We start from the raw sequence: 144179 nt of genomic DNA, 5'->3' as shown, positions 1-144179 counted from the left end.
CTTTTCAGATCGAGTTAACGACCCTGTCCCAATGGGCCAAAAAGTTCCTATGTTAACACCTATGGATTTTGGGTGAAAAATGGCCCGGAAGCGAAAGTGAAAAAAATTCGTATTTTCACCATTTATATGTGTAAGACTCTTAAACTTGAGCGTTTCTTTACAAATTCGTCGAAAAACATCGAAAGAAACAAAGGTTTTCCACATAGTCATTTTGGTGCCTCCACGAGGGTCTTTTCGTAATGGTTGAGGTTGTGAAGTCTTTTCGACACGAGTAAATGTTTTTTTTCTTCCATATTTTAAGCTTAGGACAATCTTTAGTGGATATGGTATGATACTAAAACGAGAAAACAACTTTTCAGATCGAGTTAACGACCCTGTCCCAATGGGCCAAAAAGTTCCTATGTTAACACCTATGGATTTTGGGTGAAAAATGGCCCGGAAGCGAAAGTGAAAAAAATTCGTATTTTCACCATTTATATGTGTAAGACTCTTAAACTTGAGCGTTTCCTTACAAATTCGTCGAAAAACATCGAAAGAAACAAAGGTTTTCCACATAGTCATTCGGGTGCCTCCACGAGGGTCTTTTCGTAATGGTTGAGGTTGTGAAGTCTTTTCGACACGAGTAAATGTTTTTTTTCTTCCATATTTTAAGCTTAGGACAATCTTTAGTGGATATGGTATGATACTAAAACGAGAAAACAACTTTTCAGATCGAGTTAACGACCCTGTCCCAATGGGCCAAAAAGTTCCTATGTTAACACCTATGGACTTTGGGTGAAAAATGGCCCGGAAGCGAAAGTGAAAAAAATTCGTATTTTCACCATTTATATGTGTAAGACTCTTAAACTTGAGCCTTTCCTTACAAATTCGTCGAAAAACATCGAAAGAAACAAAGGTTTTCCACATAGTCATTCGGGTGCCTCCACGAGGGTCTTTTCGTAATGGTTGAGGTTGTGAAGTCTTTTCGACACGAGTAAATGTTTTTTTTCTTTCATATTTTAAGCTTAGGACAATCTTTAGTGGATATGGTATGATACTAAAACGAGAAAACAACTTTTCAGATCGAGTTAACGACCCTGTCCCAATGGGCCAAAAAGTTCCTATGTTAACACCTATGGATTTTGGGTGAAAAATGGCCCGGAAGCGAAAGTGAAAAAAATTCGTATTTTCACCATTTATATGTGTAAGACTCTTAAACTTGAGCGTTTCTTTACAAATTCGTCGAAAAACATCGAAAGAAACAAAGGTTTTCCACATAGTCATTTTGGTGCCTCCACGAGGGTCTTTTCGTAATGGTTGAGGTTGTGAAGTCTTTTCGACACGAGTAAATGTTTTTTTTCTTCCATATTTTAAGCTTAGGACAATCTTTAGTGGATATGGTATGATACTAAAACGAGAAAACAACTTTTCAGATCGAGTTAACGACCCTGTCCCAATGGGCCAAAAAGTTCCTATGTTAACACCTATGGATTTTGGGTGAAAAATGGCCCGGAAGCGAAAGTGAAAAAAATTCGTATTTTCACCATTTATATGTGTAAGACTCTTAAACTTGAGCGTTTCCTTAAGGATTCATCGAAAAACATCGAAAGAAACAAAGATTTTCCACATAGTACATTTGGTGCCTCCACGAGGGTCTTTTCGTAATGGTTGAGGTTGTGAAGTCTTTTCCACACGAGTAAATGTTTTTTTTCTTCCATATTTTAAGCTTAGGACAATCTTTAGTGGATATGGTATGATACTAAAACGAGAAAACAACTTTTCAGATCGAGTTAACGACCCTGTCCCAATGGGCCAAAAAGTTCCTATGTTAACACCTATGGACTTTGGGTGAAAAATGGCCCGGAAGCGAAAGTGAAAAAAATTCGTATTTTCACCATTTATATGTGTAAGACTCTTAAACTTGAGCCTTTCCTTACAAATTCGTCGAAAAACATCGAAAGAAACAAAGGTTTTCCACATAGTCATTCGGGTGCCTCCACGAGGGTCTTTTCGTAATGGTTGAGGTTGTGAAGTCTTTTCGACACGAGTAAATGTTTTTTTTCTTTCATATTTTAAGCTTAGGACAATCTTTAGTGGATATGGTATGATACTAAAACGAGAAAACAACTTTTCAGATCGAGTTAACGACCCTGTCCCAATGGGCCAAAAAGTTCCTATGTTAACACCTATGGATTTTGGGTGAAAAATGGCCCGGAAGCGAAAGTGAAAAAAATTCGTATTTTCACCATTTATATGTGTAAGACTCTTAAACTTGAGCGTTTCTTTACAAATTTGTCGAAAAACATCGAAAGAAACAAAGGTTTTCCACATAGTCATTTTGGTGCCTCCACGAGGGTCTTTTCGTAATGGTTGAGGTTGTGAAGTCTTTTCGACACGAGTAAATGTTTTTTTTCTTCCATATTTTAAGCTTAGGACAATCTTTAGTGGATATGGTATGATACTAAAACGAGAAAACAACTTTTCAGATCGAGTTAACGACCCTGTCCCAATGGGCCAAAAAGTTCCTATGTTAACACCTATGGATTTTGGGTGAAAAATGGCCCGGAAGCGAAAGTGAAAAAAATTCGTATTTTCACCATTTATATGTGTAAGACTCTTAAACTTGAGCGTTTCCTTACAAATTCGTCGAAAAACATCGAAAGAAACAAAGGTTTTCCACATAGTCATTCGGGTGCCTCCACGAGGGTCTTTTCGTAATGGTTGAGGTTGTGAAGTCTTTTCGACACGAGTAAATGTTTTTTTTCTTCCATATTTTAAGCTTAGGACAATCTTTAGTGGATATGGTATGATACTAAAACGAGAAAACAACTTTTCAGATCGAGTTAACGACCCTGTCCCAATGGGCCAAAAAGTTCCTATGTTAACACCTATGGACTTTGGGTGAAAAATGGCCCGGAAGCGAAAGTGAAAAAAATTCGTATTTTCACCATTTATATGTGTAAGACTCTTAAACTTGAGCCTTTCCTTACAAATTCGTCGAAAAACATCGAAAGAAACAAAGGTTTTCCACATAGTCATTCGGGTGCCTCCACGAGGGTCTTTTCGTAATGGTTGAGGTTGTGAAGTCTTTTCGACACGAGTAAATGTTTTTTTTCTTTCATATTTTAAGCTTAGGACAATCTTTAGTGGATATGGTATGATACTAAAACGAGAAAACAACTTTTCAGATCGAGTTAACGACCCTGTCCCAATGGGCCAAAAAGTTCCTATGTTAACACCTATGGATTTTGGGTGAAAAATGGCCCGGAAGCGAAAGTGAAAAAAATTCGTATTTTCACCATTTATATGTGTAAGACTCTTAAACTTGAGCGTTTCTTTACAAATTCGTCGAAAAACATCGAAAGAAACAAAGGTTTTCCACATAGTCATTTTGGTGCCTCCACGAGGGTCTTTTCGTAATGGTTGAGGTTGTGAAGTCTTTTCGACACGAGTAAATGTTTTTTTTCTTCCATATTTTAAGCTTAGGACAATCTTTAGTGGATATGGTATGATACTAAAACGAGAAAACAACTTTTCAGATCGAGTTAACGACCCTGTCCCAATGGGCCAAAAAGTTCCTATGTTAACACCTATGGATTTTGGGTGAAAAATGGCCCGGAAGCGAAAGTGAAAAAAATTCGTATTTTCACCATTTATATGTGTAAGACTCTTAAACTTGAGCGTTTCCTTACAAATTCGTCGAAAAACATCGAAAGAAACAAAGGTTTTCCACATAGTCATTTTGGTGCCTCCACGAGGGTCTTTTCGTAATGGTTGAGGTTGTGAAGTCTTTTCGACACGAGTAAATGTTTTTTTTCTTCCATATTTTAAGCTTAGGACAATCTTTAGTGGAGATGGTATGATACTAAAACGAGAAAACAACTTTTCAGATCGAGTTAACGACCCTGTCCCAATGGGCCAAAAAGTTCCTATGTTAACACCTATGGATTTTGGGTGAAAAATGGCCCGGAAGCGAAAGTGAAAAAAATTCGTATTTTCACCATTTATATGTGTAAGACTCTTAAACTTGAGCGTTTCCTTAAGGATTCATCGAAAAACATCGAAAGAAACAAAGGTTTTCCACATAGTCATTCGGGTGCCTCCACGAGGGTCTTTTCGTAATGGTTGAGGTTGTGAAGTCTTTTCGACACGAGTAAATGTTTTTTGTCTTCCATATTTTAAGCTTAGGACAATCTTTAGTGGATATGGTATGATACTAAAACGAGAAAACAACTTTTCAGATCGAGTTAACGACCCTGTCCCAATGGGCCAAAAAGTTCCTATGTTAACACCTATGGATTTTGGGTGAAAAATGGCCCGGAAGCGAAAGTGAAAAAAATTCGTATTTTCACCATTTATATGTGTAAGACTCTTAAACTTGAGCGTTTCCTTACAGATTCGTCGAAAAACATCGAAAGAAACAAAGGTTTTCCACATAGTCATTTTGGTGCCTCCACGAGGGTCTTTTCGTAATGGTTGAGGTTGTGAAGTCTTTTCGACACGAGTAAATGTTTTTTTTCTTCCATATTTTAAGCTTAGGACAATCTTTAGTGGATATGGTATGATACTAAAACGAGAAAACAACTTTTCAGATCGAGTTAACGACCCTGTCCCAATGGGCCAAAAAGTTCCTATGTTAACACCTATGGATTTTGGGTGAAAAATGGCCCGGAAGCGAAAGTGAAAAAAATTCGTATTTTCACCATTTATATGTGTAAGACTCTTAAACTTGAGCGTTTCCTTAAGGATTCATCGAAAAACATCGAAAGAAACAAAGGTTTTCCACATAGTCATTTTGGTGCCTCCACGAGGGTCTTTTCGTAATGGTTGAGGTTGTGAAGTCTTTTCGACACGAGTAAATGTTTTTTTTCTTCCATATTTTAAGCTTAGGACAATCTTTAGTGGATATGATACTAAAACGAGAAAACAACTTTTCAGATCGAGTTAACGACCCTGTCCCAATGGGCCAAAAAGTTCCTATGTTAACACCTATGGACTTTGGGTGAAAAATGGCCCGGAAGCGAAAGTGAAAAAAATTCGTATTTTCACCATTTATATGTGTAAGACTCTTAAACTTGAGCCTTTCCTTACAAATTCGTCGAAAAACATCGAAAGAAACAAAGGTTTTCCACATAGTCATTCGGGTGCCTCCACGAGGGTCTTTTCGTAATGGTTGAGGTTGTGAAGTCTTTTCGACACGAGTAAATGTTTTTTTTCTTTCATATTTTAAGCTTAGGACAATCTTTAGTGGATATGGTATGATACTAAAACGAGAAAACAACTTTTCAGATCGAGTTAACGACCCTGTCCCAATGGGCCAAAAAGTTCCTATGTTAACACCTATGGATTTTGGGTGAAAAATGGCCCGGAAGCGAAAGTGAAAAAAATTCGTATTTTCACCATTTATATGTGTAAGACTCTTAAACTTGAGCGTTTCTTTACAAATTCGTCGAAAAACATCGAAAGAAACAAAGGTTTTCCACATAGTCATTTTGGTGCCTCCACGAGGGTCTTTTCGTAATGGTTGAGGTTGTGAAGTCTTTTCGACACGAGTAAATGTTTTTTTTCTTCCATATTTTAAGCTTAGGACAATCTTTAGTGGATATGGTATGATACTAAAACGAGAAAACAACTTTTCAGATCGAGTTAACGACCCTGTCCCAATGGGCCAAAAAGTTCCTATGTTAACACCTATGGATTTTGGGTGAAAAATGGCCCGGAAGCGAAAGTGAAAAAAATTCGTATTTTCACCATTTATATGTGTAAGACTCTTAAACTTGAGCGTTTCCTTACAAATTCGTCGAAAAACATCGAAAGAAACAAAGGTTTTCCACATAGTCATTTTGGTGCCTCCACGAGGGTCTTTTCGTAATGGTTGAGGTTGTGAAGTCTTTTCGACACGAGTAAATGTTTTTTTTCTTCCATATTTTAAGCTTAGGACAATCTTTAGTGGAGATGGTATGATACTAAAACGAGAAAACAACTTTTCAGATCGAGTTAACGACCCTGTCCCAATGGGCCAAAAAGTTCCTATGTTAACACCTATGGATTTTGGGTGAAAAATGGCCCGGAAGCGAAAGTGAAAAAAATTCGTATTTTCACCATTTATATGTGTAAGACTCTTAAACTTGAGCGTTTCCTTAAGGATTCATCGAAAAACATCGAAAGAAACAAAGGTTTTCCACATAGTCATTCGGGTGCCTCCACGAGGGTCTTTTCGTAATGGTTGAGGTTGTGAAGTCTTTTCGACACGAGTAAATGTTTTTTGTCTTCCATATTTTAAGCTTAGGACAATCTTTAGTGGATATGGTATGATACTAAAACGAGAAAACAACTTTTCAGATCGAGTTAACGACCCTGTCCCAATGGGCCAAAAAGTTCCTATGTTAACACCTATGGATTTTGGGTGAAAAATGGCCCGGAAGCGAAAGTGAAAAAAATTCGTATTTTCACCATTTATATGTGTAAGACTCTTAAACTTGAGCGTTTCCTTACAGATTCGTCGAAAAACATCGAAAGAAACAAAGGTTTTCCACATAGTCATTTTGGTGCCTCCACGAGGGTCTTTTCGTAATGGTTGAGGTTGTGAAGTCTTTTCGACACGAGTAAATGTTTTTTTTCTTCCATATTTTAAGCTTAGGACAATCTTTAGTGGATATGGTATGATACTAAAACGAGAAAACAACTTTTCAGATCGAGTTAACGACCCTGTCCCAATGGGCCAAAAAGTTCCTATGTTAACACCTATGGATTTTGGGTGAAAAATGGCCCGGAAGCGAAAGTGAAAAAAATTCGTATTTTCACCATTTATATGTGTAAGACTCTTAAACTTGAGCGTTTCCTTAAGGATTCATCGAAAAACATCGAAAGAAACAAAGGTTTTCCACATAGTCATTTTGGTGCCTCCACGAGGGTCTTTTCGTAATGGTTGAGGTTGTGAAGTCTTTTCGACACGAGTAAATGTTTTTTTTCTTCCATATTTTAAGCTTAGGACAATCTTTAGTGGATATGATACTAAAACGAGAAAACAACTTTTCAGATCGAGTTAACGACCCTGTCCCAATGGGCCAAAAAGTTCCTATGTTAACACCTATGGATTTTGGGTGAAAAATGGCCCGGAAGCGAAAGTGAAAAAAATTCGTATTTTAACCATTTATATGTCTAAGACTCTTAAACTTGAGCGTTTCCTTACAAATTCGTCGAAAAACATCGAAAGAAACAAAGGTTTTCCAAATAGTCATTTTGGTGCCTCCACGAGGGTCTTTTCGTAATGGTTGAGGTTGTGAAGTCTTTTCGACACGAGTAAATGTTTTTTTTCTTCCATATTTTAAGCTTAGGACAATCTTTAGTGGATATGGTATGATACTAAAACGAGAAAACAACTTTTCAGATCGAGTTAACGACCCTGTCCCAATGGGCCAAAAAGTTCCTATGTTAACACCTATGGATTTTGGGTGAAAAATGGCCCGGAAGCGAAAGTGAAAAAAATTCGTATTTTAACCATTTATATGTGTAAGACTCTTAAACTTGAGCGTTTCCTTACAGATTTGTCGAAAAACATCGAAAGAAACAAAGGTTTTTCACATAGTCATTTTTGTGCCTCCACGAGGGTCTTTTCGTAATGGTTGAGGTTGTGAAGTCTTTTCGACACGAGTAAATGTTTTTTTTCTTCCATATTTTAAGCTTAGGACAATCTTTAGTGGATATGGTATGATACTAAAACGAGAAAACAACTTTTCAGATCGAGTTAACGACCCTGTCCCAATGGGCCAAAAAGTTCCTATGTTAACACCTATGGACTTTGGGTGAAAAATGGCCCGGAAGCGAAAGTGAAAAAAATTCGTATTTTCACCATTTATATGTGTAAGACTCTTAAACTTGAGCCTTTCCTTACAAATTCGTCGAAAAACATCGAAAGAAACAAAGGTTTTCCACATAGTCATTCGGGTGCCTCCACGAGGGTCTTTTCGTAATGGTTGAGGTTGTGAAGTCTTTTCGACACGAGTAAATGTTTTTTTTCTTTCATATTTTAAGCTTAGGACAATCTTTAGTGGATATGGTATGATACTAAAACGAGAAAACAACTTTTCAGATCGAGTTAACGACCCTGTCCCAATGGGCCAAAAAGTTCCTATGTTAACACCTATGGATTTTGGGTGAAAAATGGCCCGGAAGCGAAAGTGAAAAAAATTCGTATTTTCACCATTTATATGTGTAAGACTCTTAAACTTGAGCGTTTCCTTACAAATTCGTCGAAAAACATCGAAAGAAACAAAGGTTTTCCACATAGTCATTTTGGTGCCTCCACGAGGGTCTTTTCGTAATGGTTGAGGTTGTGAAGTCTTTTCGACACGAGTAAATGTTTTATTTCTTCCATATTTTAAGCTTAGGACAATCTTTAGTGGATATGGTATGATACTAAAACGAGAAAACAACTTTTCAGATCGAGTTAACGACCCTGTCCCAATGGGCCAAAAAGTTCCTATGTTAACACCTATGGATTTTGGGTGAAAAATGGCCCGGAAGCGAAAGTGAAAAAAATTCGTATTTTCACCATTTATATGTGTAAGACTCTTAAACTTGAGCGTTTCCTTACAGATTTGTCGAAAAACATCGAAAGAAACAAAGGTTTTCCACATAGTCATTTTGGTGCCTCCACGAGGGTCTTTTCGTAATGGTTGAGGTTGTGAAGTCTTTTCGACACGAGTAAATGTTTTTTTTCTTCCATATTTTAAGCTTAGGACAATCTTTAGTGGATATGGTATGATACTAAAACGAGAAAACAACTTTTCAGATCGAGTTAACGACCCTGTCCCAATGGGCCAAAAAGTTCCTATGTTAACACCTATGGACTTTGGGTGAAAAATGGCCCGGAAGCGAAAGTGAAAAAAATTCGTATTTTCACCATTTATATGTGTAAGACTCTTAAACTTGAGCCTTTCCTTACAAATTCGTCGAAAAACATCGAAAGAAACAAAGGTTTTCCACATAGTCATTCGGGTGCCTCCACGAGGGTCTTTTCGTAATGGTTGAGGTTGTGAAGTCTTTTCGACACGAGTAAATGTTTTTTTTCTTTCATATTTTAAGCTTAGGACAATCTTTAGTGGATATGGTATGATACTAAAACGAGAAAACAACTTTTCAGATCGAGTTAACGACCCTGTCCCAATGGGCCAAAAAGTTCCTATGTTAACACCTATGGATTTTGGGTGAAAAATGGCCCGGAAGCGAAAGTGAAAAAAATTCGTATTTTCACCATTTATATGTGTAAGACTCTTAAACTTGAGCGTTTCCTTACAAATTCGTCGAAAAACATCGAAAGAAACAAAGGTTTTCCACATAGTCATTTTGGTGCCTCCACGAGGGTCTTTTCGTAATGGTTGAGGTTGTGAAGTCTTTTCGACACGAGTAAATGTTTTATTTCTTCCATATTTTAAGCTTAGGACAATCTTTAGTGGATATGGTATGATACTAAAACGAGAAAACAACTTTTCAGATCGAGTTAACGACCCTGTCCCAATGGGCCAAAAAGTTCCTATGTTAACACCTATGGATTTTGGGTGAAAAATGGCCCGGAAGCGAAAGTGAAAAAAATTCGTATTTTCACCATTTATATGTGTAAGAATCTTAAACTTGAGCGTTTCCTTACAGATTTGTCGAAAAACATCGAAAGAAACAAAGGTTTTCCACATAGTCATTTTGGTGCCTCCACGAGGGTCTTTTCGTAATGGTTGAGGTTGTGAAGTCTTTTCGACACGAGTAAATGTTTTTTTTCTTCCATATTTTAAGCTTAGGACAATCTTTAGTGGATATGGTATGATACTAAAACGAGAAAACAACTTTTCAGATCGAGTTAACGACCCTGTCCCAATGGGCCAAAAAGTTCCTATGTTAACACCTATGGACTTTGGGTGAAAAATGGCCCGGAAGCGAAAGTGAAAAAAATTCGTATTTTCACCATTTATATGTGTAAGACTCTTAAACTTGAGCCTTTCCTTACAAATTCGTCGAAAAACATCGAAAGAAACAAAGGTTTTCCACATAGTCATTCGGGTGCCTCCACGAGGGTCTTTTCGTAATGGTTGAGGTTGTGAAGTCTTTTCGACACGAGTAAATGTTTTTTTTCTTTCATATTTTAAGCTTAGGACAATCTTTAGTGGATATGGTATGATACTAAAACGAGAAAACAACTTTTCAGATCGAGTTAACGACCCTGTCCCAATGGGCCAAAAAGTTCCTATGTTAACACCTATGGATTTTGGGTGAAAAATGGCCCGGAAGCGAAAGTGAAAAAAATTCGTATTTTCACCATTTATATGTGTAAGACTCTTAAACTTGAGCGTTTCCTTACAAATTCGTCGAAAAACATCGAAAGAAACAAAGGTTTTCCACATAGTCATTTTGGTGCCTCCACGAGGGTCTTTTCGTAATGGTTGAGGTTGTGAAGTCTTTTCGACACGAGTAAATGTTTTATTTCTTCCATATTTTAAGCTTAGGACAATCTTTAGTGGATATGGTATGATACTAAAACGAGAAAACAACTTTTCAGATCGAGTTAACGACCCTGTCCCAATGGGCCAAAAAGTTCCTATGTTAACACCTATGGATTTTGGGTGAAAAATGGCCCGGAAGCGAAAGTGAAAAAAATTCGTATTTTCACCATTTATATGTGTAAGACTCTTAAACTTGAGCGTTTCCTTACAAATTCGTCGAAAAACATCGAAAGAAACAAAGGTTTTCCACATAGTCATTTTGGTGCCTCCACGAGGGTCTTTTCGTAATGGTTGAGGTTGTGAAGTCTTTTCGACACGAGTAAATGTTTTTTTTCTTCCATATTTTAAGCTTAGGACAATCTTTAGTGGATATGGTATGATACTAAAACGAGAAAACAACTTTTCAGATCGAGTTAACGACCCTGTCCCAATGGGCCAAAAAGTTCCTATGTTAACACCTATGGATTTTGGGTGAAAAATGGCCCGGAAGCGAAAGTGAAAAAAATTCGTATTTTAACCATTTATATGTGTAAGACTCTTAAACTTGAGCGTTTCCTTACAGATTTGTCGAAAAACATCGAAAGAAACAAAGGTTTTTCACATAGTCATTTTTGTGCCTCCACGAGGGTCTTTTCGTAATGGTTGAGGTTGTGAAGTCTTTTCGACACGAGTAAATGTTTTTTTTCTTCCATATTTTAAGCTTAGGACAATCTTTAGTGGATATGGTATGATACTAAAACGAGAAAACAACTTTTCAGATCGAGTTAACGACCCTGTCCCAATGGGCCAAAAAGTTCCTATGTTAACACCTATGGACTTTGGGTGAAAAATGGCCCGGAAGCGAAAGTGAAAAAAATTCGTATTTTCACCATTTATATGTGTAAGACTCTTAAACTTGAGCGTTTCCTTACAAATTCGTCGAAAAACATCGAAAGAAACAAAGGTTTTCCACATAGTCATTTTGGTGCCTCCACGAGGGTCTTTTCGTAATGGTTGAGGTTGTGAAGTCTTTTCGACACGAGTAAATGTTTTATTTCTTCCATATTTTAAGCTTAGGACAATCTTTAGTGGATATGGTATGATACTAAAACGAGAAAACAACTTTTCAGATCGAGTTAACGACCCTGTCCCAATGGGCCAAAAAGTTCCTATGTTAACACCTATGGATTTTGGGTGAAAAATGGCCCGGAAGCGAAAGTGAAAAAAATTCGTATTTTCACCATTTATATGTGTAAGACTCTTAAACTTGAGCGTTTCCTTACAAATTCGTCGAAAAACATCGAAAGAAACAAAGGTTTTCCACATAGTCATTTTGGTGCCTCCACGAGGGTCTTTTCGTAATGGTTGAGGTTGTGAAGTCTTTTCGACACGAGTAAATGTTTTTTTTCTTCCATATTTTAAGCTTAGGACAATCTTTAGTGGATATGGTATGATACTAAAACGAGAAAACAACTTTTCAGATCGAGTTAACGACCCTGTCCCAATGGGCCAAAAAGTTCCTATGTTAACACCTATGGATTTTGGGTGAAAAATGGCCCGGAAGCGAAAGTGAAAAAAATTCGTATTTTAACCATTTATATGTGTAAGACTCTTAAACTTGAGCGTTTCCTTACAGATTTGTCGAAAAACATCGAAAGAAACAAAGGTTTTTCACATAGTCATTTTGGTGCCTCCACGAGGGTCTTTTCGTAATGGTTGAGGTTGTGAAGTCTTTTCGACACGAGTAAATGTTTTTTTTCTTCCATATTTTAAGCTTAGGACAATCTTTAGTGGATATGGTATGATACTAAAACGAGAAAACAACTTTTCAGATCGAGTTAACGACCCTGTCCCAATGGGCCAAAAAGTTCCTATGTTAACACCTATGGACTTTGGGTGAAAAATGGCCCGGAAGCGAAAGTGAAAAAAATTCGTATTTTCACCATTTATATGTGTAAGACTCTTAAACTTGAGCCTTTCCTTACAAATTCGTCGAAAAACATCGAAAGAAACAAAGGTTTTCCACATAGTCATTCGGGTGCCTCCACGAGGGTCTTTTCGTAATGGTTGAGGTTGTGAAGTCTTTTCGACACGAGTAAATGTTTTTTTTCTTTCATATTTTAAGCTTAGGACAATCTTTAGTGGATATGGTATGATACTAAAACGAGAAAACAACTTTTCAGATCGAGTTAACGACCCTGTCCCAATGGGCCAAAAAGTTCCTATGTTAACACCTATGGATTTTGGGTGAAAAATGGCCCGGAAGCGAAAGTGAAAAAAATTCGTATTTTCACCATTTATATGTGTAAGACTCTTAAACTTGAGCGTTTCTTTACAAATTCGTCGAAAAACATCGAAAGAAACAAAGGTTTTCCACATAGTCATTTTGGTGCCTCCACGAGGGTCTTTTCGTAATGGTTGAGGTTGTGAAGTCTTTTCGACACGAGTAAATGTTTTTTTTCTTCCATATTTTAAGCTTAGGACAATCTTTAGTGGATATGGTATGATACTAAAACGAGAAAACAACTTTTCAGATCGAGTTAACGACCCTGTCCCAATGGGCCAAAAAGTTCCTATGTTAACACCTATGGATTTTGGGTGAAAAATGGCCCGGAAGCGAAAGTGAAAAAAATTCGTATTTTCACCATTTATATGTGTAAGACTCTTAAACTTGAGCGTTTCCTTACAAATTCGTCGAAAAACATCGAAAGAAACAAAGGTTTTCCACATAGTCATTCGGGTGCCTCCACGAGGGTCTTTTCGTAATGGTTGAGGTTGTGAAGTCTTTTCGACACGAGTAAATGTTTTTTTTCTTCCATATTTTAAGCTTAGGACAATCTTTAGTGGATATGGTATGATACTAAAACGAGAAAACAACTTTTCAGATCGAGTTAACGACCCTGTCCCAATGGGCCAAAAAGTTCCTATGTTAACACCTATGGACTTTGGGTGAAAAATGGCCCGGAAGCGAAAGTGAAAAAAATTCGTATTTTAACCATTTATATGTGTAAGACTCTTAAACTTGAGCGTTTCCTTACAGATTTGTCGAAAAACATCGAAAGAAACAAAGGTTTTTCACATAGTCATTTTGGTGCCTCCACGAGGGTCTTTTCGTAATGGTTGAGGTTGTGAAGTCTTTTCGACACGAGTAAATGTTTTTTTTCTTCCATATTTTAAGCTAAGGACAATCTTTAGTGGATATGGTATGATACTAAAACGAGAAAACAACTTTTCAGATCGAGTTAACGACCCTGTCCCAATGGGCCAAAAAGTTCCTATGTTAACACCTATGGACTTTGGGTGAAAAATGGCCCGGAAGCGAAAGTGAAAAAAATTCGTATTTTCACCATTTATATGTGTAAGACTCTTAAACTTGAGCCTTTCCTTACAAATTCGTCGAAAAACATCGAAAGAAACAAAGGTTTTCCACATAGTCATTCGGGTGCCTCCACGAGGGTCTTTTCGTAATGGTTGAGGTTGTGAAGTCTTTTCGACACGAGTAAATGTTTTTTTTCTTTCATATTTTAAGCTTAGGACAATCTTTAGTGGATATGGTATGATACTAAAACGAGAAAACAACTTTTCAGATCGAGTTAACGACCCTGTCCCAATGGGCCAAAAAGTTCCTATGTTAACACCTATGGATTTTGGGTGAAAAATGGCCCGGAAGCGAAAGTGAAAAAAATTCGTATTTTCACCATTTATATGTGTAAGACTCTTAAACTTGAGCGTTTCCTTACAAATTCGTCGAAAAACATCGAAAGAAACATAGGTTTTCCACATAGTCATTTTGGTGCCTCCACGAGGGTCTTTTCGTAATGCTTGAGGTTGTGAAGTCTTTTCGACACGAGTAAATGTTTTATTTCTTCCATATTTTAAGCTTAGGACAATCTTTAGTGGATATGGTATGATACTAAAACGAGAAAACAACTTTTCAGATCGAGTTAACGACCCTGTCCCAATGGGCCAAAAAGTTCCTATGTTAACACCTATGGATTTTGGGTGAAAAATGGCCCGGAAGCGAAAGTGAAAAAAATTCGTATTTTCACCATTTATATGTGTAAGACTCTTAAACTTGAGCGTTTCCTTACAAATTCGTCGAAAAACATCGAAAGAAACAAAGGTTTTCCACATAGTCATTTTGGTGCCTCCACGAGGGTCTTTTCGTAATGGTTGAGGTTGTGAAGTCTTTTCGACACGAGTAAATGTTTTTTTTCTTCCATATTTTAAGCTTAGGACAATCTTTAGTGGATATGGTATGATACTAAAACGAGAAAACAAGTTTTCAGATCGAGTTAACGACCCTGTCCCAATGGGCCAAAAAGTTCCTATGTTAACACCTATGGATTTTGGGTGAAAAATGGCCCGGAAGCGAAAGTGAAAAAAATTCGTATTTTAACCATTTATATGTGTAAGACTCTTAAACTTGAGCGTTTCCTTACAGATTTGTCGAAAAACATCGAAAGAAACAAAGGTTTTTCACATAGTCATTTTGGTGCCTCCACGAGGGTCTTTTCGTAATGGTTGAGGTTGTGAAGTCTTTTCGACACGAGTAAATGTTTTTTTTCTTCCATATTTTAAGCTTAGGACAATCTTTAGTGGATATGGTATGATACTAAAACGAGAAAACAACTTTTCAGATCGAGTTAACGACCCTGTCCCAATGGGCCAAAAAGTTCCTATGTTAACACCTATGGACTTTGGGTGAAAAATGGCCCGGAAGCGAAAGTGAAAAAAATTCGTATTTTAACCATTTATATGTGTAAGACTCTTAAACTTGAGCGTTTCCTTACAGATTTGTCGAAAAACATCGAAAGAAACAAAGGTTTTTCACATAGTCATTTTGGTGCCTCCACGAGGGTCTTTTCGTAATGGTTGAGGTTGTGAAGTCTTTTCGACACGAGTAAATGTTTTTTTTCTTCCATATTTTAAGCTAAGGACAATCTTTAGTGGATATGGTATGATACTAAAACGAGAAAACAACTTTTCAGATCGAGTTAACGACCCTGTCCCAATGGGCCAAAAAGTTCCTATGTTAACACCTATGGACTTTGGGTGAAAAATGGCCCGGAAGCGAAAGTGAAAAAAATTCGTATTTTCACCATTTATATGTGTAAGACTCTTAAACTTGAGCCTTTCCTTACAAATTCGTCGAAAAACATCGAAAGAAACAAAGGTTTTCCACATAGTCATTCGGGTGCCTCCACGAGGGTCTTTTCGTAATGGTTGAGGTTGTGAAGTCTTTTCGACACGAGTAAATGTTTTTTTTCTTTCATATTTTAAGCTTAGGACAATCTTTAGTGGATATGGTATGATACTAAAACGAGAAAACAACTTTTCAGATCGAGTTAACGACCCTGTCCCAATGGGCCAAAAAGTTCCTATGTTAACACCTATGGATTTTGGGTGAAAAATGGCCCGGAAGCGAAAGTGAAAAAAATTCGTATTTTCACCATTTATATGTGTAAGACTCTTAAACTTGAGCGTTTCCTTACAAATTCGTCGAAAAACATCGAAAGAAACAAAGGTTTTCCACATAGTCATTTTGGTGCCTCCACGAGGGTCTTTTCGTAATGGTTGAGGTTGTGAAGTCTTTTCGACACGAGTAAATGTTTTATTTCTTCCATATTTTAAGCTTAGGACAATCTTTAGTGGATATGGTATGATACTAAAACGAGAAAACAACTTTTCAGATCGAGTTAACGACCCTGTCCCAATGGGCCAAAAAGTTCCTATGTTAACACCTATGGATTTTGGGTGAAAAATGGCCCGGAAGCGAAAGTGAAAAAAATTCGTATTTTCACCATTTATATGTGTAAGACTCTTAAACTTGAGCGTTTCCTTACAAATTCGTCGAAAAACATCGAAAGAAACAAAGGTTTTCCACATAGTCATTTTGGTGCCTCCACGAGGGTCTTTTCGTAATGGTTGAGGTTGTGAAGTCTTTTCGACACGAGTAAATGTTTTATTTCTTCCATATTTTAAGCTTAGGACAATCTTTAGTGGATATGGTATGATACTAAAACGAGAAAACAACTTTTCAGATCGAGTTAACGACCCTGTCCCAATGGGCCAAAAAGTTCCTATGTTAACACCTATGGATTTTGGGTGAAAAATGGCCCGGAAGCGAAAGTGAAAAAAATTCGTATTTTCACCATTTATATGTGTAAGACTCTTAAACTTGAGCGTTTCCTTACAAATTCGTCGAAAAACATCGAAAGAAACAAAGGTTTTCCACATAGTCATTTTGGTGCCTCCACGAGGGTCTTTTCGTAATGGTTGAGGTTGTGAAGTCTTTTCGACACGAGTAAATGTTTTTTTTCTTCCATATTTTAAGCTTAGGACAATCTTTAGTGGATATGGTATGATACTAAAACGAGAAAACAACTTTTCAGATCGAGTTAACGACCCTGTCCCAATGGGCCAAAAAGTTCCTATGTTAACACCTATGGATTTTGGGTGAAAAATGGCCCGGAAGCGAAAGTGAAAAAAATTCGTATTTTAACCATTTATATGTGTAAGACTCTTAAACTTGAGCGTTTCCTTACAGATTTGTCGAAAAACATCGAAAGAAACAAAGGTTTTTCACATAGTCATTTTGGTGCCTCCACGAGGGTCTTTTCGTAATGGTTGAGGTTGTGAAGTCTTTTCGACACGAGTAAATGTTTTTTTTCTTCCATATTTTAAGCTTAGGACAATCTTTAGTGGATATGGTATGATACTAAAACGAGAAAACAACTTTTCAGATCGAGTTAACGACCCTGTCCCAATGGGCCAAAAAGTTCCTATGTTAACACCTATGGACTTTGGGTGAAAAATGGCCCGGAAGCGAAAGTGAAAAAAATTCGTATTTTCACCATTTATATGTGTAAGACTCTTAAACTTGAGCCTTTCCTTACAAATTCGTCGAAAAACATCGAAAGAAACAAAGGTTTTCCACATAGTCATTCGGGTGCCTCCACGAGGGTCTTTTCGTAATGGTTGAGGTTGTGAAGTCTTTTCGACACGAGTAAATGTTTTTTTTCTTTCATATTTTAAGCTTAGGACAATCTTTAGTGGATATGGTATGATACTAAAACGAGAAAACAACTTTTCAGATCGAGTTAACGACCCTGTCCCAATGGGCCAAAAAGTTCCTATGTTAACACCTATGGATTTTGGGTGAAAAATGGCCCGGAAGCGAAAGTGAAAAAAATTCGTATTTTCACCATTTATATGTGTAAGACTCTTAAACTTGAGCGTTTCCTTACAAATTCGTCGAAAAACATCGAAAGAAACAAAGGTTTTCCACATAGTCATTTTGGTGCCTCCACGATGGTCTTTTCGTAATGGTTGAGGTTGTGAAGTCTTTTCGACACGAGTAAATGTTTTTTTTCTTCCATATTTTAAGCTTAGGACAATCTTTAGTGGATATGGTATGATACTAAAACGAGAAAACAACTTTTCAGATCGAGTTAACGACCCTGTCCCAATGGGCCAAAAAGTTCCTATGTTAACACCTATGGATTTTGGGTGAAAAATGGCCCGGAAGCGAAAGTGAAAAAAATTCGTATTTTCACCATTTATATGTGTAAGACTCTTAAACTTGAGCGTTTCCTTACAAATTCGTCGAAAAACATCGAAAGAAACAAAGGTTTTCCACATAGTCATTTTGGTGCCTCCACGAGGGTCTTTTCGTAATGGTTGAGGTTGTGAAGTCTTTTCGACACGAGTAAATGTTTTTTTTCTTCCATATTTTAAGCTTAGGACAATCTTTAGTGGAGATGGTATGATACTAAAACGAGAAAACAACTTTTCAGATCGAGTTAACGACCCTGTCCCAATGGGCCAAAAAGTTCCTATGTTAACACCTATGGATTTTGGGTGAAAAATGGCCCGGAAGCGAAAGTGAAAAAAATTCGTATTTTCACCATTTATATTTGTAAGACTCTTAAACTTGAGCGTTTCCTTACAAATTCGTCGAAAAACATCGAAAGAAACAAAGGTTTTCCACATAGTCATTCGGGTGCCTCCACGAGGGTCTTTTCGTAATGGTTGAGGTTGTGAAGTCTTTTCGACACGAGTAAATGTTTTTTTTCTTCCATATTTTAAGCTTAGGACAATCTTTAGTGGATATGGTATGATACTAAAACGAGAAAACAACTTTTCAGATCGAGTTAACGACCCTGTCCCAATGGGCCAAAAAGTTCCTATGTTAACACCTATGGATTTTGGGTGAAAAATGGCCCGGAAGCGAAAGTGAAAAAAATTCGTATTTTCACCATTTATATGTGTAAGACTCTTCAACTTGAGCGTTTCCTTACAGATTCGTCGAAAAACATCGAAAGAAACAAAGGTTTTCCACATAGTCATTTTGGTGCCTCCACGAGGGTCTTTTCGTAATGGTTGAGGTTGTGAAGTCTTTTCGACACGAGTAAATGTTTTTTTTCTTCCATATTTTAAGCTTAGGACAATCTTTAGTGGATATGGTATGATACTAAAACGAGAAAACAACTTTTCAGATCGAGTTAACGACCCTGTCCCAATGGGCCAAAAAGTTCCTATGTTAACACCTATGGATTTTGGGTGAAAAATGGCCCGGAAGCGAAAGTGAAAAAAATTCGTATTTTCACCATTTATATGTGTAAGACTCTTAAACTTGAGCGTTTCCTTACAAATTCGTCGAAAAACATCGAAAGAAACAAAGGTTTTCCACATAGTCATTTTGGTGCCTCCACGAGGGTCTTTTCGTAATGGTTGAGGTTGTGAAGTCTTTTCGACACGAGTAAATGTTTTTTTTCTTCCATATTTTAAGCTTAGGACAATCTTTAGTGGAGATGGTATGATACTAAAACGAGAAAACAACTTTTCAGATCGAGTTAACGACCCTGTCCCAATGGGCCAAAAAGTTCCTATGTTAACACCTATGGATTTTGGGTGAAAAATGGCCCGGAAGCGAAAGTGAAAAAAATTCGTATTTTCACCATTTATATTTGTAAGACTCTTAAACTTGAGCGTTTCCTTACAAATTCGTCGAAAAACATCGAAAGAAACAAAGGTTTTCCACATAGTCATTCGGGTGCCTCCACGAGGGTCTTTTCGTAATGGTTGAGGTTGTGAAGTCTTTTCGACACGAGTAAATGTTTTTTTTCTTCCATATTTTAAGCTTAGGACAATCTTTAGTGGATATGGTATGATACTAAAACGAGAAAACAACTTTTCAGATCGAGTTAACGACCCTGTCCCAATGGGCCAAAAAGTTCCTATGTTAACACCTATGGATTTTGGGTGAAAAATGGCCCGGAAGCGAAAGTGAAAAAAATTCGTATTTTCACCATTTATATGTGTAAGACTCTTAAACTTGAGCGTTTCCTTACAGATTCGTCGAAAAACATCGAAAGAAACAAAGGTTTTCCACATAGTCATTTTGGTGCCTCCACGAGGGTCTTTTCGTAATGGTTGAGGTTGTGAAGTCTTTTCGACACGAGTAAATGTTTTTTTTCTTCCATATTTTAAGCTTAGGACAATCTTTAGTGGATATGGTATGATACTAAAACGAGAAAACAACTTTTCAGATCGAGTTAACGACCCTGTCCCAATGGGCCAAAAAGTTCCTATGTTAACACCTATGGATTTTGGGTGAAAAATGGCCCGGAAGCGAAAGTGAAAAAAATTCGTATTTTCACCATTTATATGTGTAAGACTCTTAAACTTGAGCGTTTCCTTAAGGATTCATCGAAAAACATCGAAAGAAACAAAGGTTTTCCACATAGTCATTTTGGTGCCTCCACGAGGGTCTTTTCGTAATGGTTGAGGTTGTGAAGTCTTTTCGACACGAGTAAATGTTTTTTTTCTTCCATATTTTAAGCTTAGGACAATCTTTAGTGGATATGGTATGATACTAAAACGAGAAAACAACTTTTCAGATCGAGTTAACGACCCTGTCCCAATGGGCCAAAAAGTTCCTATGTTAACACCTATGGATTTTGAGTGAAAAATGGCCCGGAAGCGAAAGTGAAAAAAATTCGTATTTTCACCATTTATATGTGTAAGACTCTTAAACTTGAGCGTTTCCTTACAAATTCGTCGAAAAACATCGAAAGAAACAAAGGTTTTCCACATAGTCATTTTGGTGCCTCCACGAGGGTCTTTTCGTAATGGTTGAGGTTGTGAAGTCTTTTCGACACGAGTAAATGTTTTTTTTCTTCCATATTTTAAGCTTAGGACAATCTTTAGTGGATATGGTATGATACTAAAACGAGAAAACAACTTTTCAGATCGAGTTAACGACCCTGTCCCAATGGGCCAAAAAGTTCCTATGTTAACACCTATGGATTTTGGGTGAAAAATGGCCCGGAAGCGAAAGTGAAAAAAATTCGTATTTTAACCATTTATATGTGTAAGACTCTTAAACTTGAGCGTTTCCTTACAGATTTGTCGAAAAACATCGAAAGAAACAAAGGTTTTTCACATAGTCATTTTGGTGCCTCCACGAGGGTCTTTTCGTAATGGTTGAGGTTGTGAAGTCTTTTCGACACGAGTAAATGTTTTTTTTCTTCCATATTTTAAGCTTAGGACAATCTTTAGTGGATATGGTATGATACTAAAACGAGAAAACAACTTTTCAGATCGAGTTAACGACCCTGTCCCAATGGGCCAAAAAGTTCCTATGTTAACACCTATGGACTTTGGGTGAAAAATGGCCCGGAAGCGAAAGTGAAAAAAATTCGTATTTTCACCATTTATATGTGTAAGACTCTTAAACTTGAGCCTTTCCTTACAAATTCGTCGAAAAACATCGAAAGAAACAAAGGTTTTCCACATAGTCATTCGGGTGCCTCCACGAGGGTCTTTTCGTAATGGTTGAGGTTGTGAAGTCTTTTCGACACGAGTAAATGTTTTTTTTCTTTCATATTTTAAGCTTAGGACAATCTTTAGTGGATATGGTATGATACTAAAACGAGAAAACAACTTTTCAGATCGAGTTAACGACCCTGTCCCAATGGGCCAAAAAGTTCCTATGTTAACACCTATGGATTTTGGGTGAAAAATGGCCCGGAAGCGAAAGTGAAAAAAATTCGTATTTTCACCATTTATATGTGTAAGACTCTTAAACTTGAGCGTTTCCTTACAAATTCGTCGAAAAACATCGAAAGAAACAAAGGTTTTCCACATAGTCATTTTGGTGCCTCCACGATGGTCTTTTCGTAATGGTTGAGGTTGTGAAGTCTTTTCGACACGAGTAAATGTTTTTTTTCTTCCATATTTTAAGCTTAGGACAATCTTTAGTGGATATGGTATGATACTAAAACGAGAAAACAACTTTTCAGATCGAGTTAACGACCCTGTCCCAATGGGCCAAAAAGTTCCTATGTTAACACCTATGGATTTTGGGTGAAAAATGGCCCGGAAGCGAAAGTGAAAAAAATTCGTATTTTCACCATTTATATGTGTAAGACTCTTAAACTTGAGCGTTTCCTTACAAATTCGTCGAAAAACATCGAAAGAAACAAAGGTTTTCCACATAGTCATTTTGGTGCCTCCACGAGGGTCTTTTCGTAATGGTTGAGGTTGTGAAGTCTTTTCGACACGAGTAAATGTTTTTTTTCTTCCATATTTTAAGCTTAGGACAATCTTTAGTGGAGATGGTATGATACTAAAACGAGAAAACAACTTTTCAGATCGAGTTAACGACCCTGTCCCAATGGGCCAAAAAGTTCCTATGTTAACACCTATGGATTTTGGGTGAAAAATGGCCCGGAAGCGAAAGTGAAAAAAATTCGTATTTTCACCATTTATATTTGTAAGACTCTTAAACTTGAGCGTTTCCTTACAAATTCGTCGAAAAACATCGAAAGAAACAAAGGTTTTCCACATAGTCATTCGGGTGCCTCCACGAGGGTCTTTTCGTAATGGTTGAGGTTGTGAAGTCTTTTCGACACGAGTAAATGTTTTTTTTCTTCCATATTTTAAGCTTAGGACAATCTTTAGTGGATATGGTATGATACTAAAACGAGAAAACAACTTTTCAGATCGAGTTAACGACCCTGTCCCAATGGGCCAAAAAGTTCCTATGTTAACACCTATGGATTTTGGGTGAAAAATGGCCCGGAAGCGAAAGTGAAAAAAATTCGTATTTTCACCATTTATATGTGTAAGACTCTTAAACTTGAGCGTTTCCTTACAGATTCGTCGAAAAACATCGAAAGAAACAAAGGTTTTCCACATAGTCATTTTGGTGCCTCCACGAGGGTCTTTTCGTAATGGTTGAGGTTGTGAAGTCTTTTCGACACGAGTAAATGTTTTTTTTCTTCCATATTTTAAGCTTAGGACAATCTTTAGTGGATATGGTATGATACTAAAACGAGAAAACAACTTTTCAGATCGAGTTAACGACCCTGTCCCAATGGGCCAAAAAGTTCCTATGTTAACACCTATGGATTTTGGGTGAAAAATGGCCCGGAAGCGAAAGTGAAAAAAATTCGTATTTTCACCATTTATATGTGTAAGACTCTTAAACTTGAGCGTTTCCTTAAGGATTCATCGAAAAACATCGAAAGAAACAAAGGTTTTCCACATAGTCATTTTGGTGCCTCCACGAGGGTCTTTTCGTAATGGTTGAGGTTGTGAAGTCTTTTCGACACGAGTAAATGTTTTTTTTCTTCCATATTTTAAGCTTAGGACAATCTTTAGTGGATATGGTATGATACTAAAACGAGAAAACAACTTTTCAGATCGAGTTAACGACCCTGTCCCAATGGGCCAAAAAGTTCCTATGTTAACACCTATGGATTTTGGGTGAAAAATGGCCCGGAAGCGAAAGTGAAAAAAATTCGTATTTTCACCATTTATATGTGTAAGACTCTTAAACTTGAGCGTTTCCTTACAAATTCGTCGAAAAACATCGAAAGAAACAAAGGTTTTCCACATAGTCATTTTGGTGCCTCCACGAGGGTCTTTTCGTAATGGTTGAGGTTGTGAAGTCTTTTCGACACGAGTAAATGTTTTTTTTCTTCCATATTTTAAGCTTAGGACAATCTTTAGTGGATATGGTATGATACTAAAACGAGAAAACAACTTTTCAGATCGAGTTAACGACCCTGTCCCAATGGGCCAAAAAGTTCCTATGTTAACACCTATGGATTTTGGGTGAAAAATGGCCCGGAAGCGAAAGTGAAAAAAATTCGTATTTTCACCATTTATATGTGTAAGACTCTTAAACTTGAGCGTTTCCTTACAAATTCGTCGAAAAACATCGAAAGAAACAAAGGTTTTCCACATAGTCATTTTGGTGCCTCCACGATGGTCTTTTCGTAATGGTTGAGGTTGTGAAGTCTTTTCGACACGAGTAAATGTTTTTTTTCTTCCATATTTTAAGCTTAGGACAATCTTTAGTGGATATGGTATGATACTAAAACGAGAAAACAACTTTTCAGATCGAGTTAACGACCCTGTCCCAATGGGCCAAAAAGTTCCTATGTTAACACCTATGGATTTTGGGTGAAAAATGGCCCGGAAGCGAAAGTGAAAAAAATTCGTATTTTCACCATTTATATGTGTAAGACTCTTAAACTTGAGCGTTTCCTTACAAATTCGTCGAAAAACATCGAAAGAAACAAAGGTTTTCCACATAGTCATTTTGGTGCCTCCACGAGGGTCTTTTCGTAATGGTTGAGGTTGTGAAGTCTTTTCGACACGAGTAAATGTTTTTTTTCTTCCATATTTTAAGCTTAGGACAATCTTTAGTGGAGATGGTATGATACTAAAACGAGAAAACAACTTTTCAGATCGAGTTAACGACCCTGTCCCAATGGGCCAAAAAGTTCCTATGTTAACACCTATGGATTTTGGGTGAAAAATGGCCCGGAAGCGAAAGTGAAAAAAATTCGTATTTTCACCATTTATATTTGTAAGACTCTTAAACTTGAGCGTTTCCTTACAAATTCGTCGAAAAACATCGAAAGAAACAAAGGTTTTCCACATAGTCATTCGGGTGCCTCCACGAGGGTCTTTTCGTAATGGTTGAGGTTGTGAAGTCTTTTCGACACGAGTAAATGTTTTTTTTCTTCCATATTTTAAGCTTAGGACAATCTTTAGTGGATATGGTATGATACTAAAACGAGAAAACAACTTTTCAGATCGAGTTAACGACCCTGTCCCAATGGGCCAAAAAGTTCCTATGTTAACACCTATGGATTTTGGGTGAAAAATGGCCCGGAAGCGAAAGTGAAAAAAATTCGTATTTTCACCATTTATATGTGTAAGACTCTTAAACTTGAGCGTTTCCTTACAGATTCGTCGAAAAACATCGAAAGAAACAAAGGTTTTCCACATAGTCATTTTGGTGCCTCCACGAGGGTCTTTTCGTAATGGTTGAGGTTGTGAAGTCTTTTCGACACGAGTAAATGTTTTTTTTCTTCCATATTTTAAGCTTAGGACAATCTTTAGTGGATATGGTATGATACTAAAACGAGAAAACAACTTTTCAGATCGAGTTAACGACCCTGTCCCAATGGGCCAAAAAGTTCCTATGTTAACACCTATGGATTTTGGGTGAAAAATGGCCCGGAAGCGAAAGTGAAAAAAATTCGTATTTTCACCATTTATATGTGTAAGACTCTTAAACTTGAGCGTTTCCTTAAGGATTCATCGAAAAACATCGAAAGAAACAAAGGTTTTCCACATAGTCATTTTGGTGCCTCCACGAGGGTCTTTTCGTAATGGTTGAGGTTGTGAAGTCTTTTCGACACGAGTAAATGTTTTTTTTCTTCCATATTTTAAGCTTAGGACAATCTTTAGTGGATATGGTATGATACTAAAACGAGAAAACAACTTTTCAGATCGAGTTAACGACCCTGTCCCAATGGGCCAAAAAGTTCCTATGTTAACACCTATGGATTTTGGGTGAAAAATGGCCCGGAAGCGAAAGTGAAAAAAATTCGTATTTTCACCATTTATATGTGTAAGACTCTTAAACTTGAGCGTTTCCTTACAAATTCGTCGAAAAACATCGAAAGAAACAAAGGTTTTCCACATAGTCATTTTGGTGCCTCCACGAGGGTCTTTTCGTAATGGTTGAGGTTGTGAAGTCTTTTCGACACGAGTAAATGTTTTTTTTCTTCCATATTTTAAGCTTAGGACAATCTTTAGTGGATATGGTATGATACTAAAACGAGAAAACAACTTTTCAGATCGAGTTAACGACCCTGTCCCAATGGGCCAAAAAGTTCCTATGTTAACACCTATGGATTTTGGGTGAAAAATGGCCCGGAAGCGAAAGTGAAAAAAATTCGTATTTTAACCATTTATATGTGTAAGACTCTTAAACTTGAGCGTTTCCTTACAGATTTGTCAAAAAACATCGAAAGAAACAAAGGTTTTTCACATAGTCATTTTGGTGCCTCCACGAGGGTCTTTTCGTAATGGTTGAGGTTGTGAAGTCTTTTCGACACGAGTAAATGTTTTTTTTCTTCCATATTTTAAGCTTAAGACAATCTTTAGTGGATATGGTATGATACTAAAACGAGAAAACAACTTTTCAGATCGAGTTAACGACCCTGTCCCAATGGGCCAAAAAGTTCCTATGTTAACACCTATGGACTTTGGGTGAAAAATGGCCCGGAAGCGAAAGTGAAAAAAATTCGTATTTTCACCATTTATATGTGTAAGACTCTTAAACTTGAGCCTTTCCTTACAAATTCGTCGAAAAACATCGAAAGAAACAAAGGTTTTCCACATAGTCATTCGGGTGCCTCCACGAGGGTCTTTTCGTAATGGTTGAGGTTGTGAAGTCTTTTCGACACGAGTAAATGTTTTTTTTCTTTCATATTTTAAGCTTAGGACAATCTTTAGTGGATATGGTATGATACTAAAACGAGAAAACAACTTTTCAGATCGAGTTAACGACCCTGTCCCAATGGGCCAAAAAGTTCCTATGTTAACACCTATGGATTTTGGGTGAAAAATGGCCCGGAAGCGAAAGTGAAAAAAATTCGTATTTTCACCATTTATATGTGTAAGACTCTTAAACTTGAGCGTTTCCTTACAAATTCGTCGAAAAACATCGAAAGAAACAAAGGTTTTCCACATAGTCATTTTGGTGCCTCCACGATGGTCTTTTCGTAATGGTTGAGGTTGTGAAGTCTTTTCGACACGAGTAAATGTTTTTTTTCTTCCATATTTTAAGCTTAGGACAATCTTTAGTGGATATGGTATGATACTAAAACGAGAAAACAACTTTTCAGATCGAGTTAACGACCCTGTCCCAATGGGCCAAAAAGTTCCTATGTTAACACCTATGGATTTTGGGTGAAAAATGGCCCGGAAGCGAAAGTGAAAAAAATTCGTATTTTCACCATTTATATGTGTAAGACTCTTAAACTTGAGCGTTTCCTTACAAATTCGTCGAAAAACATCGAAAGAAACAAAGGTTTTCCACATAGTCATTTTGGTGCCTCCACGAGGGTCTTTTCGTAATGGTTGAGGTTGTGAAGTCTTTTCGACACGAGTAAATGTTTTTTTTCTTCCATATTTTAAGCTTAGGACAATCTTTAGTGGAGATGGTATGATACTAAAACGAGAAAACAACTTTTCAGATCGAGTTAACGACCCTGTCCCAATGGGCCAAAAAGTTCCTATGTTAACACCTATGGATTTTGGGTGAAAAATGGCCCGGAAGCGAAAGTGAAAAAAATTCGTATTTTCACCATTTATATTTGTAAGACTCTTAAACTTGAGCGTTTCCTTACAAATTCGTCGAAAAACATCGAAAGAAACAAAGGTTTTCCACATAGTCATTCGGGTGCCTCCACGAGGGTCTTTTCGTAATGGTTGAGGTTGTGAAGTCTTTTCGACACGAGTAAATGTTTTTTTTCTTCCATATTTTAAGCTTAGGACAATCTTTAGTGGATATGGTATGATACTAAAACGAGAAAACAACTTTTCAGATCGAGTTAACGACCCTGTCCCAATGGGCCAAAAAGTTCCTATGTTAACACCTATGGATTTTGGGTGAAAAATGGCCCGGAAGCGAAAGTGAAAAAAATTCGTATTTTCACCATTTATATGTGTAAGACTCTTAAACTTGAGCGTTTCCTTAAGGATTCGTCGAAAAACATCGAAAGAAACAAAGGTTTTCCACATAGTCATTTTGGTGCCTCCACGAGGGTCTTTTCGTAATGGTTGAGGTTGTGAAGTCTTTTCGACACGAGTAAATGTTTTTTTTCTTCCATATTTTAAGCTTAGGACAATCTTTAGTGGATATGGTATGATACTAAAACGAGAAAACAACTTTTCAGATCGAGTTAACGACCCTGTCCCAATGGGCCAAAAAGTTCCTATGTTAACACCTATGGATTTTGGGTGAAAAATGGCCCGGAAGCGAAAGTGAAAAAAATTCGTATTTTCACCATTTATATGTGTAAGACTCTTAAACTTGAGCGTTTCCTTAAGGATTCATCGAAAAACATCGAAAGAAACAAAGGTTTTCCACATAGTCATTTTGGTGCCTCCACGAGGGTCTTTTCGTAATGGTTGAGGTTGTGAAGTCTTTTCGACACGAGTAAATGTTTTTTTTCTTCCATATTTTAAGCTTAGGACAATCTTTAGTGGATATGGTATGATACTAAAACGAGAAAACAACTTTTCAGATCGAGTTAACGACCCTGTCCCAATGGGCCAAAAAGTTCCTATGTTAACACCTATGGATTTTGGGTGAAAAATGGCCCGGAAGCGAAAGTGAAAAAAATTCGTATTTTCACCATTTATATGTGTAAGACTCTTAAACTTGAGCGTTTCCTTACAAATTCGTCGAAAAACATCGAAAGAAACAAAGGTTTTCCACATAGTCATTTTGGTGCCTCCACGATGGTCTTTTCGTAATGGTTGAGGTTGTGAAGTCTTTTCGACACGAGTAAATGTTTTTTTTCTTCCATATTTTAAGCTTAGGACAATCTTTAGTGGATATGGTATGATACTAAAACGAGAAAACAACTTTTCAGATCGAGTTAACGACCCTGTCCCAATGGGCCAAAAAGTTCCTATGTTAACACCTATGGATTTTGGGTGAAAAATGGCCCGGAAGCGAAAGTGAAAAAAATTCGTATTTTCACCATTTATATGTGTAAGACTCTTAAACTTGAGCGTTTCCTTACAAATTCGTCGAAAAACATCGAAAGAAACAAAGGTTTTCCACATAGTCATTTTGGTGCCTCCACGAGGGTCTTTTCGTAATGGTTGAGGTTGTGAAGTCTTTTCGACACGAGTAAATGTTTTTTTTCTTCCATATTTTAAGCTTAGGACAATCTTTAGTGGAGATGGTATGATACTAAAACGAGAAAACAACTTTTCAGATCGAGTTAACGACCCTGTCCCAATGGGCCAAAAAGTTCCTATGTTAACACCTATGGATTTTGGGTGAAAAATGGCCCGGAAGCGAAAGTGAAAAAAATTCGTATTTTCACCATTTATATTTGTAAGACTCTTAAACTTGAGCGTTTCCTTACAAATTCGTCGAAAAACATCGAAAGAAACAAAGGTTTTCCACATAGTCATTCGGGTGCCTCCAGGAGGGTCTTTTCGTAATGGTTGAGGTTGTGAAGTCTTTTCGACACGAGTAAATGTTTTTTTTCTTCCATATTTTAAGCTTAGGACAATCTTTAGTGGATATGGTATGATACTAAAACGAGAAAACAACTTTTCAGATCGAGTTAACGACCCTGTCCCAATGGGCCAAAAAGTTCCTATGTTAACACCTATGGATTTTGGGTGAAAAATGGCCCGGAAGCGAAAGTGAAAAAAATTCGTATTTTCACCATTTATATGTGTAAGACTCTTAAACTTGAGCGTTTCCTTAAGGATTCGTCGAAAAACATCGAAAGAAACAAAGGTTTTCCACATAGTCATTTTGGTGCCTCCACGAGGGTCTTTTCGTAATGGTTGAGGTTGTGAAGTCTTTTCGACACGAGTAAATGTTTTTTTTCTTCCATATTTTAAGCTTAGGACAATCTTTAGTGGATATGGTATGATACTAAAACGAGAAAACAACTTTTCAGATCGAGTTAACGACCCTGTCCCAATGGGCCAAAAAGTTCCTATGTTAACACCTATGGATTTTGGGTGAAAAATGGCCCGGAAGCGAAAGTGAAAAAAATTCGTATTTTCACCATTTATATGTGTAAGACTCTTAAACTTGAGCGTTTCCTTAAGGATTCATCGAAAAACATCGAAAGAAACAAAGGTTTTCCACATAGTCATTTTGGTGCCTCCACGAGGGTCTTTTCGTAATGGTTGAGGTTGTGAAGTCTTTTCGACACGAGTAAATGTTTTTTTTCTTCCATATTTTAAGCTTAGGACAATCTTTAGTGGATATGGTATGATACTAAAACGAGAAAACAACTTTTCAGATCGAGTTAACGACCCTGTCCCAATGGGCCAAAAAGTTCCTATGTTAACACCTATGGATTTTGGGTGAAAAATGGCCCGGAAGCGAAAGTGAAAAAAATTCGTATTTTCACCATTTATATGTGTAAGACTCTTAAACTTGAGCGTTTCCTTAAGGATTCATCGAAAAACATCGAAAGAAACAAAGGTTTTCCACATAGTCATTTTGGTGCCTCCACGAGGGTCTTTTCGTAATGGTTGTGGTTGTGAAGTCTTTTCGACACGAGTAAATGTTTTTTTTCTTCCATATTTTAAGCTTAGGACAATCTTTAGTGGATATGGTATGATACTAAAACGAGAAAACAACTTTTCAGATCGAGTTAACGACCCTGTCCCAATGGGCCAAAAAGTTCCTATGTTAACACCTATGGATTTTGGGTGAAAAATGGCCCGGAAGCGAAAGTGAAAAAAATTCGTATTTTCACCATTTATATGTGTAAGACTCTTAAACTTGAGCGTTTCCTTACAAATTTGTCGAAAAACATCGAAAGAAACAAAGGTTTTTCACATAGTCATTTTGGTGCCTCCACGAGGGTCTTTTCGTAATGGTTGAGGTTGTGAAGTCTTTTCGACACGAGTAAATGTTTTTTTTCTTCCATATTTTAAGCTTAGGACAATCTTTAGTGGATATGGTATGATACTAAAACGAGAAAACAACTTTTCAGATCGAGTTAACGACCCTGTCCCAATGGGCCAAAAAGTTCCTATGTTAACACCTATGGATTTTGGGTGAAAAATGGCCCGGAAGCGAAAGTGAAAAAAATTCGTATTTTCACCATTTATATGTGTAAGACTCTTAAACTTGAGCGTTTCCTTAAGGATTCATCGAAAAACATCGAAAGAAACAAAGGTTTTCCACATAGTCATTTTGGTGCCTCCACGAGGGTCTTTTCGTAATGGTTGTGGTTGTGAAGTCTTTTCGACACGAGTAAATGTTTTTTTTCTTCCATATTTTAAGCTTAGGACAATCTTTAGTGGATATGGTATGATACTAAATTGAGAAAACAACTTTTCAGATCGAGTTAACGACCCTGTCCCAATGGGCCAAAAAGTTCCTATGTTAACACCTATGGATTTTGGGTGAAAAATGGTCCGGAAGCGAAAGTGAAAAAAATTCGTATTTTCACCATTTATATGTGTAAGACTCTTAAACTTGAGCGTTTCCTTAAGGATTCATCGAAAAACATCGAAAGAAACAAAGGTTTTCCACATAGTCATTTTGGTGCCTCCACGAGGGTCTTTTCGTAATGGTTGAGGTTGTGAAGTCTTTTCGACACGAGTAAATGTTTTTTTTCTTCCATATTTTAAGCTTAGGACAATCTTTAGTGGATATGGTATGATACTAAAACGAGAAAACAACTTTTCAGATCGAGTTAACGACCCTGTCCCAATGGGCCAAAAAGTTCCTATGTTAACACCTATGGATTTTGGGTGAAAAATGGCCCGGAAGCGAAAGTGAAAAAAATTCGTATTTTAACCATTTATATGTCTAAGACTCTTAAACTTGAGCGTTTCCTTACAAATTCGTCGAAAAACATCGAAAGAAACAAAGGTTTTCCAAATAGTCATTTTGGTGCCTCCACGAGGGTCTTTTCGTAATGGTTGAGGTTGTGAAGTCTTTTCGACACGAGTAAATGTTTTTTTTCTTCCATATTTTAAGCTTAGGACAATCTTTAGTGGATATGGTATGATACTAAAACGAGAAAACAACTTTTCAGATCGAGTTAACGACCCTGTCCCAATGGGCCAAAAAGTTCCTATGTTAACACCTATTGATTTTGGGTGAAAAATGGCCCGGAAGCGAAAGTGACAAAAATTCATATTTTAACCATTTATATGTGTAAGACTCTTAAACTTGAGCGTTTCCTTACAAATTTGTCGAAAAACATCGAAAGAAACAAAGGTTTTCCACATAGTCATTTTGGTGCCTCCACGAGGGTCTTTTCGTAATGGTTGAGGTTGTGAAGTCTTTTCGACACGAGTAAATGTTTTTTTTCTTCCATATTTTAAGCTTAGGACAATCTTTAGTGGATATGGTATGATACTAAAACGAGAAAACAACTTTTCAGATCGAGTTAACGACCCTGTCCCAATGGGCCAAAAAGTTCCTATGTTAACACCTATGGATTTTGGGTGAAAAATGGCCCGGAAGCGAAAGTGAAAAAAATTCGTATTTTCACCATTTATATGTGTAAGACTCTTAAACTTGAGCGTTTCCTTACAAATTTGTCGAAAAACATCGAAAGAAACAAAGGTTTTCCACATAGTCATTTTGGTGCCTCCACGAGGGTCTTTTCGTAATGGTTGAGGTTGTGAAGTCTTTTCGACACGAGTAAATGTTTTTTTTCTTCCATATTTTAAGCTTAGGACAATCTTTAGTGGATATGGTATGATACTAAAACGAGAAAACAACTTTTCAGATCGAGTTAACGACCCTGTCCCAATGGGCCAAAAAGTTCCTATGTTAACACCTATGGATTTTGGGTGAAAAATGGCCCGGAAGCGAAAGTGAAAAAAATTCGTATTTTCACCATTTATATGTGTAAGACTCTTAAACTTGAGCGTTTCCTTAAGGATTCATCGAAAAACATCGAAAGAAACAAAGGTTTTCCACATAGTCATTTTGGTGCCTCCACGAGGGTCTTTTCGTAATGGTTGAGGTTGTGAAGTCTTTTCAACACGAGTAAATGTTTTTTTTCTTCCATATTTTAAGCTTAGGACAATCTTTAGTGGATATGGTATGATACTAAAACGAGAAAACAACTTTTCAGATCGAGTTAACGACCCTGTCCCAATGGGCCAAAAAGTTCCTATGTTAACACCTATGGATTTTGGGTGAAAAATGGCCCGGAAGCGAAAGTGAAAAAAATTCGTATTTTAACCATTTATATGTCTAAGACTCTTAAACTTGAGCGTTTCCTTACAAATTCGTCGAAAAACATCGAAAGAAACAAAGGTTTTCCAAATAGTCATTTTGGTGCCTCCACGAGGGTCTTTTCGTAATGGTTGAGGTTGTGAAGTCTTTTCGACACGAGTAAATGTTTTTTTTCTTCCATATTTTAAGCTTAGGACAATCTTTAGTGGATATGGTATGATACTAAAACGAGAAAACAACTTTTCAGATCGAGTTAACGACCCTGTCCCAATGGGCCAAAAAGTTCCTATGTTAACACCTATTGATTTTGGGTGAAAAATGGCCCGGAAGCGAAAGTGACAAAAATTCATATTTTAACCATTTATATGTGTAAGACTCTTAAACTTGAGCGTTTCCTTACAAATTTGTCGAAAAACATCGAAAGAAACAAAGGTTTTCCACATAGTCATTTTGGTGCCTCCACGAGGGTCTTTTCGTAATGGTTGAGGTTGTGAAGTCTTTTCGACACGAGTAAATGTTTTTTTTCTTCCATATTTTAAGCTTAGGACAATCTTTAGTGGAGATGGTATGATACTAAAACGAGAAAACAACTTTTCAGATCGAGTTAACGACCCTGTCCCAATGGGCCAAAAAGTTCCTATGTTAACACCTATGGATTTTGGGTGAAAAATGGCCCGGAAGCGAAAGTGAAAAAAATTCGTATTTTCACCATTTATATTTGTAAGACTCTTAAACTTGAGCGTTTCCTTACAAATTCGTCGAAAAACATCGAAAGAAACAAAGGTTTTCCACATAGTCATTCGGGTGCCTCCACGAGGGTCTTTTCGTAATGGTTGAGGTTGTGAAGTCTTTTCGACACGAGTAAATGTTTTTTTTCTTCCATATTTTAAGCTTAGGACAATCTTTAGTGGATATGGTATGATACTAAAACGAGAAAACAACTTTTCAGATCGAGTTAACGACCCTGTCCCAATGGGCCAAAAAGTTCCTATGTTAACACCTATGGATTTTGGGTGAAAAATGGCCCGGAAGCGAAAGTGAAAAAAATTCGTATTTTCACCATTTATATGTGTAAGACTCTTAAACTTGAGCGTTTCCTTAAGGATTCGTCGAAAAACATCGAAAGAAACAAAGGTTTTCCACATAGTCATTTTGGTGCCTCCACGAGGGTCTTTTCGTAATGGTTGAGGTTGTGAAGTCTTTTCGACACGAGTAAATGTTTTTTTTCTTCCATATTTTAAGCTTAGGACAATCTTTAGTGGATATGGTATGATACTAAAACGAGAAAACAACTTTTCAGATCGAGTTAACGACCCTGTCCCAATGGGCCAAAAAGTTCCTATGTTAACACCTATGGATTTTGGGTGAAAAATGGCCCGGAAGCGAAAGTGAAAAAAATTCGTATTTTCACCATTTATATGTGTAAGACTCTTAAACTTGAGCGTTTCCTTACAAATTTGTCGAAAAACATCGAAAGAAACAAAGGTTTTTCACATAGTCATTTTGGTGCCTCCACGAGGGTCTTTTCGTAATGGTTGAGGTTGTGAAGTCTTTTCGACACGAGTAAATGTTTTTTTTCTTCCATATTTTAAGCTTAGGACAATCTTTAGTGGATATGGTATGATACTAAAACGAGAAAACAACTTTTCAGATCGAGTTAACGACCCTGTCCCAATGGGCCAAAAAGTTCCTATGTTAACACCTATGGATTTTGGGTGAAAAATGGCCCGGAAGCGAAAGTGAAAAAAATTCGTATTTTCACCATTTATATGTGTAAGACTCTTAAACTTGAGCGTTTCCTTAAGGATTCATCGAAAAACATCGAAAGAAACAAAGGTTTTCCACATAGTCATTTTGGTGCCTCCACGAGGGTCTTTTCGTAATGGTTGTGGTTGTGAAGTCTTTTCGACACGAGTAAATGTTTTTTTTCTTCCATATTTTAAGCTTAGGACAATCTTTAGTGGATATGGTATGATACTAAATTGAGAAAACAACTTTTCAGATCGAGTTAACGACCCTGTCCCAATGGGCCAAAAAGTTCCTATGTTAACACCTATGGATTTTGGGTGAAAAATGGCCCGGAAGCGAAAGTGAAAAAAATTCGTATTTTCACCATTTATATGTGTAAGACTCTTAAACTTGAGCGTTTCCTTAAGGATTCATCGAAAAACATCGAAAGAAACAAAGGTTTTCCACATAGTCATTTTGGTGCCTCCACGAGGGTCTTTTCGTAATGGTTGAGGTTGTGAAGTCTTTTCGACACGAGTAAATGTTTTTTTTCTTCCATATTTTAAGCTTAGGACAATCTTTAGTGGATATGGTATGATACTAAAACGAGAAAACAACTTTTCAGATCGAGTTAACGACCCTGTCCCAATGGGCCAAAAAGTTCCTATGTTAACACCTATGGATTTTGGGTGAAAAATGGCCCGGAAGCGAAAGTGAAAAAAATTCGTATTTTAACCATTTATATGTCTAAGACTCTTAAACTTGAGCGTTTCCTTACAAATTCGTCGAAAAACATCGAAAGAAACAAAGGTTTTCCAAATAGTCATTTTGGTGCCTCCACGAGGGTCTTTTCGTAATGGTTGAGGTTGTGAAGTCTTTTCGACACGAGTAAATGTTTTTTTTCTTCCATATTTTAAGCTTAGGACAATCTTTAGTGGATATGGTATGATACTAAAACGAGAAAACAACTTTTCAGATCGAGTTAACGACCCTGTCCCAATGGGCCAAAAAGTTCCTATGTTAACACCTATTGATTTTGGGTGAAAAATGGCCCGGAAGCGAAAGTGACAAAAATTCATATTTTAACCATTTATATGTGTAAGACTCTTAAACTTGAGCGTTTCCTTACAAATTTGTCGAAAAACATCGAAAGAAACAAAGGTTTTCCACATAGTCATTTTGGTGCCTCCACGAGGGTCTTTTCGTAATGGTTGAGGTTGTGAAGTCTTTTCGACACGAGTAAATGTTTTTTTTCTTCCATATTTTAAGCTTAGGACAATCTTTAGTGGATATGGTATGATACTAAAACGAGAAAACAACTTTTCAGATCGAGTTAACGACCCTGTCCCAATGGGCCAAAAAGTTCCTATGTTAACACCTATGGATTTTGGGTGAAAAATGGCCCGGAAGCGAAAGTGAAAAAAATTCGTATTTTCACCATTTATATGTGTAAGACTCTTAAACTTGAGCGTTTCCTTAAGGATTCATCGAAAAACATCGAAAGAAACAAAGGTTTTCCACATAGTCATTTTGGTGCCTCCACGAGGGTCTTTTCGTAATGGTTGAGGTTGTGAAGTCTTTTCGACACGAGTAAATGTTTTTTTTCTTCCATATTTTAAGCTTAGGACAATCTTTAGTGGATATGGTATGATACTAAAACGAGAAAACAACTTTTCAGATCGAGTTAACGACCCTGTCCCAATGGGCCAAAAAGTTCCTATGTTAACACCTATGGATTTTGGGTGAAAAATGGCCCGGAAGCGAAAGTGACAAAAATTCGTATTTTCACCATTTATATGTGTAAGACTCTTAAACTTGAGCGTTTCCTTAAGGATTCATCGAAAAACATCGAAAGAAACAAAGGTTTTCCACATAGTCATTTTGGTGCCTCCACGAGGGTCTTTTCGTAATGGTTGAGGTTGTGAAGTCTTTTCGACACGAGTAAATGTTTTTTTTCTTCCATATTTTAAGCTTAGGACAATCTTTAGTGGATATGGTATGATACTAAAACGAGAAAACAACTTTTCAGATCGAGTTAACGACCCTGTCCCAATGGGCCAAAAAGTTCCTATGTTAACACCTATGGATTTTGGGTGAAAAATGGCCCGGAAGCGAAAGTGAAAAAAATTCGTATTTTCACCATTTATATGTGTAAGACTCTTAAACTTGAGCGTTTCCTTAAGGATTCATCGAAAAACATCGAAAGAAACAAAGGTTTTCCAAATAGTCATTTTGGTGCCTCCACGAGGGTCTTTTCGTAATGGTTGAGGTTGTGAAGTCTTTTCGACACGAGTAAATGTTTTTTTTCTTCCATATTTTAAGCTTAGGACAATCTTTAGTGGATATGGTATGATACTAAAACGAGAAAACAACTTTTCAGATCGAGTTAACGACCCTGTCCCAATGGGCCAAAAAGTTCCTATGTTAACACCTATGGATTTTGGGTGAAAAATGGCCCGGAAGCGAAAGTGAAAAAAATTCGTATTTTCACCATTTATATGTGTAAGACTCTTAAACTTGAGCGTTTCCTTAAGGATTCATCGAAAAACATCGAAAGAAACAAAGGTTTTCCACATAGTCATTTTGGTGCCTCCACGAGGGTCTTTTCGTAATGGTTGAGGTTGTGAAGTCTTTTCGACACGAGTAAATGTTTTTTTTCTTCCATATTTTAAGCTTAGGACAATCTTTAGTGGATATGGTATGATACTCAAACGAGAAAACAACTTTTCAGATCGAGTTAACGTCTCTGTCCCAATGGGCCAAAAAGTTCCTATGTTAACACCTATGGATTTTGGGTGAAAAATGGCCCGGAAGCGAAAGTGAAAAAAATTCGTATTTTCACCATTTATATGTGTAAGACTCTTAAACTTGAGCGTTTCCTTAAGGATTCATCGAAAAACATCGAAAGAAACAAAGGTTTTCCACATAGTCATTTTGGTGCCTCCACGAGGGTCTTTTCGTAATGGTTGAGGTTGTGAAGTCTTTTCGACACGAGTAAATGTTTTTTTTCTTCCATATTTTAAGCTTAGGACAATCTTTAGTGGATATGGTATGATACTAAAACGAGAAAACAACTTTTCAGATCGAGTTAACGACCCTGTCCCAATGGGCCAAAAAGTTCCTATGTTAACACCTATGGATTTTGGGTGAAAAATGGCCCGGAAGCGAAAGTGAAAAAAATTCGTATTTTCACCATTTATATGTCTAAGACTCTTAAACTTGAGCGTTTCCTTACAAATTCATCGAAAAACATCGAAAGAAACAAAGGTTTTCCAAATAGTCATTTTGGTGCCTCCACGAGGGTCTTTTCGTAATGGTTGAGGTTGTGAAGTCTTTTCGACACGAGTAAATGTTTTTTTTCTTCCATATTTTAAGCTTAGGACAATCTTTAGTGGATATGGTATGATACTAAAACGAGAAAACAACTTTTCAGATCGAGTTAACGACCCTGTCCCAATGGGCCAAAAAGTTCCTATGTTAACACCTATGGATTTTGGGTGAAAAATGGCCCGGAAGCGAAAGTGACAAAAATTCATATTTTAACCATTTATATGTGTAAGACTCTTAAACTTGAGCGTTTCCTTACAAATTTGTCGAAAAACATCGAAAGAAACAAAGGTTTTTCACATAGTCATTTTGGTGCCTCCACGAGGGTCTTTTCGTAATGGTTGAGGTTGTGAAGTCTTTTCGACACGAGTAAATGTTTTTTTTCTTCCATATTTTAAGCTTAGGACAATCTTTAGTGGATATGGTATGATACTAAAACGAGAAAACAACTTTTCAGATCGAGTTAACGACCCTGTCCCAATGGGCCAAAAAGTTCCTATGTTAACACCTATGGATTTTGGGTGAAAAATGGCCCGGAAGCGAAAGTGAAAAAAATTCGTATTTTCACCATTTATATGTGTAAGACTCTTAAACTTGAGCGTTTCCTTAAGGATTCATCGAAAAACATCGAAAGAAACAAAGGTTTTCCACATAGTCATTTTGGTGCCTCCACGAGGGTCTTTTCGTAATGGTTGAGGTTGTGAAGTCTTTTCGACACGAGTAAATGTTTTTTTTCTTCCATATTTTAAGCTTAGGACAATCTTTAGTGGATATGGTATGATACTAAAACGAGAAAACAACTTTTCAGATCGAGTTAACGACCCTGTCCCAATGGGCCAAAAAGTTCCTATGTTAACACCTATGGATTTTGGGTGAAAAATGGCCCGGAAGCGAAAGTGAAAAAAATTCGTATTTTCACCATTTATATGTGTAAGACTCTTAAACTTGAGCGTTTCCTTAAGGATTCATCGAAAAACATCGAAAGAAACAAAGGTTTTCCACATAGTCATTTTGGTGCCTCCACGAGGGTCTTTTCGTAATGGTTGAGGTTGTGAAGTCTTTTCGACACGAGTAAATGTTTTTTTTCTTCCATATTTTAAGCTTAGGACAATCTTTAGTGGATATGGTATGATACTAAAACGAGAAAACAACTTTTCAGATCGAGTTAACGACCCTGTCCCAATGGGCCAAAAAGTTCCTATGTTAACACCTATGGATTTTGGGTGAAAAATGGCCCGGAAGCGAAAGTGAAAAAAATTCGTATTTTCACCATTTATATGTGTAAGACTCTTAAACTTGAGCGTTTCCTTACAAATTCGTCGAAAAACATCGAAAGAAACAAAGGTTTTCCACATAGTCATTTTGGTGCCTCCACGAGGGTCTTTTCGTAATGGTTGAGGTTGTGAAGTCTTTTCGACACGAGTAAATGTTTTTTTTCTTCCATATTTTAAGCTTAGGACAATCTTTAGTGGAGATGGTATGATACTAAAACGAGAAAACAACTTTTCAGATCGAGTTAACGACCCTGTCCCAATGGGCCAAAAAGTTCCTATGTTAACACCTATGGATTTTGGGTGAAAAATGGCCCGGAAGCGAACGTGAAAAAAAATCGTATTTTCACAATTTATATTTGTAAGACTCTTAAACTTGAGCGTTTCCTTACAAATTCGTCGAAAAACATCGAAAGAAACAAAGGTTTTCCACATAGTCATTCGGGTGCCTCCACGAGGGTCTTTTCGTAATGGTTGAGGTTGTGAAGTCTTTTCGACACGAGTAAATGTTTTTTTTCTTCCATATTTTAAGCTTAGGACAATCTTTAGTGGATATGGTATGATACTAAAACGAGAAAACAACTTTTCAGATCGAGTTAACGACCCTGTCCCAATGGGCCAAAAAGTTCCTATGTTAACACCTATGGATTTTGGGTGAAAAATGGCCCGGAAGCGAAAGTGAAAAAAATTCGTATTTTCACCATTTATATGTGTAAGACTCTTAAACTTGAACGTTTCCTTACAGATTCGTCGAAAAACATCGAAAGAAACAAAGGTTTTCCACATAGTCATTTTGGTGCCTCCACGAGGGTCTTTTCGTAATGGTTGAGGTTGTGAAGTCTTTTCGACACGAGTAAATGTTTTTTTTCTTCCATATTTTAAGCTTAGGACAATCTTTAGTGGATATGGTATGATACTAAAACGAGAAAACAACTTTTCAGATCGAGTTAACGACCCTGTCCCAATGGGCCAAAAAGTTCCTATGTTAACACCTATGGATTTTGGGTGAAAAATGGCCCGGAAGCGAAAGTGAAAAAAATTCGTATTTTCACCATTTATATGTGTAAGACTCTTAAACTTGAACGTTTCCTTACAGATTCGTCGAAAAACATCGAAAGAAACAAAGGTTTTCCACATAGTCATTTTGGTGCCTCCACGAGGGTCTTTTCGTAATGGTTGAGGTTGTGAAGTCTTTTCGACACGAGTAAATGTTTTTTTTCTTCCATATTTTAAGCTTAGGACAATCTTTAGTGGATATGGTATGATACTAAAACGAGAAAACAACTTTTCAGATCGAGTTAACGACCCTGTCCCAATGGGCCAAAAAGTTCCTATGTTAACACCTATGGATTTTGGGTGAAAAATGGCCCGGAAGCGAAAGTGAAAAAAATTCGTATTTTCACCATTTATATGTGTAAGACTCTTAAACTTGAGCGTTTCCTTAAGGATTCATCGAAAAACATCGAAAGAAACAAAGGTTTTCCACATAGTCATTTTGGTGCCTCCACGAGGGTCTTTTCGTAATGGTTGAGGTTGTGAAGTCTTTTCGACACGAGTAAATGTTTTTTTTCTTCCATATTTTAAGCTTAGGACAATCTTTAGTGGATATGGTATGATACTAAAACGAGAAAACAACTTTTCAGATCGAGTTAACGACCCTGTCCCAATGGGCCAAAAAGTTCCTATGTTAACACCTATGGATTTTGGGTGAAAAATGGCCCGGAAGCGAAAGTGAAAAAAATTCGTATTTTCACCATTTATATGTGTAAGACTCTTAAACTTGAGCGTTTCCTTACAAATTCGTCGAAAAACATCGAAAGAAACAAAGGTTTTCCACATAGTCATTTTGGTGCCTCCACGAGGGTCTTTTCGTAATGGTTGAGGTTGTGAAGTCTTTTCGACACGAGTAAATGTTTTTTTTCTTCCATATTTTAAGCTTAGGACAATCTTTAGTTGATATGGTATGATACTAAAACGAGAAAACAACTTTTCAGATCGAGTTAACGACCCTGTCCCAATGGGCCAAAAAGTTCCTATGTTAACACCTATGGATTTTGGGTGAAAAATGGCCCGGAAGCGAAAGTGAAAAAAATTCGTATTTTAACCATTTATATGTCTAAGACTCTTAAACTTGAGCGTTTCCTTACAAATTCATCGAAAAACATCGAAAGAAACAAAGGTTTTCCAAATAGTCATTTTGGTGCCTCCACGAGGGTCTTTTCGTAATGGTTGAGGTTGTGAAGTCTTTTCGACACGAGTAAATGTTTTTTTTTCTTCCATATTTTAAGCTTAGGACAATCTTTAGTGGATATGGTATGATACTAAAACGAGAAAACAACTTTTCAGATCGAGTTAACGACCCTGTCCCAATGGGCCAAAAAGTTCCTATGTTAACACCTATGGATTTTGGGTGAAAAATGGCCCGGAAGCGAAAGTGACAAAAATTCATATTTTAACCATTTATATGTGTAAGACTCTTAAACTTGAGCGTTTCCTTACAAATTTGTCGAAAAACATCGAAAGAAACAAAGGTTTTTCACATAGTCATTTTGGTGCCTCCACGAGGGTCTTTTCGTAATGGTTGAGGTTGTGAAGTCTTTTCGACACGAGTAAATGTTTTTTTTCTTCCATATTTTAAGCTTAGGACAATCTTTAGTGGATATGGTATGATACTAAAACGAGAAAACAACTTTTCAGATCGAGTTAACGACCCTGTCCCAATGGGCCAAAAAGTTCCTATGTTAACACCTATGGATTTTGGGTGAAAAATGGCCCGGAAGCGAAAGTGAAAAAAATTCGTATTTTCACCATTTATATGTGTAAGACTCTTAAACTTGAGCGTTTCCTTACAAATTCGTCGAAAAACATCGAAAGAAACAAAGGTTTTCCACATAGTCATTTTGGTGCCTCCACGAGGGTCTTTTCGTAATGGTTGAGGTTGTGAAGTCTTTTCGACACGAGTAAATGTTTTTTTTCTTCCATATTTTAAGCTTAGGACAATCTTTAGTGGATATGGTATGATACTAAAACGAGAAAACAACTTTTCAGATCGAGTTAACGACCCTGTCCCAATGGGCCAAAAAGTTCCTATGTTAACACCTATGGATTTTGGGTGAAAAATGGCCCGGAAGCGAAAGTGAAAAAAATTCGTATTTTCACCATTTATATGTGTAAGACTCTTAAACTTGAGCGTTTCCTTAAGGATTCATCGAAAAACATCGAAAGAAACAAAGGTTTTCCACATAGTCATTTTGGTGCCTCCACGAGGGTCTTTTCGTAATGGTTGAGGTTGTGAAGTCTTTTCGACACGAGTAAATGTTTTTTTTCTTCCATATTTTAAGCTTAGGACAATCTTTAGTGGATATGGTATGATACTAAAACGAGAAAACAACTTTTCAGATCGAGTTAACGACCCTGTCCCAATGGGCCAAAAAGTTCCTATGTTAACACCTATGGATTTTGGGTGAAAAATGGCCCGGAAGCGAAAGTGAAAAAAATTCGTATTTTCACCATTTATATGTGTAAGACTCTTAAACTTGAGCGTTTCCTTACAAATTCATCGAAAAACATCGAAAGAAACAAAGGTTTTCCAAATAGTCATTTTGGTGCCTCCACGAGGGTCTTTTCGTAATGGTTGAGGTTGTGAAGTCTTTTCGACACGAGTAAATGTTTTTTTTCTTCCATATTTTAAGCTTAGGACAATCTTTAGTGGATATGGTATGATACTAAAACGAGAAAACAACTTTTCAGATCGAGTTAACGACCCTGTCCCAATGGGCCAAAAAGTTCCTATGTTAACACCTATGGATTTTGGGTGAAAAATGGCCCGGAAGCGAAAGTGAAAAAAATTCGTATTTTCACCATTTATATGTGTAAGACTCTTAAACTTGAGCGTTTCCTTAAGGATTCATCGAAAAACATCGAAAGAAACAAAGGTTTTCCACATAGTCATTTTGGTGCCTCCACGAGGGTCTTTTCGTAATGGTTGAGGTTGTGAAGTCTTTTCGACACGAGTAAATGTTTTTTTTCTTCCATATTTTAAGCTTAGGACAATCTTTAGTGGATATGGTATGATACTCAAACGAGAAAACAACTTTTCAGATCGAGTTAACGTCTCTGTCCCAATGGGCCAAAAAGTTCCTATGTTAACACCTATGGATTTTGGGTGAAAAATGGCCCGGAAGCGAAAGTGAAAAAAATTCGTATTTTCACCATTTATATGTGTAAGACTCTTAAACTTGAGCGTTTCCTTAAGGATTCATCGAAAAACATCGAAAGAAACAAAGGTTTTCCACATAGTCATTTTGGTGCCTCCACGAGGGTCTTTTCGTAATGGTTGAGGTTGTGAAGTCTTTTCGACACGAGTAAATGTTTTTTTTCTTCCATATTTTAAGCTTAGGACAATCTTTAGTGGATATGGTATGATACTAAAACGAGAAAACAACTTTTCAGATCGAGTTAACGACCCTGTCCCAATGGGCCAAAAAGTTCCTATGTTAACACCTATGGATTTTGGGTGAAAAATGGCCCGGAAGCGAAAGTGAAAAAAATTCGTATTTTAACCATTTATATGTCTAAGACTCTTAAACTTGAGCGTTTCCTTACAAATTCATCGAAAAACATCGAAAGAAACAAAGGTTTTCCAAATAGTCATTTTGGTGCCTCCACGAGGGTCTTTTCGTAATGGTTGAGGTTGTGAAGTCTTTTCGACACGAGTAAATGTTTTTTTTTCTTCCATATTTTAAGCTTAGGACAATCTTTAGTGGATATGGTATGATACTAAAACGAGAAAACAACTTTTCAGATCGAGTTAACGACCCTGTCCCAATGGGCCAAAAAGTTCCTATGTTAACACCTATGGATTTTGGGTGAAAAATGGCCCGGAAGCGAAAGTGACAAAAATTCATATTTTAACCATTTATATGTGTAAGACTCTTAAACTTGAGCGTTTCCTTACAAATTTGTCGAAAAACATCGAAAGAAACAAAGGTTTTTCACATAGTCATTTTGGTGCCTCCACGAGGGTCTTTTCGTAATGGTTGAGGTTGTGAAGTCTTTTCGACACGAGTAAATGTTTTTTTTCTTCCATATTTTAAGCTTAGGACAATCTTTAGTGGATATGGTATGATACTAAAACGAGAAAACAACTTTTCAGATCGAGTTAACGACCCTGTCCCAATGGGCCAAAAAGTTCCTATGTTAACACCTATGGATTTTGGGTGAAAAATGGCCCGGAAGCGAAAGTGAAAAAAATTCGTATTTTCACCATTTATATGTGTAAGACTCTTAAACTTGAGCGTTTCCTTACAAATTCGTCGAAAAACATCGAAAGAAACAAAGGTTTTCCACATAGTCATTTTGGTGCCTCCACGAGGGTCTTTTCGTAATGGTTGAGGTTGTGAAGTCTTTTCGACACGAGTAAATGTTTTTTTTCTTCCATATTTTAAGCTTAGGACAATCTTTAGTGGATATGGTATGATACTAAAACGAGAAAACAACTTTTCAGATCGAGTTAACGACCCTGTCCCAATGGGCCAAAAAGTTCCTATGTTAACACCTATGGATTTTGGGTGAAAAATGGCCCGGAAGCGAAAGTGAAAAAAATTCGTATTTTCACCATTTATATGTGTAAGACTCTTAAACTTGAGCGTTTCCTTAAGGATTCATCGAAAAACATCGAAAGAAACAAAGGTTTTCCACATAGTCATTTTGGTGCCTCCACGAGGGTCTTTTCGTAATGGTTGAGGTTGTGAAGTCTTTTCGACACGAGTAAATGTTTTTTTTCTTCCATATTTTAAGCTTAGGACAATCTTTAGTGGATATGGTATGATACTAAAACGAGAAAACAACTTTTCAGATCGAGTTAACGACCCTGTCCCAATGGGCCAAAAAGTTCCTATGTTAACACCTATGGATTTTGGGTGAAAAATGGCCCGGAAGCGAAAGTGAAAAAAATTCGTATTTTCACCATTTATATGTGTAAGACTCTTAAACTTGAGCGTTTCCTTACAAATTCATCGAAAAACATCGAAAGAAACAAAGGTTTTCCAAATAGTCATTTTGGTGCCTCCACGAGGGTCTTTTCGTAATGGTTGAGGTTGTGAAGTCTTTTCGACACGAGTAAATGTTTTTTTTCTTCCATATTTTAAGCTTAGGACAATCTTTAGTGGATATGGTATGATACTAAAACGAGAAAACAACTTTTCAGATCGAGTTAACGACCCTGTCCCAATGGGCCAAAAAGTTCCTATGTTAACACCTATGGATTTTGGGTGAAAAATGGCCCGGAAGCGAAAGTGAAAAAAATTCGTATTTTCACCATTTATATGTGTAAGACTCTTAAACTTGAGCGTTTCCTTAAGGATTCATCGAAAAACATCGAAAGAAACAAAGGTTTTCCACATAGTCATTTTGGTGCCTCCACGAGGGTCTTTTCGTAATGGTTGAGGTTGTGAAGTCTTTTCGACACGAGTAAATGTTTTTTTTCTTCCATATTTTAAGCTTAGGACAATCTTTAGTGGATATGGTATGATACTCAAACGAGAAAACAACTTTTCAGATCGAGTTAACGTCTCTGTCCCAATGGGCCAAAAAGTTCCTATGTTAACACCTATGGATTTTGGGTGAAAAATGGCCCGGAAGCGAAAGTGAAAAAAATTCGTATTTTCACCATTTATATGTGTAAGACTCTTAAACTTGAGCGTTTCCTTAAGGATTCATCGAAAAACATCGAAAGAAACAAAGGTTTTCCACATAGTCATTTTGGTGCCTCCACGAGGGTCTTTTCGTAATGGTTGAGGTTGTGAAGTCTTTTCGACACGAGTAAATGTTTTTTTTCTTCCATATTTTAAGCTTAGGACAATCTTTAGTGGATATGGTATGATACTAAAACGAGAAAACAACTTTTCAGATCGAGTTAACGACCCTGTCCCAATGGGCCAAAAAGTTCCTATGTTAACACCTATGGATTTTGGGTGAAAAATGGCCCGGAAGCGAAAGTGAAAAAAATTCGTATTTTAACCATTTATATGTCTAAGACTCTTAAACTTGAGCGTTTCCTTACAAATTCATCGAAAAACATCGAAAGAAACAAAGGTTTTCCAAATAGTCATTTTGGTGCCTCCACGAGGGTCTTTTCGTAATGGTTGAGGTTGTGAAGTCTTTTCGACACGAGTAAATGTTTTTTTTCTTCCATATTTTAAGCTTAGGACAATCTTTAGTGGATATGGTATGATACTAAAACGAGAAAACAACTTTTCAGATCGAGTTAACGACCCTGTCCCAATGGGCCAAAAAGTTCCTATGTTAACACCTATGGATTTTGGGTGAAAAATGGCCCGGAAGCGAAAGTGACAAAAATTCATATTTTAACCATTTATATGTGTAAGACTCTTAAACTTGAGCGTTTCCTTACAAATTTGTCGAAAAACATCGAAAGAAACAAAGGTTTTTCACATAGTCATTTTGGTGCCTCCACGAGGGTCTTTTCGTAATGGTTGAGGTTGTGAAGTCTTTTCGACACGAGTAAATGTTTTTTTTCTTCCATATTTTAAGCTTAGGACAATCTTTAGTGGATATGGTATGATACTAAAACGAGAAAACAACTTTTCAGATCGAGTTAACGACCCTGTCCCAATGGGCCAAAAAGTTCCTATGTTAACACCTATGGATTTTGGGTGAAAAATGGCCCGGAAGCGAAAGTGAAAAAAATTCGTATTTTCACCATTTATATGTGTAAGACTCTTAAACTTGAGCGTTTCCTTAAGGATTCATCGAAAAACATCGAAAGAAACAAAGGTTTTCCACATAGTCATTTTGGTGCCTCCACGAGGGTCTTTTCGTAATGGTTGAGGTTGTGAAGTCTTTTCGACACGAGTAAATGTTTTTTTTCTTCCATATTTTAAGCTTAGGACAATCTTTAGTGGATATGGTATGATACTAAAACGAGAAAACAACTTTTCAGATCGAGTTAACGACCCTGTCCCAATGGGCCAAAAAGTTCCTATGTTAACACCTATGGATTTTGGGTGAAAAATGGCCCGGAAGCGAAAGTGAAAAAAATTCGTATTTTCACCATTTATATGTGTAAGACTCTTAAACTTGAGCGTTTCCTTAAGGATTCATCGAAAAACATCGAAAGAAACAAAGGTTTTCCACATAGTCATTTTGGTGCCTCCACGAGGGTCTTTTCGTAATGGTTGAGGTTGTGAAGTCTTTTCGACACGAGTAAATGTTTTTTTTCTTCCATATTTTAAGCTTAGGACAATCTTTAGTGGATATGGTATGATACTAAAACGAGAAAACAACTTTTCAGATCGAGTTAACGACCCTGTCCCAATGGGCCAAAAAGTTCCTATGTTAACACCTATGGATTTTGGGTGAAAAATGGCCCGGAAGCGAAAGTGAAAAAAATTCGTATTTTCACCATTTATATGTGTAAGACTCTTAAACTTGAGCGTTTCCTTACAAATTCGTCGAAAAACATCGAAAGAAACAAAGGTTTTCCACATAGTCATTTTGGTGCCTCCACGAGGGTCTTTTCGTAATGGTTGAGGTTGTGAAGTCTTTTCGACACGAGTAAATGTTTTTTTTCTTCCATATTTTAAGCTTAGGACAATCTTTAGTGGAGATGGTATGATACTAAAACGAGAAAACAACTTTTCAGATCGAGTTAACGACCCTGTCCCAATGGGCCAAAAAGTTCCTATGTTAACACCTATGGATTTTGGGTGAAAAATGGCCCGGAAGCGAACGTGAAAAAAAATCGTATTTTCACAATTTATATTTGTAAGACTCTTAAACTTGAGCGTTTCCTTACAAATTCGTCGAAAAACATCGAAAGAAACAAAGGTTTTCCACATAGTCATTCGGGTGCCTCCACGAGGGTCTTTTCGTAATGGTTGAGGTTGTGAAGTCTTTTCGACACGAGTAAATGTTTTTTTTCTTCCATATTTTAAGCTTAGGACAATCTTTAGTGGATATGGTATGATACTAAAACGAGAAAACAACTTTTCAGATCGAGTTAACGACCCTGTCCCAATGGGCCAAAAAGTTCCTATGTTAACACCTATGGATTTTGGGTGAAAAATGGCCCGGAAGCGAAAGTGAAAAAAATTCGTATTTTCACCATTTATATGTGTAAGACTCTTAAACTTGAACGTTTCCTTACAGATTCGTCGAAAAACATCGAAAGAAACAAAGGTTTTCCACATAGTCATTTTGGTGCCTCCACGAGGGTCTTTTCGTAATGGTTGAGGTTGTGAAGTCTTTTCGACACGAGTAAATGTTTTTTTTCTTCCATATTTTAAGCTTAGGACAATCTTTAGTGGATATGGTATGATACTAAAACGAGAAAACAACTTTTCAGATCGAGTTAACGACCCTGTCCCAATGGGCCAAAAAGTTCCTATGTTAACACCTATGGATTTTGGGTGAAAAATGGCCCGGAAGCGAAAGTGAAAAAAATTCGTATTTTCACCATTTATATGTGTAAGACTCTTAAACTTGAGCGTTTCCTTAAGGATTCATCGAAAAACATCGAAAGAAACAAAGGTTTTCCACATAGTCATTTTGGTGCCTCCACGAGGGTCTTTTCGTAATGGTTGAGGTTGTGAAGTCTTTTCGACACGAGTAAATGTTTTTTTTCTTCCATATTTTAAGCTTAGGACAATCTTTAGTGGATATGGTATGATACTAAAACGAGAAAACAACTTTTCAGATCGAGTTAACGACCCTGTCCCAATGGGCCAAAAAGTTCCTATGTTAACACCTATGGATTTTGGGTGAAAAATGGCCCGGAAGCGAAAGTGAAAAAAATTCGTATTTTAACCATTTATATGTCTAAGACTCTTAAACTTGAGCGTTTCCTTACAAATTCATCGAAAAACATCGAAAGAAACAAAGGTTTTCCAAATAGTCATTTTGGTGCCTCCACGAGGGTCTTTTCGTAATGGTTGAGGTTGTGAAGTCTTTTCGACACGAGTAAATGTTTTTTTTCTTCCATATTTTAAGCTTAGGACAATCTTTAGTGGATATGGTATGATACTAAAACGAGAAAACAACTTTTCAGATCGAGTTAACGACCCTGTCCCAATGGGCCAAAAAGTTCCTATGTTAACACCTATGGATTTTGGGTGAAAAATGGCCCGGAAGCGAAAGTGACAAAAATTCATATTTTAACCATTTATATGTGTAAGACTCTTAAACTTGAGCGTTTCCTTACAAATTTGTCGAAAAACATCGAAAGAAACAAAGGTTTTTCACATAGTCATTTTGGTGCCTCCACGAGGGTCTTTTCGTAATGGTTGAGGTTGTGAAGTCTTTTCGACACGAGTAAATGTTTTTTTTCTTCCATATTTTAAGCTTAGGACAATCTTTAGTGGATATGGTATGATACTAAAACGAGAAAACAACTTTTCAGATCGAGTTAACGACCCTGTCCCAATGGGCCAAAAAGTTCCTATGTTAACACCTATGGATTTTGGGTGAAAAATGGCCCGGAAGCGAAAGTGAAAAAAATTCGTATTTTCACCATTTATATGTGTAAGACTCTTAAACTTGAGCGTTTCCTTAAGGATTCATCGAAAAACATCGAAAGAAACAAAGGTTTTCCACATAGTCATTTTGGTGCCTCCACGAGGGTCTTTTCGTAATGGTTGAGGTTGTGAAGTCTTTTCGACACGAGTAAATGTTTTTTTTCTTCCATATTTTAAGCTTAGGACAATCTTTAGTGGATATGGTATGATACTAAAACGAGAAAACAACTTTTCAGATCGAGTTAACGACCCTGTCCCAATGGGCCAAAAAGTTCCTATGTTAACACCTATGGATTTTGGGTGAAAAATGGCCCGGAAGCGAAAGTGAAAAAAATTCGTATTTTCACCATTTATATGTGTAAGACTCTTAAACTTGAGCGTTTCCTTAAGGATTCATCGAAAAACATCGAAAGAAACAAAGGTTTTCCACATAGTCATTTTGGTGCCTCCACGAGGGTCTTTTCGTAATGGTTGAGGTTGTGAAGTCTTTTCGACACGAGTAAATGTTTTTTTTCTTCCATATTTTAAGCTTAGGACAATCTTTAGTGGATATGGTATGATACTAAAACGAGAAAACAACTTTTCAGATCGAGTTAACGACCCTGTCCCAATGGGCCAAAAAGTTCCTATGTTAACACCTATGGATTTTGGGTGAAAAATGGCCCGGAAGCGAAAGTGAAAAAAATTCGTATTTTCACCATTTATATGTGTAAGACTCTTAAACTTGAGCGTTTCCTTACAAATTCGTCGAAAAACATCGAAAGAAACAAAGGTTTTCCACATAGTCATTTTGGTGCCTCCACGAGGGTCTTTTCGTAATGGTTGAGGTTGTGAAGTCTTTTCGACACGAGTAAATGTTTTTTTTCTTCCATATTTTAAGCTTAGGACAATCTTTAGTGGAGATGGTATGATACTAAAACGAGAAAACAACTTTTCAGATCGAGTTAACGACCCTGTCCCAATGGGCCAAAAAGTTCCTATGTTAACACCTATGGATTTTGGGTGAAAAATGGCCCGGAAGCGAACGTGAAAAAAAATCGTATTTTCACAATTTATATTTGTAAGACTCTTAAACTTGAGCGTTTCCTTACAAATTCGTCGAAAAACATCGAAAGAAACAAAGGTTTTCCACATAGTCATTCGGGTGCCTCCACGAGGGTCTTTTCGTAATGGTTGAGGTTGTGAAGTCTTTTCGACACGAGTAAATGTTTTTTTTCTTCCATATTTTAAGCTTAGGACAATCTTTAGTGGATATGGTATGATACTAAAACGAGAAAACAACTTTTCAGATCGAGTTAACGACCCTGTCCCAATGGGCCAAAAAGTTCCTATGTTAACACCTATGGATTTTGGGTGAAAAATGGCCCGGAAGCGAAAGTGAAAAAAATTCGTATTTTCACCATTTATATGTGTAAGACTCTTAAACTTGAACGTTTCCTTACAGATTCGTCGAAAAACATCGAAAGAAACAAAGGTTTTCCACATAGTCATTTTGGTGCCTCCACGAGGGTCTTTTCGTAATGGTTGAGGTTGTGAAGTCTTTTCGACACGAGTAAATGTTTTTTTTCTTCCATATTTTAAGCTTAGGACAATCTTTAGTGGATATGGTATGATACTAAAACGAGAAAACAACTTTTCAGATCGAGTTAACGACCCTGTCCCAATGGGCCAAAAAGTTCCTATGTTAACACCTATGGATTTTGGGTGAAAAATGGCCCGGAAGCGAAAGTGAAAAAAATTCGTATTTTCACCATTTATATGTGTAAGACTCTTAAACTTGAGCGTTTCCTTAAGGATTCATCGAAAAACATCGAAAGAAACAAAGGTTTTCCACATAGTCATTTTGGTGCCTCCACGAGGGTCTTTTCGTAATGGTTGAGGTTGTGAAGTCTTTTCGACACGAGTAAATGTTTTTTTTCTTCCATATTTTAAGCTTAGGACAATCTTTAGTGGATATGGTATGATACTAAAACGAGAAAACAACTTTTCAGATCGAGTTAACGACCCTGTCCCAATGGGCCAAAAAGTTCCTATGTTAACACCTATGGATTTTGGGTGAAAAATGGCCCGGAAGCGAAAGTGAAAAAAATTCGTATTTTCACCATTTATATGTGTAAGACTCTTAAACTTGAGCGTTTCCTTACAAATTCGTCGAAAAACATCGAAAGAAACAAAGGTTTTCCACATAGTCATTTTGGTGCCTCCACGAGGGTCTTTTCGTAATGGTTGAGGTTGTGAAGTCTTTTCGACACGAGTAAATGTTTTTTTTCTTCCATATTTTAAGCTTAGGACAATCTTTAGTTGATATGGTATGATACTAAAACGAGAAAACAACTTTTCAGATCGAGTTAACGACCCTGTCCCAATGGGCCAAAAAGTTCCTATGTTAACACCTATGGATTTTGGGTGAAAAATGGCCCGGAAGCGAAAGTGAAAAAAATTCGTATTTTCACCATTTATATGTGTAAGACTCTTAAACTTGAGCGTTTCCTTAAGGATTCATCGAAAAACATCGAAAGAAACAAAGGTTTTCCACATAGTCATTTTGGTGCCTCCACGAGGGTCTTTTCGTAATGGTTGAGGTTGTGAAGTCTTTTCGACACGAGTAAATGTTTTTTTTCTTCCATATTTTAAGCTTAGGACAATCTTTAGTGGATATGGTATGATACTAAAACGAGAAAACAACTTTTCAGATCGAGTTAACGACCCTGTCCCAATGGGCCAAAAAGTTCCTATGTTAACACCTATGGATTTTGGGTGAAAAATGGCCCGGAAGCGAAAGTGAAAAAAATTCGTATTTTCACCATTTATATGTGTAAGACTCTTAAACTTGAGCGTTTCCTTAAGGATTCATCGAAAAACATCGAAAGAAACAAAGGTTTTCCACATAGTCATTTTGGTGCCTCCACGAGGGTCTTTTCGTAATGGTTGAGGTTGTGAAGTCTTTTCGACACGAGTAAATGTTTTTTTTCTTCCATATTTTAAGCTTAGGACAATCTTTAGTGGATATGGTATGATACTAAAACGAGAAAACAACTTTTCAGATCGAGTTAACGACCCTGTCCCAATGGGCCAAAAAGTTCCTATGTTAACACCTATGGATTTTGGGTGAAAAATGGCCCGGAAGCGAAAGTGAAAAAAATTCGTATTTTCACCATTTATATGTGTAAGACTCTTAAACTTGAGCGTTTCCTTACAAATTCGTCGAAAAACATCGAAAGAAACAAAGGTTTTCCACATAGTCATTTTGGTGCCTCCACGAGGGTCTTTTCGTAATGGTTGAGGTTGTGAAGTCTTTTCGACACGAGTAAATGTTTTTTTTCTTCCATATTTTAAGCTTAGGACAATCTTTAGTGGAGATGGTATGATACTAAAACGAGAAAACAACTTTTCAGATCGAGTTAACGACCCTGTCCCAATGGGCCAAAAAGTTCCTATGTTAACACCTATGGATTTTGGGTGAAAAATGGCCCGGAAGCGAACGTGAAAAAAAATCGTATTTTCACAATTTATATTTGTAAGACTCTTAAACTTGAGCGTTTCCTTACAAATTCGTCGAAAAACATCGAAAGAAACAAAGGTTTTCCACATAGTCATTCGGGTGCCTCCACGAGGGTCTTTTCGTAATGGTTGAGGTTGTGAAGTCTTTTCGACACGAGTAAATGTTTTTTTTCTTCCATATTTTAAGCTTAGGACAATCTTTAGTGGATATGGTATGATACTAAAACGAGAAAACAACTTTTCAGATCGAGTTAACGACCCTGTCCCAATGGGCCAAAAAGTTCCTATGTTAACACCTATGGATTTTGGGTGAAAAATGGCCCGGAAGCGAAAGTGAAAAAAATTCGTATTTTCACCATTTATATGTGTAAGACTCTTAAACTTGAACGTTTCCTTACAGATTCGTCGAAAAACATCGAAAGAAACAAAGGTTTTCCACATAGTCATTTTGGTGCCTCCACGAGGGTCTTTTCGTAATGGTTGAGGTTGTGAAGTCTTTTCGACACGAGTAAATGTTTTTTTTCTTCCATATTTTAAGCTTAGGACAATCTTTAGTGGATATGGTATGATACTAAAACGAGAAAACAACTTTTCAGATCGAGTTAACGACCCTGTCCCAATGGGCCAAAAAGTTCCTATGTTAACACCTATGGATTTTGGGTGAAAAATGGCCCGGAAGCGAAAGTGAAAAAAATTCGTATTTTCACCATTTATATGTGTAAGACTCTTAAACTTGAGCGTTTCCTTAAGGATTCATCGAAAAACATCGAAAGAAACAAAGGTTTTCCACATAGTCATTTTGGTGCCTCCACGAGGGTCTTTTCGTAATGGTTGAGGTTGTGAAGTCTTTTCGACACGAGTAAATGTTTTTTTTCTTCCATATTTTAAGCTTAGGACAATCTTTAGTGGATATGGTATGATACTAAAACGAGAAAACAACTTTTCAGATCGAGTTAACGACCCTGTCCCAATGGGCCAAAAAGTTCCTATGTTAACACCTATGGATTTTGGGTGAAAAATGGCCCGGAAGCGAAAGTGAAAAAAATTCGTATTTTCACCATTTATATGTGTAAGACTCTTAAACTTGAGCGTTTCCTTACAAATTCGTCGAAAAACATCGAAAGAAACAAAGGTTTTCCACATAGTCATTTTGGTGCCTCCACGAGGGTCTTTTCGTAATGGTTGAGGTTGTGAAGTCTTTTCGACACGAGTAAATGTTTTTTTTCTTCCATATTTTAAGCTTAGGACAATCTTTAGTTGATATGGTATGATACTAAAACGAGAAAACAACTTTTCAGATCGAGTTAACGACCCTGTCCCAATGGGCCAAAAAGTTCCTATGTTAACACCTATGGATTTTGGGTGAAAAATGGCCCGGAAGCGAAAGTGAAAAAAATTCGTATTTTAACCATTTATATGTCTAAGACTCTTAAACTTGAGCGTTTCCTTACAAATTCATCGAAAAACATCGAAAGAAACAAAGGTTTTCCAAATAGTCATTTTGGTGCCTCCACGAGGGTCTTTTCGTAATGGTTGAGGTTGTGAAGTCTTTTCGACACGAGTAAATGTTTTTTTTTCTTCCATATTTTAAGCTTAGGACAATCTTTAGTGGATATGGTATGATACTAAAACGAGAAAACAACTTTTCAGATCGAGTTAACGACCCTGTCCCAATGGGCCAAAAAGTTCCTATGTTAACACCTATGGATTTTGGGTGAAAAATGGCCCGGAAGCGAAAGTGACAAAAATTCATATTTTAACCATTTATATGTGTAAGACTCTTAAACTTGAGCGTTTCCTTACAAATTTGTCGAAAAACATCGAAAGAAACAAAGGTTTTTCACATAGTCATTTTGGTGCCTCCACGAGGGTCTTTTCGTAATGGTTGAGGTTGTGAAGTCTTTTCGACACGAGTAAATGTTTTTTTTCTTCCATATTTTAAGCTTAGGACAATCTTTAGTGGATATGGTATGATACTAAAACGAGAAAACAACTTTTCAGATCGAGTTAACGACCCTGTCCCAATGGGCCAAAAAGTTCCTATGTTAACACCTATGGATTTTGGGTGAAAAATGGCCCGGAAGCGAAAGTGAAAAAAATTCGTATTTTCACCATTTATATGTGTAAGACTCTTAAACTTGAGCGTTTCCTTAAGGATTCATCGAAAAACATCGAAAGAAACAAAGGTTTTCCACATAGTCATTTTGGTGCCTCCACGAGGGTCTTTTCGTAATGGTTGAGGTTGTGAAGTCTTTTCGACACGAGTAAATGTTTTTTTTCTTCCATATTTTAAGCTTAGGACAATCTTTAGTGGATATGGTATGATACTAAAACGAGAAAACAACTTTTCAGATCGAGTTAACGACCCTGTCCCAATGGGCCAAAAAGTTCCTATGTTAACACCTATGGATTTTGGGTGAAAAATGGCCCGGAAGCGAAAGTGAAAAAAATTCGTATTTTCACCATTTATATGTGTAAGACTCTTAAACTTGAGCGTTTCCTTACAAATTCGTCGAAAAACATCGAAAGAAACAAAGGTTTTCCACATAGTCATTTTGGTGCCTCCACGAGGGTCTTTTCGTAATGGTTGAGGTTGTGAAGTCTTTTCGACACGAGTAAATGTTTTTTTTCTTCCATATTTTAAGCTTAGGACAATCTTTAGTTGATATGGTATGATACTAAAACGAGAAAACAACTTTTCAGATCGAGTTAACGACCCTGTCCCAATGGGCCAAAAAGTTCCTATGTTAACACCTATGGATTTTGGGTGAAAAATGGCCCGGAAGCGAAAGTGAAAAAAATTCGTATTTTAACCATTTATATGTCTAAGACTCTTAAACTTGAGCGTTTCCTTACAAATTCATCGAAAAACATCGAAAGAAACAAAGGTTTTCCAAATAGTCATTTTGGTGCCTCCACGAGGGTCTTTTCGTAATGGTTGAGGTTGTGAAGTCTTTTCGACACGAGTAAATGTTTTTTTTTCTTCCATATTTTAAGCTTAGGACAATCTTTAGTGGATATGGTATGATACTAAAACGAGAAAACAACTTTTCAGATCGAGTTAACGACCCTGTCCCAATGGGCCAAAAAGTTCCTATGTTAACACCTATGGATTTTGGGTGAAAAATGGCCCGGAAGCGAAAGTGACAAAAATTCATATTTTAACCATTTATATGTGTAAGACTCTTAAACTTGAGCGTTTCCTTACAAATTTGTCGAAAAACATCGAAAGAAACAAAGGTTTTTCACATAGTCATTTTGGTGCCTCCACGAGGGTCTTTTCGTAATGGTTGAGGTTGTGAAGTCTTTTCGACACGAGTAAATGTTTTTTTTCTTCCATATTTTAAGCTTAGGACAATCTTTAGTGGATATGGTATGATACTAAAACGAGAAAACAACTTTTCAGATCGAGTTAACGACCCTGTCCCAATGGGCCAAAAAGTTCCTATGTTAACACCTATGGACTTTGGGTGAAAAATGGCCCGGAAGCGAAAGTGAAAAAAATTCGTATTTTCACCATTTATATGTGTAAGACTCTTAAACTTGAGCGTTTCCTTAAGGATTCATCGAAAAACATCGAAAGAAACAAAGGTTTTCCACATAGTCATTTTGGTGCCTCCACGAGGGTCTTTTCGTAATGGTTGAGGTTGTGAAGTCTTTTCGACACGAGTAAATGTTTTTTTTCTTCCATATTTTAAGCTTAGGACAATCTTTAGTGGATATGGTATGATACTAAAACGAGAAAACAACTTTTCAGATCGAGTTAACGACCCTGTCCCAATGGGCCAAAAAGTTCCTATGTTAACACCTATGGATTTTGGGTGAAAAATGGCCCGGAAGCGAAAGTGAAAAAAATTTGTATTTTCACCATTTATATGTGTAAGACTCTTAAACTTGAGCGTTTCCTTAAGGATTCATCGAAAAACATCGAAAGAAACAAAGGTTTTCCACATAGTCATTTTGGTGCCTCCACGAGGGTCTTTTCGTAATGGTTGAGGTTGTGAAGTCTTTTCGACACGAGTAAATGTTTTTTTTCTTCCATATTTTAAGCTTAGGACAATCTTTAGTGGATATGGTATGATACTAAAACGAGAAAACAACTTTTCAGATCGAGTTAACGACCCTGTCCCAATGGGCTAAAAAGTTCCTATGTTAACACCTATGGATTTTGGGTGAAAAATGGCCCGGAAGCGAAAGTGAAAAAAATTCGTATTTTCACCATTTATATGTGTAAGACTCTTAAACTTGAGCGTTTCCTTACAAATTCGTCGAAAAACATCGAAAGAAACAAAGGTTTTCCACATAGTCATTTTGGTGCCTCCACGAGGGTCTTTTCGTAATGGTTGAGGTTGTGAAGTCTTTTCGACACGAGTAAATGTTTTTTTTCTTCCATATTTTAAGCTTAGGACAATCTTTAGTGGAGATGGTATGATACTAAAACGAGAAAACAACTTTTCAGATCGAGTTAACGACCCTGTCCCAATGGGCCAAAAAGTTCCTATGTTAACACCTATGGATTTTGGGTGAAAAATGGCCCGGAAGCGAAAGTGAAAAAAAATCGTATTTTCACCATTTATATTTGTAAGACTCTTAAACTTGAGCGTTTCCTTACAAATTCGTCGAAAAACATCGAAAGATACAAAGGTTTTCCACATAGTCATTCGGGTGCCTCCACGAGGGTCTTTTCGTAATGGTTGAGGTTGTGAAGTCTTTTCGACACGAGTAAATGTTTTTTTTCTTCCATATTTTAAGCTTAGGACAATCTTTAGTGGATATGGTATGATACTAAAACGAGAAAACAACTTTTCAGATCGAGTTAACGACCCTGTCCCAATGGGCCAAAAAGTTCCTATGTTAACACCTATGGATTTTGGGTGAAAAATGGCCCGGAAGCGAAAGTGAAAAAAATTCGTATTTTCACCATTTATATGTGTAAGACTCTTAAACTTGAGCGTTTCCTTAAGGATTCATCGAAAAACATCGAAAGAAACAAAGGTTTTCCACATAGTCATTTTGGTGCCTCCACGAGGGTCTTTTCGTAATGGTTGAGGTTGTGAAGTCTTTTCGACACGAGTAAATGTTTTTTTTCTTCCATATTTTAAGCTTAGGACAATCTTTAGTGGATATGGTATGATACTAAAACGAGAAAACAACTTTTCAGATCGAGTTAACGACCCTGTCCCAATGGGCCAAAAAGTTCCTATGTTAACACCTATGGATTTTGGGTGAAAAATGGCCCGGAAGCGAAAGTGAAAAAAATTCGTATTTTCACCATTTATATGTGTAAGACTCTTAAACTTGAGCGTTTCCTTAAGGATTCATCGAAAAACATCGAAAGAAACAAAGGTTTTCCACATAGTCATTTTGGTGCCTCCACGAGGGTCTTTTCGTAATGGTTGAGGTTGTGAAGTCTTTTCGACACGAGTAAATGTTTTTTTTCTTCCATATTTTAAGCTTAGGACAATCTTTAGTGGATATGGTATGATACTAAAACGAGAAAACAACTTTTCAGATCGAGTTAACGACCCTGTCCCAATGGGCCAAAAAGTTCCTATGTTAACACCTATGGATTTTGGGTGAAAAATGGCCCGGAAGCGAAAGTGAAAAAAATTCGTATTTTCACCATTTATATGTGTAAGACTCTTAAACTTGAGCGTTTCCTTAAGGATTCATCGAAAAACATCGAAAGAAACAAAGGTTTTCCACATAGTCATTTTGGTGCCTCCACGAGGGTCTTTTCGTAATGGTTGAGGTTGTGAAGTCTTTTCGACACGAGTAAATGTTTTTTTTCTTCCATATTTTAAGCTTAGGACAATCTTTAGTGGATATGGTATGATACTAAAACGAGAAAACAACTTTTCAGATCGAGTTAACGACCCTGTCCCAATGGGCCAAAAAGTTCCTATGTTAACACCTATGGATTTTGGGTGAAAAATGGCCCGGAAGCGAAAGTGAAAAAAATTCGTATTTTCACCATTTATATGTGTAAGACTCTTAAACTTGAGCGTTTCCTTACAAATTCGTCGAAAAACATCGAAAGAAACAAAGGTTTTCCACATAGTCATTTTGGTGCCTCCACGAGGGTCTTTTCGTAATGGTTGAGGTTGTGAAGTCTTTTCGACACGAGTAAATGTTTTTTTTCTTCCATATTTTAAGCTTAGGACAATCTTTAGTGGAGATGGTATGATACTAAAACGAGAAAACAACTTTTCAGATCGAGTTAACGACCCTGTCCCAATGGGCCAAAAAGTTCCTATGTTAACACCTATGGATTTTGGGTGAAAAATGGCCCGGAAGCGAAAGTGAAAAAAAATCGTATTTTCACCATTTATATTTGTAAGACTCTTAAACTTGAGCGTTTCCTTACAAATTCGTCGAAAAACATCGAAAGAAACAAAGGTTTTCCACATAGTCATTCGGGTGCCTCCACGAGGGTCTTTTCGTAATGGTTGAGGTTGTGAAGTCTTTTCGACACGAGTAAATGTTTTTTTTCTTCCATATTTTAAGCTTAGGACAATCTTTAGTGGATATGGTATGATACTAAAACGAGAAAACAACTTTTCAGATCGAGTTAACGACCCTGTCCCAATGGGCCAAAAAGTTCCTATGTTAACACCTATGGATTTTGGGTGAAAAATGGCCCGGAAGCGAAAGTGAAAAAAATTCGTATTTTCACCATTTATATGTGTAAGACTCTTAAACTTGAGCGTTTCCTTAAGGATTCATCGAAAAACATCGAAAGAAACAAAGGTTTTCCACATAGTCATTTTGGTGCCTCCACGAGGGTCTTTTCGTAATGGTTGAGGTTGTGAAGTCTTTTCGACACGAGTAAATGTTTTTTTTCTTCCATATTTTAAGCTTAGGACAATCTTTAGTGGATATGGTATGATACTAAAACGAGAAAACAACTTTTCAGATCGAGTTAACGACCCTGTCCCAATGGGCCAAAAAGTTCCTATGTTAACACCTATGGATTTTGGGTGAAAAATGGCCCGGAAGCGAAAGTGAAAAAAATTCGTATTTTCACCATTTATATGTGTAAGACTCTTAAACTTGAGCGTTTCCTTACAAATTCGTCGAAAAACATCGAAAGAAACAAAGGTTTTCCACATAGTCATTTTGGTGCCTCCACGAGGGTCTTTTCGTAATGGTTGAGGTTGTGAAGTCTTTTCGACACGAGTAAATGTTTTTTTTCTTCCATATTTTAAGCTTAGGACAATCTTTAGTGGAGATGGTATGATACTAAAACGAGAAAACAACTTTTCAGATCGAGTTAACGACCCTGTCCCAATGGGCCAAAAAGTTCCTATGTTAACACCTATGGATTTTGGGTGAAAAATGGCCCGGAAGCGAAAGTGAAAAAAAATCGTATTTTCACCATTTATATTTGTAAGACTCTTAAACTTGAGCGTTTCCTTACAAATTCGTCGAAAAACATCGAAAGAAACAAAGGTTTTCCACATAGTCATTTTGGTGCCTCCACGAGGGTCTTTTCGTAATGGTTGAGGTTGTGAAGTCTTTTCGACACGAGTAAATGTTTTTTTTCTTCCATATTTTAAGCTTAGGACAATCTTTAGTGGATATGGTATGATACTAAAACGAGAAAACAACTTTTCAGATCGAGTTAACGACCCTGTCCCAATGGGCCAAAAAGTTCCTATGTTAACACCTATGGATTTTGGGTGAAAAATGGCCCGGAAGCGAAAGTGAAAAAAAATCGTATTTTCACCATTTATATTTGTAAGACTCTTAAACTTGAGCGTTTCCTTACAAATTCGTCGAAAAACATCGAAAGAAACAAAGGTTTTCCACATAGTCATTCGGGTGCCTCCACGAGGGTCTTTTCGTAATGGTTGAGGTTGTGAAGTCTTTTCGACACGAGTAAATGTTTTTTTTCTTCCATATTTTAAGCTTAGGACAATCTTTAGTGGATATGGTATGATACTAAAACGAGAAAACAACTTTTCAGATCGAGTTAACGACCCTGTCCCAATGGGCCAAAAAGTTCCTATGTTAACACCTATGGATTTTGGGTGAAAAATGGCCCGGAAGCGAAAGTGAAAAAAAATCGTATTTTCACCATTTATATTTGTAAGACTCTTAAACTTGAGCGTTTCCTTACAAATTCGTCGAAAAACATCGAAAGAAACAAAGGTTTTCCACATAGTCATTTTGGTGCCTCCACGAGGGTCTTTTCGTAATGGTTGAGGTTGTGAAGTCTTTTCGACACGAGTAAATGTTTTTTTTCTTCCATATTTTAAGCTTAGGACAATCTTTAGTGGATATGGTATGATACTAAAACGAGAAAACAACTTTTCAGATCGAGTTAACGACCCTGTCCCAATGGGCCAAAAAGTTCCTATGTTAACACCTATGGATTTTGGGTGAAAAATGGCCCGGAAGCGAAAGTGAAAAAAATTCGTATTTTCACCATTTATATGTGTAAGACTCTTAAACTTGAACGTTTCCTTACAGATTCGTCGAAAAACATCGAAAGAAACAAAGGTTTTCCACATAGTCATTTTGGTGCCTCCACGAGGGTCTTTTCGTAATGGTTGAGGTTGTGAAGTCTTTTCGACACGAGTAAATGTTTTTTTTCTTCCATATTTTAAGCTTAGGACAATCTTTAGTGGATATGGTATGATACTAAAACGAGAAAACAACTTTTCAGATCGAGTTAACGACCCTGTCCCAATGGGCCAAAAAGTTCCTATGTTAACACCTATGGATTTTGGGTGAAAAATGGCCCGGAAGCGAAAGTGAAAAAAATTCATATTTTCACCATTTATATGTGTAAGACTCTTAAACTTGAGCGTTTCCTTAAGGATTCATCGAAAAACATCGAAAGAAACAAAGGTTTTCCACATAGTCATTTTGGTGCCTCCACGAGGGTCTTTTCGTAATGGTTGAGGTTGTGAAGTCTTTTCGACACGAGTAAATGTTTTTTTTCTTCCATATTTTAAGCTTAGGACAATCTTTAGTGGATATGGTATGATACTAAAACGAGAAAACAACTTTTCAGATCGAGTTAACGACCCTGTCCCAATGGGCCAAAAAGTTCCTATGTTAACACCTATGGATTTTGGGTGAAAAATGGCCCGGAAGCGAAAGTGAAAAAAATTCGTATTTTAACCATTTATATGTGTAAGACTCTTAAACTTGAGCGTTTCCTTACAGATTTGTCGAAAAACATCGAAAGAAACAAAGGTTTTTCACATAGTCATTTTGGTGCCTCCACGAGGGTCTTTTCGTAATGGTTGAGGTTGTGAAGTCTTTTCGACACGAGTATATGTTTTTTTTCTTCCATATTTTAAGCTTAGGACAATCTTTAGTGGATATGGTATGATACTAAAACGAGAAAACAACTTTTCAGATCGAGTTAACGACCCTGTCCCAATGGGCCAAAAAGTTCCTATGTTAACACCTATGGATTTTGGGTGAAAAATGGCCCGGAAGCGAAAGTGAAAAAAATTCGTATTTTAACCATTTATATGTGTAAGACTCTTAAACTTGAGCGTTTCCTTACAGATTTGTCGAAAAACATCGAAAGAAACAAAGGTTTTTCACATAGTCATTTTGGTGCCTCCACGAGGGTCTTTTCGTAATGGTTGAGGTTGTGAAGTCTTTTCGACACGAGTAAATGTTTTTTTTCTTCCATATTTTAAGCTTAGGACAATCTTTAGTGGATATGGTATGATACTAAAACGAGAAAACAACTTTTCAGATCGAGTTAACGACCCTGTCCCAATGGGCCAAAAAGTTCCTATGTTAACACCTATGGATTTTGGGTGAAAAATGGCCCGGAAGCGAAAGTGAAAAAAATTCGTATTTTCAACATTTATATGTGTAAGACTCTTAAACTTGAGCGTTTCCTTAAGGATTCATCGAAAAACATCGAAAGAAACAAAGGTTTTCCACATAGTCATTTTGGTGCCTCCACGAGGGTCTTTTCGTAATGGTTGAGGTTGTGAAGTCTTTTCGACACGAGTAAATGTTTTTTTTCTTCCATATTTTAAGCTTAGGACAATCTTTAGTGGATATGGTATGATACTAAAACGAGAAAACAACTTTTCAGATCGAGTTAACGACCCTGTCCCAATGGGCCAAAAAGTTCCTATGTTAACACCTATGGATTTTGGGTGAAAAATGGCCCGGAAGCGAAAGTGAAAAAAATTCGTATTTTCACCATTTATATGTGTAAGACTCTTAAACTTGAGCGTTTCCTTAAGGATTCATCGAAAAACATCGAAAGAAACAAAGGTTTTCCACATAGTCATTTTGGTGCCTCCACGAGGGTCTTTTCGTAATGGTTGAGGTTGTGAAGTCTTTTCGACACGAGTAAATGTTTTTTTTCTTCCATATTTTAAGCTTAGGACAATCTTTAGTGGATATGGTATGATACTAAAACGAGAAAACAACTTTTCAGATCGAGTTAACGACCCTGTCCCAATGGGCCAAAAAGTTCCTATGTTAACACCTATGGATTTTGGGTGAAAAATGGCCCGGAAGCGAAAGTGAAAAAAATTCGTATTTTCACCATTTATATGTGTAAGACTCTTAAACTTGAGCGTTTCCTTAAGGATTCATCGAAAAACATCGAAAGAAACAAAGGTTTTCCACATAGTCATTTTGGTGCCTCCACGAGGGTCTTTTCGTAATGGTTGAGGTTGTGAAGTCTTTTCGACACGAGTAAATGTTTTTTTTCTTCCATATTTTAAGCTTAGGACAATCTTTAGTGGATATGGTATGATACTAAAACGAGAAAACAACTTTTCAGATCGAGTTAACGACCCTGTCCCAATGGGCCAAAAAGTTCCTATGTTAACACCTATGGATTTTGGGTGAAAAATGGCCCGGAAGCGAAAGTGAAAAAAATTCGTATTTTCACCATTTATATGTGTAAGACTCTTAAACTTGAGCGTTTCCTTAAGGATTCATCGAAAAACATCGAAAGAAACAAAGGTTTTCCACATAGTCATTTTGGTGCCTCCACGAGGGTCTTTTCGTAATGGTTGAGGTTGTGAAGTCTTTTCGACACGAGTAAATGTTTTTTTTCTTCCATATTTTAAGCTTAGGACAATCTTTAGTGGATATGGTATGATACTAAAACGAGAAAACAACTTTTCAGATCGAGTTAACGACCCTGTCCCAATGGGCCAAAAAGTTCCTATGTTAACACCTATGGATTTTGGGTGAAAAATGGCCCGGAAGCGAAAGTGAAAAAAATTCGTATTTTCAACATTTATATGTGTAAGACTCTTAAACTTGAGCGTTTCCTTAAGGATTCATCGAAAAACATCGAAAGAAACAAAGGTTTTCCACATAGTCATTTTGGTGCCTCCACGAGGGTCTTTTCGTAATGGTTGAGGTTGTGAAGTCTTTTCGACACGAGTAAATGTTTTTTTTCTTCCATATTTTAAGCTTAGGACAATCTTTAGTGGATATGGTATGATACTAAAACGAGAAAACAACTTTTCAGATCGAGTTAACGACCCTGTCCCAATGGGCCAAAAAGTTCCTATGTGAACACCTATGGATTTTGGGTGAAAAATGGCCCGGAAGCGAAAGTGAAAAAAATTCATATTTTAACCATTTATATGTGTAAGACTCTTAAACTTGAGCGTTTCCTTACAAATTTGTCGAAAAACATCGAAAGAAGCAAAGGTTTTTCACATAGTCATTTTGGTGCCTCCACGAGGGTCTTTTCGTAATGGTTGAGGTTGTGAAGTCTTTTCGACACGAGTAAATGTTTTTTTTCTTCCATATTTTAATTTTAGGACAATCTTTAGTGGATATGGTATGATACTAAAATGAGAAAACAACTTTTCAGATCGAGTTAACGACCCTGTCCCAATGGGCCAAAAAGTTCCTATGTTAACACCTATGGATTTTGGGTGAAAAATGGCCCGGAAGCGAAAGTGAAAAAAATTCGTATTTTAACCATTTATATGTGTAAGACTCTTAAACTTGAGCGTTTCCTTACAGATTTGTCGAAAAACATCGAAAGAAACAAAGGTTTTTCACATAGTCATTTTGGTGCCTCCACGAGGGTCTTTTCGTAATGGTTGAGGTTGTGAAGTCTTTTCGACACGAGTAAATGTTTTTTTTCTTCCATATTTTAAGCTTAGGACAATCTTTAGTGGATATGGTATGATACTAAAACGAGAAAACAACTTTTCAGATCGAGTTAACGACCCTGTCCCAATGGGCCAAAAAGTTCCTATGTTAACACCTATGGATTTTGGGTGAAAAATGGCCCGGAAGCGAAAGTGAAAAAAATTCGTATTTTCACCATTTATATGTGTAAGACTTTTAAACTTGAGCGTTTCCTTAAGGATTCGTCGAAAAACATCGAAAGAAACAAAGGTTTTCCACATAGTCATTTTGGTGCCTCCACGAGGGTCTTTTCGTAATGGTTGAGGTTGTGAAGTCTTTTCGACACGAGTAAATGTTTTTTTTCTTCCATATTTTAAACTTAGGACAATCTTTAGTGGATATGGTATGATACTAAAACGAGAAAACAACTTTTCAGATCGAGTGAACGATCCTGTCCCAATGGGCCAAAAAGTTCCTATGTTAACCTATGGATTTTGGGTGAAAAATGGCCCGGAAGCGAAAGTGAAAAAAATTCATATTTTAACCATTTATATGTGTAAGACTCTTAAACTTGAGCGTTTCCTTACAAATTTGTCGAAAAACATCGAAAGAAACAAAGGTTTTTCACATAGTCATTTTGGTGCCTCCACGAGGGTCTTTTCGTAATGGTTGAGGTTGTGAAGTCTTTTCGACACGAGTAAATGTTTTTTTTCTTCCATATTTTAAGCTTAGGACAATCTTTAGTGGATATGGTATGATACTAAAATGAGAAAACAACTTTTCAGATCGAGTTAACGACCCTGTCCCAATGGGCCAAAAAGTTCCTATGTTAACACCTATGGATTTTGGGTGAAAAATGGCCCGGAAGCGAAAGTGAAAAAAATTCGTATTTTCACCATTTATATGTGTAAGACTCTTAAACTTGAGCGTTTCCTTACAAATTCGTCGAAAAACATCGAAAGAAACAAAGGTTTTCCACATAGTCATTCGGGTGCCTCCACGAGGGTCTTTTCGTAATGGTTGAGGTTGTGAAGTCTTTTCGACACGAGTAAATGTTTTTTTTCTTCCATATTTTAAGCTTAGGACAATCTTTAGTGGATATGGTATGATACTAAAACGAGAAAACAACTTTTCAGATCGAGTTAACGACCCTGTCCCAATGGGCCAAAAAGTTCCTATGTTAACACCTATGGATTTTGAGTGAAAAATGGCCCGGAAGCGAAAGTGAAAAAAATTCGTATTTTCACCATTTATATGTGTAAGACTCTTAAACTTGAGCGTTTCCTTACAAATTCGTCGAAAAACATCGAAAGAAACAAAGGTTTTCCACATAGTCATTCGGGTGCCTCCACGAGGGTCTTTTCGTAATGGTTGAGGTTGTGAAGTCTTTTCGACACGAGTAAATGTTTTTTTTCTTCCATATTTTAATTTTAGGACAATCTTTAGTGGATATGGTATGATACTAAAATGAGAAAACAACTTTTCAGATCGAGTTAACGACCCTGTCCCAATGGGCCAAAAAGTTCCTATGTTAACACCTATGGATTTTGGGTGAAAAATGGCCCGGAAGCGAAAGTGAAAAAAATTCTTATTTTAACCATTTATATGTGTAAGACTCTTAAACTTGAGCGTTTCCGTACAAATTTGTCGAAAAACATCGAAAGAAACAAAGGTTTTTCACATAGTCATTTTGGTGCCTCCACGAGGGTCTTTTCGTAATGGTTGAGGTTGTGAAGTCTTTTCGACACGAGTAAATGTTTTTTTTCTTCCATATTTTAAGCTTAGGACAATCTTTAGTGGATATGGTATGATACTAAAACGAGAAAACAACTTTTCAGATCGAGTTAACGACCCTGTCCCAATGGGCCAAAAAGTTCCTATGTTAACACCTATGGATTTTGGGTGAAAAATGGCCCGGAAGCGAAAGTGAAAAAAATTCTTATTTTAACCATTTATATGTGTAAGACTCTTAAACTTGAGCGTTTCCGTACAAATTTGTCGAAAAACATCGAAAGAAACAAAGGTTTTTCACATAGTCATTTTGGTGCCTCCACGAGGGTCTTTTCGTAATGGTTGAGGTTGTGAAGTCTTTTCGACACGAGTAAATGTTTTTTTTCTTCCATATTTTAAGCTTAGGACAATCTTTAGTGGATATGGTATGATACTAAAATGAGAAAACAACTTTTCAGATCGAGTTAACGACCCTGTCCCATTGGGCCAAAAAGTTCCTATGTTAACACCTATGGATTTTGGGTGAAAAATGGCCCGGAAGCGAAAGTGAAAAAAATTCATATTTTAACCATTTATATGTGTAAGACTCTTAAACTTGAGCGTTTCCGTACAAATTTGTCGAAAAACATCGAAAGAAACAAAGGTTTTTCACATAGTCATTTTGGTGCCTCCACGAGGGTCTTTTCGTAATGGTTGAGGTTGTGAAGTCTTTTCGACACGAGTAAATGTTTTTTTTCTTCCATATTTTAAGCTTAGGACAATCTTTAGTGGATATGGTATGATACTAAAATGAGAAAACAACTTTTCAGATCGAGTTAACGACCCTGTCCCAATGGGCCAAAAAGTTCCTATGTTAACACCTATGGATTTTGGGTGAAAAATGGCCCGGAAGCGAAAGTGAAAAAAATTCGTATTTTCACCATTTATATGTGTAAGACTCTTAAACTTGAGCGTTTCCTTACAAATTCGTCGAAAAACATCGAAAGAAACAAAGGTTTTCCACATAGTCATTCGGGTGCCTCCACGAGGGTCTTTTCGTAATGGTTGAGGTTGTGAAGTCTTTTCGACACGAGTAAATGTTTTTTTTCTTCCATATTTTAAGCTTAGGACAATCTTTAGTGGATATGGTATGATACTAAAACGAGAAAACAACTTTTCAGATCGAGTTAACGACCCTGTCCCAATGGGCCAAAAAGTTCCTATGTTAACACCTATGGATTTTGGGTGAAAAATGGCCCGGAAGCGAAAGTGAAAAAAATTCGTATTTTCACCATTTATATGTGTAAGACTCTTAAACTTGAGCGTTTCCTTAAGGATTCGTCGAAAAACATCGAAAGAAACAAAGGTTTTCCACATAGTCATTTTGGTGCCTCCACGAGGGTCTTTTCGTAATGGTTGAGGTTGTGAAGTCTTTTCGACACGAGTAAATGTTTTTTTTCTTCCATATTTTAAGCTTAGGACAATCTTTAGTGGATATGGTATGATACTAAAACGAGAAAACAACTTTTCAGATCGAGTTAACGACCCTGTCCCAATGGGCCAAAAAGTTCCTATGTTAACACCTATGGATTTTGAGTGAAAAATGGCCCGGAAGCGAAAGTGAAAAAAATTCGTATTTTCACCATTTATATGTGTAAGACTCTTAAACTTGAGCGTTTCCTTACAAATTCGTCGAAAAACATCGAAAGAAACAAAGGTTTTCCACATAGTCATTCGGGTGCCTCCACGAGGGTCTTTTCGTAATGGTTGAGGTTGTGAAGTCTTTTCGACACGAGTAAATGTTTTTTTTCTTCCATATTTTAAGCTTAGGACAATCTTTAGTGGATATGGTATGATACTAAAACGAGAAAACAACTTTTCAGATCGAGTTAACGACCCTGTCCCAATGGGCCAAAAAGTTCCTATGTTAACACCTATGGATTTTGGGTGAAAAATGGCCCGGAAGCGAAAGTGAAAAAAATTCGTATTTTCACCATTTATATGTGTAAGACTCTTAAACTTGAGCGTTTCCTTACAAATTCGTCGAAAAACATCGAAAGAAACAAAGGTTTTCCACATAGTCATTCGGGTGCCTCCACGAGGGTCTTTTCGTAATGGTTGAGGTTGTGAAGTCTTTTCGACACGAGTAAATGTTTTTTTTCTTCCATATTTTAAGCTTAGGACAATCTTTAGTGGATATGGTATGATACTAAAACGAGAAAACAACTTTTCAGATCGAGTTAACGACCCTGTCCCAATGGGCCAAAAAGTTCCTATGTTAACACCTATGGATTTTGAGTGAAAAATGGCCCGGAAGCGAAAGTGAAAAAAATTCGTATTTTCACCATTTATATGTGTAAGACTCTTAAACTTGAGCGTTTCCTTACAAATTCGTCGAAAAACATCGAAAGAAACAAAGGTTTTCCACATAGTCATTCGGGTGCCTCCACGAGGGTCTTTTCGTAATGGTTGAGGTTGTGAAGTCTTTTCGACACGAGTAAATGTTTTTTTTCTTCCATATTTTAATTTTAGGACAATCTTTAGTGGATATGGTATGATACTAAAATGAGAAAACAACTTTTCAGATCGAGTTAACGACCCTGTCCCAATGGGCCAAAAAGTTCCTATGTTAACACCTATGGATTTTGGGTGAAAAATGGCCCGGAAGCGAAAGTGAAAAAAATTCTTATTTTAACCATTTATATGTGTAAGACTCTTAAACTTGAGCGTTTCCGTACAAATTTGTCGAAAAACATCGAAAGAAACAAAGGTTTTTCACATAGTCATTTTGGTGCCTCCACGAGGGTCTTTTCGTAATGGTTGAGGTTGTGAAGTCTTTTCGACACGAGTAAATGTTTTTTTTCTTCCATATTTTAAGCTTAGGACAATCTTTAGTGGATATGGTATGATACTAAAATGAGAAAACAACTTTTCAGATCGAGTTAACGACCCTGTCCCAATGGGCCAAAAAGTTCCTATGTTAACACCTATGGATTTTGGGTGAAAAATGGCCCGGAAGCGAAAGTGAAAAAAATTCGTATTTTCACCATTTATATGTGTAAGACTCTTAAACTTGAGCGTTTCCTTACAAATTCGTCGAAAAACATCGAAAGAAACAAAGGTTTTCCACATAGTCATTCGGGTGCCTCCACGAGGGTCTTTTCGTAATGGTTGAGGTTGTGAAGTCTTTTCGACACGAGTAAATGTTTTTTTTCTTCCATATTTTAAGCTTAGGACAATCTTTAGTGGATATGGTATGATACTAAAACGAGAAAACAACTTTTCAGATCGAGTTAACGACCCTGTCCCAATGGGCCAAAAAGTTCCTATGTTAACACCTATGGATTTTGGGTGAAAAATGGCCCGGAAGCGAAAGTGAAAAAAATTCGTATTTTCACCATTTATATGTGTAAGACTCTTAAACTTGAGCGTTTCCTTAAGGATTCGTCGAAAAACATCGAAAGAAACAAAGGTTTTCCACATAGTCATTTTGGTGCCTCCACGAGGGTCTTTTCGTAATGGTTGAGGTTGTGAAGTCTTTTCGACACGAGTAAATGTTTTTTTTCTTCCATATTTTAAGCTTAGGACAATCTTTAGTGGATATGGTATGATACTAAAACGAGAAAACAACTTTTCAGATCGAGTTAACGACCCTGTCCCAATGGGCCAAAAAGTTCCTATGTTAACACCTATGGATTTTGAGTGAAAAATGGCCCGGAAGCGAAAGTGAAAAAAATTCGTATTTTCACCATTTATATGTGTAAGACTCTTAAACTTGAGCGTTTCCTTACAAATTCGTCGAAAAACATCGAAAGAAACAAAGGTTTTCCACATAGTCATTCGGGTGCCTCCACGAGGGTCTTTTCGTAATGGTTGAGGTTGTGAAGTCTTTTCGACACGAGTAAATGTTTTTTTTCTTCCATATTTTAAGCTTAGGACAATCTTTAGTGGATATGGTATGATACTAAAACGAGAAAACAACTTTTCAGATCGAGTTAACGACCCTGTCCCAATGGGCCAAAAAGTTCCTATGTTAACACCTATGGATTTTGGGTGAAAAATGGCCCGGAAGCGAAAGTGAAAAAAATTCGTATTTTCACCATTTATATGTGTAAGACTCTTAAACTTGAGCGTTTCCTTACAAATTCGTCGAAAAACATCGAAAGAAACAAAGGTTTTCCACATAGTCATTCGGGTGCCTCCACGAGGGTCTTTTCGTAATGGTTGAGGTTGTGAAGTCTTTTCGACACGAGTAAATGTTTTTTTTCTTCCATATTTTAAGCTTAGGACAATCTTTAGTGGATATGGTATGATACTAAAACGAGAAAACAACTTTTCAGATCGAGTTAACGACCCTGTCCCAATGGGCCAAAAAGTTCCTATGTTAACACCTATGGATTTTGAGTGAAAAATGGCCCGGAAGCGAAAGTGAAAAAAATTCGTATTTTCACCATTTATATGTGTAAGACTCTTAAACTTGAGCGTTTCCTTACAAATTCGTCGAAAAACATCGAAAGAAACAAAGGTTTTCCACATAGTCATTCGGGTGCCTCCACGAGGGTCTTTTCGTAATGGTTGAGGTTGTGAAGTCTTTTCGACACGAGTAAATGTTTTTTTTCTTCCATATTTTAATTTTAGGACAATCTTTAGTGGATATGGTATGATACTAAAATGAGAAAACAACTTTTCAGATCGAGTTAACGACCCTGTCCCAATGGGCCAAAAAGTTCCTATGTTAACACCTATGGATTTTGGGTGAAAAATGGCCCGGAAGCGAAAGTGAAAAAAATTCTTATTTTAACCATTTATATGTGTAAGACTCTTAAACTTGAGCGTTTCCGTACAAATTTGTCGAAAAACATCGAAAGAAACAAAGGTTTTTCACATAGTCATTTTGGTGCCTCCACGAGGGTCTTTTCGTAATGGTTGAGGTTGTGAAGTCTTTTCGACACGAGTAAATGTTTTTTTTCTTCCATATTTTAAGCTTAGGACAATCTTTAGTGGATATGGTATGATACTAAAACGAGAAAACAACTTTTCAGATCGAGTTAACGACCCTGTCCCAATGGGCCAAAAAGTTCCTATGTTAACACCTATGGATTTTGGGTGAAAAATGGCCCGGAAGCGAAAGTGAAAAAAATTCGTATTTTCACCATTTATATGTGTAAGACTCTTAAACTTGAGCGTTTCCTTAAGGATTCGTCGAAAAACATCGAAAGAAACAAAGGTTTTCCACATAGTCATTTTGGTGCCTCCACGAGGGTCTTTTCGTAATGGTTGAGGTTGTGAAGTCTTTTCGACACGAGTAAATGTTTTTTTTCTTCCATATTTTAAGCTTAGGACAATCTTTAGTGGATATGGTATGATACTAAAACGAGAAAACAACTTTTCAGATCGAGTTAACGACCCTGTCCCAATGGGCCAAAAAGTTCCTATGTTAACACCTATGGATTTTGAGTGAAAAATGGCCCGGAAGCGAAAGTGAAAAAAATTCGTATTTTCACCATTTATATGTGTAAGACTCTTAAACTTGAGCGTTTCCTTACAAATTCGTCGAAAAACATCGAAAGAAACAAAGGTTTTCCACATAGTCATTCGGGTGCCTCCACGAGGGTCTTTTCGTAATGGTTGAGGTTGTGAAGTCTTTTCGACACGAGTAAATGTTTTTTTTCTTCCATATTTTAAGCTTAGGACAATCTTTAGTGGATATGGTATGATACTAAAACGAGAAAACAACTTTTCAGATCGAGTTAACGACCCTGTCCCAATGGGCCAAAAAGTTCCTATGTTAACACCTATGGATTTTGGGTGAAAAATGGCCCGGAAGCGAAAGTGAAAAAAATTCGTATTTTCACCATTTATATGTGTAAGACTCTTAAACTTGAGCGTTTCCTTACAAATTCGTCGAAAAACATCGAAAGAAACAAAGGTTTTCCACATAGTCATTCGGGTGCCTCCACGAGGGTCTTTTCGTAATGGTTGAGGTTGTGAAGTCTTTTCGACACGAGTAAATGTTTTTTTTCTTCCATATTTTAAGCTTAGGACAATCTTTAGTGGATATGGTATGATACTAAAACGAGAAAACAACTTTTCAGATCGAGTTAACGACCCTGTCCCAATGGGCCAAAAAGTTCCTATGTTAACACCTATGGATTTTGAGTGAAAAATGGCCCGGAAGCGAAAGTGAAAAAAATTCGTATTTTCACCATTTATATGTGTAAGACTCTTAAACTTGAGCGTTTCCTTACAAATTCGTCGAAAAACATCGAAAGAAACAAAGGTTTTCCACATAGTCATTCGGGTGCCTCCACGAGGGTCTTTTCGTAATGGTTGAGGTTGTGAAGTCTTTTCGACACGAGTAAATGTTTTTTTTCTTCCATATTTTAATTTTAGGACAATCTTTAGTGGATATGGTATGATACTAAAACGAGAAAACAACTTTTAGAATCGAGTTAACGACCCTGTCCCAATGGGCCAAAAAGTTCCTATGTTAACACCTATGGATTTTGGGTGAAAAATGGCCCGGAAGCGAAAGTGAAAAAAATTCATATTTTAACCATTTATATGTGTAAGACTCTTAAACTTGAGCGTTTCCGTACAAATTTGTCGAAAAACATCGAAAGAAACAAAGGTTTTCCACATAGTCATTTTGGTGCCTCCACGAGGGTCTTTTCGTAATGGTTGAGGTTGTGAAGTCTTTTCGACACGAGTAAATGTTTTTTTTCTTCCATATTTTAAGCTTAGGACAATCTTTAGTGGATATGGTATGATACTAAAATGAGAAAACAACTTTTCAGATCGAGTTAACGACCCTGTCCCAATGGGCCAAAAAGTTCCTATGTTAACACCTATGGATTTTGGGTGAAAAATGGCCCGGAAGCGAAAGTGAAAAAAATTCGTATTTTAACCATTTATATGTGTAACACTCTTAAACTTGAGCGTCTCCTTACAAATTCGTCGAAAAACATCGAAAGAAACAAAGGTTTTCCACATAGTCATTTTGGTGCCTCCACGAGGGTCTTTTCGTAATGGTTGAGGTTGTGAAGTCTTTTCGACACGAGTAAATGTTTTTTTTCTTCCATATTTTAAGCTTAGGACAATCTTTAGTTGATATGGTATGATACTAAAACGAGAAAACAACTTTTCAGATCGAGTTAACGACCCTGTCCCAATGGGCCAAAAAGTTCCTATGTTAACACCTATGGATTTTGGGTGAAAAATGGCCCGGAAGCGAAAGTGAAAAAAATTCGTATTTTCACAATTTATATGTGTAAGACTCTTAAACTTGAGCGTTTCCTTAAGGATTCGTCGAAAAACATCGAAAGAAACAAAGGTTTTCCACATAGTCATTTTGGTGCCTCCACGAGGGTCTTTTCGTAATGGTTGAGGTTGTGAAGTCTTTTCGACACGAGTAAATGTTTTTTTTCTTCCATATTTTAAGCTTAGGACAATCTTTAGTGGATATGGTATGATACTAAAACGAGAAAACAACTTTTCAGATCGAGTTAACGACCCTGTCCCAATGGGCCAAAAAGTTCCTATGTTAACACCTATGGATTTTGGGTGAAAAATGGCCCGGAAGCGAAAGTGAAAAAAATTCGTATTTTCACCATTTATATGTGTAAGACTCTTAAACTTGAGCGTTTCCTTACAAATTTGTCGAAAAACATCGAAAGAAACAAAGGTTTTCCATATAGTCATTTTGGTGCCTCCACGAGGGTCTTTTCGTAATGGTTGAGGTTGTGAAGTCTTTTCGACACGAGTAAATGTTTTTTTTCTTCCATATTTTAAACTTAGGACAATCTTTAGTGGATATGGTATGATACTAAAACGAGAAAACAACTTTTCAGATCGAGTTAACGACCCTGTCCCAATGGGCCAAAAAGTTCCTATGTTAACACCTATGGATTTTGGGTGAAAAATGGCCCGGAAGCGAAAGTGAAAAAAATTTGTATTTTCACCATTTATATGTGTAAGACTCTTAAACTTGAGCGTTTCCTTACAAATTCGTCGAAAAACATCGAAAGAAACAAAGGTTTTCCACATAGTCATTCGGGTGCCTCCACGAGGGTCTTTTCGTAATGGTTGAGGTTGTGAAGTCTTTTCGACACGAGTAAATGTTTTTTTTCTTCCATATTTTAAGCTTAGGACAATCTTTAGTGGATATGGTATGATACTAAAACGAGAAAACAACTTTTCAGATCGAGTTAACGACCCTGTCCCAATGGGCCAAAAAGTTCCTATGTTAACACCTATGGATTTTGGGTGAAAAATGGCCCGGAAGCGAAAGTGAAAAAAATTCGTATTTTAACCATTTATATGTGTAAGACTCTTAAACTTGAGCGTTTCCTTACAGATTCGTCGAAAAACATCGAAAGAAACAAAGGTTTTTCACATAGTCATTTTGGTGCCTCCACGAGGGTCTTTTCGTAATGGTTGAGGTTGTGAAGTCTTTTCGACACGAGTAAATGTTTTTTTTCTTCCATATTTTAAGCTTAGGACAATCTTTAGTGGATATGGTATGATACTAAAATGAGAAAACAACTTTTCAGATCGAGTTAACGACCCTGTCCCAATGGGCCAAAAAGTTCCTATGTTAACACCTATGGATTTTGGGTGAAAAATGGCCCGGAAACGAAAGTGAAAAAAATTCGTATTTTCACAATTTATATGTGTAAGACTCTTAAACTTGAGCGTTTCCTTAAGGATTCATCGAAAAACATCAAAAGAAACAAAGGTTTTCCACATAGTCATTTTGGTGCCTCCACGAGGGTCTTTTCGTAATGGTTGAGGTTGTGAAGTCTTTTCGACACGAGTAAATGTTTTTTTTCTTCCATATTTTAAACTTAGGACAATCTTTAGTGGATATGGTATGATACTAAAACGAGAAAACAACTTTTCAGATCGAGTTAACGACCCTGTCCCAATGGGCCAAAAAGTTCCTATGTTAACACCTATGGATTTTGGGTGAAAAATGGCCCGGAAGCGAAAGTGAAAAAAATTCATATTTTAACCATTTATATGTGTAAGACTCTTAAACTTGAGCGTTTCCTTACAAATTTGTCGAAAAACATCGAAAGAAACAAAGGTTTTCCACATAGTCATTTTGGTGCCTCCACGAGGGTCTTTTCGTAATGGTTGAGGTTGTGAAGTCTTTTCGACACGAGTAAATGTTTTTTTTCTTCCATATTTTAAGCTTAGGACAATCTTTAGTGGATATGGTATGATACTAAAACGAGAAAACAACTTTTCAGATCGAGTTAACGACCCTGTCCCAATGGGCCAAAAAGTTCCTATGTTAACACCTATGGATTTTGGGTGAAAAATGGCCCGGAAGCGAAAGTGAAAAAAATTTGTATTTTCACCATTTATATGTGTAAGACTCTTAAACTTGAGCGTTTCCTTACAAATTCGTCGAAAAACATCGAAAGAAACAAAGGTTTTCCACATAGTCATTCGGGTGCCTCCACGAGGGTCTTTTCGTAATGGTTGAGGTTGTGAAGTCTTTTCGACACGAGTAAATGTTTTTTTTCTTCCATATTTTAAGCTTAGGACAATCTTTAGTGGATATGGTATGATACTAAAACGAGAAAACAACTTTTCAGATCGAGTTAAGGACCCTGTCCCAATGGGCCAAAAAGTTCCTATGTTAACACCTATGGATTTTGGGTGAAAAATGGCCCGGAAGCGAAAGTGAAAAAAATTCGTATTTTCACCATTTATATGTGTAAGACTCTTAAACTTGAGCGTTTCCTTACAGATTCGTCGAAAAACATCGAAAGAAACAAAGGTTTTTCACATAGTCATTTTGGTGCCTCCACGAGGGTCTTTTCGTAATGGTTGAGGTTGTGAAGTCTTTTCGACACGAGTAAATGTTTTTTTTCTTCCATATTTTAAGCTTAGGACAATCTTTAGTGGATATGGTATGATACTAAAATGAGAAAACAACTTTTCAGATCGAGTTAACGACCCTGTCCCAATGGGCCAAAAAGTTCCTATGTTAACACCTATGGATTTTGGGTGAAAAATGGCCCGGAAACGAAAGTGAAAAAAATTCGTATTTTCACAATTTATATGTGTAAGACTCTTAAACTTGAGCGTTTCCTTAAGGATTCATCGAAAAACATCAAAAGAAACAAAGGTTTTCCACATAGTCATTTTGGTGCCTCCACGAGGGTCTTTTCGTAATGGTTGAGGTTGTGAAGTCTTTTCGACACGAGTAAATGTTTTTTTTCTTCCATATTTTAAACTTAGGACAATCTTTAGTGGATATGGTATGATACTAAAACGAGAAAACAACTTTTCAGATCGAGTTAACGACCCTGTCCCAATGGGCCAAAAAGTTCCTATGTTAACACCTATGGATTTTGGGTGAAAAATGGCCCGGAAGCGAAAGTGAAAAAAATTCATATTTTAACCATTTATATGTGTAAGACTCTTAAACTTGAGCGTTTCCTTACAAATTTGTCGAAAAACATCGAAAGAAACAAAGGTTTTCCACATAGTCATTTTGGTGCCTCCACGAGGGTCTTTTCGTAATGGTTGAGGTTGTGAAGTCTTTTCGACACGAGTAAATGTTTTTTTTCTTCCATATTTTAAGCTTAGGACAATCTTTAGTGGATATGGTATGATACTAAAACGAGAAAACAACTTTTCAGATCGAGTTAACGACCCTGTCCCAATGGGCCAAAAAGTTCCTATGTTAACACCTATGGATTTTGGGTGAAAAATGGCCCGGAAGCGAAAGTGAAAAAAATTCATATTTTAACCATTTATATGTGTAAGACTCTTAAACTTGAGCGTTTCCTTACAAATTTGTCGAAAAACATCGAAAGAAACAAAGGTTTTTCACATAGTCATTTTGGTGCCTCCACGAGGGTCTTTTCGTAATGGTTGAGGTTGTGAAGTCTTTTCGACACGAGTAAATGTTTTTTTTCTTCCATATTTTAAGCTTAGGACAATCTTTAGTGGATATGGTATGATACTAAAACGAGAAAACAACTTTTCAGATCGAGTTAACGACCCTGTCCCAATGGGCCAAAAAGTTCCTATGTTAACACCTATGGATTTTGGGTGAAAAATGGCCCGGAAGCGAAAGTGAAAAAAATTCGTATTTTCACCATTTATATGTGTAAGACTCTTAAACTTGAGCGTTTCCTTACAAATTTGTCGAAAAACATCGAAAGAAACAAAGGTTTTCCACATAGTCATTTTGGTGCCTCCACGAGGGTCTTTTCGTAATGGTTGAGGTTGTGAAGTCTTTTCGACACGAGTAAATGTTTTTTTTCTTCCATATTTTAAACTTAGGACAATCTTTAGTGGATATGGTATGATACTAAAACGAGAAAACAACTTTTCAGATCGAGTTAACGACCCTGTCCCAATGGGCCAAAAAGTTCCTATGTTAACACCTATGGATTTTGGGTGAAAAATGGCCCGGAAGCGAAAGTGAAAAAAATTCATATTTTAACCATTTATATGTGTAAGACTCTTAAACTTGAGCGTTTCCTTACAAATTTGTCGAAAAACATCGAAAGAAACAAAGGTTTTTCACATAGTCATTTTGGTGCCTCCACGAGGGTCTTTTCGTAATGGTTGAGGTTGTGAAGTCTTTTCGACACGAGTAAATGTTTTTTTTCTTCCATATTTTAAGCTTAGGACAATCTTTAGTGGATATGGTATGATACTAAAACGAGAAAACAACTTTTCAGATCGAGTTAACGACCCTGTCCCAATGGGCCAAAAAGTTCCTATGTTAACACCTATGGATTTTGGGTGAAAAATGGCCCGGAAGCGAAAGTGAAAAAAATTCGTATTTTCACAATTTATATGTGTAAGACTCTTAAACTTGAGCGTTTCCTTACAAATTTGTCGAAAAACATCGAAAGAAACAAAGGTTTTCCACATAGTCATTTTGGTGCCTCCACGAGGGTCTTTTCGTAATGGTTGAGGTTGTGAAGTCTTTTCGACACGAGTAAATGTTTTTTTTCTTCCATATTTTAAGCTTAGGACAATCTTTAGTGGATATGGTATGATACTAAAACGAGAAAACAACTTTTCAGATCGAGTTAACGACCCTGTCCCAATGGGCCAAAAAGTTCCTATGTTAACACCTATGGATTTTGGGTGAAAAATGGCCCGGAAGCGAAAGTGAAAAAAATTCGTATTTTCACCATTTATATGTGTAAGACTCTTAAACTTGAGCGTTTCCTTACAAATTCGTCGAAAAACATCGAAAGAAACAAAGGTTTTCCACATAGTCATTTTGGTGCCTCCACGAGGGTCTTTTCGTAATGGTTGAGGTTGTGAAGTCTTTTCGACACGAGTAAATGTTTTTTTTCTTCCATATTTTAAGCTTAGGACAATCTTTAGTGGAGATGGTATGATACTAAAACGAGAAAACAACTTTTCAGATCGAGTTAACGACCCTGTCCCAATGGGCCAAAAAGTTCCTATGTTAACACCTATGGATTTTGGGTGAAAAATGGCCCGGAAGCGAAAGTGAAAAAAATTCGTATTTTCACCATTTATATGTGTAAGACTCTTAAACTTGAGCGTTTCCTTACAAATTTGTCGAAAAACATCGAAAGAAACAAAGGTTTTCCACATAGTCATTTTGGTGCCTCCACGAGGGTCTTTTCGTAATGGTTGAGGTTGTGAAGTCTTTTCGACACGAGTAAATGTTTTTTTTCTTCCATATTTTAAACTTAGGACAATCTTTAGTGGATATGGTATGATACTAAAACGAGAAAACAACTTTTCAGATCGAGTTAACGACCCTGTCCCAATGGGCCAAAAAGTTCCTATGTTAACACCTATGGATTTTGGGTGAAAAATGGCCCGGAAGCGAAAGTGAAAAAAATTCATATTTTAACCATTTATATGTGTAAGACTCTTAAACTTGAGCGTTTCCTTACAAATTTGTCGAAAAACATCGAAAGAAACAAAGGTTTTTCACATAGTCATTTTGGTGCCTCCACGAGGGTCTTTTCGTAATGGTTGAGGTTGTGAAGTCTTTTCGACACGAGTAAATGTTTTTTTTCTTCCATATTTTAAGCTTAGGACAATCTTTAGTGGATATGGTATGATACTAAAACGAGAAAACAACTTTTCAGATCGAGTTAACGACCCTGTCCCAATGGGCCAAAAAGTTCCTATGTTAACACCTATGGATTTTGGGTGAAAAATGGCCCGGAAGCGAAAGTGAAAAAAATTCGTATTTTCACAATTTATATGTGTAAGACTCTTAAACTTGAGCGTTTCCTTACAAATTTGTCGAAAAACATCGAAAGAAACAAAGGTTTTCCACATAGTCATTTTGGTGCCTCCACGAGGGTCTTTTCGTAATGGTTGAGGTTGTGAAGTCTTTTCGACACGAGTAAATGTTTTTTTTCTTCCATATTTTAAGCTTAGGACAATCTTTAGTGGATATGGTATGATACTAAAACGAGAAAACAACTTTTCAGATCGAGTTAACGACCCTGTCCCAATGGGCCAAAAAGTTCCTATGTTAACACCTATGGATTTTGGGTGAAAAATGGCCCGGAAGCGAAAGTGAAAAAAATTCGTATTTTCACCATTTATATGTGTAAGACTCTTAAACTTGAGCGTTTCCTTACAAATTTGTCGAAAAACATCGAAAGAAACAAAGGTTTTCCACATAGTCATTTTGGTGCCTCCACGAGGGTCTTTTCGTAATGGTTGAGGTTGTGAAGTCTTTTCGACACGAGTAAATGTTTTTTTTCTTCCATATTTTAAACTTAGGACAATCTTTAGTGGATATGGTATGATACTAAAACGAGAAAACAACTTTTCAGATCGAGTTAACGACCCTGTCCCAATGGGCCAAAAAGTTCCTATGTTAACACCTATGGATTTTGGGTGAAAAATGGCCCGGAAGCGAAAGTGAAAAAAATTCGTATTTTAACCATTTATATGTGTAAGACTCTTAAACTTGAGCGTTTCCTTACAAATTTGTCGAAAAACATCGAAAGAAACAAAGGTTTTTCACATAGTCATTTTGGTGCCTCCACGAGGGTCTTTTCGTAATGGTTGAGGTTGTGAAGTCTTTTCGACACGAGTAAATGTTTTTTTTCTTCCATATTTTAAGCTTAGGACAATCTTTAGTGGATATGGTATGATACTAAAACGAGAAAACAACTTTTCAGATCGAGTTAACGACCCTGTCCCAATGGGCCAAAAAGTTCCTATGTTAACACCTATGGATTTTGGGTGAAAAATGGCCCGGAAGCGAAAGTGAAAAAAATTCATATTTTAACCATTTATATGTGTAAGACTCTTAAACTTGAGCGTTTCCTTACAAATTTGTCGAAAAACATCGAAAGAAACAAAGGTTTTCCACATAGTCATTTTGGTGCCTCCACGAGGGTCTTTTCGTAATGGTTGAGGTTGTGAAGTCTTTTCGACACGAGTAAATGTTTTTTTTCTTCCATATTTTAAGCTTAGGACAATCTTTAGTGGATATGGTATGATACTAAAACGAGAAAACAACTTTTCAGATCGAGTTAACGACCCTGTCCCAATGGGCCAAAAAGTTCCTATGTTAACACCTATGGATTTTGGGTGAAAAATGGCCCGGAAGCGAAAGTGAAAAAAATTCATATTTTAACCATTTATATGTGTAAGACTCTTAAACTTGAGCGTTTCCTTACAAATTTGTCGAAAAACATCGAAAGAAACAAAGGTTTTTCACATAGTCATTTTGGTGCCTCCACGAGGGTCTTTTCGTAATGGTTGAGGTTGTGAAGTCTTTTCGACACGAGTAAATGTTTTTTTTCTTCCATATTTTAAGCTTAGGACAATCTTTAGTGGATATGGTATGATACTAAAACGAGAAAACAACTTTTCAGATCGAGTTAACGACCCTGTCCCAATGGGCCAAAAAGTTCCTATGTTAACACCTATGGATTTTGGGTGAAAAATGGCCCGGAAGCGAAAGTGAAAAAAATTCGTATTTTCACCATTTATATGTGTAAGACTCTTAAACTTGAGCGTTTCCTTACAAATTTGTCGAAAAACATCGAAAGAAACAAAGGTTTTCCACATAGTCATTTTGGTGCCTCCACGAGGGTCTTTTCGTAATGGTTGAGGTTGTGAAGTCTTTTCGACACGAGTAAATGTTTTTTTTCTTCCATATTTTAAACTTAGGACAATCTTTAGTGGATATGGTATGATACTAAAACGAGAAAACAACTTTTCAGATCGAGTTAACGACCCTGTCCCAATGGGCCAAAAAGTTCCTATGTTAACACCTATGGATTTTGGGTGAAAAATGGCCCGGAAGCGAAAGTGAAAAAAATTCGTATTTTCACCATTTATATGTGTAAGACTCTTAAACTTGAGCGTTTCCTTAAGGATTCGTCGAAAAACATCGAAAGAAACAAAGGTTTTCCACATAGTCATTTTGGTGCCTCCACGAGGGTCTTTTCGTAATGGTTGAGGTTGTGAAGTCTTTTCGACACGAGTAAATGTTTTTTTTCTTCCATATTTTAAGCTTAGGACAATCTTTAGTGGATATGGTATGATACTAAAACGAGAAAACAACTTTTAGAATCGAGTTAACGACCCTGTCCCAATGGGCCAAAAAGTTCCTATGTTAACACCTATGGATTTTGGGTGAAAAATGGCCCGGAAGCGAAAGTGAAAAAAATTCATATTTTAACCATTTATATGTGTAAGACTCTTAAACTTGAGCGTTTCCGTACAAATTTGTCGAAAAACATCGAAAGAAACAAAGGTTTTTCACATAGTCATTTTGGTGCCTCCACGAGGGTCTTTTCGTAATGGTTGAGGTTGTGAAGTCTTTTCGACACGAGTAAATGTTTTTTTTCTTCCATATTTTAAGCTTAGGACAATCTTTAGTGGATATGGTATGATACTAAAACGAGAAAACAACTTTTCAGATCGAGTTAACGACCCTGTCCCAATGGGCCAAAAAGTTCCTATGTTAACACCTATGGATTTTGGGTGAAAAATGGCCCGGAAGCGAAAGTGAAAAAAATTCGTATTTTCACCATTTATATGTGTAAGACTCTTAAACTTGAGCGTTTCCTTACAAATTTGTCGAAAAACATCGAAAGAAACAAAGGTTTTCCACATAGTCATTTTGGTGCCTCCACGAGGGTCTTTTCGTAATGGTTGAGGTTGTGAAGTCTTTTCGACACGAGTAAATGTTTTTTTTCTTCCATATTTTAAACTTAGGACAATCTTTAGTGGATATGGTATGATACTAAAACGAGAAAACAACTTTTCAGATCGAGTTAACGACCCTGTCCCAATGGGCCAAAAAGTTCCTATGTTAACACCTATGGATTTTGGGTGAAAAATGGCCCGGAAGCGAAAGTGAAAAAAATTCGTATTTTCACCATTTATATGTGTAAGACTCTTAAACTTGAGCGTTTCCTTAAGGATTCGTCGAAAAACATCGAAAGAAACAAAGGTTTTCCACATAGTCATTTTGGTGCCTCCACGAGGGTCTTTTCGTAATGGTTGAGGTTGTGAAGTCTTTTCGACACGAGTAAATGTTTTTTTTCTTCCATATTTTAAGCTTAGGACAATCTTTAGTGGATATGGTATGATACTAAAACGAGAAAACAACTTTTAGAATCGAGTTAACGACCCTGTCCCAATGGGCCAAAAAGTTCCTATGTTAACACCTATGGATTTTGGGTGAAAAATGGCCCGGAAGCGAAAGTGAAAAAAATTCATATTTTAACCATTTATATGTGTAAGACTCTTAAACTTGAGCGTTTCCGTACAAATTTGTCGAAAAACATCGAAAGAAACAAAGGTTTTTCACATAGTCATTTTGGTGCCTCCACGAGGGTCTTTTCGTAATGGTTGAGGTTGTGAAGTCTTTTCGACACGAGTAAATGTTTTTTTTCTTCCATATTTTAAGCTTAGGACAATCTTTAGTGGATATGGTATGATACTAAAACGAGAAAACAACTTTTCAGATCGAGTTAACGACCCTGTCCCAATGGGCCAAAAAGTTCCTATGTTAACACCTATGGATTTTGGGTGAAAAATGGCCCGGAAGCGAAAGTGAAAAAAATTCATATTTTAACCATTTATATGTGTAAGACTCTTAAACTTGAGCGTTTCCTTACAAATTTGTCGAAAAACATCGAAAGAAACAAAGGTTTTTCACATAGTCATTTTGGTGCCTCCACGAGGGTCTTTTCGTAATGGTTGAGGTTGTGAAGTCTTTTCGACACGAGTAAATGTTTTTTTTCTTCCATATTTTAAGCTTAGGACAATCTTTAGTGGATATGGTATGATACTAAAACGAGAAAACAACTTTTCAGATCGAGTTAACGACCCTGTCCCAATGGGCCAAAAAGTTCCTATGTTAACACCTATGGATTTTGGGTGAAAAATGGCCCGGAAGCGAAAGTGAAAAAAATTCGTATTTTCTCCATTTATATGTGTAAGACTCTTAAACTTGAGCGTTTCCTTAAGGATTCATCGAAAAACATCGAAAGAAACAAAGGTTTTCCACATAGTCATTTTGGTGCCTCCACGAGGGTCTTTTCGTAATGGTTGAGGTTGTGATGTCTTTTCGACACGAGTAAATGTTTTTTTTCTTCCATATTTTAAACTTAGGACAATCTTTAGTGGATATGGTATGATACTAAAACGAGAAAACAACTTTTCAGATCGAGTTAACGACCCTGTCCCAATGGGCCAAAAAGTTCCTATGTTAACACCTATGGATTTTGGGTGAAAAATGGCCCGGAAGCGAAAGTGAAAAAAATTCATATTTTAACCATTTATATGTGTAAGACTCTTAAACTTGAGCGTTTCCTTACAAATTTGTCGAAAAACATCGAAAGAAACAAAGGTTTTCCACATAGTCATTTTGGTGCCTCCACGAGGGTCTTTTCGTAATGGTTGAGGTTGTGAAGTCTTTTCGACACGAGTAAATGTTTTTTTTCTTCCATATTTTAAGCTTAGGACAATCTTTAGTGGATATGGTATGATACTAAAACGAGAAAACAACTTTTCAGATCGAGTTAACGACCCTGTCCCAATGGGCCAAAAAGTTCCTATGTTAACACCTATGGATTTTGGGTGAAAAATGGCCCGGAAGCGAAAGTGAAAAAAATTCGTATTTTCACAATTTATATGTGTAAGACTCTTAAACTTGAGCGTTTCCTTAAGGATTCGTCGAAAAACATCGAAAGAAACAAAGGTTTTCCACATAGTCATTTTGGTGCCTCCACGAGGGTCTTTTCGTAATGGTTGAGGTTGTGAAGTCTTTTCGACACGAGTAAATGTTTTTTTTCTTCCATATTTTAAGCTTAGGACAATCTTTAGTGGATATGGTATGATACTAAAACGAGAAAACAACTTTTCAGATCGAGTTAACGACCCTGTCCCAATGGGCCAAAAAGTTCCTATGTTAACACCTATGGATTTTGGGTGAAAAATGGCCCGGAAGCGAAAGTGAAAAAAATTCGTATTTTCACCATTTATATGTGTAAGACTCTTAAACTTGAGCGTTTCCTTAAGGATTCGTCGAAAAACATCGAAAGAAACAAAGGTTTTCCACATAGTCATTTTGGTGCCTCCACGAGGGTCTTTTCGTAATGGTTGAGGTTGTGAAGTCTTTTCGACACGAGTAAATGTTTTTTTTCTTCCATATTTTAAGCTTAGGACAATCTTTAGTGGATATGGTATGATACTAAAACGAGAAAACAACTTTTAGAATCGAGTTAACGACCCTGTCCCAATGGGCCAAAAAGTTCCTATGTTAACACCTATGGATTTTGGGTGAAAAATGGCCCGGAAGCGAAAGTGAAAAAAATTCATATTTTAACCATTTATATGTGTAAGACTCTTAAACTTGAGCGTTTCCGTACAAATTTGTCGAAAAACATCGAAAGAAACAAAGGTTTTTCACATAGTCATTTTGGTGCCTCCACGAGGGTCTTTTCGTAATGGTTGAGGTTGTGAAGTCTTTTCGACACGAGTAAATGTTTTTTTTCTTCCATATTTTAAACTTAGGACAATCTTTAGTGGATATGGTATGATACTAAAACGAGAAAACAACTTTTCAGATCGAGTTAACGACCCTGTCCCAATGGGCCAAAAAGTTCCTATGTTAACACCTATGGATTTTGGGTGAAAAATGGCCCGGAAGCGAAAGTGAAAAAAATTCGTATTTTCACCATTTATATGTGTAAGACTCTTAAACTTGAGCGTTTCCTTAAGGATTCGTCGAAAAACATCGAAAGAAACAAAGGTTTTCCACATAGTCATTTTGGTGCCTCCACGAGGGTCTTTTCGTAATGGTTGAGGTTGTGAAGTCTTTTCGACACGAGTAAATGTTTTTTTTCTTCCATATTTTAAGCTTAGGACAATCTTTAGTGGATATGGTATGATACTAAAACGAGAAAACAACTTTTAGAATCGAGTTAACGACCCTGTCCCAATGGGCCAAAAAGTTCCTATGTTAACACCTATGGATTTTGGGTGAAAAATGGCCCGGAAGCGAAAGTGAAAAAAATTCATATTTTAACCATTTATATGTGTAAGACTCTTAAACTTGAGCGTTTCCGTACAAATTTGTCGAAAAACATCGAAAGAAACAAAGGTTTTTCACATAGTCATTTTGGTGCCTCCACGAGGGTCTTTTCGTAATGGTTGAGGTTGTGAAGTCTTTTCGACACGAGTAAATGTTTTTTTTCTTCCATATTTTAAGCTTAGGACAATCTTTAGTGGATATGGTATGATACTAAAACGAGAAAACAACTTTTCAGATCGAGTTAACGACCCTGTCCCAATGGGCCAAAAAGTTCCTATGTTAACACCTATGGATTTTGGGTGAAAAATGGCCCGGAAGCGAAAGTGAAAAAAATTCGTATTTTCACCATTTATATGTGTAAGACTCTTAAACTTGAGCGTTTCCTTACAAATTTGTCGAAAAACATCGAAAGAAACAAAGGTTTTCCACATAGTCATTTTGGTGCCTCCACGAGGGTCTTTTCGTAATGGTTGAGGTTGTGAAGTCTTTTCGACACGAGTAAATGTTTTTTTTCTTCCATATTTTAAACTTAGGACAATCTTTAGTGGATATGGTATGATACTAAAACGAGAAAACAACTTTTCAGATCGAGTTAACGACCCTGTCCCAATGGGCCAAAAAGTTCCTATGTTAACACCTATGGATTTTGGGTGAAAAATGGCCCGGAAGCGAAAGTGAAAAAAATTCGTATTTTCACCATTTATATGTGTAAGACTCTTAAACTTGAGCGTTTCCTTAAGGATTCGTCGAAAAACATCGAAAGAAACAAAGGTTTTCCACATAGTCATTTTGGTGCCTCCACGAGGGTCTTTTCGTAATGGTTGAGGTTGTGAAGTCTTTTCGACACGAGTAAATGTTTTTTTTCTTCCATATTTTAAGCTTAGGACAATCTTTAGTGGATATGGTATGATACTAAAACGAGAAAACAACTTTTAGAATCGAGTTAACGACCCTGTCCCAATGGGCCAAAAAGTTCCTATGTTAACACCTATGGATTTTGGGTGAAAAATGGCCCGGAAGCGAAAGTGAAAAAAATTCATATTTTAACCATTTATATGTGTAAGACTCTTAAACTTGAGCGTTTCCGTTCAAATTTGTCGAAAAACATCGAAAGAAACAAAGGTTTTTCACATAGTCATTTTGGTGCCTCCACGAGGGTCTTTTCGTAATGGTTGAGGTTGTGAAGTCTTTTCGACACGAGTAAATGTTTTTTTTCTTCCATATTTTAAGCTTAGGACAATCTTTAGTGGATATGGTATGATACTAAAACGAGAAAACAACTTTTCAGATCGAGTTAACGACCCTGTCCCAATGGGCCAAAAAGTTCCTATGTTAACACCTATGGATTTTGGGTGAAAAATGGCCCGGAAGCGAAAGTGAAAAAAATTCATATTTTAACCATTTATATGTGTAAGACTCTTAAACTTGAGCGTTTCCTTACAAATTTGTCGAAAAACATCGAAAGAAACAAAGGTTTTTCACATAGTCATTTTGGTGCCTCCACGAGGGTCTTTTCGTAATGGTTGAGGTTGTGAAGTCTTTTCGACACGAGTAAATGTTTTTTTTCTTCCATATTTTAAGCTTAGGACAATCTTTAGTGGATATGGTATGATACTAAAATGAGAAAACAACTTTTCAGATCGAGTTAACGACCCTGTCCCAATGGGCCAAAAAGTTCCTATGTTAACACCTATGGATTTTGGGTGAAAAATGGCCCGGAAGCGAAAGTGAAAAAAATTCGTATTTTCTCCATTTATATGTGTAAGACTCTTAAACTTGAGCGTTTCCTTAAGGATTCATCGAAAAACATCGAAAGAAACAAAGGTTTTCCACATAGTCATTTTGGTGCCTCCACGAGGGTCTTTTCGTAATGGTTGAGGTTGTGATGTCTTTTCGACACGAGTAAATGTTTTTTTTCTTCCATATTTTAAACTTAGGACAATCTTTAGTGGATATGGTATGATACTAAAACGAGAAAACAACTTTTCAGATCGAGTTAACGACCCTGTCCCAATGGGCCAAAAAGTTCCTATGTTAACACCTATGGATTTTGGGTGAAAAATGGCCCGGAAGCGAAAGTGAAAAAAATTCATATTTTAACCATTTATATGTGTAAGACTCTTAAACTTGAGCGTTTCCTTACAAATTTGTCGAAAAACATCGAAAGAAACAAAGGTTTTCCACATAGTCATTTTGGTGCCTCCACGAGGGTCTTTTCGTAATGGTTGAGGTTGTGAAGTCTTTTCGACACGAGTAAATGTTTTTTTTCTTCCATATTTTAAGCTTAGGACAATCTTTAGTGGATATGGTATGATACTAAAACGAGAAAACAACTTTTCAGATCGAGTTAACGACCCTGTCCCAATGGGCCAAAAAGTTCCTATGTTAACACCTATGGATTTTGGGTGAAAAATGGCCCGGAAGCGAAAGTGAAAAAAATTCGTATTTTCACAATTTATATGTGTAAGACTCTTAAACTTGAGCGTTTCCTTAAGGATTCGTCGAAAAACATCGAAAGAAACAAAGGTTTTCCACATAGTCATTTTGGTGCCTCCACGAGGGTCTTTTCGTAATGGTTGAGGTTGTGAAGTCTTTTCGACACGAGTAAATGTTTTTTTTCTTCCATATTTTAAGCTTAGGACAATCTTTAGTGGATATGGTATGATACTAAAACGAGAAAACAACTTTTCAGATCGAGTTAACGACCCTGTCCCAATGGGCCAAAAAGTTCCTATGTTAACACCTATGGATTTTGGGTGAAAAATGGCCCGGAAGCGAAAGTGAAAAAAATTCGTATTTTCACCATTTATATGTGTAAGACTCTTAAACTTGAGCGTTTCCTTAAGGATTCGTCGAAAAACATCGAAAGAAACAAAGGTTTTCCACATAGTCATTTTGGTGCCTCCACGAGGGTCTTTTCGTAATGGTTGAGGTTGTGAAGTCTTTTCGACACGAGTAAATGTTTTTTTTCTTCCATATTTTAAGCTTAGGACAATCTTTAGTGGATATGGTATGATACTAAAACGAGAAAACAACTTTTAGAATCGAGTTAACGACCCTGTCCCAATGGGCCAAAAAGTTCCTATGTTAACACCTATGGATTTTGGGTGAAAAATGGCCCGGAAGCGAAAGTGAAAAAAATTCATATTTTAACCATTTATATGTGTAAGACTCTTAAACTTGAGCGTTTCCGTACAAATTTGTCGAAAAACATCGAAAGAAACAAAGGTTTTTCACATAGTCATTTTGGTGCCTCCACGAGGGTCTTTTCGTAATGGTTGAGGTTGTGAAGTCTTTTCGACACGAGTAAATGTTTTTTTTCTTCCATATTTTAAGCTTAGGACAATCTTTAGTGGATATGGTATGATACTAAAATGAGAAAACAACTTTTCAGATCGAGTTAACGACCCTGTCCCAATGGGCCAAAAAGTTCCTATGTTAACACCTATGGATTTTGGGTGAAAAATGGCCCGGAAGCGAAAGTGAAAAAAATTCGTATTTTAACCATTTATATGTGTAACACTCTTAAACTTGAGCGTCTCCTTACAAATTCGTCGAAAAACATCGAAAGAAACAAAGGTTTTCCACATAGTCATTTTGGTGCCTCCACGAGGGTCTTTTCGTAATGGTTGAGGTTGTGAAGTCTTTTCGACACGAGTAAATGTTTTTTTTCTTCCATATTTTAAGCTTAGGACAATCTTTAGTTGATATGGTATGATACTAAAACGAGAAAACAACTTTTCAGATCGAGTTAACGACCCTGTCCCAATGGGCCAAAAAGTTCCTATGTTAACACCTATGGATTTTGGGTGAAAAATGGCCCGGAAGCGAAAGTGAAAAAAATTCATATTTTAACCATTTATATGTGTAAGACTCTTAAACTTGAGCGTTTCCTTACAAATTTGTCGAAAAACATCGAAAGAAACAAAGGTTTTCCACATAGTCATTTTGGTGCCTCCACGAGGGTCTTTTCGTAATGGTTGAGGTTGTGAAGTCTTTTCGACACGAGTAAATGTTTTTTTTCTTCCATATTTTAAGCTTAGGACAATCTTTAGTGGATATGGTATGATACTAAAACGAGAAAACAACTTTTCAGATCGAGTTAACGACCCTGTCCCAATGGGCCAAAAAGTTCCTATGTTAACACCTATGGATTTTGGGTGAAAAATGGCCCGGAAGCGAAAGTGAAAAAAATTCATATTTTAACCATTTATATGTGTAAGACTCTTAAACTTGAGCGTTTCCTTACAAATTTGTCGAAAAACATCGAAAGAAACAAAGGTTTTTCACATAGTCATTTTGGTGCCTCCACGAGGGTCTTTTCGTAATGGTTGAGGTTGTGAAGTCTTTTCGACACGAGTAAATGTTTTTTTTCTTCCATATTTTAAGCTTAGGACAATCTTTAGTGGATATGGTATGATACTAAAATGAGAAAACAACTTTTCAGATCGAGTTAACGACCCTGTCCCAATGGGCCAAAAAGTTCCTATGTTAACACCTATGGATTTTGGGTGAAAAATGGCCCGGAAGCGAAAGTGAAAAAAATTCGTATTTTCTCCATTTATATGTGTAAGACTCTTAAACTTGAGCGTTTCCTTAAGGATTCATCGAAAAACATCGAAAGAAACAAAGGTTTTCCACATAGTCATTTTGGTGCCTCCACGAGGGTCTTTTCGTAATGGTTGAGGTTGTGATGTCTTTTCGACACGAGTAAATGTTTTTTTTCTTCCATATTTTAAACTTAGGACAATCTTTAGTGGATATGGTATGATACTAAAACGAGAAAACAACTTTTCAGATCGAGTTAACGACCCTGTCCCAATGGGCCAAAAAGTTCCTATGTTAACACCTATGGATTTTGGGTGAAAAATGGCCCGGAAGCGAAAGTGAAAAAAATTCATATTTTAACCATTTATATGTGTAAGACTCTTAAACTTGAGCGTTTCCTTACAAATTTGTCGAAAAACATCGAAAGAAACAAAGGTTTTCCACATAGTCATTTTGGTGCCTCCACGAGGGTCTTTTCGTAATGGTTGAGGTTGTGAAGTCTTTTCGACACGAGTAAATGTTTTTTTTCTTCCATATTTTAAGCTTAGGACAATCTTTAGTGGATATGGTATGATACTAAAACGAGAAAACAACTTTTCAGATCGAGTTAACGACCCTGTCCCAATGGGCCAAAAAGTTCCTATGTTAACACCTATGGATTTTGGGTGAAAAATGGCCCGGAAGCGAAAGTGAAAAAAATTCGTATTTTCACAATTTATATGTGTAAGACTCTTAAACTTGAGCGTTTCCTTAAGGATTCGTCGAAAAACATCGAAAGAAACAAAGGTTTTCCACATAGTCATTTTGGTGCCTCCACGAGGGTCTTTTCGTAATGGTTGAGGTTGTGAAGTCTTTTCGACACGAGTAAATGTTTTTTTTCTTCCATATTTTAAGCTTAGGACAATCTTTAGTGGATATGGTATGATACTAAAACGAGAAAACAACTTTTCAGATCGAGTTAACGACCCTGTCCCAATGGGCCAAAAAGTTCCTATGTTAACACCTATGGATTTTGGGTGAAAAATGGCCCGGAAGCGAAAGTGAAAAAAATTCGTATTTTCACCATTTATATGTGTAAGACTCTTAAACTTGAGCGTTTCCTTACAAATTTGTCGAAAAACATCGAAAGAAACAAAGGTTTTCCACATAGTCATTTTGGTGCCTCCACGAGGGTCTTTTCGTAATGGTTGAGGTTGTGAAGTCTTTTCGACACGAGTAAATGTTTTTTTTCTTCCATATTTTAAACTTAGGACAATCTTTAGTGGATATGGTATGATACTAAAACGAGAAAACAACTTTTCAGATCGAGTTAACGACCCTGTCCCAATGGACCAAAAAGTTCCTATGTTAACACCTATGGATTTTGGGTGAAAAATGGCCCGGAAGCGAAAGTGAAAAAAATTCATATTTTAACCATTTATATGTGTAAGACTCTTAAACTTGAGCGTTTCCTTACAAATTTGTCGAAAAACATCGAAAGAAACAAAGGTTTTTCACATAGTCATTTTGGTGCCTCCACGAGGGTCTTTTCGTAATGGTTGAGGTTGTGAAGTCTTTTCGACACGAGTAAATGTTTTTTTTCTTCCATATTTTAAGCTTAGGACAATCTTTAGTGGATATGGTATGATACTAAAACGAGAAAACAACTTTTCAGATCGAGTTAACGACCCTGTCCCAATGGGCCAAAAAGTTCCTATGTTAACACCTATGGATTTTGGGTGAAAAATGGCCCGGAAGCGAAAGTGAAAAAAATTCATATTTTAACCATTTATATGTGTAAGACTCTTAAACTTGAGCGTTTCCTTACAAATTTGTCGAAAAACATCGAAAGAAACAAAGGTTTTCCACATAGTCATTTTGGTGCCTCCACGAGGGTCTTTTCGTAATGGTTGAGGTTGTGAAGTCTTTTCGACACGAGTAAATGTTTTTTTTCTTCCATATTTTAAGCTTAGGACAATCTTTAGTGGATATGGTATGATACTAAAATGAGAAAACAACTTTTCAGATCGAGTTAACGACCCTGTCCCAATGGGCCAAAAAGTTCCTATGTTAACACCTATGGATTTTGGGTGAAAAATGGCCCGGAAGCGAAAGTGAAAAAAATTCATATTTTAACCATTTATATGTGTAAGACTCTTAAACTTGAGCGTTTCCGTACAAATTTGTCGAAAAACATCGAAAGAAACAAAGGTTTTTCACATAGTCATTTTGGTGCCTCCACGAGGGTCTTTTCGTAATGGTTGAGGTTGTGAAGTCTTTTCGACACGAGTAAATGTTTTTTTTCTTCCATATTTTAAGCTTAGGACAATCTTTAGTGGATATGGTATGATACTAAAATGAGAAAACAACTTTTCAGATCGAGTTAACGACCCTGTCCCAATGGGCCAAAAAGTTCCTATGTTAACACCTATGGATTTTGGGTGAAAAATGGCCCGGAAGCGAAAGTGAAAAAAATTCGTATTTTCACCATTTATATGTGTAAGACTCTTAAACTTGAGCGTTTCCGTACAAATTTGTCGAAAAACATCGAAAGAAACAAAGGTTTTTCACATAGTCATTTTGGTGCCTCCACGAGGGTCTTTTCGTAATGGTTGAGGTTGTGAAGTCTTTTCGACACGAGTAAATGTTTTTTTTCTTCCATATTTTAAGCTTAGGACAATCTTTAGTGGATATGGTATGATACTAAAATGAGAAAACAACTTTTCAGATCGAGTTAACGACCCTGTCCCAATGGGCCAAAAAGTTCCTATGTTAACACCTATGGATTTTGGGTGAAAAATGGCCCGGAAGCGAAAGTGAAAAAAATTCGTATTTTCACCATTTATATGTGTAAGACTCTTAAACTTGAGCGTTTCCTTACAAATTCGTCAAAAAACATCGAAAGAAACAAAGGTTTTCCACATAGTCATTCGGGTGCCTCCACGAGGGTCTTTTCGTAATGGTTGAGGTTGTGAAGTCTTTTCGACACGAGTAAATGTTTTTTTTCTTTCATATTTTAAGCTTAGGACAATCTTTAGTGGATATGGTATGATACTAAAACGAGAAAACAACTTTTCAGATCGAGTTAACGACCCTGTCCCAATGGGCCAAAAAGTTCCTATGTTAACACCTATGGATTTTGGGTGAAAAATGGCCCGGAAGCGAAAGTGAAAAAAATTCATATTTTAACCATTTATATGTGTAAGACTCTTAAACTTGAGCGTTTCCTTACAAATTTGTCGAAAAACATCGAAAGAAACAAAGGTTTTTCACATAGTCATTTTGGTGCCTCCACGAGGGTCTTTTCGTAATGGTTGAGGTTGTGAAGTCTTTTCGACACGAGTAAATGTTTTTTTTCTTCCATATTTTAAGCTTAGGACAATCTTTAGTGGATATGGTATGATACTAAAATGAGAAAACAACTTTTCAGATCGAGTTAACGACCCTGTCCCAATGGGCCAAAAAGTTCCTATGTTAACACCTATGGATTTTGGGTGAAAAATGGCCCGGAAGCGAAAGTGAAAAAAATTCGTATTTTCACCATTTATATGTGTAAGACTCTTAAACTTGAGCGTTTCCTCAAGGATTCATCGAAAAACATCGAAAGAAACAAAGGTTTTCCACATAGTCATTTTGGTGCCTCCACGAGGGTCTTTTCGTAATGGTTGAGGTTGTGAAGTCTTTTCGACACGAGTAAATGTTTTTTTTCTTCCATATTTTAAACTTAGGACAATCTTTAGTGGATATGGTATGATACTAAAACGAGAAAACAACTTTTCAGATCGAGTTAACGACCCTGTCCCAATGGGCCAAAAAGTTCCTATGTTAACACCTATGGATTTTGGGTGAAAAATGGCCCGGAAGCGAAAGTGAAAAAAATTCATATTTTAACCATTTATATGTGTAAGACTCTTAAACTTGAGCGTTTCCGTACAAATTTGTCGAAAAACATCGAAAGAAACAAAGGTTTTTCACATAGTCATTTTGGTGCCTCCACGAGGGTCTTTTCGTAATGGTTGAGGTTGTGAAGTCTTTTCGACACGAGTAAATGTTTTTTTTCTTCCATATTTTAAGCTTAGGACAATCTTTAGTGGATATGGTATGATACTAAAATGAGAAAACAACTTTTCAGATCGAGTTAACGACCCTGTCCCAATGGGCCAAAAAGTTCCTATGTTAACACCTATGGATTTTGGGTGAAAAATGGCCCGGAAGCGAAAGTGAAAAAAATTCGTATTTTCACCATTTATATGTGTAAGACTCTTAAACTTGAGCGTTTCCTTACAAATTCGTCAAAAAACATCGAAAGAAACAAAGGTTTTCCACATAGTCATTCGGGTGCCTCCACGAGGGTCTTTTCGTAATGGTTGAGGTTGTGAAGTCTTTTCGACACGAGTAAATGTTTTTTTTCTTTCATATTTTAAGCTTAGGACAATCTTTAGTGGATATGGTATGATACTAAAACGAGAAAACAACTTTTCAGATCGAGTTAACGACCCTGTCCCAATGGGCCAAAAAGTTCCTATGTTAACACCTATGGATTTTGGGTGAAAAATGGCCCGGAAGCGAAAGTGAAAAAAATTCATATTTTAACCATTTATATGTGTAAGACTCTTAAACTTGAGCGTTTCCGTACAAATTTGTCGAAAAACATCGAAAGAAACAAAGGTTTTTCACATAGTCATTTTGGTGCCTCCACGAGGGTCTTTTCGTAATGGTTGAGGTTGTGAAGTCTTTTCGACACGAGTAAATGTTTTTTTTCTTCCATATTTTAAGCTTAGGACAATCTTTAGTGGATATGGTATGATACTAAAATGAGAAAACAACTTTTCAGATCGAGTTAACGACCCTGTCCCAATGGGCCAAAAAGTTCCTATGTTAACACCTATGGATTTTGGGTGAAAAATGGCCCGGAAGCGAAAGTGAAAAAAATTCGTATTTTCACCATTTATATGTGTAAGACTCTTAAACTTGAGCGTTTCCTTACAAATTCGTCAAAAAACATCGAAAGAAACAAAGGTTTTCCACATAGTCATTCGGGTGCCTCCACGAGGGTCTTTTCGTAATGGTTGAGGTTGTGAAGTCTTTTCGACACGAGTAAATGTTTTTTTTCTTTCATATTTTAAGCTTAGGACAATCTTTAGTGGATATGGTATGATACTAAAACGAGAAAACAACTTTTCAGATCGAGTTAACGACCCTGTCCCAATGGGCCAAAAAGTTCCTATGTTAACACCTATGGATTTTGGGTGAAAAATGGCCCGGAAGCGAAAGTGAAAAAAATTCGTATTTTCACCATTTATATGTGTAAGACTCTTAAACTTGAGCGTTTCCTCAAGGATTCATCGAAAAACATCGAAAGAAACAAAGGTTTTCCACATAGTCATTTTGGTGCCTCCACGAGGGTCTTTTCGTAATGGTTGAGGTTGTGAAGTCTTTTCGACACGAGTAAATGTTTTTTTTCTTCCATATTTTAAACTTAGGACAATCTTTAGTGGATATGGTATGATACTAAAACGAGAAAACAACTTTTCAGATCGAGTTAACGACCCTGTCCCAATGGGCCAAAAAGTTCCTATGTTAACACCTATGGATTTTGGGTGAAAAATGGCCCGGAAGCGAAAGTGAAAAAAATTCATATTTTAACCATTTATATGTGTAAGACTCTTAAACTTGAGCGTTTCCTTACAAATTTGTCGAAAAACATCGAAAGAAACAAAGGTTTTTCACATAGTCATTTTGGTGCCTCCACGAGGGTCTTTTCGTAATGGTTGAGGTTGTGAAGTCTTTTCGACACGAGTAAATGTTTTTTTTCTTCCATATTTTAAGCTTAGGACAATCTTTAGTGGATATGGTATGATACTAAAATGAGAAAACAACTTTTCAGATCGAGTTAACGACCCTGTCCCAATGGGCCAAAAAGTTCCTATGTTAACACCTATGGATTTTGGGTGAAAAATGGCCCGGAAGCGAAAGTGAAAAAAATTCGTATTTTCACCATTTATATGTGTAAGACTCTTAAACTTGAGCGTTTCCTCAAGGATTCATCGAAAAACATCGAAAGAAACAAAGGTTTTCCACATAGTCATTTTGGTGCCTCCACGAGGGTCTTTTCGTAATGGTTGAGGTTGTGAAGTCTTTTCGACACGAGTAAATGTTTTTTTTCTTCCATATTTTAAACTTAGGACAATCTTTAGTGGATATGGTATGATACTAAAACGAGAAAACAACTTTTCAGATCGAGTTAACGACCCTGTCCCAATGGGCCAAAAAGTTCCTATGTTAACACCTATGGATTTTGGGTGAAAAATGGCCCGGAAGCGAAAGTGAAAAAAATTCATATTTTAACCATTTATATGTGTAAGACTCTTAAACTTGAGCGTTTCCGTACAAATTTGTCGAAAAACATCGAAAGAAACAAAGGTTTTTCACATAGTCATTTTGGTGCCTCCACGAGGGTCTTTTCGTAATGGTTGAGGTTGTGAAGTCTTTTCGACACGAGTAAATGTTTTTTTTCTTCCATATTTTAAGCTTAGGACAATCTTTAGTGGATATGGTATGATACTAAAATGAGAAAACAACTTTTCAGATCGAGTTAACGACCCTGTCCCAATGGGCCAAAAAGTTCCTATGTTAACACCTATGGATTTTGGGTGAAAAATGGCCCGGAAGCGAAAGTGAAAAAAATTCGTATTTTCACCATTTATATGTGTAAGACTCTTAAACTTGAGCGTTTCCTTACAAATTCGTCAAAAAACATCGAAAGAAACAAAGGTTTTCCACATAGTCATTCGGGTGCCTCCACGAGGGTCTTTTCGTAATGGTTGAGGTTGTGAAGTCTTTTCGACACGAGTAAATGTTTTTTTTCTTTCATATTTTAAGCTTAGGACAATCTTTAGTGGATATGGTATGATACTAAAACGAGAAAACAACTTTTCAGATCGAGTTAACGACCCTGTCCCAATGGGCCAAAAAGTTCCTATGTTAACACCTATGGATTTTGGGTGAAAAATGGCCCGGAAGCGAAAGTGAAAAAAATTCGTATTTTCACCATTTATATGTGTAAGACTCTTAAACTTGAGCGTTTCCTCAAGGATTCATCGAAAAACATCGAAAGAAACAAAGGTTTTCCACATAGTCATTTTGGTGCCTCCACGAGGGTCTTTTCGTAATGGTTGAGGTTGTGAAGTCTTTTCGACACGAGTAAATGTTTTTTTTCTTCCATATTTTAAACTTAGGACAATCTTTAGTGGATATGGTATGATACTAAAACGAGAAAACAACTTTTCAGATCGAGTTAACGACCCTGTCCCAATGGGCCAAAAAGTTCCTATGTTAACACCTATGGATTTTGGGTGAAAAATGGCCCGGAAGCGAAAGTGAAAAAAATTCATATTTTAACCATTTATATGTGTAAGACTCTTAAACTTGAGCGTTTCCTTACAAATTTGTCGAAAAACATCGAAAGAAACAAAGGTTTTTCACATAGTCATTTTGGTGCCTCCACGAGGGTCTTTTCGTAATGGTTGAGGTTGTGAAGTCTTTTCGACACGAGTAAATGTTTTTTTTCTTCCATATTTTAAGCTTAGGACAATCTTTAGTGGATATGGTATGATACTAAAATGAGAAAACAACTTTTCAGATCGAGTTAACGACCCTGTCCCAATGGGCCAAAAAGTTCCTATGTTAACACCTATGGATTTTGGGTGAAAAATGGCCCGGAAGCGAAAGTGAAAAAAATTCGTATTTTCACCATTTATATGTGTAAGACTCTTAAACTTGAGCGTTTCCTCAAGGATTCATCGAAAAACATCGAAAGAAACAAAGGTTTTCCACATAGTCATTTTGGTGCCTCCACGAGGGTCTTTTCGTAATGGTTGAGGTTGTGAAGTCTTTTCGACACGAGTAAATGTTTTTTTTCTTCCATATTTTAAACTTAGGACAATCTTTAGTGGATATGGTATGATACTAAAACGAGAAAACAACTTTTCAGATCGAGTTAACGACCCTGTCCCAATGGGCCAAAAAGTTCCTATGTTAACACCTATGGATTTTGGGTGAAAAATGGCCCGGAAGCGAAAGTGAAAAAAATTCATATTTTAACCATTTATATGTGTAAGACTCTTAAACTTGAGCGTTTCCGTACAAATTTGTCGAAAAACATCGAAAGAAACAAAGGTTTTTCACATAGTCATTTTGGTGCCTCCACGAGGGTCTTTTCGTAATGGTTGAGGTTGTGAAGTCTTTTCGACACGAGTAAATGTTTTTTTTCTTCCATATTTTAAGCTTAGGACAATCTTTAGTGGATATGGTATGATACTAAAATGAGAAAACAACTTTTCAGATCGAGTTAACGACCCTGTCCCAATGGGCCAAAAAGTTCCTATGTTAACGCCTATGGATTTTGGGTGAAAAATGGCCCGGAAGCGAAAGTGAAAAAAATTCGTATTTTCACCATTTATATGTGTAAGACTCTTAAACTTGAGCGTTTCCTTACAAATTCGTCAAAAAACATCGAAAGAAACAAAGGTTTTCCACATAGTCATTCGGGTGCCTCCACGAGGGTCTTTTCGTAATGGTTGAGGTTGTGAAGTCTTTTCGACACGAGTAAATGTTTTTTTTCTTTCATATTTTAAGCTTAGGACAATCTTTAGTGGATATGGTATGATACTAAAACGAGAAAACAACTTTTCAGATCGAGTTAACGACCCTGTCCCAATGGGCCAAAAAGTTCCTATGTTAACACCTATGGATTTTGGGTGAAAAATGGCCCGGAAGCGAAAGTGAAAAAAATTCGTATTTTCACCATTTATATGTGTAAGACTCTTAAACTTGAGCGTTTCCTCAAGGATTCATCGAAAAACATCGAAAGAAACAAAGGTTTTCCACATAGTCATTTTGGTGCCTCCACGAGGGTCTTTTCGTAATGGTTGAGGTTGTGAAGTCTTTTCGACACGAGTAAATGTTTTTTTTCTTCCATATTTTAAACTTAGGACAATCTTTAGTGGATATGGTATGATACTAAAACGAGAAAACAACTTTTCAGATCGAGTTAACGACCCTGTCCCAATGGGCCAAAAAGTTCCTATGTTAACACCTATGGATTTTGGGTGAAAAATGGCCCGGAAGCGAAAGTGAAAAAAATTCATATTTTAACCATTTATATGTGTAAGACTCTTAAACTTGAGCGTTTCCGTACAAATTTGTCGAAAAACATCGAAAGAAACAAAGGTTTTTCACATAGTCATTTTGGTGCCTCCACGAGGGTCTTTTCGTAATGGTTGAGGTTGTGAAGTCTTTTCGACACGAGTAAATGTTTTTTTTCTTCCATATTTTAAGCTTAGGACAATCTTTAGTGGATATGGTATGATACTAAAATGAGAAAACAACTTTTCAGATCGAGTTAACGACCCTGTCCCAATGGGCCAAAAAGTTCCTATGTTAACGCCTATGGATTTTGGGTGAAAAATGGCCCGGAAGCGAAAGTGAAAAAAATTCGTATTTTCACCATTTATATGTGTAAGACTCTTAAACTTGAGCGTTTCCTTACAAATTCGTCAAAAAACATCGAAAGAAACAAAGGTTTTCCACATAGTCATTCGGGTGCCTCCACGAGGGTCTTTTCGTAATGGTTGAGGTTGTGAAGTCTTTTCGACACGAGTAAATGTTTTTTTTCTTTCATATTTTAAGCTTAGGACAATCTTTAGTGGATATGGTATGATACTAAAACGAGAAAACAACTTTTCAGATCGAGTTAACGACCCTGTCCCAATGGGCCAAAAAGTTCCTATGTTAACACCTATGGATTTTGGGTGAAAAATGGCCCGGAAGCGAAAGTGAAAAAAATTCGTATTTTCACCATTTATATGTGTAAGACTCTTAAACTTGAGCGTTTCCTCAAGGATTCATCGAAAAACATCGAAAGAAACAAAGGTTTTCCACATAGTCATTTTGGTGCCTCCACGAGGGTCTTTTCGTAATGGTTGAGGTTGTGAAGTCTTTTCGACACGAGTAAATGTTTTTTTTCTTCCATATTTTAAACTTAGGACAATCTTTAGTGGATATGGTATGATACTAAAACGAGAAAACAACTTTTCAGATCGAGTTAACGACCCTGTCCCAATGGGCCAAAAAGTTCCTATGTTAACACCTATGGATTTTGGGTGAAAAATGGCCCGGAAGCGAAAGTGAAAAAAATTCATATTTTAACCATTTATATGTGTAAGACTCTTAAACTTGAGCGTTTCCGTACAAATTTGTCGAAAAACATCGAAAGAAACAAAGGTTTTTCACATAGTCATTTTGGTGCCTCCACGAGGGTCTTTTCGTAATGGTTGAGGTTGTGAAGTCTTTTCGACACGAGTAAATGTTTTTTTTCTTCCATATTTTAAGCTTAGGACAATCTTTAGTGGATATGGTATGATACTAAAATGAGAAAACAACTTTTCAGATCGAGTTAACGACCCTGTCCCAATGGGCCAAAAAGTTCCTATGTTAACGCCTATGGATTTTGGGTGAAAAATGGCCCGGAAGCGAAAGTGAAAAAAATTCGTATTTTCACCATTTATATGTGTAAGACTCTTAAACTTGAGCGTTTCCTTACAAATTCGTCAAAAAACATCGAAAGAAACAAAGGTTTTCCACATAGTCATTCGGGTGCCTCCACGAGGGTCTTTTCGTAATGGTTGAGGTTGTGAAGTCTTTTCGACACGAGTAAATGTTTTTTTTCTTTCATATTTTAAGCTTAGGACAATCTTTAGTGGATATGGTATGATACTAAAACGAGAAAACAACTTTTCAGATCGAGTTAACGACCCTGTCCCAATGGGCCAAAAAGTTCCTATGTTAACACCTATGGATTTTGGGTGAAAAATGGCCCGGAAGCGAAAGTGAAAAAAATTCGTATTTTCACCATTTATATGTGTAAGACTCTTAAACTTGAGCGTTTCCTCAAGGATTCATCGAAAAACATCGAAAGAAACAAAGGTTTTCCACATAGTCATTTTGGTGCCTCCACGAGGGTCTTTTCGTAATGGTTGAGGTTGTGAAGTCTTTTCGACACGAGTAAATGTTTTTTTTCTTCCATATTTTAAACTTAGGACAATCTTTAGTGGATATGGTATGATACTAAAACGAGAAAACAACTTTTCAGATCGAGTTAACGACCCTGTCCCAATGGGCCAAAAAGTTCCTATGTTAACACCTATGGATTTTGGGTGAAAAATGGCCCGGAAGCGAAAGTGAAAAAAATTCATATTTTAACCATTTATATGTGTAAGACTCTTAAACTTGAGCGTTTCCGTACAAATTTGTCGAAAAACATCGAAAGAAACAAAGGTTTTTCACATAGTCATTTTGGTGCCTCCACGAGGGTCTTTTCGTAATGGTTGAGGTTGTGAAGTCTTTTCGACACGAGTAAATGTTTTTTTTCTTCCATATTTTAAGCTTAGGACAATCTTTAGTGGATATGGTATGATACTAAAATGAGAAAACAACTTTTCAGATCGAGTTAACGACCCTGTCCCAATGGGCCAAAAAGTTCCTATGTTAACACCTATGGATTTTGGGTGAAAAATGGCCCGGAAGCGAAAGTGAAAAAAATTCATATTTTAACCATTTATATGTGTAAGACTCTTAAACTTGAGCGTTTCCGTACAAATTTGTCGAAAAACATCGAAAGAAACAAAGGTTTTTCACATAGTCATTTTGGTGCCTCCACGAGGGTCTTTTCGTAATGGTTGAGGTTGTGAAGTCTTTTCGACACGAGTAAATGTTTTTTTTCTTCCATATTTTAAGCTTAGGACAATCTTTAGTGGATATGGTATGATACTAAAATGAGAAAACAACTTTTCAGATCGAGTTAACGACCCTGTCCCAATGGGCCAAAAAGTTCCTATGTTAACACCTATGGATTTTGGGTGAAAAATGGCCCGGAAGCGAAAGTGAAAAAAATTCGTATTTTCACCATTTATATGTGTAAGACTCTTAAACTTGAGCGTTTCCTTACAAATTCGTCAAAAAACATCGAAAGAAACAAAGGTTTTCCACATAGTCATTCGGGTGCCTCCACGAGGGTCTTTTCGTAATGGTTGAGGTTGTGAAGTCTTTTCGACACGAGTAAATGTTTTTTTTCTTTCATATTTTAAGCTTAGGACAATCTTTAGTGGATATGGTATGATACTAAAACGAGAAAACAACTTTTCAGATCGAGTTAACGACCCTGTCCCAATGGGCCAAAAAGTTCCTATGTTAACACCTATGGATTTTGGGTGAAAAATGGCCCGGAAGCGAAAGTGAAAAAAATTCGTATTTTCACCATTTATATGTGTAAGACTCTTAAACTTGAGCGTTTCCTTAAGGATTCATCGAAAAACATCGAAAGAAACAAAGATTTTCCACATAGTAATTTTGGTGCCTCCACACGGGTCTTTTCGTAATGGTTGAGGTTGTGAAGTCTTTTCGACACGAGTAAATGTTTTTTTTCTTCCATATTTTAAGCTTAGGACAATCTTTAGTGGATATGGTATGATACTAAAACGAGAAAACAACTTTTCAGATCGAGTTAACGACCCTGTCCCAATGGGCCAAAAAGTTCCTATGTTAACACCTATGGATTTTGGGTGAAAAATGGCCCGGAAGCGAAAGTGAAAAAAATTCGTATTTTCACAATTTATATGTGTAAGACTCTTAAACTTGAGCGTTTCCTTAAGGATTCGTCGAAAAACATCGAAAGAAACAAAGGTTTTCCACATAGTCATTTTGGTGCCTCCACGAGGGTCTTTTCGTAATGGTTGAGGTTGTGAAGTCTTTTCGACACGAGTAAATGTTTTTTTTCTTCCATATTTTAAGCTTAGGACAATCTTTAGTGGATATGGTATGATACTAAAACGAGAAAACAACTTTTCAGATCGAGTTAACGACCCTGTCCCAATGGGCCAAAAAGTTCCTATGTTAACACCTATGGATTTTGGGTGAAAAATGGCCCGGAAGCGAAAGTGAAAAAAATTTGTATTTTCACCATTTATATGTGTAAGACTCTTAAACTTGAGCGTTTCCTTACAAATTTGTCGAAAAACATCGAAAGAAACAAAGGTTTTCCACATAGTCATTTTGGTGCCTCCACGAGGGTCTTTTCGTAATGGTTGAGGTTGTGAAGTCTTTTCGACACGAGTAAATGTTTTTTTTCTTCCATATTTTAAACTTAGGACAATCTTTAGTGGATATGGTATGATACTAAAACGAGAAAACAACTTTTCAGATCGAGTTAACGACCCTGTCCCAATGGGCCAAAAAGTTCCTATGTTAACACCTATGGATTTTGGGTGAAAAATGGCCCGGAAGCGAAAGTGAAAAAAATTCATATTTTAACCATTTATATGTGTAAGACTCTTAAACTTGAGCGTTTCCTTACAAATTTGTCGAAAAACATCGAAAGAAACAAAGGTTTTTCACATAGTCATTTTGGTGCCTCCACGAGGGTCTTTTCGTAATGGTTGAGGTTGTGAAGTCTTTTCGACACGAGTAAATGTTTTTTTTCTTCCATATTTTAAGCTTAGGACAATCTTTAGTGGATATGGTATGATACTAAAATGAGAAAACAACTTTTCAGATCGAGTTAACGACCCTGTCCCAATGGGCCAAAAAGTTCCTATGTTAACACCTATGGATTTTGGGTGAAAAATGGCCCGGAAGCGAAAGTGAAAAAAATTCGTATTTTCACCATTTATATGTGTAAGACTCTTAAACTTGAGCGTTTCCTTACAAATTCGTCGAAAAACATCGAAAGAAACAAAGGTTTTCCACATAGTCATTTTGGTGCCTCCACGAGGGTCTTTTCGTAATGGTTGAGGTTGTGAAGTCTTTTCGACACGAGTAAATGTTTTTTTTCTTCTATATTTTAAGCTTAGGACAATCTTTAGTGGATATGGTATGATACTAAAACGAGAAAACAACTTTTCAGATCGAGTTAACGACCCTGTCCCAATGGGCCAAAAAGTTCCTATGTTAACACCTATGGATTTTGGGTGAAAAATGGCCCGGAAGCGAAAGTGAAAAAAATTCGTATTTTCACCATTTATATGTGTAAGACTCTTAAACTTGAGCGTTTCCTCAAGGATTCATCGAAAAACATCGAAAGAAACAAAGGTTTTCCACATAGTCATTTTGGTGCCTCCACGAGGGTCTTTTCGTAATGGTTGAGGTTGTGAAGTCTTTTCGACACGAGTAAATGTTTTTTTTCTTCCATATTTTAAACTTAGGACAATCTTTAGTGGATATGGTATGATACTAAAACGAGAAAACAACTTTTCAGATCGAGTTAACGACCCTGTCCCAATGGGCCAAAAAGTTCCTATGTTAACACCTATGGATTTTGGGTGAAAAATGGCCCGGAAGCGAAAGTGAAAAAAATTCATATTTTAACCATTTATATGTGTAAGACTCTTAAACTTGAGCGTTTCCTTACAAATTTGTCGAAAAACATCGAAAGAAACAAAGGTTTTTCACATAGTCATTTTGGTGCCTCCACGAGGGTCTTTTCGTAATGGTTGAGGTTGTGAAGTCTTTTCGACACGAGTAAATGTTTTTTTTCTTCCATATTTTAAGCTTAGGACAATCTTTAGTGGATATGGTATGATACTAAAATGAGAAAACAACTTTTCAGATCGAGTTAACGACCCTGTCCCAATGGGCCAAAAAGTTCCTATGTTAACACCTATGGATTTTGGGTGAAAAATGGCCCGGAAGCGAAAGTGAAAAAAATTCGTATTTTCACCATTTATATGTGTAAGACTCTTAAACTTGAGCGTTTCCTCAAGGATTCATCGAAAAACATCGAAAGAAACAAAGGTTTTCCACATAGTCATTTTGGTGCCTCCACGAGGGTCTTTTCGTAATGGTTGAGGTTGTGAAGTCTTTTCGACACGAGTAAATGTTTTTTTTCTTCCATATTTTAAACTTAGGACAATCTTTAGTGGATATGGTATGATACTAAAACGAGAAAACAACTTTTCAGATCGAGTTAACGACCCTGTCCCAATGGGCCAAAAAGTTCCTATGTTAACACCTATGGATTTTGGGTGAAAAATGGCCCGGAAGCGAAAGTGAAAAAAATTCATATTTTAACCATTTATATGTGTAAGACTCTTAAACTTGAGCGTTTCCGTACAAATTTGTCGAAAAACATCGAAAGAAACAAAGGTTTTTCACATAGTCATTTTGGTGCCTCCACGAGGGTCTTTTCGTAATGGTTGAGGTTGTGAAGTCTTTTCGACACGAGTAAATGTTTTTTTTCTTCCATATTTTAAGCTTAGGACAATCTTTAGTGGATATGGTATGATACTAAAATGAGAAAACAACTTTTCAGATCGAGTTAACGACCCTGTCCCAATGGGCCAAAAAGTTCCTATGTTAACACCTATGGATTTTGGGTGAAAAATGGCCCGGAAGCGAAAGTGAAAAAAATTCGTATTTTCACCATTTATATGTGTAAGACTCTTAAACTTGAGCGTTTCCTTACAAATTCGTCAAAAAACATCGAAAGAAACAAAGGTTTTCCACATAGTCATTCGGGTGCCTCCACGAGGGTCTTTTCGTAATGGTTGAGGTTGTGAAGTCTTTTCGACACGAGTAAATGTTTTTTTTCTTTCATATTTTAAGCTTAGGACAATCTTTAGTGGATATGGTATGATACTAAAACGAGAAAACAACTTTTCAGATCGAGTTAACGACCCTGTCCCAATGGGCCAAAAAGTTCCTATGTTAACACCTATGGATTTTGGGTGAAAAATGGCCCGGAAGCGAAAGTGAAAAAAATTCGTATTTTCACCATTTATATGTGTAAGACTCTTAAACTTGAGCGTTTCCTCAAGGATTCATCGAAAAACATCGAAAGAAACAAAGGTTTTCCACATAGTCATTTTGGTGCCTCCACGAGGGTCTTTTCGTAATGGTTGAGGTTGTGAAGTCTTTTCGACACGAGTAAATGTTTTTTTTCTTCCATATTTTAAACTTAGGACAATCTTTAGTGGATATGGTATGATACTAAAACGAGAAAACAACTTTTCAGATCGAGTTAACGACCCTGTCCCAATGGGCCAAAAAGTTCCTATGTTAACACCTATGGATTTTGGGTGAAAAATGGCCCGGAAGCGAAAGTGAAAAAAATTCATATTTTAACCATTTATATGTGTAAGACTCTTAAACTTGAGCGTTTCCGTACAAATTTGTCGAAAAACATCGAAAGAAACAAAGGTTTTTCACATAGTCATTTTGGTGCCTCCACGAGGGTCTTTTCGTAATGGTTGAGGTTGTGAAGTCTTTTCGACACGAGTAAATGTTTTTTTTCTTCCATATTTTAAGCTTAGGACAATCTTTAGTGGATATGGTATGATACTAAAATGAGAAAACAACTTTTCAGATCGAGTTAACGACCCTGTCCCAATGGGCCAAAAAGTTCCTATGTTAACACCTATGGATTTTGGGTGAAAAATGGCCCGGAAGCGAAAGTGAAAAAAATTCGTATTTTCACCATTTATATGTGTAAGACTCTTAAACTTGAGCGTTTCCTTACAAATTCGTCAAAAAACATCGAAAGAAACAAAGGTTTTCCACATAGTCATTCGGGTGCCTCCACGAGGGTCTTTTCGTAATGGTTGAGGTTGTGAAGTCTTTTCGACACGAGTAAATGTTTTTTTTCTTTCATATTTTAAGCTTAGGACAATCTTTAGTGGATATGGTATGATACTAAAACGAGAAAACAACTTTTCAGATCGAGTTAACGACCCTGTCCCAATGGGCCAAAAAGTTCCTATGTTAACACCTATGGATTTTGGGTGAAAAATGGCCCGGAAGCGAAAGTGAAAAAAATTCGTATTTTCACCATTTATATGTGTAAGACTCTTAAACTTGAGCGTTTCCTTAAGGATTCATCGAAAAACATCGAAAGAAACAAAGATTTTCCACATAGTAATTTTGGTGCCTCCACACGGGTCTTTTCGTAATGGTTGAGGTTGTGAAGTCTTTTCGACACGAGTAAATGTTTTTTTTCTTCCATATTTTAAGCTTAGGACAATCTTTAGTGGATATGGTATGATACTAAAACGAGAAAACAACTTTTCAGATCGAGTTAACGACCCTGTCCCAATGGGCCAAAAAGTTCCTATGTTAACACCTATGGATTTTGGGTGAAAAATGGCCCGGAAGCGAAAGTGAAAAAAATTCGTATTTTCACAATTTATATGTGTAAGACTCTTAAACTTGAGCGTTTCCTTAAGGATTCGTCGAAAAACATCGAAAGAAACAAAGGTTTTCCACATAGTCATTTTGGTGCCTCCACGAGGGTCTTTTCGTAATGGTTGAGGTTGTGAAGTCTTTTCGACACGAGTAAATGTTTTTTTTCTTCCATATTTTAAGCTTAGGAAAATCTTTAGTGGATATGGTATGATACTAAAACGAGAAAACAACTTTTCAGATCGAGTTAACGACCCTGTCCCAATGGGCCAAAAAGTTCCTATGTTAACACCTATGGATTTTGGGTGAAAAATGGCCCGGAAGCGAAAGTGAAAAAAATTTGTATTTTCACCATTTATATGTGTAAGACTCTTAAACTTGAGCGTTTCCTTACAAATTTGTCGAAAAACATCGAAAGAAACAAAGGTTTTCCACATAGTCATTTTGGTGCCTCCACGAGGGTCTTTTCGTAATGGTTGAGGTTGTGAAGTCTTTTCGACACGAGTAAATGTTTTTTTTCTTCCATATTTTAAACTTAGGACAATCTTTAGTGGATATGGTATGATACTAAAACGAGAAAACAACTTTTCAGATCGAGTTAACGACCCTGTCCCAATGGGCCAAAAAGTTCCTATGTTAACACCTATGGATTTTGGGTGAAAAATGGCCCGGAAGCGAAAGTGAAAAAAATTCATATTTTAACCATTTATATGTGTAAGACTCTTAAACTTGAGCGTTTCCTTACAAATTTGTCGAAAAACATCGAAAGAAACAAAGGTTTTCCACATAGTCATTTTGGTGCCTCCACGAGGGTCTTTTCGTAATGGTTGAGGTTGTGAAGTCTTTTCGACACGAGTAAATGTTTTTTTTCTTCCATATTTTAAGCTTAGGACAATCTTTAGTGGATATGGTATGATACTAAAATGAGAAAACAACTTTTCAGATCGAGTTAACGACCCTGTCCCAATGGGCCAAAAAGTTCCTATGTTAACACCTATGGATTTTGGGTGAAAAATGGCCCGGAAGCGAAAGTGAAAAAAATTCGTATTTTCACCATTTATATGTGTAAGACTCTTAAACTTGAGCGTTTCCTTACAAATTCGTCGAAAAACATCGAAAGAAACAAAGGTTTTCCACATAGTCATTTTGGTGCCTCCACGAGGGTCTTTTCGTAATGGTTGAGGTTGTGAAGTCTTTTCGACACGAGTAAATGTTTTTTTTCTTCTATATTTTAAGCTTAGGACAATCTTTAGTGGATATGGTATGATACTAAAACGAGAAAACAACTTTTCAGATCGAGTTAACGACCCTGTCCCAATGGGCCAAAAAGTTCCTATGTTAACACCTATGGATTTTGGGTGAAAAATGGCCCGGAAGCGAAAGTGAAAAAAATTCGTATTTTCACCATTTATATGTGTAAGACTCTTAAACTTGAGCGTTTCCTTACAAATTTGTCGAAAAAAATCGAAAGAAACAAAGGTTTTCCACATAGTCATTTTGGTGCCTCCACGAGGGTCTTTTCGTAATGGTTGAGGTTGTGAAGTCTTTTCGACACGAGTAAATGTTTTTTTTCTTCCATATTTTAAACTTAGGACAATCTTTAGTGGATATGGTATGATACTAAAACGAGAAAACAACTTTTCAGATCGAGTTAACGACCCTGTCCCAATGGGCCAAAAAGTTCCTATGTTAACACCTATGGATTTTGGGTGAAAAATGGCCCGGAAGCGAAAGTGAAAAAAATTCATATTTTAACCATTTATATGTGTAAGACTCTTAAACTTGAGCGTTTCCTTACAAATTCGTCGAAAAACATCGAAAGAAACAAAGGTTTTTCACATAGTCATTTTGGTGCCTCCACGAGGGTCTTTTCGTAATGGTTGAGGTTGTGAAGTCTTTTCGACACGAGTAAATGTTTTTTTTCTTCCATATTTTAAGCTTAGGACAATCTTTAGTGGATATGGTATGATACTAAAATGAGAAAACAACTTTTCAGATCGAGTTAACGACCCTGTCCCAATGGGCCAAAAAGTTCCTATGTTAACACCTATGGATTTTGGGTGAAAAATGGCCCGGAAGCGAAAGTGAAAAAAATTCGTATTTTCACCATTTATATGTGTAAGACTCTTAAACTTGAGCGTTTCCTTACAAATTCGTCGAAAAACATCGAAAGAAACAAAGGTTTTCCACATAGTCATTTTGGTGCCTCCACGAGGGTCTTTTCGTAATGGTTGAGGTTGTGAAGTCTTTTCGACACGAGTAAATGTTTTTTTTTCTTCCATATTTTAAGCTTAGGACAATCTTTAGTGGATATGGTATGATACTAAAACGAGAAAACAACTTTTCAGATCGAGTTAACGACCCTGTCCCAATGGGCCAAAAAGTTCCTATGTTAACACCTATGGATTTTGGGTTAAAAATGGCCCGGAAGCGAAAGTGAAAAAAATTCATATTTTAACCATTTATATGTGTAAGACTCTTAAACTTGAGCGTTTCCTTACAAATTTGTCGAAAAACATCGAAAGAAACAAAGGTTTTTCACATAGTCATTTTGGTGCCTCCACGAGGGTCTTTTCGTAATGGTTGAGGTTGTGAAGTCTTTTCGACACGAGTAAATGTTTTTTTTCTTCCATATTTTAAGCTTAGGACAATCTTTAGTGGATATGGTATGATACTAAAATGAGAAAACAACTTTTCAGATCGAGTTAACGACCCTGTCCCAATGGGCCAAAAAGTTCCTATGTTAACACCTATGGATTTTGGGTGAAAAATGGCCCGGAAGCGAAAGTGAAAAAAATTCGTATTTTCACCATTTATATGTGTAAGACTCTTAAACTTGAGCGTTTCCTTACAAATTCGTCGAAAAACATCGAAAGAAACAAAGGTTTTCCACATAGTCATTTTGGTGCCTCCACGAGGGTCTTTTCGTAATGGTTGAGGTTGTGAAGTCTTTTCGACACGAGTAAATGTTTTTTTTCTTCCATATTTTAAGCTTAGGACAATCTTTAGTGGATATGGTATGATACTAAAATGAGAAAACAACTTTTCAGATCGAGTTAACGACCCTGTCCCAATGGGCCAAAAAGTTCCTATGTTAACACCTATGGATTTTGGGTGAAAAATGGCCCGGAAGCGAAAGTGAAAAAAATTCGTATTTTCACCATTTATATGTGTAAGACTCTTAAACTTGAGCGTTTCCTTACAAATTCGTCGAAAAACATCGAAAGAAACAAAGGTTTTCCACATAGTCATTTTGGTGCCTCCACGAGGGTCTTTTCGTAATGGTTGAGGTTGTGAAGTCTTTTCGACACGAGTAAATGTTTTTTTTCTTCCATATTTTAAGCTTAGGACAATCTTTAGTGGATATGGTATGATACTAAAACGAGAAAACAACTTTTCAGATCGAGTTAACGACCCTGTCCCAATGGGCCAAAAAGTTCCTATGTTAACACCTATGGATTTTGGGTGAAAAATGGCCCGGAAGCGAAAGTGAAAAAAATTCATATTTTAACCATTTATATGTGTAAGACTCTTAAACTTGAGCGTTTCCTTACAAATTTGTCGAAAAACATCGAAAGAAACAAAGGTTTTTCACATAGTCATTTTGGTGCCTCCACGAGGGTCTTTTCGTAATGGTTGAGGTTGTGAAGTCTTTTCGACACGAGTAAATGTTTTTTTTCTTCCATATTTTAAGCTTAGGACAATCTTTAGTGGATATGGTATGATACTAAAATGAGAAAACAACTTTTCAGATCGAGTTAACGACCCTGTCCCAATGGGCCAAAAAGTTCCTATGTTAACACCTATGGATTTTGGGTGAAAAATGGCCCGGAAGCGAAAGTGAAAAAAATTCGTATTTTCACCATTTATATGTGTAAGACTCTTAAACTTGAGCGTTTCCTTAAGGATTCGTCGAAAAACATCGAAAGAAACAAAGGTTTTCCACATAGTCATTTTGGTGCCTCCACGAGGGTCTTTTCGTAATGGTTGAGGTTGTGAAGTCTTTTCGACACGAGTAAATGTTTTTTTTCTTCCATATTTTAAGCTTAGGAAAATCTTTAGTGGATATGGTATGATACTAAAACGAGAAAACAACTTTTCAGATCGAGTTAACGACCCTGTCCCAATGGGCCAAAAAGTTCCTATGTTAACACCTATGGATTTTGGGTGAAAAATGGCCCGGAAGCGAAAGTGAAAAAAATTTGTATTTTCACCATTTATATGTGTAAGACTCTTAAACTTGAGCGTTTCCTTACAAATTTGTCGAAAAACATCGAAAGAAACAAAGGTTTTTCACATAGTCATTTTGGTGCCTCCACGAGGGTCTTTTCGTAATGGTTGAGGTTGTGAAGTCTTTTCGACACGAGTAAATGTTTTTTTTCTTCCATATTTTAAGCTTAGGACAATCTTTAGTGGATATGGTATGATACTAAAATGAGAAAACAACTTTTCAGATCGAGTTAACGACCCTGTCCCAATGGGCCAAAAAGTTCCTATGTTAACACCTATGGATTTTGGGTGAAAAATGGCCCGGAAGCGAAAGTGAAAAAAATTCGTATTTTCACCATTTATATGTGTAAGACTCTTAAACTTGAGCGTTTCCTTACAAATTCGTCGAAAAACATCGAAAGAAACAAAGGTTTTCCACATAGTCATTTTGGTGCCTCCACGAGGGTCTTTTCGTAATGGTTGAGGTTGTGAAGTCTTTTCGACACGAGTAAATGTTTTTTTTCTTCCATATTTTAAGCTTAGGACAATCTTTAGTGGATATGGTATGATACTAAAATGAGAAAACAACTTTTCAGATCGAGTTAACGACCCTGTCCCAATGGGCCAAAAAGTTCCTATGTTAACACCTATGGATTTTGGGTGAAAAATGGCCCGGAAGCGAAAGTGAAAAAAATTCGTATTTTCACCATTTATATGTGTAAGACTCTTAAACTTGAGCGTTTCCTTACAAATTCGTCGAAAAACATCGAAAGAAACAAAGGTTTTCCACATAGTCATTTTGGTGCCTCCACGAGGGTCTTTTCGTAATGGTTGAGGTTGTGAAGTCTTTTCGACACGAGTAAATGTTTTTTTTCTTCCATATTTTAAGCTTAGGACAATCTTTAGTGGATATGGTATGATACTAAAACGAGAAAACAACTTTTCAGATCGAGTTAACGACCCTGTCCCAATGGGCCAAAAAGTTCCTATGTTAACACCTATGGATTTTGGGTGAAAAATGGCCCGGAAGCGAAAGTGAAAAAAATTCATATTTTAACCATTTATATGTGTAAGACTCTTAAACTTGAGCGTTTCCTTACAAATTTGTCGAAAAACATCGAAAGAAACAAAGGTTTTTCACATAGTCATTTTGGTGCCTCCACGAGGGTCTTTTCGTAATGGTTGAGGTTGTGAAGTCTTTTCGACACGAGTAAATGTTTTTTTTCTTCCATATTTTAAGCTTAGGACAATCTTTAGTGGATATGGTATGATACTAAAATGAGAAAACAACTTTTCAGATCGAGTTAACGACCCTGTCCCAATGGGCCAAAAAGTTCCTATGTTAACACCTATGGATTTTGGGTGAAAAATGGCCCGGAAGCGAAAGTGAAAAAAATTCGTATTTTCACCATTTATATGTGTAAGACTCTTAAACTTGAGCGTTTCCTTACAAATTCGTCGAAAAACATCGAAAGAAACAAAGGTTTTCCACATAGTCATTTTGGTGCCTCCACGAGGGTCTTTTCGTAATGGTTGAGGTTGTGAAGTCTTTTCGACACGAGTAAATGTTTTTTTTCTTCCATATTTTAAGCTTAGGACAATCTTTAGTGGATATGGTATGATACTAAAACGAGAAAACAACTTTTCAGATCGAGTTAACGACCCTGTCCCAATGGGCCAAAAAGTTCCTATGTTAACACCTATGGATTTTGGGTGAAAAATGGCCCGGAAGCGAAAGTGAAAAAAATTCGTATTTTCACCATTTATATGTGTAAGACTCTTAAACTTGAGCGTTTCCTTACAAATTTGTCGAAAAACATCGAAAGAAACAAAGGTTTTCCACATAGTCATTTTGGTGCCTCCACGAGGGTCTTTTCGTAATGGTTGAGGTTGTGAAGTCTTTTCGACACGAGTAAATGTTTTTTTTCTTCCATATTTTAAACTTAGGACAATCTTTAGTGGATATGGTATGATACTAAAACGAGAAAACAACTTTTCAGATCGAGTTAACGACCCTGTCCCAATGGGCCAAAAAGTTCCTATGTTAACACCTATGGATTTTGGGTGAAAAATGGCCCGGAAGCGAAAGTGAAAAAAATTCATATTTTAACCATTTATATGTGTAAGACTCTTAAACTTGAGCGTTTCCTTACAAATTTGTCGAAAAACATCGAAAGAAACAAAGGTTTTTCACATAGTCATTTTGGTGCCTCCACGAGGGTCTTTTCGTAATGGTTGAGGTTGTGAAGTCTTTTCGACACGAGTAAATGTTTTTTTTCTTCCATATTTTAAGCTTAGGACAATCTTTAGTGGATATGGTATGATACTAAAATGAGAAAACAACTTTTCAGATCGAGTTAACGACCCTGTCCCAATGGGCCAAAAAGTTCCTATGTTAACACCTATGGATTTTGGGTGAAAAATGGCCCGGAAGCGAAAGTGAAAAAAATTCGTATTTTCACCATTTATATGTGTAAGACTCTTAAACTTGAGCGTTTCCTTACAAATTTGTCGAAAAACATCGAAAGAAACAAAGGTTTTCCACATAGTCATTTTGGTGCCTCCACGAGGGTCTTTTCGTAATGGTTGAGGTTGTGAAGTCTTTTCGACACGAGTAAATGTTTTTTTTCTTCCATATTTTAAGCTTAGGACAATCTTTAGTGGATATGGTATGATACTAAAACGAGAAAACAACTTTTCAGATCGAGTTAACGACCCTGTCCCAATGGGCCAAAAAGTTCCTATGTTAACACCTATGGATTTTGGGTGAAAAATGGCCCGGAAGCGAAAGTGAAAAAAATTCATATTTTAACCATTTATATGTGTAAGACTCTTAAACTTGAGCGTTTCCTTACAAATTTGTCGAAAAACATCGAAAGAAACAAAGGTTTTTCACATAGTCATTTTGGTGCCTCCACGAGGGTCTTTTCGTAATGGTTGAGGTTGTGAAGTCTTTTCGACACGAGTAAATGTTTTTTTTCTTCCATATTTTAAGCTTAGGACAATCTTTAGTGGATATGGTATGATACTAAAATGAGAAAACAACTTTTCAGATCGAGTTAACGACCCTGTCCCAATGGGCCAAAAAGTTCCTATGTTAACACCTATGGATTTTGGGTGAAAAATGGCCCGGAAGCGAAAGTGAAAAAAATTCGTATTTTCACCATTTATATGTGTAAGACTCTTAAACTTGAGCGTTTCCTTACAAATTCGTCGAAAAACATCGAAAGAAACAAAGGTTTTCCACATAGTCATTTTGGTGCCTCCACGAGGGTCTTTTCGTAATGGTTGAGGTTGTGAAGTCTTTTCGACACGAGTAAATGTTTTTTTTCTTCCATATTTTAAGCTTAGGACAATCTTTAGTGGATATGGTATGATACTAAAACGAGAAAACAACTTTTCAGATCGAGTTAACGACCCTGTCCCAATGGGCCAAAAAGTTCCTATGTTAACACCTATGGATTTTGGGTGAAAAATGGCCCGGAAGCGAAAGTGAAAAAAATTCGTATTTTCACCATTTATATGTGTAAGACTCTTAAACTTGAGCGTTTCCTTACAAATTTGTCGAAAAACATCGAAAGAAACAAAGGTTTTCCACATAGTCATTTTGGTGCCTCCACGAGGGTCTTTTCGTAATGGTTGAGGTTGTGAAGTCTTTTCGACACGAGTAAATGTTTTTTTTCTTCCATATTTTAAACTTAGGACAATCTTTAGTGGATATGGTATGATACTAAAACGAGAAAACAACTTTTCAGATCGAGTTAACGACCCTGTCCCAATGGGCCAAAAAGTTCCTATGTTAACACCTATGGATTTTGGGTGAAAAATGGCCCGGAAGCGAAAGTGAAAAAAATTCATATTTTAACCATTTATATGTGTAAGACTCTTAAACTTGAGCGTTTCCTTACAAATTTGTCGAAAAACATCGAAAGAAACAAAGGTTTTTCACATAGTCATTTTGGTGCCTCCACGAGGGTCTTTTCGTAATGGTTGAGGTTGTGAAGTCTTTTCGACACGAGTAAATGTTTTTTTTCTTCCATATTTTAAGCTTAGGACAATCTTTAGTGGATATGGTATGATACTAAAATGAGAAAACAACTTTTCAGATCGAGTTAACGACCCTGTCCCAATGGGCCAAAAAGTTCCTATGTTAACACCTATGGATTTTGGGTGAAAAATGGCCCGGAAGCGAAAGTGAAAAAAATTCGTATTTTCACCATTTATATGTGTAAGACTCTTAAACTTGAGCGTTTCCTTACAAATTTGTCGAAAAACATCGAAAGAAACAAAGGTTTTCCACATAGTCATTTTGGTGCCTCCACGAGGGTCTTTTCGTAATGGTTGAGGTTGTGAAGTCTTTTCGACACGAGTAAATGTTTTTTTTCTTCCATATTTTAAGCTTAGGACAATCTTTAGTGGATATGGTATGATACTAAAACGAGAAAACAACTTTTCAGATCGAGTTAACGACCCTGTCCCAATGGGCCAAAAAGTTCCTATGTTAACACCTATGGATTTTGGGTGAAAAATGGCCCGGAAGCGAAAGTGAAAAAAATTCATATTTTAACCATTTATATGTGTAAGACTCTTAAACTTGAGCGTTTCCTTACAAATTTGTCGAAAAACATCGAAAGAAACAAAGGTTTTTCACATAGTCATTTTGGTGCCTCCACGAGGGTCTTTTCGTAATGGTTGAGGTTGTGAAGTCTTTTCGACACGAGTAAATGTTTTTTTTCTTCCATATTTTAAGCTTAGGACAATCTTTAGTGGATATGGTATGATACTAAAATGAGAAAACAACTTTTCAGATCGAGTTAACGACCCTGTCCCAATGGGCCAAAAAGTTCCTATGTTAACACCTATGGATTTTGGGTGAAAAATGGCCCGGAAGCGAAAGTGAAAAAAATTCGTATTTTCACCATTTATATGTGTAAGACTCTTAAACTTGAGCGTTTCCTTACAAATTCGTCGAAAAACATCGAAAGAAACAAAGGTTTTCCACATAGTCATTTTGGTGCCTCCACGAGGGTCTTTTCGTAATGGTTGAGGTTGTGAAGTCTTTTCGACACGAGTAAATGTTTTTTTTCTTCCATATTTTAAGCTTAGGACAATCTTTAGTGGATATGGTATGATACTAAAACGAGAAAACAACTTTTCAGATCGAGTTAACGACCCTGTCCCAATGGGCCAAAAAGTTCCTATGTTAACACCTATGGATTTTGGGTGAAAAATGGCCCGGAAGCGAAAGTGAAAAAAATTCGTATTTTCACCATTTATATGTGTAAGACTCTTAAACTTGAGCGTTTCCTTACAAATTCGTCGAAAAACATCGAAAGAAACAAAGGTTTTCCACATAGTCATTTTGGTGCCTCCACGAGGGTCTTTTCGTAATGGTTGAGGTTGTGAAGTCTTTTCGACACGAGTAAATGTTTTTTTTCTTCCATATTTTAAGCTTAGGACAATCTTTAGTGGATATGGTATGATACTAAAACGAGAAAACAACTTTTCAGATCGAGTTAACGACCCTGTCCCAATGGGCCAAAAAGTTCCTATGTTAACACCTATGGATTTTGGGTGAAAAATGGCCCGGAAGCGAAAGTGAAAAAAATTCGTATTTTCACCATTTATATGTGTAAGACTCTTAAACTTAAGCGTTTCCTTACAAATTTGTCGAAAAACATCGAAAGAAACAAAGGTTTTCCACATAGTCATTTTGGTGCCTCCACGAGGGTCTTTTCGTAATGGTTGAGGTTGTGAAGTCTTTTCGACACGAGTAAATGTTTTTTTTCTTCCATATTTTAAACTTAGGACAATCTTTAGTGGATATGGTATGATACTAAAACGAGAAAACAACTTTTCAGATCGAGTTAACGACCCTGTCCCAATGGGCCAAAAAGTTCCTATGTTAACACCTATGGATTTTGGGTGAAAAATGGCCCGGAAGCGAAAGTGAAAAAAATTCATATTTTAACCATTTATATGTGTAAGACTCTTAAACTTGAGCGTTTCCTTACAAATTTGTCGAAAAACATCGAAAGAAACAAAGGTTTTTCACATAGTCATTTTGGTGCCTCCACGAGGGTCTTTTCGTAATGGTTGAGGTTGTGAAGTCTTTTCGACACGAGTAAATGTTTTTTTTCTTCCATATTTTAAGCTTAGGACAATCTTTAGTGGATATGGTATGATACTAAAATGAGAAAACAACTTTTCAGATCGAGTTAACGACCCTGTCCCAATGGGCCAAAAAGTTCCTATGTTAACACCTATGGATTTTGGGTGAAAAATGGCCCGGAAGCGAAAGTGAAAAAAATTCGTATTTTCACCATTTATATGTGTAAGACTCTTAAACTTGAGCGTTTCCTTACAAATTCGTCGAAAAACATCGAAAGAAACAAAGGTTTTCCACATAGTCATTTTGGTGCCTCCACGAGGGTCTTTTCGTAATGGTTGAGGTTGTGAAGTCTTTTCGACACGAGTAAATGTTTTTTTTCTTCCATATTTTAAGCTTAGGACAATCTTTAGTGGATATGGTATGATACTAAAACGAGAAAACAACTTTTCAGATCGAGTTAACGACCCTGTCCCAATGGGCCAAAAAGTTCCTATGTTAACACCTATGGATTTTGGGTGAAAAATGGCCCGGAAGCGAAAGTGAAAAAAATTCGTATTTTCACCATTTATATGTGTAAGACTCTTAAACTTGAGCGTTTCCTTACAAATTCGTCGAAAAACATCGAAAGAAACAAAGGTTTTCCACATAGTCATTTTGGTGCCTCCACGAGGGTCTTTTCGTAATGGTTGAGGTTGTGAAGTCTTTTCGACACGAGTAAATGTTTTTTTTCTTCCATATTTTAAGCTTAGGACAATCTTTAGTGGATATGGTATGATACTAAAACGAGAAAACAACTTTTCAGATCGAGTTAACGACCCTGTCCCAATGGGCCAAAAAGTTCCTATGTTAACACCTATGGATTTTGGGTGAAAAATGGCCCGGAAGCGAAAGTGAAAAAAATTCGTATTTTCACCATTTATATGTGTAAGACTCTTAAACTTAAGCGTTTCCTTACAAATTTGTCGAAAAACATCGAAAGAAACAAAGGTTTTCCACATAGTCATTTTGGTGCCTCCACGAGGGTCTTTTCGTAATGGTTGAGGTTGTGAAGTCTTTTCGACACGAGTAAATGTTTTTTTTCTTCCATATTTTAAACTTAGGACAATCTTTAGTGGATATGGTATGATACTAAAACGAGAAAACAACTTTTCAGATCGAGTTAACGACCCTGTCCCAATGGGCCAAAAAGTTCCTATGTTAACACCTATGGATTTTGGGTGAAAAATGGCCCGGAAGCGAAAGTGAAAAAAATTCATATTTTAACCATTTATATGTGTAAGACTCTTAAACTTGAGCGTTTCCTTACAAATTTGTCGAAAAACATCGAAAGAAACAAAGGTTTTTCACATAGTCATTTTGGTGCCTCCACGAGGGTCTTTTCGTAATGGTTGAGGTTGTGAAGTCTTTTCGACACGAGTAAATGTTTTTTTTCTTCCATATTTTAAGCTTAGGACAATCTTTAGTGGATATGGTATGATACTAAAATGAGAAAACAACTTTTCAGATCGAGTTAACGACCCTGTCCCAATGGGCCAAAAAGTTCCTATGTTAACACCTATGGATTTTGGGTGAAAAATGGCCCGGAAGCGAAAGTGAAAAAAATTCGTATTTTCACCATTTATATGTGTAAGACTCTTAAACTTGAGCGTTTCCTTACAAATTCGTCGAAAAACATCGAAAGAAACAAAGGTTTTCCACATAGTCATTTTGGTGCCTCCACGAGGGTCTTTTCGTAATGGTTGAGGTTGTGAAGTCTTTTCGACACGAGTAAATGTTTTTTTTCTTCCATATTTTAAGCTTAGGACAATCTTTAGTGGATATGGTATGATACTAAAACGAGAAAACAACTTTTCAGATCGAGTTAACGACCCTGTCCCAATGGGCCAAAAAGTTCCTATGTTAACACCTATGGATTTTGGGTGAAAAATGGCCCGGAAGCGAAAGTGAAAAAAATTCGTATTTTCACCATTTATATGTGTAAGACTCTTAAACTTGAGCGTTTCCTTACAAATTCGTCGAAAAACATCGAAAGAAACAAAGGTTTTCCACATAGTCATTTTGGTGCCTCCACGAGGGTCTTTTCGTAATGGTTGAGGTTGTGAAGTCTTTTCGACACGAGTAAATGTTTTTTTTCTTCCATATTTTAAGCTTAGGACAATCTTTACTGGATATGGTATGATACTAAAACGAGAAAACAACTTTTCAGATCGAGTTAACGACCCTGTCCCAATGGGCCAAAAAGTTCCTATGTTAACACCTATGGATTTTGGGTGAAAAATGGCCCGGAAGCGAAAGTGAAAAAAATTCGTATTTTCACCATTTATATGTGTAAGACTCTTAAACTTAAGCGTTTCCTTACAAATTTGTCGAAAAACATCGAAAGAAACAAAGGTTTTCCACATAGTCATTTTGGTGCCTCCACGAGGGTCTTTTCGTAATGGTTGAGGTTGTGAAGTCTTTTCGACACGAGTAAATGTTTTTTTTCTTCCATATTTTAAACTTAGGACAATCTTTAGTGGATATGGTATGATACTAAAACGAGAAAACAACTTTTCAGATCGAGTTAACGACCCTGTCCCAATGGGCCAAAAAGTTCCTATGTTAACACCTATGGATTTTGGGTGAAAAATGGCCCGGAAGCGAAAGTGAAAAAAATTCATATTTTAACCATTTATATGTGTAAGACTCTTAAACTTGAGCGTTTCCTTACAAATTTGTCGAAAAACATCGAAAGAAACAAAGGTTTTTCACATAGTCATTTTGGTGCCTCCACGAGGGTCTTTTCGTAATGGTTGAGGTTGTGAAGTCTTTTCGACACGAGTAAATGTTTTTTTTCTTCCATATTTTAAGCTTAGGACAATCTTTAGTGGATATGGTATGATACTAAAATGAGAAAACAACTTTTCAGATCGAGTTAACGACCCTGTCCCAATGGGCCAAAAAGTTCCTATGTTAACACCTATGGATTTTGGGTGAAAAATGGCCCGGAAGCGAAAGTGAAAAAAATTCGTATTTTCACCATTTATATGTGTAAGACTCTTAAACTTGAGCGTTTCCTTACAAATTCGTCGAAAAACATCGAAAGAAACAAAGGTTTTCCACATAGTCATTTTGGTGCCTCCACGAGGGTCTTTTCGTAATGGTTGAGGTTGTGAAGTCTTTTCGACACGAGTAAATGTTTTTTTTCTTCCATATTTTAAGCTTAGGACAATCTTTAGTGGATATGGTATGATACTAAAACGAGAAAACAACTTTTCAGATCGAGTTAACGACCCTGTCCCAATGGGCCAAAAAGTTCCTATGTTAACACCTAAGGATTTTGGGTGAAAAATGGCCCGGAAGCGAAAGTGAAAAAAATTCGTATTTTCACCATTTATATGTGTAAGACTCTTAAACTTGAGCGTTTCCTTACAAATTTGTCGAAAAACATCGAAAGAAACAAAGGTTTTCCACATAGTCATTTTGGTGCCTCCACGAGGGTCTTTTCGTAATGGTTGAGGTTGTGAAGTCTTTTCGACACGAGTAAATGTTTTTTTTCTTCCATATTTTAAACTTAGGACAATCTTTAGTGGATATGGTATGATACTAAAACGAGAAAACAACTTTTCAGATCGAGTTAACGACCCTGTCCCAATGGGCCAAAAAGTTCCTATGTTAACACCTATGGATTTTGGGTGAAAAATGGCCCGGAAGCGAAAGTGAAAAAAATTCATATTTTAACCATTTATATGTGTAAGACTCTTAAACTTGAGCGTTTCCTTACAAATTTGTCGAAAAACATCGAAAGAAACAAAGGTTTTTCACATAGTCATTTTGGTGCCTCCACGAGGGTCTTTTCGTAATGGTTGAGGTTGTGAAGTCTTTTCGACACGAGTAAATGTTTTTTTTCTTCCATATTTTAAGCTTAGGACAATCTTTAGTGGATATGGTATGATACTAAAATGAGAAAACAACTTTTCAGATCGAGTTAACGACCCTGTCCCAATGGGCCAAAAAGTTCCTATGTTAACACCTATGGATTTTGGGTGAAAAATGGCCCGGAAGCGAAAGTGAAAAAAATTCGTATTTTCACCATTTATATGTGTAAGACTCTTAAACTTGAGCGTTTCCTTACAAATTCGTCGAAAAACATCGAAAGAAACAAAGGTTTTCCACATAGTCATTTTGGTGCCTCCACGAGGGTCTTTTCGTAATGGTTGAGGTTGTGAAGTCTTTTCGACACGAGTAAATGTTTTTTTTTCTTCCATATTTTAAGCTTAGGACAATCTTTAGTGGATATGGTATGATACTAAAACGAGAAAACAACTTTTCAGATCGAGTTAACGACCCTGTCCCAATGGGCCAAAAAGTTCCTATGTTAACACCTATGGATTTTGGGTGAAAAATGGCCCGGAAGCGAAAGTGAAAAAAATTCGTATTTTCACCATTTATATGTGTAAGACTCTTAAACTTAAGCGTTTCCTTACAAATTTGTCGAAAAACATCGAAAGAAACAAAGGTTTTCCACATAGTCATTTTGGTGCCTCCACGAGGGTCTTTTCGTAATGGTTGAGGTTGTGAAGTCTTTTCGACACGAGTAAATGTTTTTTTTCTTCCATATTTTAAACTTAGGACAATCTTTAGTGGATATGGTATGATACTAAAACGAGAAAACAACTTTTCAGATCGAGTTAACGACCCTGTCCCAATGGGCCAAAAAGTTCCTATGTTAACACCTATGGATTTTGGGTGAAAAATGGCCCGGAAGCGAAAGTGAAAAAAATTCATATTTTAACCATTTATATGTGTAAGACTCTTAAACTTGAGCGTTTCCTTACAAATTTGTCGAAAAACATCGAAAGAAACAAAGGTTTTTCACATAGTCATTTTGGTGCCTCCACGAGGGTCTTTTCGTAATGGTTGAGGTTGTGAAGTCTTTTCGACACGAGTAAATGTTTTTTTTCTTCCATATTTTAAGCTTAGGACAATCTTTAGTGGATATGGTATGATACTAAAATGAGAAAACAACTTTTCAGATCGAGTTAACGACCCTGTCCCAATGGGCCAAAAAGTTCCTATGTTAACACCTATGGATTTTGGGTGAAAAATGGCCCGGAAGCGAAAGTGAAAAAAATTCGTATTTTCACCATTTATATGTGTAAGACTCTTAAACTTGAGCGTTTCCTTACAAATTCGTCGAAAAACATCGAAAGAAACAAAGGTTTTCCACATAGTCATTTTGGTGCCTCCACGAGGGTCTTTTCGTAATGGTTGAGGTTGTGAAGTCTTTTCGACACGAGTAAATGTTTTTTTTCTTCCATATTTTAAGCTTAGGACAATCTTTAGTGGATATGGTATGATACTAAAACGAGAAAACAACTTTTCAGATCGAGTTAACGACCCTGTCCCAATGGGCCAAAAAGTTCCTATGTTAACACCTATGGATTTTGGGTGAAAAATGGCCCGGAAGCGAAAGTGAAAAAAATTCGTATTTTCACCATTTATATGTGTAAGACTCTTAAACTTAAGCGTTTCCTTACAAATTTGTCGAAAAACATCGAAAGAAACAAAGGTTTTCCACATAGTCATTTTGGTGCCTCCACGAGGGTCTTTTCGTAATGGTTGAGGTTGTGAAGTCTTTTCGACACGAGTAAATGTTTTTTTTCTTCCATATTTTAAACTTAGGACAATCTTTAGTGGATATGGTATGATACTAAAACGAGAAAACAACTTTTCAGATCGAGTTAACGACCCTGTCCCAATGGGCCAAAAAGTTCCTATGTTAACACCTATGGATTTTGGGTGAAAAATGGCCCGGAAGCGAAAGTGAAAAAAATTCATATTTTAACCATTTATATGTGTAAGACTCTTAAACTTGAGCGTTTCCTTACAAATTTGTCGAAAAACATCGAAAGAAACAAAGGTTTTTCACATAGTCATTTTGGTGCCTCCACGAGGGTCTTTTCGTAATGGTTGAGGTTGTGAAGTCTTTTCGACACGAGTAAATGTTTTTTTTCTTCCATATTTTAAGCTTAGGACAATCTTTAGTGGATATGGTATGATACTAAAATGAGAAAACAACTTTTCAGATCGAGTTAACGACCCTGTCCCAATGGGCCAAAAAGTTCCTATGTTAACACCTATGGATTTTGGGTGAAAAATGGCCCGGAAGCGAAAGTGAAAAAAATTCGTATTTTCACCATTTATATGTGTAAGACTCTTAAACTTGAGCGTTTCCTTACAAATTCGTCGAAAAACATCGAAAGAAACAAAGGTTTTCCACATAGTCATTTTGGTGCCTCCACGAGGGTCTTTTCGTAATGGTTGAGGTTGTGAAGTCTTTTCGACACGAGTAAATGTTTTTTTTTCTTCCATATTTTAAGCTTAGGACAATCTTTAGTGGATATGGTATGATACTAAAACGAGAAAACAACTTTTCAGATCGAGTTAACGACCCTGTCCCAATGGGCCAAAAAGTTCCTATGTTAACACCTATGGATTTTGGGTGAAAAATGGCCCGGAAGCGAAAGTGAAAAAAATTCGTATTTTCACCATTTATATGTGTAAGACTCTTAAACTTAAGCGTTTCCTTACAAATTTGTCGAAAAACATCGAAAGAAACAAAGGTTTTCCACATAGTCATTTTGGTGCCTCCACGAGGGTCTTTTCGTAATGGTTGAGGTTGTGAAGTCTTTTCGACACGAGTAAATGTTTTTTTTCTTCCATATTTTAAACTTAGGACAATCTTTAGTGGATATGGTATGATACTAAAACGAGAAAACAACTTTTCAGATCGAGTTAACGACCCTGTCCCAATGGGCCAAAAAGTTCCTATGTTAACACCTATGGATTTTGGGTGAAAAATGGCCCGGAAGCGAAAGTGAAAAAAATTCATATTTTAACCATTTATATGTGTAAGACTCTTAAACTTGAGCGTTTCCTTACAAATTTGTCGAAAAACATCGAAAGAAACAAAGGTTTTTCACATAGTCATTTTGGTGCCTCCACGAGGGTCTTTTCGTAATGGTTGAGGTTGTGAAGTCTTTTCGACACGAGTAAATGTTTTTTTTCTTCCATATTTTAAGCTTAGGACAATCTTTAGTGGATATGGTATGATACTAAAATGAGAAAACAACTTTTCAGATCGAGTTAACGACCCTGTCCCAATGGGCCAAAAAGTTCCTATGTTAACACCTATGGATTTTGGGTGAAAAATGGCCCGGAAGCGAAAGTGAAAAAAATTCGTATTTTCACCATTTATATGTGTAAGACTCTTAAACTTGAGCGTTTCCTTACAAATTCGTCGAAAAACATCGAAAGAAACAAAGGTTTTCCACATAGTCATTTTGGTGCCTCCACGAGGGTCTTTTCGTAATGGTTGAGGTTGTGAAGTCTTTTCGACACGAGTAAATGTTTTTTTTCTTCCATATTTTAAGCTTAGGACAATCTTTAGTGGATATGGTATGATACTAAAACGAGAAAACAACTTTTCAGATCGAGTTAACGACCCTGTCCCAATGGGCCAAAAAGTTCCTATGTTAACACCTATGGATTTTGGGTGAAAAATGGCCCGGAAGCGAAAGTGAAAAAAATTCGTATTTTCACCATTTATATGTGTAAGACTCTTAAACTTGAGCGTTTCCTTACAAATTCGTCGAAAAACATCGAAAGAAACAAAGGTTTTCCACATAGTCATTTTGGTGCCTCCACGAGGGTCTTTTCGTAATGGTTGAGGTTGTGAAGTCTTTTCGACACGAGTAAATGTTTTTTTTCTTCCATATTTTAAACTTAGGACAATCTTTAGTGGATATGGTATGATACTAAAACGAGAAAACAACTTTTCAGATCGAGTTAACGACCCTGTCCCAATGGGCCAAAAAGTTCCTATGTTAACACCTATGGATTTTGGGTGAAAAATGGCCCGGAAGCGAAAGTGAAAAAAATTCATATTTTAACCATTTATATGTGTAAGACTCTTAAACTTGAGCGTTTCCTTACAAATTTGTCGAAAAACATCGAAAGAAACAAAGGTTTTTCACATAGTCATTTTGGTGCCTCCACGAGGGTCTTTTCGTAATGGTTGAGGTTGTGAAGTCTTTTCGACACGAGTAAATGTTTTTTTTCTTCCATATTTTAAGCTTAGGACAATCTTTAGTGGATATGGTATGATACTAAAATGAGAAAACAACTTTTCAGATCGAGTTAACGACCCTGTCCCAATGGGCCAAAAAGTTCCTATGTTAACACCTATGGATTTTGGGTGAAAAATGGCCCCGAAGCGAAAGTGAAAAAAATTCGTATTTTCACCATTTATATGTGTAAGACTCTTAAACTTGAGCGTTTCCTTACAAATTCGTCGAAAAACATCGAAAGAAACAAAGGTTTTCCACATAGTCATTTTGGTGCCTCCACGAGGGTCTTTTCGTAATGGTTGAGGTTGTGAAGTCTTTTCGACACGAGTAAATGTTTTTTTTCTTCCATATTTTAAGCTTAGGACAATCTTTAGTGGATATGGTATGATACTAAAACGAGAAAACAACTTTTCAGATCGAGTTAACGACCCTGTCCCAATGGGCCAAAAAGTTCCTATGTTAACACCTATGGATTTTGGGTGAAAAATGGCCCGGAAGCGAAAGTGAAAAAAATTCGTATTTTCACCATTTATATGTGTAAGACTCTTAAACTTGAGCATTTCCTTACAAATTCGTCGAAAAACATCGAAAGAAACAAAGGTTTTCCACATAGTCATTCGGGTGCCTCCACGAGGGTCTTTTCGTAATGGTTGAGGTTGTGAAGTCTTTTCGACACGAGTAAATGTTTTTTTTCTTTCATATTTTAAGCTTAGGACAATCTTTAGTGGATATGGTATGATACTAAAACGAGAAAACAACTTTTCAGATCGAGTTAACGACCCTGTCCCAATGGGCCAAAAAGTTCCTATGTTAACACCTATGGATTTTGGGTGAAAAATGGCCCGGAAGCGAAAGTGAAAAAAATTCGTATTTTCACCATTTATATGTGTAAGACTCTTAAACTTGAGCGTTTCCTTACAAATTCGTCGAAAAACATCGAAAGAAACAAAGGTTTTCCACATAGTCATTTTGGTGCCTCCACGAGGGTCTTTTCGTAATGGTTGAGGTTGTGAAGTCTTTTCGACACGAGTAAATGTTTTTTTTCTTCCATATTTTAAGCTTAGGACAATCTTTAGTGGATATGGTATGATACTAAAACGAGAAAACAACTTTTCAGATCGAGTTAACGACCCTGTCCCAATGGGCCAAAAAGTTCCTATGTTAACACCTATGGATTTTGGGTGAAAAATGGCCCGGAAGCGAAAGTGAAAAAAATTCGTATTTTCACCATTTATATGTGTAAGACTCTTAAACTTGAGCGTTTCCTTACAAATTCGTCGAAAAACATCGAAAGAAACAAAGGTTTTCCACATAGTCATTTTGGTGCCTCCACGAGGGTCTTTTCGTAATGGTTGAGGTTGTGAAGTCTTTTCGACACGAGTAAATGTTTTTTTTCTTCCATATTTTAAACTTAGGACAATCTTTAGTGGATATGGTATGATACTAAAACGAGAAAACAACTTTTCAGATCGAGTTAACGACCCTGTCCCAATGGGCCAAAAAGTTCCTATGTTAACACCTATGGATTTTGGGTGAAAAATGGCCCGGAAGCGAAAGTGAAAAAAATTCATATTTTAACCATTTATATGTGTAAGACTCTTAAACTTGAGCGTTTCCTTACAAATTTGTCGAAAAACATCGAAAGAAACAAAGGTTTTTCACATAGTCATTTTGGTGCCTCCACGAGGGTCTTTTCGTAATGGTTGAGGTTGTGAAGTCTTTTCGACACGAGTAAATGTTTTTTTTCTTCCATATTTTAAGCTTAGGACAATCTTTAGTGGATATGGTATGATACTAAAATGAGAAAACAACTTTTCAGATCGAGTTAACGACCCTGTCCCAATGGGCCAAAAAGTTCCTATGTTAACACCTATGGATTTTGGGTGAAAAATGGCCCGGAAGCGAAAGTGAAAAAAATTCGTATTTTCACCATTTATATGTGTAAGACTCTTAAACTTGAGCGTTTCCTTACAAATTCGTCGAAAAACATCGAAAGAAACAAAGGTTTTCCACATAGTCATTTTGGTGCCTCCACGAGGGTCTTTTCGTAATGGTTGAGGTTGTGAAGTCTTTTCGACACGAGTAAATGTTTTTTTTCTTCCATATTTTAAGCTTAGGACAATCTTTAGTGGATATGGTATGATACTAAAACGAGAAAACAACTTTTCAGATCGAGTTAACGACCCTGTCCCAATGGGCCAAAAAGTTCCTATGTTAACACCTATGGATTTTGGGTGAAAAATGGCCCGGAAGCGAAAGTGAAAAAAATTCGTATTTTCACCATTTATATGTGTAAGACTCTTAAACTTGAGCGTTTCCTTACAAATTTGTCGAAAAACATCGAAAGAAACAAAGGTTTTTCACATAGTCATTTTGGTGCCTCCACGAGGGTCTTTTCGTAATGGTTGAGGTTGTGAAGTCTTTTCGACACGAGTAAATGTTTTTTTTCTTCCATATTTTAAGCTTAGGACAATCTTTAGTGGATATGGTATGATACTAAAATGAGAAAACAACTTTTCAGATCGAGTTAACGACCCTGTCCCAATGGGCCAAAAAGTTCCTATGTTAACACCTATGGATTTTGGGTGAAAAATGGCCCGGAAGCGAAAGTGAAAAAAATTCGTATTTTAACCATTTATATGTGTAAGACTCTTAAACTTGAGCGTTTCCTTACAAATTCGTCGAAAAACATCGAAAGAAACAAAGGTTTTCCACATAGTCATTTTGGTGCCTCCACGAGGGTCTTTTCGTAATGGTTGAGGTTGTGAAGTCTTTTCGACACGAGTAAATGTTTTTTTTCTTCCATATTTTAAGCTTAGGACAATCTTTAGTGGATATGGTATGATACTAAAATGAGAAAACAACTTTTCAGATCGAGTTAACGACCCTGTCCCAATGGGCCAAAAAGTTCCTATGTTAACACCTATGGATTTTGGGTGAAAAATGGCCCGGAAGCGAAAGTGAAAAAAATTCGTATTTTCACCATTTATATGTGTAAGACTCTTAAACTTGAGCGTTTCCTTACAAATTCGTCGAAAAACATCGAAAGAAACAAAGGTTTTCCACATAGTCATTTTGGTGCCTCCACGAGGGTCTTTTCGTAATGGTTGAGGTTGTGAAGTCTTTTCGACACGAGTAAATGTTTTTTTTCTTCCATATTTTAAGCTTAGGACAATCTTTAGTGGATATGGTATGATACTAAAACGAGAAAACAACTTTTCAGATCGAGTTAACGACCCTGTCCCAATGGGCCAAAAAGTTCCTATGTTAACACCTATGGATTTTGGGTGAAAAATGGCCCGGAAGCGAAAGTGAAAAAAATTCGTATTTTCACCATTTATATGTGTAAGACTCTTAAACTTGAGCGTTTCCTTACAAATTCGTCGAAAAACATCGAAAGAAACAAAGGTTTTTCACATAGTCATTTTGGTGCCTCCACGAGGGTCTTTTCGTAATGGTTGAGGTTGTGAAGTCTTTTCGACACGAGTAAATGTTTTTTTTCTTCCATATTTTAAGCTTAGGACAATCTTTAGTGGATATGGTATGATACTAAAATGAGAAAACAACTTTTCAGATCGAGTTAACGACCCTGTCCCAATGGGCCAAAAAGTTCCTATGTTAACACCTATGGATTTTGGGTGAAAAATGGCCCGGAAGCGAAAGTGAAAAAAATTCGTATTTTCACCATTTATATGTGTAAGACTCTTAAACTTGAGCGTTTCCTTACAAATTCGTCGAAAAACATCGAAAGAAACAAAGGTTTTCCACATAGTCATTTTGGTGCCTCCACGAGGGTCTTTTCGTAATGGTTGAGGTTGTGAAGTCTTTTCGACACGAGTAAATGTTTTTTTTCTTCCATATTTTAAGCTTAGGACAATCTTTAGTGGATATGGTATGATACTAAAACGAGAAAACAACTTTTCAGATCGAGTTAACGACCCTGTCCCAATGGGCCAAAAAGTTCCTATGTTAACACCTATGGATTTTGGGTGAAAAATGGCCCGGAAGCGAAAGTGAAAAAAATTCATATTTTAACCATTTATATGTGTAAGACTCTTAAACTTGAGCGTTTCCTTACAAATTCGTCGAAAAACATCGAAAGAAACAAAGGTTTTCCACATAGTCATTTTGGTGCCTCCACGAGGGTCTTTTCGTAATGGTTGAGGTTGTGAAGTCTTTTCGACACGAGTAAATGTTTTTTTTCTTCCATATTTTAAGCTTAGGACAATCTTTAGTGGATATGGTATGATACTAAAACGAGAAAACAACTTTTCAGATCGAGTTAACGACCCTGTCCCAATGGGCCAAAAAGTTCCTATGTTAACACCTATGGATTTTGGGTGAAAAATGGCCCGGAAGCGAAAGTGAAAAAAATTCGTATTTTCACCATTTATATGTGTAAGACTCTTAAACTTGAGCGTTTCCTTACAAATTCGTCGAAAAACATCGAAAGAAACAAAGGTTTTCCACATAGTCATTTTGGTGCCTCCACGAGGGTCTTTTCGTAATGGTTGAGGTTGTGAAGTCTTTTCGACACGAGTAAATGTTTTTTTTCTTCCATATTTTAAGCTTAGGACAATCTTTAGTGGATATGGTATGATACTAAAACGAGAAAACAACTTTTCAGATCGAGTTAACGACCCTGTCCCAATGGGCCAAAAAGTTCCTATGTTAACACCTATGGATTTTGGGTGAAAAATGGCCCGGAAGCGAAAGTGAAAAAAATTCGTATTTTCACCATTTATATGTGTAAGACTCTTAAACTTGAGCGTTTCCTTACAAATTCGTCGAAAAACATCGAAAGAAACAAAGGTTTTCCACATAGTCATTTTGGTGCCTCCACGAGGGTCTTTTCGTAATGGTTGAGGTTGTGAAGTCTTTTCGACACGAGTAAATGTTTTTTTTCTTCCATATTTTAAGCTTAGGACAATCTTTAGTGGATATGGTATGATACTAAAACGAGAAAACAACTTTTCAGATCGAGTTAACGACCCTGTCCCAATGGGCCAAAAAGTTCCTATGTTAACACCTATGGATTTTGGGTGAAAAATGGCCCGGAAGCGAAAGTGAAAAAAATTCATATTTTAACCATTTATATGTGTAAGACTCTTAAACTTGAGCGTTTCCTTACAAATTTGTCGAAAAACATCGAAAGAAACAAAGGTTTTTCACATAGTCATTTTGGTGCCTCCACGAGGGTCTTTTCGTAATGGTTGAGGTTGTGAAGTCTTTTCGACACGAGTAAATGTTTTTTTTCTTCCATATTTTAAGCTTAGGACAATCTTTAGTGGATATGGTATGATACTAAAATGAGAAAACAACTTTTCAGATCGAGTTAACGACCCTGTCCCAATGGGCCAAAAAGTTCCTATGTTAACACCTATGGATTTTGGGTGAAAAATGGCCCGGAAGCGAAAGTGAAAAAAATTCGTATTTTCACCATTTATATGTGTAAGACTCTTAAACTTGAGCGTTTCCTTACAAATTCGTCGAAAAACATCGAAAGAAACAAAGGTTTTCCACATAGTCATTTTGGTGCCTCCACGAGGGTCTTTTCGTAATGGTTGAGGTTGTGAAGTCTTTTCGACACGAGTAAATGTTTTTTTTCTTCCATATTTTAAGCTTAGGACAATCTTTAGTGGATATGGTATGATACTAAAACGAGAAAACAACTTTTCAGATCGAGTTAACGACCCTGTCCCAATGGGCCAAAAAGTTCCTATGTTAACACCTATGGATTTTGGGTGAAAAATGGCCCGGAAGCGAAAGTGAAAAAAATTCGTATTTTCACCATTTATATGTGTAAGACTCTTAAACTTGAGCATTTCCTTACAAATTCGTCGAAAAACATCGAAAGAAACAAAGGTTTTCCACATAGTCATTCGGGTGCCTCCACGAGGGTCTTTTCGTAATGGTTGAGGTTGTGAAGTCTTTTCGACACGAGTAAATGTTTTTTTTCTTTCATATTTTAAGCTTAGGACAATCTTTAGTGGATATGGTATGATACTAAAACGAGAAAACAACTTTTCAGATCGAGTTAACGACCCTGTCCCAATGGGCCAAAAAGTTCCTATGTTAACACCTATGGATTTTGGGTGAAAAATGGCCCGGAAGCGAAAGTGAAAAAAATTCGTATTTTCACCATTTATATGTGTAAGACTCTTAAACTTGAGCATTTCCTTACAAATTCGTCGAAAAACATCGAAAGAAACAAAGGTTTTCCACATAGTCATTCGGGTGCCTCCACGAGGGTCTTTTCGTAATGGTTGAGGTTGTGAAGTCTTTTCGACACGAGTAAATGTTTTTTTTCTTTCATATTTTAAGCTTAGGACAATCTTTAGTGGATATGGTATGATACTAAAACGAGAAAACAACTTTTCAGATCGAGTTAACGACCCTGTCCCAATGGGCCAAAAAGTTCCTATGTTAACACCTATGGATTTTGGGTGAAAAATGGCCCGGAAGCGAAAGTGAAAAAAATTCGTATTTTCACCATTTATATGTGCAAGACTCTTAAACTTGAGCGTTTCCTTAAGGATTCATCGAAAAACATCGAAAGAAACAAAGATTTTCCACATAGTAATTTTGGTGCCTCCACACGGGTCTTTTCGTAATGGTTGAGGTTGTGAAGTCTTTTCGACACGAGTAAATGTTTTTTTTCTTCCATATTTTAAGCTTAGGACAATCTTTAGTGGATATGGTATGATACTAAAACGAGAAAACAACTTTTCAGATCGAGTTAACGACCCTGTCCCAATGGGCCAAAAAGTTCCTATGTTAACACCTATGGATTTTGGGTGAAAAATGGCCCGGAAGCGAAAGTGAAAAAAATTCTTATTTTAACCATTTATATGTGTAAGACTTTTAAACTTGAGCGTTTCCTTACAGGTTCGTCGAAAAACATCGACAGAAACAAAGGTTTTTCACATAGTCATTCGGGTGCCTCCACGAGGGTCTTTTCGTAAGGGTTGAGGTTGTGAAGTCTTTTCGACACGAGTAAACGTTTTTTTTCTTCCATATTTTAAGCTTAGGACAATCTTTAGTGGATATGGTATGATACTAAAACGAGAAAACAACTTTTCAGATCGAGTTAACGACCCTGTCCCAATGGGCCAAAAAGTTCCTATGTTAACACCTATGGATTTTGGGTGAAAAATGGCCCGGAAGCGAAAGTGAAAAAAATTCATATTTTAACCATTTATATGTGTAAGACTCTTAAACTTGAGCGTTTCCTTACAAATTTGTCGAAAAACATCGAAAGAAACAAAGGTTTTTCACATAGTCATTTTGGTGCCTCCACGAGGGTCTTTTCGTAATGGTTGAGGTTGTGAAGTCTTTTCGACACGAGTAAATGTTTTTTTTCTTCCATATTTTAAGCTTAGGACAATCTTTAGTGGATATGGTATGATACTAAAACGAGAAAACAACTTTTCAGATCGAGTTAACGACCCTGTCCCAATGGGCCAAAAAGTTCCTATGTTAACACCTATGGATTTTGGGTGAAAAATGGCCCGGAAGCGAAAGTGAAAAAAATTCTTATTTTAACCATTTATATGTGTAAGACTTTTAAACTTGAGCGTTTCCTTACAGGTTCGTCGAAAAACATCGACAGAAACAAAGGTTTTTCACATAGTCATTCGGGTGCCTCCACGAGGGTCTTTTCGTAAGGGTTGAGGTTGTGAAGTCTTTTCGACACGAGTAAACGTTTTTTTTCTTCCATATTTTAAGCTTAGGACAATCTTTAGTGGATATGGTATGATACTAAAACGAGAAAACAACTTTTCAGATCGAGTTAACGACCCTGTCCCAATGGGCCAAAAAGTTCCTATGTTAACACCTATGGATTTTGGGTGAAAAATGGCCCGGAAGCGAAAGTGAAAAAAATTCATATTTTAACCATTTATATGTGTAAGACTCTTAAACTTGAGCGTTTCCTTACAAATTTGTCGAAAAACATCGAAAGAAACAAAGGTTTTTCACATAGTCATTTTGGTGCCTCCACGAGGGTCTTTTCGTAATGGTTGAGGTTGTGAAGTCTTTTCGACACGAGTAAATGTTTTTTTTCTTCCATATTTTAAGCTTAGGACAATCTTTAGTGGATATGGTATGATACTAAAATGAGAAAACAACTTTTCAGATCGAGTTAACGACCCTGTCCCAATGGGCCAAAAAGTTCCTATGTTAACACCTATGGATTTTGGGTGAAAAATGGCCCGGAAGCGAAAGTGAAAAAAATTCGTATTTTCACCATTTATATGTGTAAGACTCTTAAACTTGAGCGTTTCCTTACAAATTCGTCGAAAAACATCGAAAGAAACAAAGGTTTTCCACATAGTCATTTTGGTGCCTCCACGAGGGTCTTTTCGTAATGGTTGAGGTTGTGAAGTCTTTTCGACACGAGTAAATGTTTTTTTTCTTCCATATTTTGAGCTTAGGACAATCTTTAGTGGATATGGTATGATACTAAAATGAGAAAACAACTTTTCAGATCGAGTTAACGACCCTGTCCCAATGGGCCAAAAAGTTCCTATGTTAACACCTATGGATTTTGGGTGAAAAATGGCCCGGAAGCGAAAGTGAAAAAAATTCGTATTTTCACCATTTATATGTGTAAGACTCTTAAACTTGAGCGTTTCCTTACAAATTCGTCGAAAAACATCGAAAGAAACAAAGGTTTTCCACATAGTCATTTTGGTGCCTCCACGAGGGTCTTTTCGTAATGGTTGAGGTTGTGAAGTCTTTTCGACACGAGTAAATGTTTTTTTTCTTCCATATTTTAAACTTAGGACAATCTTTAGTGGATATGGTATGATACTAAAACGAGAAAACAACTTTTCAGATCGAGTTAACGACCCTGTCCCAATGGGCCAAAAAGTTCCTATGTTAACACCTATGGATTTTGGGTGAAAAATGGCCCGGAAGCGAAAGTGAAAAAAATTCATATTTTAACCATTTATATGTGTAAGACTCTTAAACTTGAGCGTTTCCTTACAAATTTGTCGAAAAACATCGAAAGAAACAAAGGTTTTTCACATAGTCATTTTGGTGCCTCCACGAGGGTCTTTTCGTAATGGTTGAGGTTGTGAAGTCTTTTCGACACGAGTAAATGTTTTTTTTCTTCCATATTTTAAGCTTAGGACAATCTTTAGTGGATATGGTATGATACTAAAATGAGAAAACAACTTTTCAGATCGAGTTAACGACCCTGTCCCAATGGGCCAAAAAGTTCCTATGTTAACACCTATGGATTTTGGGTGAAAAATGGCCCGGAAGCGAAAGTGAAAAAAATTCGTATTTTCACCATTTATATGTGTAAGACTCTTAAACTTGAGCGTTTCCTTACAAATTCGTCGAAAAACATCGAAAGAAACAAAGGTTTTCCACATAGTCATTTTGGTGCCTCCACGAGGGTCTTTTCGTAATGGTTGAGGTTGTGAAGTCTTTTCGACACGAGTAAATGTTTTTTTTCTTCCATATTTTAAGCTTAGGACAATCTTTAGTGGATATGGTATGATACTAAAACGAGAAAACAACTTTTCAGATCGAGTTAACGACCCTGTCCCAATGGGCCAAAAAGTTCCTATGTTAACACCTATGGATTTTGGGTGAAAAATGGCCCGGAAGCGAAAGTGAAAAAAATTCGTATTTTCACCATTTATATGTGTAAGACTCTTAAACTTGAGCGTTTCCTTACAAATTTGTCGAAAAACATCGAAAGAAACAAAGGTTTTTCACATAGTCATTTTGGTGCCTCCACGAGGGTCTTTTCGTAATGGTTGAGGTTGTGAAGTCTTTTCGACACGAGTAAATGTTTTTTTTCTTCCATATTTTAAGCTTAGGACAATCTTTAGTGGATATGGTATGATACTAAAATGAGAAAACAACTTTTCAGATCGAGTTAACGACCCTGTCCCAATGGGCCAAAAAGTTCCTATGTTAACACCTATGGATTTTGGGTGAAAAATGGCCCGGAAGCGAAAGTGAAAAAAATTCGTATTTTAACCATTTATATGTGTAAGACTCTTAAACTTGAGCGTTTCCTTACAAATTCGTCGAAAAACATCGAAAGAAACAAAGGTTTTCCACATAGTCATTTTGGTGCCTCCACGAGGGTCTTTTCGTAATGGTTGAGGTTGTGAAGTCTTTTCGACACGAGTAAATGTTTTTTTTCTTCCATATTTTAAGCTTAGGACAATCTTTAGTGGATATGGTATGATACTAAAATGAGAAAACAACTTTTCAGATCGAGTTAACGACCCTGTCCCAATGGGCCAAAAAGTTCCTATGTTAACACCTATGGATTTTGGGTGAAAAATGGCCCGGAAGCGAAAGTGAAAAAAATTCGTATTTTCACCATTTATATGTGTAAGACTCTTAAACTTGAGCGTTTCCTTACAAATTCGTCGAAAAACATCGAAAGAAACAAAGGTTTTCCACATAGTCATTTTGGTGCCTCCACGAGGGTCTTTTCGTAATGGTTGAGGTTGTGAAGTCTTTTCGACACGAGTAAATGTTTTTTTTCTTCCATATTTTAAGCTTAGGACAATCTTTAGTGGATATGGTATGATACTAAAACGAGAAAACAACTTTTCAGATCGAGTTAACGACCCTGTCCCAATGGGCCAAAAAGTTCCTATGTTAACACCTATGGATTTTGGGTGAAAAATGGCCCGGAAGCGAAAGTGAAAAAAATTCGTATTTTCACCATTTATATGTGTAAGACTCTTAAACTTGAGCGTTTCCTTACAAATTCGTCGAAAAACATCGAAAGAAACAAAGGTTTTTCACATAGTCATTTTGGTGCCTCCACGAGGGTCTTTTCGTAATGGTTGAGGTTGTGAAGTCTTTTCGACACGAGTAAATGTTTTTTTTCTTCCATATTTTAAGCTTAGGACAATCTTTAGTGGATATGGTATGATACTAAAATGAGAAAACAACTTTTCAGATCGAGTTAACGACCCTGTCCCAATGGGCCAAAAAGTTCCTATGTTAACACCTATGGATTTTGGGTGAAAAATGGCCCGGAAGCGAAAGTGAAAAAAATTCGTATTTTCACCATTTATATGTGTAAGACTCTTAAACTTGAGCGTTTCCTTACAAATTCGTCGAAAAACATCGAAAGAAACAAAGGTTTTCCACATAGTCATTTTGGTGCCTCCACGAGGGTCTTTTCGTAATGGTTGAGGTTGTGAAGTCTTTTCGACACGAGTAAATGTTTTTTTTCTTCCATATTTTAAGCTTAGGACAATCTTTAGTGGATATGGTATGATACTAAAACGAGAAAACAACTTTTCAGATCGAGTTAACGACCCTGTCCCAATGGGCCAAAAAGTTCCTATGTTAACACCTATGGATTTTGGGTGAAAAATGGCCCGGAAGCGAAAGTGAAAAAAATTCATATTTTAACCATTTATATGTGTAAGACTCTTAAACTTGAGCGTTTCCTTACAAATTCGTCGAAAAACATCGAAAGAAACAAAGGTTTTCCACATAGTCATTTTGGTGCCTCCACGAGGGTCTTTTCGTAATGGTTGAGGTTGTGAAGTCTTTTCGACACGAGTAAATGTTTTTTTTCTTCCATATTTTAAGCTTAGGACAATCTTTAGTGGATATGGTATGATACTAAAACGAGAAAACAACTTTTCAGATCGAGTTAACGACCCTGTCCCAATGGGCCAAAAAGTTCCTATGTTAACACCTATGGATTTTGGGTGAAAAATGGCCCGGAAGCGAAAGTGAAAAAAATTCGTATTTTCACCATTTATATGTGTAAGACTCTTAAACTTGAGCGTTTCCTTACAAATTCGTCGAAAAACATCGAAAGAAACAAAGGTTTTCCACATAGTCATTTTGGTGCCTCCACGAGGGTCTTTTCGTAATGGTTGAGGTTGTGAAGTCTTTTCGACACGAGTAAATGTTTTTTTTCTTCCATATTTTAAGCTTAGGACAATCTTTAGTGGATATGGTATGATACTAAAACGAGAAAACAACTTTTCAGATCGAGTTAACGACCCTGTCCCAATGGGCCAAAAAGTTCCTATGTTAACACCTATGGATTTTGGGTGAAAAATGGCCCGGAAGCGAAAGTGAAAAAAATTCGTATTTTCACCATTTATATGTGTAAGACTCTTAAACTTGAGCGTTTCCTTACAAATTCGTCGAAAAACATCGAAAGAAACAAAGGTTTTCCACATAGTCATTTTGGTGCCTCCACGAGGGTCTTTTCGTAATGGTTGAGGTTGTGAAGTCTTTTCGACACGAGTAAATGTTTTTTTTCTTCCATATTTTAAGCTTAGGACAATCTTTAGTGGATATGGTATGATACTAAAACGAGAAAACAACTTTTCAGATCGAGTTAACGACCCTGTCCCAATGGGCCAAAAAGTTCCTATGTTAACACCTATGGATTTTGGGTGAAAAATGGCCCGGAAGCGAAAGTGAAAAAAATTCATATTTTAACCATTTATATGTGTAAGACTCTTAAACTTGAGCGTTTCCTTACAAATTTGTCGAAAAACATCGAAAGAAACAAAGGTTTTTCACATAGTCATTTTGGTGCCTCCACGAGGGTCTTTTCGTAATGGTTGAGGTTGTGAAGTCTTTTCGACACGAGTAAATGTTTTTTTTCTTCCATATTTTAAGCTTAGGACAATCTTTAGTGGATATGGTATGATACTAAAATGAGAAAACAACTTTTCAGATCGAGTTAACGACCCTGTCCCAATGGGCCAAAAAGTTCCTATGTTAACACCTATGGATTTTGGGTGAAAAATGGCCCGGAAGCGAAAGTGAAAAAAATTCGTATTTTCACCATTTATATGTGTAAGACTCTTAAACTTGAGCGTTTCCTTACAAATTCGTCGAAAAACATCGAAAGAAACAAAGGTTTTCCACATAGTCATTTTGGTGCCTCCACGAGGGTCTTTTCGTAATGGTTGAGGTTGTGAAGTCTTTTCGACACGAGTAAATGTTTTTTTTCTTCCATATTTTAAGCTTAGGACAATCTTTAGTGGATATGGTATGATACTAAAACGAGAAAACAACTTTTCAGATCGAGTTAACGACCCTGTCCCAATGGGCCAAAAAGTTCCTATGTTAACACCTATGGATTTTGGGTGAAAAATGGCCCGGAAGCGAAAGTGAAAAAAATTCGTATTTTCACCATTTATATGTGTAAGACTCTTAAACTTGAGCATTTCCTTACAAATTCGTCGAAAAACATCGAAAGAAACAAAGGTTTTCCACATAGTCATTCGGGTGCCTCCACGAGGGTCTTTTCGTAATGGTTGAGGTTGTGAAGTCTTTTCGACACGAGTAAATGTTTTTTTTCTTTCATATTTTAAGCTTAGGACAATCTTTAGTGGATATGGTATGATACTAAAACGAGAAAACAACTTTTCAGATCGAGTTAACGACCCTGTCCCAATGGGCCAAAAAGTTCCTATGTTAACACCTATGGATTTTGGGTGAAAAATGGCCCGGAAGCGAAAGTGAAAAAAATTCGTATTTTCACCATTTATATGTGTAAGACTCTTAAACTTGAGCATTTCCTTACAAATTCGTCGAAAAACATCGAAAGAAACAAAGGTTTTCCACATAGTCATTCGGGTGCCTCCACGAGGGTCTTTTCGTAATGGTTGAGGTTGTGAAGTCTTTTCGACACGAGTAAATGTTTTTTTTCTTTCATATTTTAAGCTTAGGACAATCTTTAGTGGATATGGTATGATACTAAAACGAGAAAACAACTTTTCAGATCGAGTTAACGACCCTGTCCCAATGGGCCAAAAAGTTCCTATGTTAACACCTATGGATTTTGGGTGAAAAATGGCCCGGAAGCGAAAGTGAAAAAAATTCGTATTTTCACCATTTATATGTGCAAGACTCTTAAACTTGAGCGTTTCCTTAAGGATTCATCGAAAAACATCGAAAGAAACAAAGATTTTCCACATAGTAATTTTGGTGCCTCCACACGGGTCTTTTCGTAATGGTTGAGGTTGTGAAGTCTTTTCGACACGAGTAAATGTTTTTTTTCTTCCATATTTTAAGCTTAGGACAATCTTTAGTGGATATGGTATGATACTAAAACGAGAAAACAACTTTTCAGATCGAGTTAACGACCCTGTCCCAATGGGCCAAAAAGTTCCTATGTTAACACCTATGGATTTTGGGTGAAAAATGGCCCGGAAGCGAAAGTGAAAAAAATTCTTATTTTAACCATTTATATGTGTAAGACTTTTAAACTTGAGCGTTTCCTTACAGGTTCGTCGAAAAACATCGACAGAAACAAAGGTTTTTCACATAGTCATTCGGGTGCCTCCACGAGGGTCTTTTCGTAAGGGTTGAGGTTGTGAAGTCTTTTCGACACGAGTAAACGTTTTTTTTCTTCCATATTTTAAGCTTAGGACAATCTTTAGTGGATATGGTATGATACTAAAACGAGAAAACAACTTTTCAGATCGAGTTAACGACCCTGTCCCAATGGGCCAAAAAGTTCCTATGTTAACACCTATGGATTTTGGGTGAAAAATGGCCCGGAAGCGAAAGTGAAAAAAATTCATATTTTAACCATTTATATGTGTAAGACTCTTAAACTTGAGCGTTTCCTTACAAATTTGTCGAAAAACATCGAAAGAAACAAAGGTTTTTCACATAGTCATTTTGGTGCCTCCACGAGGGTCTTTTCGTAATGGTTGAGGTTGTGAAGTCTTTTCGACACGAGTAAATGTTTTTTTTCTTCCATATTTTAAGCTTAGGACAATCTTTAGTGGATATGGTATGATACTAAAATGAGAAAACAACTTTTCAGATCGAGTTAACGACCCTGTCCCAATGGGCCAAAAAGTTCCTATGTTAACACCTATGGATTTTGGGTGAAAAATGGCCCGGAAGCGAAAGTGAAAAAAATTCGTATTTTCACCATTTATATGTGTAAGACTCTTAAACTTGAGCGTTTCCTTACAAATTCGTCGAAAAACATCGAAAGAAACAAAGGTTTTCCACATAGTCATTTTGGTGCCTCCACGAGGGTCTTTTCGTAATGGTTGAGGTTGTGAAGTCTTTTCGACACGAGTAAATGTTTTTTTTCTTCCATATTTTAAGCTTAGGACAATCTTTAGTGGATATGGTATGATACTAAAATGAGAAAACAACTTTTCAGATCGAGTTAACGACCCTGTCCCAATGGGCCAAAAAGTTCCTATGTTAACACCTATGGATTTTGGGTGAAAAATGGCCCGGAAGCGAAAGTGAAAAAAATTCGTATTTTCACCATTTATATGTGTAAGACTCTTAAACTTGAGCGTTTCCTTACAAATTCGTCGAAAAACATCGAAAGAAACAAAGGTTTTCCACATAGTCATTTTGGTGCCTCCACGAGGGTCTTTTCGTAATGGTTGAGGTTGTGAAGTCTTTTCGACACGAGTAAATGTTTTTTTTCTTCCATATTTTAAACTTAGGACAATCTTTAGTGGATATGGTATGATACTAAAACGAGAAAACAACTTTTCAGATCGAGTTAACGACCCTGTCCCAATGGGCCAAAAAGTTCCTATGTTAACACCTATGGATTTTGGGTGAAAAATGGCCCGGAAGCGAAAGTGAAAAAAATTCGTATTTTCACCATTTATATGTGTAAGACTCTTAAACTTGAGCGTTTCCTTACAAATTCGTCGAAAAACATCGAAAGAAACAAAGGTTTTCCACATAGTCATTTTGGTGCCTCCACGAGGGTCTTTTCGTAATGGTTGAGGTTGTGAAGTCTTTTCGACACGAGTAAATGTTTTTTTTCTTCCATATTTTAAGCTTAGGACAATCTTTAGTGGATATGGTATGATACTAAAACGAGAAAACAACTTTTCAGATCGAGTTAACGACCCTGTCCCAATGGGCCAAAAAGTTCCTATGTTAACACCTATGGATTTTGGGTGAAAAATGGCCCGGAAGCGAAAGTGAAAAAAATTCGTATTTTCACCATTTATATGTGTAAGACTCTTAAACTTGAGCATTTCCTTACAAATTCGTCGAAAAACATCGAAAGAAACAAAGGTTTTCCACATAGTCATTCGGGTGCCTCCACGAGGGTCTTTTCGTAATGGTTGAGGTTGTGAAGTCTTTTCGACACGAGTAAATGTTTTTTTTCTTTCATATTTTAAGCTTAGGAAAATCTTTAGTGGATATGGTATGATACTAAAACGAGAAAACAACTTTTCAGATCGAGTTAACGACCCTGTCCCAATGGGCCAAAAAGTTCCTATGTTAACACCTATGGATTTTGGGTGAAAAATGGCCCGGAAGCGAAAGTGAACAAAATTCGTATTTTCACCATTTATATGTGTAAGACTCTTAAACTTGAGCGTTTCCTTAAGGATTCATCGAAAAACATCGAAAGAAACAAAGATTTTCCACATAGTAATTTTGGTGCCTCCACACGGGTCTTTTCGTAATGGTTGAGGTTGTGAAGTCTTTTCGACACGAGTAAATGTTTTTTTTCTTCCATATTTTAAGCTTAGGACAATCTTTAGTGGATATGGTATGATACTAAAACGAGAAAACAACTTTTCAGATCGAGTTAACGACCCTGTCCCAATGGGCCAAAAAGTTCCTATGTTAACACCTATGGATTTTGGGTGAAAAATGGCCCGGAAGCGAAAGTGAAAAAAATTCGTATTTTAACCATTTATATGTGTAAGACTCTTAAACTTGAGCGTTTCCTTACAGATTTGTCGAAAAACATCGAAAGAAACAAAGGTTTTCCACATAGTCATTTTGGTGCCTCCACGAGGGTCTTTTCGTAATGGTTGAGGTTGTGAAGTCTTTTCGACACGAGTAAATGTTTTTTTTCTTCCATATTTTAAGCTTAGGACAATCTTTAGTGGATATGGTATGATACTAAAACGAGAAAACAACTTTTCAGATCGAGTTAACGACCCTGTCCCAATGGGCCAAAAAGTTCCTATGTTAACACCTATGGATTTTGGGTGAAAAATGGCCCGGAAGCGAAAGTGAAAAAAATTCATATTTTAACCATTTATATGTGTAAGACTCTTAAACTTGAGCGTTTCCTTACAAATTTGTCGAAAAACATCGAAAGAAACAAAGGTTTTTCACATAGTCATTTTGGTGCCTCCACGAGGGTCTTTTCGTAATGGTTGAGGTTGTGAAGTCTTTTCGACACGAGTAAATGTTTTTTTTCTTCCATATTTTAAGCTTAGGACAATCTTTAGTGGATATGGTATGATACTAAAATGAGAAAACAACTTTTCAGATCGAGTTAACGACCCTGTCCCAATGGGCCAAAAAGTTCCTATGTTAACAACTATGGATTTTGGGTGAAAAATGGCCCGGAAGCGAAAGTGAAAAAAATTCGTATTTTCACCATTTATATGTGTAAGACTCTTAAACTTGAGCGTTTCCTTACAAATTCGTCGAAAAACATCGAAAGAAACAAAGGTTTTCCACATAGTCATTTTGGTGCCTCCACGAGGGTCTTTTCGTAATGGTTGAGGTTGTGAAGTCTTTTCGACACGAGTA

The sequence above is a fragment of the Cucurbita pepo genome, chromosome 15 (assembly GCF_057944985.1).
Source record: "Cucurbita pepo subsp. pepo isolate OVF chromosome 15, ASM5794498v1, whole genome shotgun sequence".
NCBI classification, from domain to species: domain Eukaryota; kingdom Viridiplantae; phylum Streptophyta; class Magnoliopsida; order Cucurbitales; family Cucurbitaceae; genus Cucurbita; species Cucurbita pepo.
The sequence above is the reverse complement of the archived record's forward strand: the minus strand, read 5'-3'. Positions refer to the sequence as shown.